We start from the raw sequence: 135,065 nt of genomic DNA, 5'->3' as shown, positions 1-135,065 counted from the left end.
TTATTTTTGTAGGATGATTCTACCCTACGTGATATTTTTTTACTGCTATGTTTACTTTTGAATTACCAATATTTCATGCTTATGATTTTAAGTTGTTTCCTTTGAACTATTTTGTTTTTCTACTTTTAAGGAAATCAAACTTATGCAGAAATTTAAACTTTTTACCTCAACTGATGGTACGTTAAATTCCCATTTCTAGCCCCAAACTGAGTTTTTTTTTTTTTTTATCTCTATACAATTATAATATTCCAGAAAATTGAAACAGATGATTAAAATTTTAAAAATCTTTTTTTTCCCTTGATAATTAAAAATGTTACTTGGGGGCACTGAAAAAAAAAAAAAAAAGAATGTCTTGAATTCCCAGTGAGGAAGAGAATGTGATCAAAACAAATGTTTGAAACTTGTTTTTCATCACAGTATTTGTTTCAGTTTAAGGATTAAAATTTCAATATCATACCCATTTTTAATCATAGCTTTTTTACTTTGTTTTCCACTAGCATTAAATGGCAAGTGTCCTGAACCAAATATATTCAGAAATCTCTATTGTTTACATTCTCAAATAAAATTGATAATCCATTTCATTTGCCGTAATTTTTGCTATTTCAATAACTCCAAAAAAAATTTTAAAGTTTCTTACTGAACGAATTAAGAATGTTTTTGAAGGAAAAAGTAAAATGGTATTTTGAATGTTACACCTATAATGCAAGTATTGTTTTAATTCTGAACTTTTCCAACACTAGGAGTATTTATAAGAAAGATGCAGCATTATTCTTTAGTAGGTTTTTTTTTTTTTTTCTTTAAGGTCTAAAAATTTAGACACATTAAAATACTCAATTGTAGTTTTGCATTTTCTATGTAAATGCAAAGAAATTAGCCAAAAAGCAAAGTAAAGAAACTACCAGAATTTTTAGTACCCTAAATGAAAATATTAAGCAGTCTTAAAAAGTATGTATGTATCATGTCTCAAGTGAAAGAAACTATTTTAGCCCCAGTTTGAAAAACACTTTCTATAGAAAAATGAAAAATTTTACTTCTGATACACATATCTTTCATGTTGTGTGCTTATATGTTAATGTAATGTGCAGCTGTAAGCTTTTGTAAGAAATTTGTAATTTATATACATGAAGATTTTGTTGATAAATACTTAAGCTTGAAGACAATTCAAGTATTCAAATGAACAGTATTATTTAAAAATAAATGTCAAGTAGAGCTTTAGAAATACTGTATTTGGAGCACAATATATTCAGAAGAAAAAAAAATCTCCCCTCATGTTTGACTTATTGGTTTATTAACTTAAGCTTTTCAATTTTATAAATTTGCTTTCAATTATAGATTACTTTTTTAAGAGTTTGTTGTTAATTTATGCCTACTAATAAATTTAGTACTTTTTACTTTCTATTTTTTTGTAATTTGTTTTAACTAGATTGGAATTTTTTGATATGAACACTCAATTGAAATTTATTCCTGTAAAAGTTCTTGATACCTATCATAAAAACGATTTTAATCTATTTCATCTTACAACTGAAAATTAAAAGTGACTTTGCAATAGTTTAAAAGTAATAATAATAATTACTTGTACTCAAACTACTGGTATTTAACCCCTCTATACTCCAGATACTAGAGTACATAGCTAAGTTTAAATGCTTATTTGTGATTATCTATTCTTGCACTGTACATATATAGACATAATTATCTTTCTGTATATGTCATAAAATAATATTGTATTTGTGTTTCTGTGTTAACTTCTTTTCAGTACAAATGTACATTAGCGTGCCAAATGATTAACAAAGAAATATGCAATAAATGTTTCAATTTTGAATGTTTTATATATGTTCTAGTATTTATTACATTTTAATACACATTGAGTAAATGTACATTGCAATATTTGCAGAATTAGTATGAGCAAATATTTGTAACTTCCTTGTCGGATATATTACATGTTCCTAGTTTTATTACCATTTTACACCTATCAAAAAAAGTGGTTCAAAAAAGTACTTTAGCAAAATATATTGTTTTATAGTCATGAAATATGTTTGGATGAAATACTGCCCAATACAATTACAGATACATTTACTGTCAAAAAAAAAATTAATTTTCACAAAAAACTATAATCAGTAGCATTTTGCTACTGATTAAAACTAAAAAACTCAGTTATATTAAATGTAACAAAAAATAAATAAATAAAAATAAAGGAAAAACAAGAACGTGAAAGTGTTTTTCCAATTGTGGAATTTTTTAAATCAATTATTTGTATTGTCTCCAAAAACTTTCAATGTAAGTATCAACTTCAATATAGTGGCTCAAACTAATTTGTAGTTGTCTTTTTCTTTGAAAAATGCAGTTGCTTTTTTAGCCAAATAAATCAAATTTTACATTATATTAAGTAGTTATAATTCAATGTGTGAAAATTGGAAAATCTGCTGAAAACAAGCTTTTATTCCTCATGTAATTTAATTAAAATCATTTTTTCTAAGTTTTTCATGTGTTATTTTTTTAATTATTTATTTATTTACTATTTGAAAATATGGATTTATATTATATAAATCATTTCTGGTTTTAAAAAATCAGCTGCCATTTGTTATGTCTTTTGTTAGTATTTTTTATTTTATATGTGTGGTTGTATTTATTTAAGTACTATGTGTTAGAAGTTTTATAAAACTATACTAGACATGTATGGTTGTTTCTGTATATTTGTTATTCTAGTCAAATTGTACATAGATTTGTTGTTTGGTTGGTTTAAGGCTTTTTTTTATATATTACAAAAGTGTGTAACAACAAAATCAAAGTCTTCCATTTGAGTTTTATTTGTTTGAATTTTTTTGGAGTTCAGAGGCTTGTCTGCTTATTTCAGTTTTCTCAATATGCAGCTGCAAAATATGTTGTCTTATTTATTCAATGTTTCAGAAAATGTATTGTTAACTTGAACAGTTTGCCAGTTGTAGACGAGGTAGTGTTCTGTTTTAAGTTGTTAAATTGCTGGTCACTATTTGTTCGCATTGATGTAATTTGCTGTATATGTTGTTTAAAATCGTACTGGCAGTTTTGTATATAAATTGTATGTTTCCTGTGTTATTAATTTTATGCTGTTTTGAGGTTTAAAATTGGGTTTTTTTCAAGTTATTAACTCTGAGAATTGTTGCAAACGACGTTATAAATTTAAATCCTATGATATCATTTATTTTTCTGCCTTTTCATATTTACTTTAAAAACGAATAAAAATATTTATAATTCACAGTAAAATTTCTATTTAACTTTTTTCAAAGCACTAGAAAGAAAAAAAAATATCTTCTGCAAAACTAAAATCCTTCGGTTAACTTTTGACATAAAATTTAAAACAAGTGGGAACTGATTTAATATTTGAAAACTATACACTTAATGTGCTAGTTGTTTATATTAAAATTATATAATTTCAGGTTGGATCTTTTTTTCTTTTCAATAGAAAGAATGTGATGAAAATTAATGTTTATTAAATCAAAATAATATATCAACTATTTGAATATCAGTTGCTTTTCCATACTGCACTCACAATCCTTTAAACTGTAGTCAGTGAAGTGCTTTGTGCAATCTACATTAGGAAGATATATTGTGCCATATAAAATCTTACTCAATCAGCCAAAAATGTGCTGTATAACGAAAGGTTTTAAAAGATATTCCTTAGAGTTGTTACAAGTTTTGTACTAGCTTGTGTGTAGTTGATAGATATCGCAAGCAAAATACAACTGTTTGTTGCTATATGAGAACTGTCCATTACCTCCAATAAAACTTTTAAAAATAAAGTGAATTGTTTATTTTTTAACATTAGCTGGCTTTGCCCACCACCTGATCAAAATATTTGTCTCACTTCATAAATTATACTTTAGTACAATCAAATACCAAACAGTTTGCCACAGTATTTAAGTAGCTGCGACTCTTAGCACTGTTGCTGTTATGCAGGCTTTTACCTTCACTTTACAAGGTGATTTACACCAAGTTAGGGGTCCTTTGCTTTGGTGTGCAAAATCGAATTTACCAGAATGAAGGTAATTCCAACTTTAAAGAAGGTGTGCTACCTCCAGCTCTGTTATGGCTATTCGAGATGGTTACTAAGTGTATAAGTTGCAGTCAATGGATGTCGTGACAAGCTGTTTAGTATTTGCCTCTAGTTCTGCCTAGCTCCTGCAAAGGAGTGGTAAATCTCAGCTTATTGCCTGTTCGGGGGGTGAAACATTTCAGTCTTTAAAAAAAAAGTTGGAAACTGATTGAGACGGAACAAAATAAGAGTTATCAAGTAATGAATAATCAATGAGTCAGTTAAATCTAAGAAGTGGAGGCAACTGCTTTTTATTTCATTTGTATTTTGTTGACCATATTTAACCATTAAGTTACTGCCTTATAACCAGGACTAAGGCAAAAATACATGAAATACACCACCAGCTCAGTCAATTCCAGCCGAGGACTGCAGCATCGTGCTTATTAGAACTCATCAGCCAGGCATAGGATTGACTGAGCTGGAGGTGGAAAACCTCTTTAGGAAGCCAAGAGTGCCAAACAAACTGGTAGCTAATACGGAATTAGCTCAGACCAAACGAGTGACCGAAGCAATGGTTCGGTTCAACTCAAATATTGAAGGCAAGGCAGGTGTATTTAGTAAGTTACCGCCCTATAACCAAGGATAAGGCAGAAATACATGAAATAAGCCCAAAACTGCAGTCCTTAGCTGGAATTGACTAAGCTGGTGGTGTATTTCATGTAGTTCTGCCTTAGCCCTGGCTATAGGGCGGTAACTTACTGAAAATACCTGCTTTGCCTTCAATCTTCGAGTTGAACCGAACCATTGCTTCGGTCACTCATTTGGTCTGAGCTAATTCTGTATTAGCTACCAGTTTGTTTGGCATTCTTGGCTTCCTAAAGAGGTTTTCCACCTCCAGCTCAGTCAATCCTATGCCTGGCTGATGAGTGCTAATAAGCACGATGCTGCAGTCCTCGGCTGGAATTGACTGAGCTGGCGGTGTATTTCACATATTTAACCAGTTCGCAAACCATGTCCCACAGGTGCATGCATGATTCTTCTCTGATTATACAACAATCCGCTGTAGATGGCTAATCAAGCTGCCCTGGCAGCTAGTTTATAAAGAAAATGCACAAGTATGTTTTTAAAAAATCTACAAGAAAATAAATAAGAGAAAAACCATCAACAAAATTCCTTTTTTTGGTAAACTAGAAAATTGACCGTCAAGGTGTGACTCGTGAAAATTGCTTCTGCATTTGAACGAAGCAATTGCCTGTTTGGTGATATTTTGATAGTTGAAATTTTAACTCTAACTCCAGTGGATTAACCCTCAACTCCAGTCGATAGCGTTCATTGATGACCACTTTTTTGTTTCTTCATTCTCCTAAAATGAGTCTTACCAGTAAAACAGTTAAGCTACTGGATCTAGTTCAGCCTTGTCAAAATAAAGCATTTCCCTGCATGTCAAACATAACCAAAAATATTATTAAATTATCCCGCTACGCGAGTTTCATTGTTGATGACGTCAGGAGCGTTGCTCGATCAGTGAATTGACTGTTTTATATATGTTAGTGAGTTTGATGATTTTTCAAAACAATTGAAATGACACTTGAAAATCATAATTATTGTTAGCATCTAATAAAACGCATCTATTTAATCTTTAATTTAAAAATATTTTAATTATAAATGTGTTATATGAGCCTTCATGTGTTGAGATTGTCTTTTTATTTGGATTTTATTCTAAAGTTTCGGTTTGCAACCTAAGTAAAATTGCACCGCTGTAGCAGTCACACCAGTATAGTATTTGACTCGGGGTTTTTTTGTCAAATGAACATTTATGTAAGTTAAAAATAAGAAAAACAACTTATAATTTCACAAGTTTTTTTGCAACTATACGATCTTATTTTTACTTTTCAATCACAAAAGTATTTACAGTGAAGCACCATTTATACGTTTCTATTTTATACGTTTTTAAAATTGGTCCCTGCAAAGTCTAATGCACATTAACCTATACCTATTATACGTTTTTTCGTTTGTATGCTTTTTTCATACAGTCCCTTCAAAAACGTATAAACGGTGCTTCACTGTATTCTGTTTTGTTTGCACATTATTTAATGTTAAATAAATGGAGAATCTATTAGAATATAAATGACGTTTTAGACTGAGAATTCTTTCTGATCAGTGAACTCAAAGGTTACACTAAAGATTGAATATTAAAATTCATCAAGATCTTTAAAATTGAATTTCAACAAATAACTGGAAAAATCATGAGTTTGATTTGCAGTTAGAGTCAAAGCAAGAAACTAAATTTGAATAATTTAATTATCTTGTATACAAAATGTTAGAAAGGCTTATTGATATTATACAAACACTCTTTTTTTTTTTAATCACTGCATACTAGAGTGCCAATTGTTGTCTAACCACATTAATGTATTACAATGACATCCTGTTACAAAGAACTTCAGGGGACCAAAAATTTTCTTCGTTGTAATGAAATTCGAGCTCTGTAAAAGCAATTAAACTGGGACTGAACTTTTATTTCACTGAAATGGATATTTTGTTGAAACGGGATTTCAGTATTTTGAAAAAACATTGCTGCATTATATACAGTCGAACCTTGATGTCTTGATCCTAATTTTCGATGTCTCGAAAAAAAAGTTTTCCCATGCATTTTCCCTACGCATGTATTTTCCATAGTTATCTCGAAATTTATTTTTCGAAACCCTTGATATTTCGAAATGTTTGCTCAGAAGCAAGTTTCAATTGTGATTTTTCTTTGGCAATTTTTGCTGTAAAACCAGTTTCAGAGACAATTGCTTGAAGTTTTTCATCCCTTTTCAGGGAAATTTTGCGAATAGGGGATGGGGCAAGATAATAGGGGGTGTAGGTATGAGGATGGTGCTGTAAATCTTTTTATCTCAGTGTCTTCCCCAGAGTCTAGAATCTTTGTATTTCTTTTGAACATGTCGTCACTTTGAGGACAAGGGGTGAATTTTTCATCACTTTTCTAAAGAAATTGGAAAATGCATTCCTCATTTTCATCATTCTGCTTTTTTAATTCCTACAAAATTGCTGTTGAAAAGTTTTTGAATGCAGAGGAATTAGAATTTTTAAAAGAAGAAACAAAGTTAAAATTGTTGTTCATGTCAAAATCTCATCCTGTACACTTTCGACATTTATTAAATTTCAAATCTAGTAAAGAGTTGAAGAGTAACTTAGTTATCGTAATTCAAAGTGGTCCCATAGTACATATATAAATGTACATAGTGTATATGTGTGTAATTGTGAGAGCTACTAGTGGTATTTTTTTCAAAACCTTGATAACTCGATATCTCACATTTTTTTCCCGTCCCCAGAGATTCGAGATTGTATTGAATATGAATGAAAAAATAGCATGTGGAATAAAAATTACGAACGTATTAACTATTTGTCTTTAAGTATTGAAACTAATCAGTGAAACAAAATAGAGAAACATTGATTAACATGCAGTTTTTTAACAGACTAGCGAATGTCTCAAAAGTGTAAAACAACAAACTATGTGGTTATGTAATAAATTAAAAATAATGAAATACATTTTTGCTTGCATCAAAATTTTGTATTATATTGATAAGTAGTCAAGAAAAGGTGGATATAAAACATTTTCTAGTGGTTTATTGAAAATTATAAAACAAATGCTCGATGATATTAAAAATTCTATGAAATAGAAAGCTTTTTATCAACTCTTCTTGCTTTTCTCACTTTCTTCTACAACGTAATTTAAGAGTTCACGTAAATTTTTAAAGTCGGATCTTCCAGGATTATCCGATTTAGGAATAGTAGGTAAAGCAGTCCCAACTTTTTGTCGAAACTCTTGGAGCTATAAAATAAAATATGTTTAAATGAAAACTATTATACATATATAATAAACTTTTAAAAAATTAATTTTGTAACTTTCATTTTTGATTTAATTATTAGAAGAAAAAACTGATGTTTCAAAGTTCAAGTGATTTTATGGTGCACATCTATAGGATTAGGATAACTTGCATCTTTGAATATTTGCTCCCTGACCTCTAAAACCATGAAAGTGGTAGGTGCAGGGGACTTCGGGGTATCAGAGTGGCGTAGCTAGACCCGGCTTTCGGGGGGGGTTACTTCTTTTATATATATATATATATATATATATATACATATATATATAATCGCTTGGAATTTTTTCCTTTTCTTCTTTTTTTTTCTTTCTCTTCTCTTCTCTTTTCTCTTTTTTTTGAGACTAACTTTTCGGGGGGGGGGGTTGTCCCCAAAACCCCCCCCCCTTAGCTACGCCCCTGGGGTATCATGTCTTGCATGTTTGAATATCTCTCATCTTAAGAAACTCAAAAATTCTAGAAGCTATGTGTGTTACATATTTCAAAACAAAATTAATAAACTTATTTAATTTTCTCAGTAAAAACTCAAAACATAATTTTCATGCACTATTTTTTTACAAAGACATATACTTACATTATTAACTCCCATTAACTTCCAAATGCCAAAACAAAATACACTAAAACCAGAAACTGCATATAAAGTTCCCCATCCAAGAGCTCTCATAGCCAAGGAACTTCCGCTCTCTGGTACTGCTTTAGTGGGAGACATTCCCTGAAACATACAAAATGTTCATTCAGTGTGACGCAAAAGTTTAAGCACAGCTCAAATAGTTTAACAAAAACAAAACTGTTCTGAAATTCTTTCAAATACTGAGTTGAGTTATATGATAATACATATGTGTCTGAAGTGGGAAAAAAAATAATAGTAATGAGAATAAGAAATTACAAAAAACATTCTTTTTTTAATGTCCCAAAAGTTTATGTACAAACGAGATTTTATGCAAATATCTCTTAAACATGACAGGTAGGTGGGGGATGGATCGTTAGGACTTTTTTTTCGAAGATTATTTCAGTGTGGAAATTGCTCTATGAATTAAAAAAAATGCCAAAATCTGCACAATATTCGCAAGTTGTGACAGTTTGGCAGCTAAAAAGTGAAAAAAAAAATTCATTTTGATAATGACTTATTTTAAATCAGCCCAGATGTGGTATTGGTAGTATTTTGCAACAAGGAGAACAATTAAAATATGCCTATCACTGTTGAAGAAAAAAAACACATTTTGGGAGCATAGACTGCTCCAAACTTCTAAACCGGCAGAGTAGGCCTAGGGCGGCAAATTTTCCTTGGATCATTTTTTCAAGCAATCAACGAATTGCTTATTACTTTCACTTGACTGCAGTTGATGTTCTTTTGCTTTTTGAACCCAGGCCCTTTGCAACACCACCCACTGGGACAGTACCAATCCTATGGTTTTAAGCTTCTGCCTGCAACACGGTCTAATAGCCTCCACTCCTGAATCCATCCCTAGCCTCCTTAATACTAAATACCTATCACTTTCTCAATTTTAGCATAGAGCAAAATGATCCCAGTAAGAACAATTTCGCTACCCTCGCAACTGCCATCTATTGAAGATCAAAAGTATTATAAATTAATAGCGGAGAACACAATTGGTTAATTTCTAAATTTAAATTTTGAAATTGACCAATTAACAATTTGATTTGAATTGTTTGACTCCATCGTCATAGCAACGCCATCCATGTATTGCCACCAGGTAGCATTGTTAGAATACCGTTGGAGGATCACTTTTAGAAGCAAATGTGATAGACATTTAGTATTTAGGAAGCGTTTCTCCTACACACAGATTGGTATACAAATGCCTACACACTAAAAGTCAAGATTAGCGGTCGCTATTTGCCAATGGTGACTAAAGATGTTTTTGGGCAACTACAAAATGTGATGGTCATTGATGTTACTTTTTTTCCAAATAAAAATGCAAATTGTCGATGCATTATGCTGATTATTAAAAAAATAGCCATCAAAATCGTCATCAGTGGCCAATGTTAACTTGAAGGGAAAATTGGTTTATCTGCTTTGAAAAGCAAGTAAATGCTGAGGTTTTTCATTAGAGGGAGAGAAAATCGGAAAAGTTTTAAATCCATTTTTTAAAACTTTATGATTATAAGTAAATATAGTATAGGATCTCAAATTGGCCAACAACGAGCACAAATTTTGCCTTTTTCCAGCTTTTTGGACTTTCCTTCTTTCCTAATTCCTTTGGAATATCTTTTCTGTTTATCTTCAATGTACCATAAATATCTGTTTGATAGCTGAGATGCAGATTTGCAAGTTCTGGGGATGTATAATAGTTATCTGTCGTAAGATAATATCCTTTATTTAATAATGGCTTCATAAGTGTCATTACTACTTGAGATGACTTGCACAAATATTGATAATTATCATCGTAGAGCATCCCTTTTCCAATATATATAATAAAGCTATATACATAACCAGATTTCGATTCGCACAACATGAACGTTTTTATATCAAATCGCGATCTCTTCAGTGGTATATATTGTTTCCAGTGTAATCGCCCCTTAAAAAGCATCAAACTCTCATCGATTGTTACATCTCTTTCAGGAGTTATTGATTCTTGATAACGCTTATGTAAATGTTTGATTACAGGCCACAGTTTGTGTAACTTTGGACTCATGTGTTTTAGGATCAAATTTAGAGTCATCAAAAAAATTTAAATAGCGGTAAATAATTTGAAATCGACGATAAGACATTATTTTTGAAAAAAAATGGCGTTGATGTTGAGTGCCTTTTACTCCAATATTGTTCAACATGAGGTTTTTACACAATTCCTTGTTAAAGGTTCAAAGCAAAGAACACTTGAATTTCGTTTTTTGTCGTTGGTTCACCTTTTTTCGCTCTACTGTATCTTCAAAGGTTAGTATTTCGAATACTTTTATCAGCATACTTATTAGTTTCAGAAGCTATCATTTCGGTGAAGTTATCATCAAAGAAAATTTAAAGAAACTGCAAAGTTCCATCATTTACATCCATATTTGTATAAACACCTGGTTGCACTGTGAAAGCAAATCTCGGCTGTGGTGCAGGAGAATTATTAGTGTCAAGTTCACAAAAGTTACATACTTGAATTAAATCATCTGAAGTTTCGGCTTCCTCATCACTTGAGAAGTCCAATGATGAACTTTCACAACTGCCAGAATTATTTATAGATGTTTCGGATTCTCTTTCTGCATCATTATCGGAATTATAATCACATATTAGTCACTGTTGCTCATTTTTCTAATTTAGCAAAAAAAAACCGAGAAGAAATAGAATCCACACATTCATACTGAAGACATGTGCAAACAAAAGCATCTCTTTTCCAGCGTAAAGAAAAAACAAAATCAAATCAGTTAAGAAAACAGTTTTCAATCCACTCTTTGCTGGACAGCTAGCAACATCTATTAGAAATATTGAAAACTAATAAATATAAAAAGATCGGGCAAAACAGTGCAATAGCGGAAAAAAAATGAACTGCCCGAGCGGCGCCCAGGAATGTCAGTATAGGCACTTACTCTGTGCCCGAGCGGTTTTCGGGCAAAACTGCTCGGGCACAGAGTGGTTAAATTTCTATATCACGTTTGGTTTTTACTTCTTATCTTAAGAAATGAATAAACGAATGGCAGGAAAACAATTGTAAATTTTAAGAATATGAATAAGTAGCACTGAGAATTTTTATGCCCAATCACATGCAGTTGGTGAATGAGAAAATTGGCGAATCAAAAGAAGTGTGGGGGTCAGGGAACGGCATCGCTGATGCTTTTTTTCTGTTTTTTTGTTTTTGTAAAATTGGTCGATATGGGATTTTAACATGACTAATTAAATGACCTTCAAAAAATGGAATATGCGGCCTCCAAAACTGGAACGGATGGCCACCGTAGACTTCCATCTTCAAATCCATTTAGTTGGAATTTTTCAAAAATCATTTTGCTGTCGATCATTATTGTGCAACTTTAAGAAGTGAGAGGTCAAGCCCCTTCACCGTTGGAAGTGAGTGGATGGTAGCAGTGGTTAATTCAATAAAGTGGCTAATTTAATAAAGCTTTTTTTTTTTTTTTTTGGAAATATGATTCTTTAAAGCGGTTGATTCAATTTAACCAGCATCCACTGTATTCTGTTAAATTATCCAATGAATATTTGGGCAAGTGAAACATACTGCTATGGTGTACGTTATTGGCTAGTTGTGAGTTGAAATCAGAAGATGTTTGTGTGCTGTTGCAGTGAGCGGTGGATTCACACATTTGAGGGCCTGACGCAATGTATTTCTGGGCCCCTTTATCTAATGTAAATACTTTTCATGTGCAGTTTTAGATCTATTTTGGGGTCCCTCACAATTGGCACATTGTAAATCTACCACTGGTCACAGGGTTTTTTTTATCCACGGAACCTCACCAAAAAGTATATTGAGGCACCATATTACCAAAGGGTCCAATATTCTTTATTTCAATACACAATCCTACTTGAAAGCTATTTTATGAATTACAACTTCATCAGAAGGAGCATATTATAACTGAAGATTAAGACATTTATCACAGACTGATTCAGGCCAAGGATACAGAAGGAGGGTATTGGGGATCATGATCATTACACCCCTTAAAGCAATCTACGAGGCATGTTTTTAAAGTAAGTACCGTTTTGATATAAAAAAAGAACGAGTACAGATAGAGCAAAGAAATTAATTGCACAAAAATCTACCATCCTTACGCTATTTTTTGACATTGCTCCCGTGATTTTCCAAGCATTTGTCATAGCGTGGTACAGGTTTTTGTATACCTATTCATAGAAAATTGCCGCCTGTGTAGTCGGGATAACATGTTCTCTGAGCTCATTATTGCTGTTGTGCCACAGACCACCTACGAAAGGCTTTAGATGCCGAAACAAATGAAAGATGTTGCGAGCGAGGTGAGGGCAGACTAGAGGATGTTCAAAAACGCCCCAGCCAAAGCCCTGTAAGAGTCCTCATGGCTGACTACACAGGCGGCAATTTTCTATGAATAGGTATACAAAAACCTGTACCACGCTATGACAAATGCTTGGAAAATCACGGGAGCAATGTCAAAAAATAGCGTAAGGATGGTAGATTTTTGCGCAATTAATTTCTTTGCTCTATCTGTACTCGTTCTTTTTTTATATCAAAACGGTACTTACTTTAAAAACATGCCTCGTATATTTTTTTTAAAAATGCCCCAGACCCCCTATTTGAGCTTACCCCTCCCTTTCTGATACTGACGCCCTTGAAAACCAGAAGCTGAAAACGCCCCTGGACTGATTTCAGTGTAAATACCCCCAAAAATTATAAACATGCTTATAAAATCACTTAAATACAGTAGAACCTCCCAATAAGGGACACGAAGGGGACCAGAAATTTTGTCCCTTAAATAGAGGTGTCCCTTATTCGGAGGTACAAAAATCAAGATTTCCAAACATTAAATAGAGCATTAACGTTATACAATAATAATTAATAAGAATTCAATAATAATTTTCAAAATGCCCTTTTAATTTTCTAGTACAGGCTAAGTCGTCCGGGTAACGCTAGTATTAAATAAAGTTTGAAAATATTTTGAATTTTAAGTTATTTATTTAAAAAAAATTAATTTTAGCAAAAATTTAGTGATGAAAAGTACTTAATGATATTTATTTAAAGTAATCTGTTACAAGGGTTTGTTTTGCAGCACGTAATTTAGACGCATTTTTCTGTACATGTATACTAAAGTCGCTAATGAGTCCGAGTCCTTCACTGTCACCATTTATCAACATAAACTTTTGCAACTGTGTGATATGTCTTAAAGCATCACTATAATTTTTGATTTTGCATCTGGCTCTTCTTCTTCCTCACTACTTTCAAGATCCTCTGGAAGACTTCCTCCTGCATCTTCAATTTTCTCAGAGATGAAAGCAGTGATATCCTCATTGGTGTCATCAGTGAATAAATTTTCATCTATCGCTATATAATCGTTAATCGGAATATCACAGCCAGTGACTCGAGCAAGTTCGGAGAGTTCATTTTCTTCGTTGTTACTTTCATTGACTATTACACCTTGGATTTTAAAGCCTGCTTTTTTAAAACAGTTCTGAACGCAACTTTTGGATATTGAGGAAACCGCTTTAGTGATCCACTGGATTGCATTCAATACATTCACGGACTTTGCGAGCTGAGCACTGTTTTCACTGGAAGTTTGCGAAATAACATGCCTTAAAAACAATTTCCTATATCCAACTTTAAAGTTTTGAATAATGCCTTGGTCTAAAGGCTGCAACACAGATGTAGCATTTGGTGGAAAAAATATCAATTTCACAGCCTTCAATTTTAAATTTTGTGGATGTGCTCTACAATTGTCAAGAAATAACAAAATCTTCCTATTTGTTTTGCACATTTTGTCATCAAGAGCAGTTAGCCATTCTATCATTATATTTTGAGTCATCCATGCCTTTCTGTTGAAATACCACTGAACTGAAAAGGTTTTTGGGTTAATGTTCTTGAAACATCTAGGTTTTTTTGCCTTACCAATTACAAGTGGTACTTCAAATTCTCCTTCCGAGTTACAGCAGAGTAACACAGTTAACCGTTCCTTAGAACTTTTTCCGCCAGAACACTTTTCTCCTTTAAAACATAAGGTTTTATTTGGCAAAACTCTGAAAAACAGTCCAGTTTCATCAGCATTGTATATGTCCTTAGCTTCATAACCTTCACAAATTTCTGTCAATATTTCCAGCCATTCTGTAACACACTGCAAATCTACAGATTTTTCTTCCCCACAAACAGTTTTAAAAGTAACATTATGACGTAGTTTAAACTTCTCCAGCCATCCATTAGAGGCCTTAAAGTTCTGCAATCCTAAACTTTCGGCAACTTCTTTCGCCTTTTCTTGCAACAGTACTCCACTAACTGGAATGTTCTTTCCTCTAATAGCCGAAAACCATTTAAAAACTATTTGATCAATATCTTCTCCTTCAGTTTTCCTAAACTTAACAGTTTTAGAATTTTCATTTGAATTTGTAATCCACAATCTTTTTATTTCTTCTTTTTCCTTTAGCACATTACTTACTTGGTTTTTACTTATTTTAAATTTCTCACCTAAATCCCTTAAGCTTAGTTTTTCATTTTCTGCCACATTTATTACTTCAATCTTTTCTTTCAAAGTTAATCTTTTTCTTTTAGAAGCCATGGCTAGAATTAAAGCTTGAAAACTAAACAAATTCCTCTCAGCAACAGAGCTCTATATGACCTACCTGACTGGTGACAGGACATTAAAAGCAAAAAATCTCCTTTTTCCTACCGAATCTAAATTTAGCCTTTTAGAATAGTGACTGGGCCAATCAGTCAAGATAATCCCTGCCTTCTCCATTCTTGATTGTTAGTAAGCAACATTCTATGCATACAGACTTTTCCTTCTCATAAGAAACCTTATCAAACTCTTCTGAACAACACCCCTCCCCCCTGACTTGCTAGTGAAATCTGCTTAGAGTTGAATACACCAGTGTACATTCTGAGACACCTGTGGAGCTTTTTCAAAGGCATTCTCAAAACTTGAGATAAGAATTTAAAAGATGAGTATGACTGAGGGTGAGAACAAAAGCAAAATCAACCAGAAGTAATCCAGATCCACTTTGTAAGAAACACCTTGCAGATAATTTCACCCCTTGCCCCTTCTAGAGCAATAGTATGCACTTTCCTGTTATGAATAGAAAATGTCAAGGGCGGTGCTCAAGTTGTCAGTGCTGAACCCACATGAATGGGGAAAGCATTTGGGAGTAGTTTTCAGCTAACATTTTAGTGTGATAATAGTACTTTTTCTTTGTTTATGTTTTGAAACCTATACATTATTCCCCAGTTAGTTTGTTCAGAAAAAGTGGAACTTGAATTCTAGAAAATTCAATATTTTTTATCCATTTATGCATTAATTTTTGTTTTTTCGTTTCTTTGAGTGTCCCTTAAATAGAGTGTCCCTTAATGAGAGGTAAATACATTGGAGTCTCTATTCAAAGGGACTGGGACCAGCAAAAGTGTCCCTTAAATAGAGGTGTCCCTTATTCGGAGGTGTCCCTTACAGGAGGTACTACTGTACTAACATAACTGAAAATACAAATTTAAATACTTTAATGACATGGTATTTTTTCCAACACTAACATGTTTCATTTTGCAACTAGTAAAGAATATCCGAAATTCGTCCAACTAATTTGTCCAATAGGTAATTCAGAATATTAAAATTGTTCGGATTTTCAAAAACAACCAAAAAAATGCAGTTCAGGAAAATAGCATACCATTTAATAAAACAATATGTATGTACATTATACAATACTGTACATAACACTACAATGTGTAGTTACGTTTTTTATGTTAAAATTTCATGGGAGCACTCAGATTTTTGACATTCTATCTACAGTTACGCACTTAGATAGATTCAAATTGTAGTTTATGATACATTAAACAATGGATATAAACTACAATTATATAATACATTGTTAACTCAATAATGCACATACTTTGAGAAAATAAACAGGATCTTTTTTCTTAGCCATAGCTAAAGCCATGCCAAAACCTGCAAGTACTGACACTCCAGTTACACTCAATAAAAATGTAGACTCTGCAAATGAATGATTTATTAGCAAAAGTAAAAATTCAAGCGTACAACATTTACACTGTGATCAAATATCACATCACAATGAAAAATTAATAAATAAATACAGTAAATATTTTTAGTTTAATTAATAAATTATTGTAACAGTTGCATTCAGCAGTTTACTTTTGAATGGCAACTGAGGCAGTGAGAGGCAAAGGAATGTAATTTGACTTTTTTGAAGTTTGAGTGAAACAAGTGTTAAGTTGAAGTTCTAGACTGACTTTCAATTAAAGGTTTTTTAAATCACGCTGTATAGCAGCACATGCCAGAGCCAGTATTACCATCTCTTGTCGCCAAATAGAGGATTCTCCAAATTTTTCATTCTGTCACTTACATCCCTTTGCTTCCTGGGTGCTTCAATTGCACCATCCCCGACAAAGTCATGTGTTAACATATATGGAGGGTTGGCATGGGTTTTACCATTTATGATATTTGCCGGTTTTTATCGCCTCTGAAAAAAAGTTTTCTCCATGGTTTTTACTATCTTAGAGAAAAAAAGAAATCCATAGTTTTTTTTTTTTTTTTTTGTTTCTGCCATTTCTATAACATATTTTAGTTTTTTTAAAGTAAATTAAGGTTCAAACTATTCATGCTTAAGGTTTTAAACATGAATAGCTCGTATTTTATTTAAATTAAAATAAATTTTCAACAACAATAATCATTTATTTACAAGCCTAAGGCACCTTCGAAGGGGTTTTTTTTAATAACACCACCCCAAAACCATTGGTTTTACCATAAATGCAAATTCTAATACAGTAGTTTATGCATATAAAGGGCTATTTTGATCAAAAAACCACCTTCAGAAGGTATTTTTAATCAACAAATTCCTTCCAGAAGGCATTTTCAATTTTAAAAAAAAACCCTTCAGAAGGTATTTTTTATCAAAAAAAAACCTCTCCAGAAGGTATTTTGATTTAAAAAAACCTTCCAGAAGGTATTTCTGGCTGCGCTATTATTTCAAGCTATTACTTAATTTACGTCAGAACTCTAACTTTAGACTCCCTCCCCTTAAAATGAGTTTTTAGACTAGGGGGGGGGGGAATCGTAATTTTTAAAATAACGCAATGGGTTTTTACTTGGCAATGATGAAATGAAAATTTTTAATCGATCTGACGGATTTTTGCATTGCAACTATATGATAATTTTACAAAAAAGTAGTTTAAAAGCATTTTGTATCTTATTTTTTAAATTAAAAACCAATGACTTTTTGCCTAATTTTTGCAAAAACAAAACAATTGATCTTTATGATTTGATAATATTTTTAAAATTATAATTTACGATATCATAACACATAATAAATACTTTATTCTAAAAATTCTTATGATTAAAAAATATTTATTTATTGTATTTTTATTTAAATAATTTATTTTCAAGAAGTATAATCTTTAAGCTCATTCAAGAAGTAAAATAAAAATGCAATTCTTTTTTTTTTTCCTTCTAAGCTAAACTTTTTAAACAAAAGAAAAACCATGAATTTACCAATGTAGTTAAACAAAAGATAAATTCACCAATGTAAAGTCTCTTAACAATGTAGCAAAATACAAGTTTGTTGTATGCGTGTAAAGCAACGGTTCTTAACCTTTTTGATTGTGTGGCCGACCAGTTTTGTAGACAACACGATTGAGGTCCACTAACTACTATACATTACTTGCACAGCCAAAATTAACTCTGGGGGGGGGACCTGTTCATAATTGTCTTTAATTGTAAATAATGTATTGTATTAGAACATTAGGAAAGTAAGCTGAAAACAAGAGTTCTGGAGATCTCTAACTTTTTTATTTTAAACTTGTCAAATAATCCAATGCTGATTTGCTTATTTGTTAAAATATATTTATGCAAATAATAAATGGAAATAAACTATAATTTCAGATATTTAGAAGCTTATTCGTAAATATAATCAATCACTGCCTTCAAAAAAACGAAATGGGGTTAGAAGTATTTCTTAGGTTTTTACCGGTAAAAATCTTGTTTTTCCCATGTCCTGGAACAAAAAGTTTTTTAAAGAAAAAAACAAACCCTGCATATATGGGTGTGTTTGGTGCTTTTCGATACTATATAGTTTGATCATCTCCTGTTAGTGAAATGAAAAGTCTGTTTATTGCAACAGAAAATGTCCTTTCAGCAAGATTTCCCTCCCTCCTCTATAAAACTTACGAAATCTTATTTTTCATAGAACACGTGCAAGGCAATTTTAAAAAGTAACGACCCAACTGAATACAAACCAACAAGTTTATTACTCTCCTTCTCCTTCTGTTTAACATCTTTATCAGTATTCATAATTATCCGAAGCCGTTATGCAAAATGAAGCATTTCTTGAAAGCTAGATTGTGCGTTCAAAAAACACAAATAATCGTGAAAATAACAAAAGAGACTCAGAATCCTTTAAATATTTCACAGAGGAAAAAAAATTGTTTTGGGACGACAGTTTACACTATAGTACATTTGGCGGAACAGTGAGCTAACAAAGCTAGAGGTAGATGCTGTGGGCCTCTCCTCTGCTTTATACAGGAGGAGGCGGCATATAAATGTCTATACAGTTTCTGCCTCCGGGCAGAGGGTTTCTAGGTGAAAATTTACGAAAATAACCAAAGCACTTCGTGAAATTAGACAAAACAGCCATACGGGTATTCATTATGCAACCAAAGTGTAGCTCTAGCATCAGAAAAGCGAAGTCTTCTGCGACATTTTCTGGAGTTGGCGTCCTATAAACGCATCTTTAGGATTGATCGTTTACGAAAGAGGAAAATAATCTCTTCCAGGAATCATTTTCAGAACTGAAGTCTAACTTTTGGGCTTTTTTGAGAAAGGGTTCAGGTTCGAAGGTTTTCCTGCCAAAATATCTTTAAAAACATTTTGAGCTATACAAGGTTGGGGGGAGCGGCTCATGCCCGGAAATTTTTCCCAACCGAAGCTATAGAAAACTTTTTCCCTTAAAATCAGGGGCGGATCCAGACGAATTTTCGGAAGGGGCCATTTGGAAAAATACGATGCTTTGGGAAAATTTTTAATTTTACAAATATCAATATAGCCCACCTTTAACAAGAGCGTTTTTTAAGGAATTTTCATTAGGCGACGAAAGTTTAATATAAAGGCTGTAACCTTCCCAATAATTGTCCTCTTTTCTTAACAAACGTGTGCATATATCTTCGCCTCAAAGTGGTATTTCTGTAATCAGTAGTGTTCTGAGGCAACTGTATAGGAATTCTGATTTAAGAAAAAGCCGATATGAACCAACCGTAAGTATAATATTAACTCCGAAGGAAAGGGTTCCCGGGGGTTTCTCCAACGGAAAATTTTCGAATTTGTCGTCTTAAAAACGCATTTTAGACGATCTTCGGTAATCTTAGGGGAGAAGAAGTTCGGTGGCGCTCCCCTGTCTATTTTTCGAAATATTAGCTCTAAGAATGCAGTTTTAAACGATCTTTGATGATATTAAAGGGAGGAGAGTTTTGAGGGCCCATCTAAGGAAATTTTTCTCATTTGTAATCTTATAAATGCATTTTAAGTCTTTCGTAATGTTGAGGGCTCGTGTGCGACCCCTCCCATCACCCATTTTTCGAAATTGAAACCTTAAAAACGCAACCATTACCTCCAATAATGTTAAGAAAAGGTAGGTTCGGAGTTTCTTCGGTGGATTTTTTTGCCATTGTAGAGCCAAAAACGCAGTTTAATATGATCTTTTCGTGATGATACGTGAAGAAGAAATTCGAGGGCCCATATCAAGAAATTTTTCTAATTTGCAGTCTTAAAGATGTATTCTAATTATCTTTGGTAATTGTAGGGGAGAAGAGGTTTAGAGCGCTCCTCCCGAAATTGTACGTCTAATAAAAAGGCTGTTTTAGACTATTTTTGGTGATGTTAAGGGGAGGAAAGATAAGGGGGGGGGGGCATCCCAGGAAATTTTACTAATTTATAGACTTAGTAACGCATTACAGAGTATCCTTGTTAAGGTTAGGGTTTAAAAGATTCTGAGGTCCACTCCCAAAAATTTTTCAAAATTGAACTCTTTAAATTGAAAATGCAAGCAATCCATGATTCATGAGTAACATTTAGAGGACCAGCATTTTTTCGAAATTGAAGCTCCAGAAACGTAATTTTTGAGTTTGGATGTATTATAAGGAAAATCTTCTGCATTTTCGCTCAAAAAAGGGGGGATTTTAACTATTTTTGAAATTTTCTTGGAGAGGGCCACGGCCTCTCCCATATCCCATGCTTAAAATTTTTAACCGGTAGCCATAAAAACGCATTTTTAGCCTGTTTGATGACGCTAACAGAAAGGGGTAGGGGTTCGGGGGCCATCCTCAGAATTTTTTCGATGTTAAAAATTTAAAATCTCTAATTGGAGGGTGTAGAGACTCTCTCACTGGGGAAATTCTTTGAAATTAGGCCTAAAAATGCACTTTTAGGCTATGATGGTAACGTTAGAGGAAGGGAGAGCATTAGGATTTCTCCTTTGAATTGTTTCAAAGCATCTAAAAAGGCAATTTTAGGTAACTGATGTTAGCAAGGGCGTAACCAACTCCAAGGAAAGGCAGGCTTGGCATCAAGGGGATGGGGGTTCCCGCTTTTCCCTTTTAAATGCATGAATTATGCACCCTTTGTATCCCTTCTTAGAGCCTCCTAAAATAATGGGCCTAGGGGAAGGTACTTTTCTTCATTCATGAAGAATGTAATTTGTTTTTGATTATTAAGTTTATTTGGAAATAGTAAGTAATTAATTTAGATAATAATTCTTCTAATTTAAATCTATACTTGGCTGATAAAACTTTTCATATAAAATAGTACAAATGAGAGACAAAACATTGATGAAAAAATATTTTTATTTACAAATCTCTCACTTTACATGAGTCAATATTAATTTAGATTCGAGTGTTGAATAACGTTAAAAACAGTTCCAGCAACTTTTTTCAATCCACATTTAAAAATTTCAGAAACTTGATTTACAGTCACGTTCAAATTTTGACTAGCATCATGAAATGACTTGTTCAACAATCCAATGGAAAACATAGCCATCTGAAAGAGATTAAAAACATTACTTGGAGAACATTGAATTGTGTTAAACCAGTGGTGTTGCAAAGGAGGGGTTTTGGGGGTGAAAATACCCCCAGAGCCATTAGTTTTAACATAAATGCAAATTCTAATACAGTAGTATATGCAGGGGGGAGGGGAAAGTAGGTTGTAGGGAAGGTAGAAAAGGCTGTTTTCATCAAAAAAAAAAAAAAACTTCAGAAGGTATTTTTGATCAAAAACACTCCCTCCAAAAGGTATTTTTCATTAAGAAAAAAACCCTTTAGAAGGTATTTCTGGCTACACTAGTGGGTTAAACATACTATTATTTACATTGAAGAATATTTTAGATATTGAGCATAAAATATAACTCAAACCAGTTTTTATATGCTCTTTTTCAATGGAAATTTTGTGAAAACTTTTATTGCAATCCATATCTACCACAATAATTAATACATAATTTAATATGTTTCAAACAATACATCTTATAGTTCTTATGAAACTTCAGAACAGAAGCCTATATAGAAATTTATTTTGAGAGGAACCCAAAGCTAAAGATTATGAAAATATTTCAAATTTTAAGTTTAAATATTTTTTATTCACAATGAGTGGTTCTGAATTTATTTTGAGAGGGGCCTGAGTCTCCTTCTGCTCCTTCCTCAAATACACCCTTCCTTCAGAAAAAAATTTTTAATACAATTTATTTCATGAGGTCCCGTCTCATATGCAAAATTAGGTTAAAGTGTACAGTGAAACTTCTTTGGAGCGACCACTCTCCATTCCTGAAGAAAGTGGTCATTCATGCAGGTTGGTCGCTCTTAGAGGTCATTTTCGAACATGCAAAAAACAATCATAGCACCAATAAAAATCATTTATGTTTTAGCTCAACTATGCTCAGAACATTATAATAAAAATGCATTTGAATGAGGGAATTATTTCATATATTTTTTCAAATTTTAAATTTGAGGTTGGCCTGGATCAGGTTCTTTGATTTTTCTGAAAAACTTGATCTTTCAACTACAAAAAGAAATCATTGATGTCTTTATCATTAGTGCAATTCGAGTGCAACCATAAACCCTCATGGTTCTATCAGGACTCCATGTATGAACCTATTTTCAAATGTTTAAATTCACAATAAGTAGATTCTGACCACTAAAATGACCTAGGTATGGGCATCTTCTCTTTGTAAGCTGCAGTCCTTACCAACCTCTACAATGGCGGACGCAAGCCAGGTCTGCAGAAGTATATATCCTCATATGTATAAAAGCCAATGATCGAGTAACCAGTGCGTTTCAACAATGAAACTCGCGCCATGGCATGATAATTTGATAATATTTTTTGGCAGTGTTTGACCCCCATGACCAATCGTGCCGGCCAATCCATACGTTCAATATCATCACTCTCTAAGAGCTGTTCGGCAGCTACTGTGCGATGACATGGTGCATTGTCGTCCATGAAAAGGAACTGCGGACCCATAGTGCCTCTAAAAAGACGCACATATGGAAGAAGAATCTCGTTACAATAACGGGTCCCGTTGACTGAACCTGCGTCGAAGATGTGAAGGTCTGTACGACTACCAAGCATGATGCCTCCCCAAACGAGAACACCGCAACCTCCATACCTGTCCCTTTCAATGATGTTCGAGGGATGATCCCGCTCTCTCCAGATGAGTATGCGATGAGAATCGCTACTCAGACTGAATCTGCTCTCATCTGTAAAGAGTACTCGTCCCCATTCATTGTCTGACATAGTCATTGGGCCTAGTGAAGACACTCAAACAGCCAGCTGACAAACGGAAAATTAAACTCTTTTAGTTTCGGAACGAGTTTCGTATACTTATATAAATAATAGCCAATGATCGAATAACCCCGTGTTTTAACGATGCAATTCGCGCCATAGCATGATAATTTGATAATATGTTTTGGTTATGTTTAAACATGCAGGGAAAGGCTTTATTGTGACAAGGCTGAACTCGATTCGGTAACTTAACTGTTTTACTTGTAAGACTCATTTCAGGGGAATGAAGAAACGAAAAAATGGTCAACAATGAACGCTACCAACTGGAGTTTATTTAGGGTTAATCCACTGGAGTTAGGGTTACAATTTCAGGAGAAGAGGAGAAGCAATTTTCGCCCATCATACCTTGAGAGGAGACTTTCTAGTATATATATGAGTCACCTTAGATTCCCAAAGGTGCCAAAAACTATGTTCTCTTATTTGTAATTTTGAAACTCTAGGGAGAAGGGTACAGGGAACGAAAGTAATTCCTTTGAAGTCCCCAGAAGGATAAATTTTCCCCCTTATTGTGGTTTCTTACCACATTTCATAAGTAAGAGTAGACTCATGAGGGTCCTTTCTTTCCTTATCTTTCTTTTAGTTTTCTCTAACTGAAAATTTAACATTGGTTTGAATTACACAGAATATACAAACATGGGTGCAAGTTTGGTGATGTGTTCAAGATGGAAAATATTTTGAGTTGTCCCCCCCCCCCCTTTCCTCTTTTGAACGCATGTGTACTCAACAAAAATTTTACACTTATAAATGTAGATTTTTACTACGCCAGTTTTGGAATTTGTGCTTTATTTGACTTTTAAGCTTTTGACTTTTGTATCAATATGAACTTTGTTGCAAGTTTTTTTTTTTTTTTTTTTTGTATGTGTGTGTGTGAGTGTGTGTGTCTCTTCGGCACTTTTTTTATATTGTTGTTCTTCAAACATAAATGTAGACAACCACCAATAATAGAGGGTTTTGGGTCTCTCCCCCAGAAATTTTTTTCAAATTAAAGTCCTAAAAATGCCATGATAAGCCTTTTTAGTAACCAGGGGTCTGTCCAGGATTTTTCACAAAGTCCGTTTTTTGTGAAAAATCAAATAATTTTGTGAAAAATGAATTAATTTTGTGAAAAATCAAAAAATTTCGCAAAAAAAAAATGTCAAAACAAAATTTTAGAATTTAGAGATGGCACAAACGGCATCAATTAAACTTAAAGTTGAGTGTTTTCCTCTTCTACGTCGAGAAAATCATTCTGGATTTTTTTTCTGATATTTGGCGGGGGGGGGGGGGCATCGCTGTTTCAAGTATCAATATTTATCTACCATTCTACATTATGTTAAATTATACTAGATATATTTCTGTACAGTACTTAAAATAATTGTAACAAAAACATGAATAAATAAAATAAAATTCAGAATAGGGTTCAGCATTCAACTTTTTGACCCAAGACACTCTTAAAAAGCACAGAATTTCGTTTAAAACTTATAAATTCCGTGATTTTAACAAAAATAAAAAGATATTTCAATTGTTTACCTCTTAACAAAGCGTAATAATCATCAAAATTTCGTAAAATCGGATTCCCATAGCGGATGCAAAGAGATCGCAATTCTCAAAGTGAAGGCATCAAAAGTATAAAAACGGCTTGTAAAAGAAATGTTTTTGATAAAATTATTTTAAAATTGCATTTTAGAGTCCTATGATAAACATATCATTAATATCTGTCGACACAGTTGACCCAAAAAATAAAATAAAATAAACCATCTATTCAGCATTGTAATTTTTGACTCATAACAGAAAATGGAATTTTGCTTTAAAAACTTGAAATGAGAGTTCTAACAGAAATAAAGAGAGTTTTCATTTATTTGAATCCTAATAAAGCGAAGTTAGCTTGAAAAAAGAACAAAATATGATTCTCATATCGGATGTTAAAAGATTGCATTTTTCAAAATGTAGACATCTAAAGAAAAAAAAAACGGTAATTAAGAGTTTATTTAAAGTTAATCATCCTTGTTAGCATCGAAAAATCAAAACCCATATAATTTTCTCCCAAAATAACAATTAAACATCACACCGCACCGCACCGTAAAAACGCAAATATTGACAAGCTGGCAAAATGATGAGAATATTTTCTAATCAAGTCATTATAAAGGTTCAACGCCAGACGTGGTGATAATTTTGAAGTTGGTAACCCTATCTGAAGCGATCATATTTTTTCCTCATCCTTACTATTCCTTTGCAGTTCTAAGTTCATTTCGCAGACATATATATTATTGTTTATTAAATCATGAGCGGAGAAAAGTGCTTACCAATGCCTTTTCAGAAAAGTTTACAACACCGTCGCTAATTAGCTGTGATAAAACAAACAACCATTATATTTATTTGGCAGTAGCAATTATTTATCGCTTGCAGGAGCATCGCAAGAGTGCCGATTTTTTTTTTTTTTTTTTTTCAAAATTAGCCGATTTTGTATAAGCTGATTCCTCTAATTGACTTAAAAAAAGGTTCCAAAAATTATCGGTTTATACACAGAAATATGCGTTATTTTGCTTTCAGATTTGCTCTTTCAATAAACAATTTGTGACAGATCCGATCTTGTTTATCAGAATTTTGTGAAGGGTCCGTTTTGTTTGATCGGGATTTTGTGAAAGGTCCGTTTTGGTTGATCGGATTTTTGTGAAGGGTCCGTTAACGGACCCAAATATCCTCTGGCCAGACCCCTGGTAACGTTCAGGGAACGGATGAGGTTCAGAGACTCCCTTGCAGCATTTTTTCTACACTGAGAATTGGAAAATCGCAGTATAAGGCGAATTTAAAAAACAAAAAGTGGAGCTGGAGGGATCTCCCCAAATTTTTTTTGAAATTGAAGCCTTAAAAACGAAACAGTATGCCATTTTTCATGAGGTTTATACGTCTTTTGAATGAATTATTAGTTTAGGAACTCTCCTTCAGTAATATTTTGAAATTATAGTACCAAAAACGTAATTTTTGACGATGATGGATGATGTTAGAAGCAAAAGCATTCTTTTTTGAAAAATAATTCTTTTTAAGATAGCAGGTGGTAAAATTAGTAATTAAAAACGCATCAGTCAGTAGATATATTATTAACGCGGTACACTTTCCAATATTCATTAATTAAAAAAACAATAAAGGAAACTGAATATTTACTCAAGGGAGGCCCCAGAATTGCATCTCTCTTAAGGCACTCAAATAAAGCCTAAATTAGTGTTTTAAATATCTTCGAAAACTTTTGGGAAGAGAACTCCTGAACACCTTCCCTTAAGTTCACCATAAATGTCCTAAATTTGCATTTTTAAGGTTCCAGTTTCTAAATTGTTTCTAGGAACTGTACCCCCTTTGCCCATATACATGACCAATGACAGTCTAAAAGTTTCAAAACTTCAATTTTGGAACCTTTTGCGGGAAAAGTTTTCGACTCCCCCATCCCCTTCTTAAGTCATCCAAAGATAACCAAAAACAGAGTTCTTAAAATTTCAAAAACAAAAGTTTTTTAGGGAGAGGGGCTGAATCCCCCCCTCCCCTTGTGTTCATGACAGACAGTGTAAGTTTGTGTTTCAGATTATTTTTTTGTTGAAAGAGCAACCCCTCTCCCCTCCCCATATCGACAAAGACAACCAGCAGATCTAAGACTTCAATTTCGAAAATGTTTCGAGACAGTGACCCCCAAATTGTCTAACTCTTAACTCACTCAAATATAGCCAAAATAGCATTGCAATACTTCAGCGTAGAGAAATTCTCGAGGGAGAGCCCCCCCTCCGAACTCCTTCCCTTAAGTTCACTGAATTTGACTTAAATTTGCGGTTTTACAGCTCTAGTTTCATAAATTTTTAAGGAACTGACTCCGACCCTACTCCTTTTCATCGCCAAAGACAGCCTTAAAATTTTAAGAATTTAATTTCTAAAAGTATAGAGGGAAAGCCTTCGAAATCCCTCTTCTCAAGTCCTCCAAAGATTGCCTAAAACAGAGTTTTGAATATTGCAGCTTTAAAAAATTTTTGAAGGGAGGGGGCTTGAGAGGGAACCCCTGAGCCCCATTTCTATGCTCACTAAAAATGGTCTAAAATTGCACTTTTATCACTGCAGTTTTGAAATCAGAAGAGAATGCTTAAGACAGCTTCAATTTGACATTATCAAAGATAGACAAATTTTTTAAAGACTTCAGTTACAAACATTTTTCGAGAGAGAACTCCGAATTCCCTCCTCTTTAAGTAATCTTAAATATAGCCTGATATAGAGTTCCTAATACTTCAGCTGCAAAAAAAGTTTTTGATCAGAAAACTGAAAACTCTCTCATAAATTCCCCAAAGATTGCCTAAATTAGTGATTTCAAGCCTCCAGTTTCCGACTTATTTTCAAAGCCTCCCCCCTCCCCCTCTCTACTTTTATATCCCTAAAGACAGCCTAAACATTTTTGACTTAAATTTCCAAGAATTTGCAGAGGAGAAATCCAAACCACCCATAACTTCAAAAATAGCCTACAATTGCGTTTTTTGTTTTTTTATTCTAGAGCCCTTCGGTCCCCCCCCCCCCCCTCCTTTTTTCTTAGAGTATCAAAGTTATAAACATTTTAAGACATGGATAAGTTTACGGACTCACTTCCTTTGCAAAAGTAGCATTGATTTTTTCCCGAGCTAGTACTGCCATTACTTTTCTCGTTTCCTTTCTCTCTCTCGCCCCCCCCCCCCCCCATTTCCATTCTAGCAAGAATTAGATTGAAAGGCATATTCAGTGATTCATCAAGTTTTGGTCGATATTTAAGAGAAACATGTCAAAAATGCAGGAACAGTTGCCCATGTGTGTTTCAAACCAGCTTGAGATTTTTCCGAACCTTTCCAGAATCCCGATTTTTATTGAATCTTCAAAAATCCCAGACAGTTCCCTTTTTCCCGCTATGTGAACGCCCTTTGCTCTAGCCGCGTATAGACATAGCGTTAGCATAAACATTCCATGCTGTCTACAATCACTCTCAAATCTCGACCAGTAATTCAGATTCAACTAAAAGATTTAAGAGCGCACATGATTTTTGCAAAGGAAAAAAAATCGCAAATGAATAAGAAAATGCAAAAGGATGATCAAAAGTAGTGAAAGAAAAGACCAATATTCTAAATAGAAACAAAAGGAAATTAATTCAAAAAAGCTGTAAGAATGGCAAGCAACTCCAGTCTGCAATACAATGGTTAGAGTAAAAGAGTCACTCAAAAACATTTAAACAGCGCATTACTAAAAGTCGCACGTCCAAATGGAGAGAGAATTTCAATGTAAATTCGTTGTTATGAAACGGTACAATAATTATAAAGCATATTTTCAAACAGCCAATTTTTCTTCTTTTTTAAGTGAAATCTGAAGGAAAGTCATCGAATTTCTTTCTGTCTCGTCCTCCGTCTCGAAAATTTCGTCAAGAAGAAAATCTGTCCTCGGACGGGGGGAAAGTCTTGCACCCATGTATACAAAATAAATAAATGTAAATTTTTAAAAAGTAATAAAATTGATTCACAATAGTTTTGATTTCTAAAATTCTTACTTGTTCTTGCAAGGATAGCTGGCAATCAGGAATCCGATGCATAAAATAGAACTGTGACAATGTAAATGCAATATAATTAGGTAGGAAATTATTTTCACTATGGCAAAATGTCTTTAAAACTTCCAAATCCTTTGCATCCAGGTAACAGATAACTTCTTTTTCTGATAATTCTTTGAGAAAAAAAAAAAACATTATTAAATATTAATGCTGTTTAAAAAATGACGAAATAAAGAGTACAAAATTCAGAAGGAAAAGAACAACATATTAAAACTGACTACAATAAAGCCTTTATTTATTTTTCAATCAAAAACTAAAATTAGGTCCTTTTAAGGATAAAAACGACTTTTGAAAACTAATCAATGATAGTTTATATTGCGTATCAATGTACAATTTGAGAATTACTTTGATGTCACCAGTGCCTTTCAATTCAGTAAACCTTTCAATTTACATTTCCATTAGCGAAGTTTTATGCGGATTTTGGTTAGCGAGAAGCATATAAATAGGCAGGGAGAAATACTATCAATCATAAAATTAGCAGGGATGCACAGAAACACTTGCACAAGTAATCCAATAGAAAATCAATTAGGCATCTCAAGAGTTTAAATAATATTCAAGTACTAACGGATAATATGTTTTAGCCGTTGACAATTGAAAATAAGATCACATAAGTTCAATAAAAAAAAAAACCTAACTTTCTTAGACTTAAAAACACATTTTGTGGTTACTAGTTTTTATACAAAATTTTTATACAAAACTATGAAACACTTTCAGCTTTCCAAAACAAGAGAACAACAACAACAACAACAACAACAAAAAGACATTCATTTTAAAATTTTATCAAAAACATTTTTATTTAAATCTAGACCTGAAAATCCAAAAATTTTTTTAATCACCAGAGAGGTCAGTATACACTTTTTTTTTATCCCTAGTAGTCAGTTTATTCAAGTTTTTTCTTTTTAATGGAAGCAAAAAGGTATTACACTGAAAGATAAGCTATGGAAGAAAACATTGGTACATGAGACCAAACTGCAACTTAATTTCTACCCCCCCCCTGCCCCTTCCCTAAGGTGAGTTCAAATCATTTGTACATACCCATGAGTTAGCACTTGTTAGTTCTTGAGGGGTGTGAAAGGACAGTGAAAAGATCAATGACTCTTCTTATCTGTTAGTGATACGGAACACAATGCTGTGGATCTTTGGATCTTTTTTACATTATAAAATAGGTGCAATAAAATACAAATGATTTGAGTTGGGAAAAGAAATTCTGTAAAGTAATAATTATTTGCCATCGGTTGAGAATTTCATTTAGTCGTTAAAATAAGAGTTTAAATCACCAGAAGGCAAGAATTATTTTAAGGTCTATTCATATCTTTATATTAAAATTTCAAATTTTCAACAAGTTCATGTTGGGACTTAAAATGCAGTATTTCCACCACATAAACTTTTATAGAAATAACCTGAGTGCCTAGCTTTTGCTTACATACACAGCAGTTCGAAAAGAAAATTGTTTATATAACATTTTCTTATCAAAGACTTTTTACCTTCATTTAAACATTTCAATGATAAACAAAATTATAAAAAACAATTCAAAGATTACTTACCTTTGTTTTCATTTTTTATATCCATATCACTTGAAATAAGATCCAATAAAAGCTGACAATTTAATTTAAAAATTGCAACAGATAATACTGTTCTCTGGCAAAAATCATACCAAAAGAAAGGCAACCAACTTGAGGTAGTCGAAAGCCCTTTTAGTTGTTTCAACATGATACATGAATGTTCTCCTGTGACTTGATTCTAAATGAAATACAAATCAAATACTTGAAACAGGCCTGCATACATATGGAGAAAGAGAGAAATTTACATGACTTCCTGTAAATTTCAATAAAATAAGTATTTTTATTTAAAAATTCTTATAGAGAGTAAATACAGAATGGATAATTTATAAATAAATAAATTCTAAGAGTGCATACAGAATGGATACATAGGATTTTTTTTTTTTTTTTTTTAAGAATTAAACTTTAGTGAAAAGAGTAGCAATAATATAAATGATTCTGTGGACAAGGAGAACAACAACCAGATGTTCCTTACTACAGTGGACACCGTTTAATTGGATCAGTGGTTAATTGAATAAACCACTTTAATGAATCAAATTGTCTAAAACAGAATAAAATCCAGCTATATTGAATTAGCCGCTTATTGAATTAGTCCCTTTATGGGATCAAAACTGTTTAGAACAAACGTGATTCATATAAGCGGCGAACACTGTACAAGGAATTATGATCTCACTACAGCCCAATTTTTAAAGACTTTCCCATGCAAAAAAATAAATTTTTACTTAAACTACAAATGTTATTTTCTTAAAAATAACATTTCATACAAAATAAAAAATATATACAGTAAAGCACCGTTTACGCATTTCGCTTTTATAGGCTTTTATCAGTTATACGTTTTTCAAATTGGTCCCTGCCGATTCTAATACACATTAACCTATTTCTATTATATGTTTTTTCATTTATACGGTCTTTTCATACAGTCCCTTCAAAAACACATAGACGGTGCTTCACTGTATATGAAAAAGAATTTAAAAAAACTTCAAAATAAATAATTTTTTCCAAAAGCGAGATAGATAGCAAATTTTTCTTAGGGTAAAAATAATCATCACCTAAAATTTCTTTCTTTTTTTTCTGTTTTTGTTCTTACAATTTTTATTTCAATAAAAAAGGAATTAAAGGAAATAAAATTTAAAGAAAATAAGCACAATGAAAACCTCTCCGAGCGGCCACCCCTCCGTTCTGTGAAAATGTGGCCGCACAGACGGGAGTGGCCACTCTTAAGGGTTTTCATTATTGAACTCGAACTATGCCACTAATGATATAATTCAACAGTTTTTTAATTTTTTTCTAGAAAATAAAAACAAGAGAAAATGCTTTATTCCGCAATTTCTCCTTTTTTGAAAAAAAATGATTCAATTTGTTTGTTTACAATTTGCAGAAACTACCTTTTCTTTTCAAATTTACTTTTAACTTGTTGAGGCAAATGCCAAATTGAGTCAGCAGCTAGCACGCTCCAAATAACGACAATATCAAAATTTTTTCTGACATTTTCTGCGTTGAAAACTTTACTTCTGTCACATTGTTGTTATCACAACTAATATTAAAAATTTCAGCATCCAAATCCAAAATATTGCCTAAAAGCCATAATTTTTTTTAACAACAATCTATCAATGAGTAAAAAAAATATCAAAATTTAAACTGTTTTCCTTCTGGGAAAAAACATCATTTTCCATAGATTACTAAAGCAGTCAATTGGAGAAACGATAGTTTATAGCAACATGTCTCAAAATGTTGTCCCCCCTCCACCCACACACCACACCGAAACCCGACACCACAAAAAAGCATAGAGAATTCTCACAAGCTAGATTAACAAAAACACGCAAGTCAAAAAAAAAAAAAAATGAAAGAGTAGTCTCCATTCTATTTCAAAGCCGAGAATGGCGACTACCCTGGCGCTCAGAGGGGCCTCTCTTAAGGGTTGATTTAACATCATGCAAATAGGCCGAAAATCGATTAGAATGTCAATCGATTAATCGAAGTATTTTAAGTTTCTGTTATAGAGGAAGATTATGTAGTCTTGAACTAAAAAAGAAGGAGTTTTGATGGAGTTAAAACCAAAATGAAGGAGTTTGAAGGGCCCTTCAAAACATTTTTATAAATGAAGGAGTATTGGAGGAGTTTTGAAGGAGCGTACGAACCCTGAAAATAAAATTTATTGCAGCTCTTTTTTTTTCAGGTTAATATAAAATCACTTTAAATTTTCTTTAGATTTCAGCATCCAAAAATAAAATTAATACGTTTTCTTGTAGGCGTTAACATTTAAAAAAAAAAAAAGAATTGTGAATTTTGAACATTTGTTTTTTAACACCATATTTATCAAAAGCCTTTTCCAACAAAGTTTGTTGTAAGAAAATCCACCTTTAAGTTCGGGACCTACACTTGCTTTAAATTTTCCTGTAGGTGCAAACTGATCATTTTGACCTTTTTTTTTTTGGAACATCTTCTTCCTCAAGAGCATTTTTCAACGAAGGTTGTCAGAAGCAAATATGCTTTAAGTTTGGAATCTACATTTGCATCTCTACATTAATTGCTATTTTTTTTAAACTTCATTTTGAAAATAAATTTTTAAACATTTGCTTTTCAACATGTTCTTTATCAAGAGCTTTTTTCAACAAAGTTTGTTGAAGGTGAACTAGTCTTTAAGTTCAGGATCTACATTTGCCTTAAATTTCCCCGTCCGTGTTAATGTCAATTTTTTTTTAATTTTAGCTGTTCATTTTAAGCATCTGTTTTTGAACATGTTCTTTGTCAAGAGCTTTTTCCAACAAAGTTTGTTTCAAGCAAGTTTAAGTTTAGAATCTATGTCTTAAATTTATCCGTTGGCACTAATGTTAAATTTTTTTGAACTGCTAAAAACTGAACGAAAAATTGTTCAAGTCAAAGAATAAAATATGGCACTGAGGTATCCTCACTAAATTTTTGTTCAAATTAGACCATTCCCTCAAAAGTTATGGAAGGGGGAGGGGGCAGACAGACATATAAACCCACATTTTTCCCATCTCAAAACCCAACTTTCCAATTTCGAATTTTCAATATTTATTTTTGACTAACAGTAGAGTCTGGAAAATTTGAGTTTCAATGGTCTGAGGTTGCTTATTTTGAGGTGCTTAATTTATATTTTAAAATATAATTTATAAAGCTTACAATGTGTCTTGCATTAAAATCTGAAAATAAAAATCTTTTGCTGTAGTAAAACTTCTTTACGTACATGCAATGAAGTAATAAAAAGATAATTAGAGGCTGGTGTCTACAACACAAGCAAAGTAGCATGAAATACTGATAACTAGAGATAGATTAAAATATGACTTGGAGAAAACAACTTGATGTGAAAACGATTTGAAATTAATGTTGATTTGACACAAAGAATATGTAAATATGCCTTTTGGAATATCCAATTGCAATCAAAAAAGGAAATGTACAACTTGACACTGTACAAATTTTATGTATTAAAAACTTAAACTTTCTATGACTAACTACTTTTGTATGCCAGATACATACATATAACAACAAAACTCGTGAAACAAAAGGAGCAATCAAAATGTACTTTTTTTTGGTTGCATACCTGTTTACATGCATAAATAAGTAGAGATCATGGGAAATGTTGTCAGTATACTCTTAGGAAAGTTAAAATGAAAATATGTGTCAACTTTTAAAACGATAAATGCTTTATGGAGACAATACTTTCTTTTCTTGTACTAAGATGTAAAAAGAGCACGTCTTTAAAAACTTTTACGAAGAAAGTAAGCTAAAAAAACGGAGAAACAAAACTTACAGGGGTATGAGCAAGATAAACAGGCAAAAATCCAGCTTTTTTCCAGAACCTAGAACATATAGGAAGTTTTATTAAAAATTCGAGATATATTTCAATTTCACACAAAGATATGACTAAATGCTGCGAACACACCTAAATCCTAAATAATGATAACATAAAGCAGTGGTGGCAAACCTACGGCCAGAGAGCTGACGTATGTGGTCCATTATGTTCAACATTACAAATCAAAAACCATGTTCCAAAACCTTTCAAAACAGCCACGATAAGTTTCTAGACAAGTATAACAGCAATTCCCACCAAATAGCAATCTAATAACTATTCCTCTTCCCTGCAGCCAAACGGTTTTTTCATTCCTGATACTTAGGTTTCCTAGATGCAAGTAATAATTCACAATAAGGATGTACAGATTAATTGGCAATAGGTCACAATCGGTGTATATAGCGCCTAGAACATAGCGTACCTTAAATCCAGAAAAAAAGAAACTTTCGGATTTAAATTGATTGTTTCTTGGGGCCATAAAATGGCTCTTTCTAACAAATAATCATTGTATCAACGTAATTTCAGTTTCACCAGAAAAATGATGAAAAATACTCCTTAAGAATATCTTTTTGCTACAGATTTGAAAACTTCAAGTGCCTAAATTAACTACAAAAACAGTTATAAGCAATTTTTAACTTAGGAAAAGTCAATTTCAAATTGGATATTTATCGTCTGCACGAACTAGGTAAAATCTAGACTGAAGAAACTTTTGAGAAGAAATACCTGAATTAATATCGGTCGCCATTTTTTGCTTGAGTGTAAACAAAAAAAATTCTTGCTTTTGCCATGCGGCTTTTCCTGTAATGGGAGAATTTAAAAATTTTTCCTTTGATTATTTTTTTGCATTTTAACTTTTTATTTTTTACTGCCAGCAGAAGATAATCAAACCCTTCTAGCAATTGTGATCTGTAGATATCACATTATGTACCTCTGCAATAAAATTATAAGAAACAGGGTCTACTGTGTCATAATCTATCAAATGTGGCAAACCACTACAGTCGAATCGTGACTTACGAGTGTGATGCGTTCCAAGACACCTCGCGTAAGTCGAAATTTCATGTTGTGGAAAAGAGTGTATACAAATTTTTTATTGACATACCCAATTAATTTAGACATTTCTAAACTTCCCTCAAACTGTTTTAGACCATTTTTTACTATATATTTCCGTTTCTTACATAAAGAGATGAATTTTTACTGTATATTTAAAGAAGCTGCATTATTCAACATAAAATATTACAACAATGCATAAAATCAATGAACAGTGGCAAAGAGAGACATAAAATAAAACAATACGGTATGTACAGAATGTAGTAATAATAAAGTGCTGCACTATTCTAGTACCGTACCGTGCAGTGCATACAATAGTTATATTTGTAACTTAAAAATTGAAGAGGATGATTTATGCTGCAGCTGCGCAATCAGATCATTATTCTTATACATTTTTAAACGCAGTTGAATCGCATTTACTTCTATAACGCTTCCATCTACGATCAGAGTTGGTAAAAAAAACTTTTTTTTAACCCCCCCCCCCCCCCCGAAAAAAAAATTTTTTTTGGTTTAAACCAGGTTTATTTGGTTTAAACACTATTTGTAAGAAAGATATGTTTATTTTAGGAAAAATCATGAAGATTTTATCAATTAATTGTTTAGGAATGTTTAATATTCATATTTGCACCTAATTTCTTCGTAATTAACTAAATAATTAAGAGAAAAATCTTATTACTTCATTTCCTCATACCTAAACATTTCTATTGGAGAATACTGTTTGAAAATCTTTGTTATAAAAAATACAATACGTAAATGGGACTTGGTATAAATAATCAAAGAAATAATTTACTTTGATAGTTCAGACAATAGTAATTACAAATAAAACCAAGGATAAATTCTTGTAAACTAATTTCCTCATTGTCATAGCTATTTACGATAAATAAAAATTAAAAGTAAAATTAAAATCACATATTCTAAAACATGGAAAGTATTTTGCTGTATCTACAAATGAATCACAAGTCTGATGTTCATTACAGAACTTTAAAAATCAAAAGATCAACACATATTTTGTTTAAAGATTTTTAAAAAAAAATAACAAATCATGTAATTTATTTACCTAATAGTGAACACAATTATAGAAACAGGACAAGTAGGTTTTAAGAAAATCAATATGTTTTCCTTTATAGACATTATTTCTCCTAGTTTAATGCGTTTAGGAATACAAATTTTTTATCAAAGAAAAAAAAGAATTAAGAGCCTCAGTATGAAAATACTCTTTTAACATATTTCAATAATGAAGACTTATAAAAGTAATGTTTATTGATTCTTCCACAATTCATACACGAGACTTCTTTTATAATATCGGGATAAAAAAAGTTTTTTGAGAGGTGAAAATTTGGCAGTAAATGTTTTTTATAAGAGCACTGAGTTACATGGATATTTTTTGTTTTTCATAATTTTATACAATTTCTCTTCTTGCTCTGACTGCATCATTTATCAGGGATGCAAAGGTGAGCAGGTATAAGCACAATTTTATGCCTACTCATAGTGTTCTTGGACTTCTTTCAGTTATTTTTTTCTCTTGTCATTTAAATATTCTGGCATCAAAATTTATATACACTACGCATCCCTTCAATGGGATATTATCTATCTCATTAAATCTTAAGTAATCAAGCAAATTAGGTAGTAAATGAAGTCTTGTTTGAAATATGCTTTATGGACTGTTTTGAAATGCAAAAGACTGAACAATTATGATAATTGTATAAATAAAGAAAGAGCTACTTGGATTTTTTCTCGATATAATTTTAGAAAAACTTAGTTGGTCTGCCTTGCATATTTATGTACCTAATAGGAAAGCTGCATAGATTTTAAAAAAGAAAAAAGAAAAAGAAAACCTATTTAGAAAACTTGCATTACCTTAAAAAATACAAGTTTCTAAATTTATTAAATCTGTAATCTATCTATAAAACTTTGCTAGTTACTTTGCATCAATTAAATTTTACTCTTTGTAATAAAATGTGAAATTTATGAAAACATTTGGAGGAAAACGATGGAAGTCTTACAAAAAAACACTTGGCTTAAAACTAACGTGGTTTAAGCCAAACAACCCTGTCTATGTAAAACCCCTCTTTAAAGATCTGTATATTAAACAATACAAGAGCAGTTTCCGATTTTACTGTTTGCATTTTATTTAGACAATACCCTGTTTACTTCATACTAAAACTAAGTACTGAACTTTTACGAATTGCCTTTTAATTGTGCATATGGAAGATTCACTCATACCTAATTATCATGCTCAAGCCTATCAAGGTAGTTCTTAGCATTCAGATGACACAATATTTCATTACCTTTCATAAAAATAAATGAAAAATGTGCAGTAATAGTATATACACACTAACAAAGTGATGTAAATAGACTAGTACGGTGCGAGAACTTGTGCAGTCAGTGATATTAAAAGGATGAAAGTACAATCATGAAGTCAATATTTAGTAGTCAATAACGAAGCCGACACTGAACACCATGATTTCTTTCCAAATATTTTCGTGTTGTGTGAGAGAGAAATTCGCGTTAGCTATAAAATTCATCACTAATGAAAAACTCGCGTTGTAGCCGTTTCGCGTAAGTCGAATCGCATAGTAGCGGGAGTCGACAGTACATTGAAAATCTTTCAATGACACAATGGTCTAAGGATAGGCTTTAATTGATGGTTTCAATGATGATTATGGCTACCTTAAAGGAGCATGTACGTACAGTCAACTAAGAATTGATTTCCTATGTCTTTTCTTTTTGTTTTTAGTTTCCAAAAGCAAGGATTTGTACTTGGGGCTCTGTGAATTGTGCTTTTGCTGGCTTTGCTTACAGGGTACGTCAGAACACATTGCACTTTGCTTTTCAATGGCTAGTTTAAAAATACTTCGCCCTTTCAATGTATAAATATAAAAAATGATATGGTGGAGATTATTGAACCCTTACCTTAAACTAAAGAAAGGTATCAGAATTTAACTTCTCAAATCCATCAAGTGTGAAGTTTTGTGTTTAAAATATAAATGACACAATGCTGTTTTACAACTTTTAAGTGAAAACTAATTTTTTTTAAACATTAAACTGCAGCATTTTATAACACAGATAAATTAAATTCTAACATTTTAGGCAGATTATAGAGAAAAAAGAAAATAGTATTTACCTTAAAAGATCGTTAGATAATCCATATGATACACCCAGATAGTCCAAAATATCTGGACTTATTTGAGTTAATTCAAAAAGTAACGGTGGCAAAGATGTTCGAGGCGTCAATGTCTCTTCCAACAAACTTTCGTCAGTTTCCAAATCATTTTTAACAAGATATGATGACATATCTAAAGGCATGCTCCTATCCGTAACAAATTTTCCTTCATAAAAATCTTGCAAAAGGCTTAAAGCTTTAAAACCATAACCTTTCTGTAACAGAATCAAACAATTTTACTTAAATCTAAAGTTAGTAAACTGGCATCAAAGAAAATGAATAAGTATATTTTAGTTCAGAGTTATTCAGCACACATGAAAACACTAAATTTGATAATGCAAGCTGTAAGATAATTTAATATCCCTGTACACCTTAGCATGATTTGCTGTTTTTTTTTCACTAAAACTGTACTGTATACGAAGGATGGAATAAGTACATCAATATTATTAGTCAATGGAAATTCTTTGGCAAAAACATTTCCATGCATATATATTTGTACACATACACATAAATATAAATATATGTAACACTGGAATAGAAGAAAAGTAACTTTATATCTAAATCTCACAACTTAGAAACTTGGAAAGAAAAAAAAAACCAACCAATTTCTGTCAAAAACGTTCTATAATTTTTTTTTTAAAAACATTTTATTCAAATTTAACTCTGATACATCTCTCAATTAAAAATTTATATCATTCGAGTTTTAATGTCCACACAAATAGTACTTAAATAGTAAACTAAATTAAAATTATGAATGACATTAAATACTATATTCGTAATAAACATAGATAAGAAATGAAAACGAAAATTTTTTTGAATGGGTAAAAAGAAAATACACTTGAACTTTAAATCATAATGCAAAAGAAAGAACAAAATAAATTTTGCTTACTGTAAATTGTAAAATGAGTTAAGATGAATGGGAAGTGCATATTTCTTATGCATAAAATATTCTGCATTTTTCACACGAATGATTTACAGTAGTATTGATTTCCTTTGGTAAAAATGTGGACAAATGAAATAATAATATAAAATTAATTAAAAAAAAAAAAAAACAATATTTAGCCATATTTCTAACTGTTACAAACAAAAGGAACAACATAAATTTTTGAGAAAACAATCACTACAATACCCAATAATAATTACAAAACATCTGAAAGAATGAAACAAAATAAACAATTGGTATAAAAGGACAATACTGATGCATATATTTCAGAGTAAAAGATATAATTATATTTATCATGAGTTATCTATTTAATGTGAGGTTTTTTTTTTTTGGAAAAGTTATTCAACAGTATTTTATAAATTGTTTGCATTATATTTCTCAAAATCAAGAAAAAGTTATGAGAGTTAAGCTTGTAATAGTCATGTACCATATTTTTAATACATGGCTAGCTAATAGTTATTAAATGCCTTGATTAACTTTCATTTGATATGAATTTCCACTAAAAAAAATTCCACAACATTTTGAAATACAGTTATACAAATAGAAGCTGGGTTTAAAAGAAACACAGTTGGTCTTTTTAAAAAGTTGTGATTTAATGATTACTAGTTGCGTCGCCCGGCTTTGCACGGTTCACCTCGAAAATAAAAGTTATGTCAAATGATGCACGTTCAACCATCAGGTTTGAACAATAACAAAAAAAAATCAGTAAAATTTTGCAGAAAAATAACTAAAAAATAAACATTTTTAAATCCCCTGATTACAGGAAAAGCCTTTAAAACTAAAACAAGAATTTTACTTGTTCATATTTGAGAAAAAAAAAAGGCAACAGATCTTTCGTCTCAATGATTTTCCTCACACTATAAATTTTAATAAAGAATTGTAGCGGAAAGTTGAGATGAAGCACTGAATAATAATTTGAATGGAGAAAAGTCTTAGAAGAATAGGGATTTTATGTTGAAATCTAAGTGTCGTAATTAATAGTTTTTAATTGATATCTCCGCTAATTGTTATCAGAGGACTACGTTAAATAGCCAAACATAAAGACAGAAAGATTAAGAATCCATCGATACCTGGTTCAAAGGTCAGTTCACTGTCATTCGGGAGAAGAAACTCGGACATACATACATAGATACATACACTCAGTTTTTAATTATATAAGATTAAACTGCACTCTTCAGAGAACTCACGGTAAAGCTCCTTGAAATAATAGTTACAAAAAATAATCATTACCCAAAGTGAGGGCAGAAAGCTTCCTCATTAAATTCAAAAGTAATAAAAATGTATAACATGAACAAAAACCATAAATAAAAATATGTACCTTACAATAATAGAGTAAAGTACCTTAAATTAATAGAAGCTGCTATAAAAGTTAAAACAGTTGGTGTTTTTAATGAACTGTGAACTAATGTATCTATTAAACTGTACTCTTCAGACAATTCATGTTAAAAAGTTCCTTGAAACAATAGTTACAAAAATCATTACCCAAAGTGAGGGCAAAAAAGCTTTGTCATTAAAATTGAAAGTGATAAAAATGTGTAGCATGAAAAAAAAACATACATAAAAATGCATACCTTAAAGGTTAAAAGTCCTTAAAACATTATTTAACAAGTACAGTAAAACTCCTCTACTACGGACACTAACAGAACAAATTTTTTTGTCCGTTTAATAATTTTATTTACCTTAGAATCAAGGAATTAAATATTGTCTGCATAGGAGGAGTGTCGGTTAGGGGGGGGGGGGGGTTTACTGTATTTGTTTTTTATTATCGATTCTGCTTAAAAATAAGCATTGATAATCAGACTTACCTTCTTAAGAACATTTTTTAATCCAACAATAGTAGCTTCAATCATACTAGGAGATGTTAAACATTTGATACGTTAAATTTTCACTACCAAAGTATCCCAACTACTTATAATGTCAACTCATGACATAACGATTTAGCATAGTCAAATACGAAGAACAAAAAAGAGAACATCATTTCAAGTCTCCATAAAGACAGCTGTAACGTATTCACACATTTTGAATTAATATTACTTTGAAAATTGATACCAGAGCTGCGAGAAGAAATAAAATACTATATCTGCAACGAGCAGCTAGTTGCAGTCTACAACACTGTTTGAACTAAAGGGAATTTCCCAGTGATCACCAGTTTCAGGTGACACGACATTGATTGCGCAATACAGCGCGTAGGCCTGATATATAGAAGGCTGAGGTTTTCTCCCTTACTTATGTTTTCTAAAAATATATAGTAAACTACATTTTAATTTGTAAAAAATCAATTTTTGTATTTTTCCAGAAAATAATAGGAAAACTTTTTTTTCCCCACCGCCTCAAAATTTCCTGAAATTTTAAATATCTAGTTTCATATACAACACTATTCTACTACTACTACTACTAATAATAATATCGACAATTATAATCTTACCCTCTGGTAATCTGGATGAGTTGCAATCCTTACAATTCGAGCTCCAGACAGAGAAGGAAAGTCTTGCTCAGAAAACTAAAACAAATAACATTCATTATAGACATTCACAAACACATCACAGTATTTTCACAAAATAAAAATAGTAAGAAAAATATTTTTACTCCTGATGCACCAACAAATCACCTTTTTAAAAATAGTTATGGTAACTATTTTTAAAAAGGTGATTTATCACCATTTTAAAAATAAGCTTTGATTTGGTAATATCATAAGGGTAAAACTTCAATAAACCATAATTTTTCTGGATTGTTCTAGAATTTTTTCTGGAACAACTTAGACTTTAACATAAAAATTGGTTTTAGATTATCAATAACAGTGTAGAAGTGATTAATTTACTGAATATGCTTGATATAAACTGTCTAGAAACATTTGATTTTGAAAACCTATTCACCAATATTCCAATTAATGAACTTCATTTCTCTGTATCAGAGCTTTTCAATTCTGTTAATGACTACCTTAATTTGAATGGAGAATACTTTCTGAGCTTTTTTAAATTTCGTATCTTCAATAATTTTTTCAAAAACGGTAATTCATGTTTTCTTCAGATTACTGGTATTGCAATGAGAGCTAATTTCAATTTTACATTAGATAACCTGTTTTTTTTATATTAGGAAAGGAAATTTTCCATTGAAAATCCTTCTTCTGCGCCTCTTTGTTGTAGATACATCAATGACCAATTATGTATCAATTTTCCAAATTTTTCTGAATTTAGCAAAACTACTTCTCACAATTCATTAATGCTCAAAAAAAAAAAAAGTTTTAATCAAAATAACTTCAATTTCCTAGACATTAACATACAAATTGATTCAAGTTGTTATACTACAATCTATGATTAAAGGCGTGAATTTAATTTCAAAGTTAATGATTTACAAAATTTTTCATCCTGTTTAAGTAATAAGGTTTTTATTGGCATCACTGCTTTACAAGCTATCAGAATAAAAAGAATTTGAAATACTGTTTCTACTTTTAATCAAGAAATTTCTCTACTCAAAAATAAACTCCTCAATAATAACTTCCCAAAAAATCTGGTTATACATTTGCTCAAGTATAGCCTTCAATGAACTTTTCGCTCCTCTTGAAACCATTCAACTGTTCAAACGTATGACACAACCGCGACAAACTATAAGCTTGGTTCGTTGATGTGGAAGCCTTTTGCGCATGTTAAATGGACGAATTGCATGAATATTAGAACTAATATTTTCAGACACAGATATGTTTTATTTTGATTTTGCTCTAATGTTTTTAATTGGACTGAACTGTTGACTACTGGATTGGGCTTGTTCTTTTCGGATCTTAAGGTAAGATGATTTGTGTTATTGGCAGGTACTGTCCTGTGGAAGGCTAATTATTGGAAATTTGTTTTCCTGATTAGTCAAGGCAAAACTTATTTTAATTTTAGGTTTAAGTTCTTGTATATCATTTATAGTTTAGCATGTGGTGCTTTTGCCCAATGTTATTCTGCAATGCATATACTGAGAAGCTTAAATACTCTTTTTTTTAATTATAGTTTTTTTTTTGGGGGGGGGGGTCTCTTTTGACCATACTTGGGGCATTCCAAGGTATTTTTGACATTTATGTAGAGTCCGTAACGTGACCTTTTTTGCCATAACTTTTTAATTTACTGTTTGATTAGCATATTATTTTATTTTGATCTTTACCAACCAACATACCAGCTCAAATTACAGGGTGGCGACAGGAACTGTGAAAAAAAGTTCCCTGACTTTTCCCTGATTTCCCTGATTAAGTTCACCAAATTTCCCTGATTTACGTTACCAATGATAATGGTTTTCTTTCTTTGCTCTACTTGAAATCCATTGTATGTTTGTATAAAACGCAGTATTTTAAACATTTTAAGTTGTGTAAAGTTGTTGAACTAAAGGTATATTTTAAAAAGATGCTAATTTTTTTATTTAAATGGTTAAAAAAAAACATATCAAGTCAATTTTTTTGGGGGAAAAAACCTACAAAATAGTATATTAAATTTTTCTGCATGGAAAGATTATAGAGAATTAAAAAAAAAAAAACTTAACTTCAGAAACCACTTAGCATAAGAATTTTAAGAAACTATTAAAATCACTCTTAAAAACGTGTGTGCATTTATGATAGAACTAAAAAGTAATTGAAATTATTTTGAACTAAATTTTCAAACAGTATAATAATTGTTGCAAGAATAACAAGTAATAGTGAAAGAATAGAAGTAATGTAGTTATTCTTATAGAACTAATTGACATATTTATGCAAAAAAGATGAAACCATTTGACATCCATTCATAAGGAGCATTTCTCTAATCAAGAATAGATTTTAATGAATGAATACAGCATTTTAACAATAAAAAAATAAAGATATTTACTTAAGTACACAAGTTAACTCTATTTCAAATGATTTCAGTATGTAATGAAAAAAAAATCTTACATTGCTTTTGTAACAAACAACTTTGAAAGTCAAGGGAAAAAAAAAGAAATAAAAAAGCAATTATTTAATTTCAAAATATATAAAAGAAGAAACAACTTGGTTATAAAATAAAAGAATCACTTAAGTCCGAAGAAAAGAAAACCTTTATAATCTGCGGTGACGACAAATAATATAACGACAAAAAACAAAGTTTTTTTTATTGAAAGTTCAATTTTATCAATCAAATTAAAAACACGAAGAAGTAATAACTTTTAAGCTTTTATAGTATTAATTCAAAAACCAAAGATTTCTTCTTGAAATTGTGATTACAGTATGCTAATTACTTCGAGACAATGGAATAAAGGCAAAGGAGCTAAGGCATTAAAGAAGGCTTCCTCTTTGCCTGTATGGTTGTTTATTTTACGTAACATTGAAAGCGTAAAAGGAAATTTCAAGCTAGGTAAAATAAACAACCTAACAGACACAGAAGCAATCTTAGGAAGTTCATCCTGTGGGGAATAAGTAAGATTCAATACTTTGACGTTGAGGAAAAAAGATGCACAAATATGCGGCAGTGTATAATCACACCTCAGTAATTTTACTTTTTTTTGAGCAGATAATTGGCAGAAAATGCGTAGGGAATTAAAGTACTTAATTTTGTAAAGCAAAAAAAAAAAAATTTTTTTTCTTCATAAAATCAATTTTCCCTGATTTTTTATTATTTTTTCAAAATTCCCTGATATTTCCCTGACTTTTCCCTGATTAATAAAGTTCCCTGACTTTTCCCTGATCTCCCTGATTTCCCTGATCTGTCGCCACCCTGAATTAAAATAATTTGCAAATCAACGGTAAATTAAAAGTTATGGCAAAAAAGGTCACGTTACAGACTCTACATAATGTCAAAAATACCTTGGAATGCCCACTTATTGAATCCTCCACGGTTGATGAGCTCTGTGTTCAATCTCTCAACTTTTTCCTATTAATTGCTGCTTTTATTACTTGCTGCTTTCTCTCACTATTATCACTCGTAAAATTTGTTTTAAAACTTGTCATTTTTATGCATGTATATTTTACATATTTACTTAGTTTTTTTGCATTATGGGCTTTTGGTTTGGTCTTTTCAATACCCTTCATTTGTTTTATAATTGTTATATATTTAATAAAATTAATAATTATAAGTAATGAACTTTCTATGAACTCTTGATTAGGTTTAAGTAGCTTATGATAATGGAAAGGAACTTCAAAGCTCTTTTACAAAAAAATTGCTGCCACATCCTACAAAGACTTATCTTACAGCAATTTGACTTCATGACATCAGCAATTCAATCATGTTCCATTCTGTGAATTCTTTACTTTCTATCTTTTCAATTTTATTCACTTATTTTTTTCTCTTTTAATTTTCCTACAAGAATAAAATTTAGCAATAGCAACTGTTAAAGACACATCTAGCACCTGGTGGCATGATGCACAGTGAACACTTAAAATATAACAGTCATATTCAGTAAGTTACCATCCTATTGCCAGGGCTAAGACAGATATACATGAAATACATCGCCAGCTCAGTCAATTCCAGCCGAGGACTGTAGTTTCGTGCTTATTAGCACTCATCAGCCCGGCATAGGAGTGACTGAGCTGAAGGTGGAAAATCTCTAAAGGAAGCCAAGAGTGCGAAACAAACTGCTAGCTAATACAGAATTAGCACTGACCCGTTTGTTTGGCACTCTTGGCTTCCTTAAGAGGTTTTCCACCTTTAGCTCAGTCACTCCTATGCCGGGCTGATGAGTGCTAATAAGCATGAAACTGCAGTCCTCTGCTGGGATTGACTGAGCTGGCGATGTATTTCATGTAAAACAATCATAGTCTACGACCATCACATTTTGGCCAAGTGTGCTTTTCAATGGATTAAAAATTATTTAACAGAAATCAATAACTTTATGGGAACAACCGAAATGTTGACAAACAACAATCACGTAGTACAAGAAAACCTTTATTTTTAGTACGAGAAAAAGTTTTTCTTTTTTGGCAAGCAAAACGTACTCACCAATTATTTTATACGCACCTCTTGAGAGATAGTCCATGGTATTAAATCTCCGGCACCCCTTCGTCCATGACTCAATTCTCTCTTAACTGTATTCTCAGATAATTTACCTTCCAAGCAAACCTAAAATTGATAATTTTGTTTTTTATGTATTTGTACATTTAAACCATAAAATTTCTTAAATAAATGTTTTGCTGCATAAAATCGTAAACATTCAGTTAAAAGAGGTATAACTAAACAGAATCAAAACTGTAATCAGATGTGAGTTTTGGAAAAAAAAAACTAAAAACAAACTAGAAAAGCATTGGAAATGCATGCACATGTTTCTCACCCTCACAAAACTAAACCTCAAAAGGGGGAGGGGGACACTAGTGACACTAGAAGAAGTCCACTAGCAGAAGTTTTTCAGCAGTCAGTTAAATTTAATTCTTTTATGTGTCATATTTATTTGCTTATTTATTTTATCCCAATGCATACCTGCCAACCTCCAAGAAAAAAAATCCCAAAGATTTCTTTTTTTTTTAATGCAGAAGATTTTAATGCAAAATAAAATCAAACCCTCTTTACATTTAACAATATGAAATTTGTTACGAATTTCATATCAATTGAACTTTCTTTCGTTTAGTAAAAATTACTTGTATAGCTTTCTTTAAAAATTCGGAAATAACGTTTACTCGTCTTTAAAAAAAAGAACGAAGCAAAAACAGCAAGAAATGAGCAAACGAGAAAATGATAAACGGCGGCGAAATCGTTCCCCTTGATGCAAGCTGCGGCGCTCAATTAGATTGGATCCCGATGAAGTCATGCACTGTATCACTAAGTAATATCATAATCTTGCCTTACTTTTTCTTTTGCCATTTTCCTATGGCAACCTCTCCTAGGCTTTTTGGCCTTGGCGGTGCCGCGTTCCGCAAAAGTATCGCTAGCGCCAAAATTGGCGAGATACAATTTTTTGCCTACAAAGCATAAAAAATCCGGAAGATTTTGCTCATGACCGCAAAAGGACATAAAAATCCGTGGAACTTCCGGGAAATCCGGAAGGGTTGGCAAGTATGCCAATGTAATAATAGTTGTAGAACCACCTTCTTAAAAAAAAATGAGAGAAACATTTTACAGCACTATTTAGCAACAACAATATTCATCCTTAAATTAAGAGATGGATTACTGCAGCCAATAAAGCCTTTTTTGGTTTGAAGCATTTATTGATTTCAGTTTTCTGAACCCGGAAAACAAAGTTATCTCTCTACAAGACTCTAAAATATCCTACTTTAACTTACTCTTCAGATACTTGGATCCTGACTATGAGGGAGGAAAAACTGTTGAGGGCCTTTGAACAAAGAATCCTAAGAAGCATTTTTAGGGGTATTTGAGAAAATGGCATAGAAGACGCAAATTTTGAACTGCACAATTTATTTAAACACCCAGATGTTGACCACACTATTAAAATTAGTTCGGCCACATTATCTGCCCTGACAGTAGCAGCATTCTAAAGAATTTTCGTGGCTAAACTATATTGTGCTAGGAGACGTGGAAGGCCACGGCTGCGCTGGGTGGATGCTGTGGAAGAGGAGGCCTTGGCCTGCCCAGGGCTGTCGTGCCATGAATGATGGATGATTTAGCAACAATTTGATTGTTCTCAAATTTTATCATCTAAAGCTTTGCTTTTTTAAATAATAAATGCAAAAAATGCTGCCAATCATTAATTCAGGCTAAATTTAGTGTCTAGAACAAGAGTGAAATTACATCAAAAATAAGCATTCTTTTTGTGAAGGCTGCACTAGTCTATAAAGAAATCTACATAATTTTCATTACATTATAATAATGTCTGATTAGAGTTGATCTTTCCTGAATAATTACTCAGATGCTGCAAGAAACATTTCTTAAAAGTTTAATACTCTGCAAGTCATTCCCGAGCCTTATGGGGCCAGCCACTTTTTGTGATTAGCGTAGGCGACACTATATTTCACTAGGACTATATTGCACTAGACACAAAAATATATACTAATATAAAACTAAATCAAATATTGTAAATGCTTTCATTAAAAACATGCCTCCACCCCCCATTGATATATTTATTGCAAGTTTATTTTTTTATCATCACAATTATTTTACATTATTTATGTAGTTGATTTAAGTGGTTTATCAAAATATCTTTTTTTAGCAGCATTATCAGCCAATATTTCAGTTTTTCTAATAATTTCATCTTAAAAAATTTTTAAACTAAAAAATATAAAATTTTTAATTAAATTACATACTTGCCAGCACATACTGGGAAAAATTCCAGTAGATGATTGGGACACACAGCAAAATCATTTTTCCTTGTTATTTAAGGACAAATAGAACCTTTTTATTATCCATTTAAATGCAAGTTCCTTACATAACATAGGGTATCGGCACCAGTAACAGACATGATTAAGATATCGCTCTTGGGTTAACTCAATTTTCTGAGGCTTTTAATGTATTTAGATTTTTTAAACTATTTTGACACAGGTGCCATTATATTTGAACAACTTTTATATTTAGAACGAAAAAAATAAATAAATGAAAGATGCTGTGTGGTTATTTGATGCACTAGACTAGTTTGGTGTGGGAACTTTGGCTGTCAGTGATGCTTAAAGGGATGTAATAACATTCACGAAACCAATATTTAGTAGCCAATAATGGAGCTGATACTTCCTTCCAAAAAAATTCGTGTTGTGGGCGAAAACTTCGTTACTCGTGAAAAATTCGCTTTATAGCCATTTTGCGTAAATCTAATCGCGTTGTAGCGGGAGTCGACTGTACTTCAAGATTTTGAGATAAACTTGCAGGCACATTCATGACTTAATTGAGTTAACTGATGCAGCTCAAAAAATAATGACACCCAATGAATTATATTTACCTGTAAAACACACAAAATTTCTGGGAGTTTTTTTCCTGATGGAGCACACAGGCAAAATATGTGATGTGCTGGAGCATCTGACATGATTAGTAAATCATTTGGACTATTTTTATAATGAGAAGCTACAAAAATGGACACCAGTTTTCGGAGAAATTTTTCAGCAAATTTATTGAAACTAAAAAGTGTATCTTTGCTGACATAATATGTTACACAATGTTAAGGAAAATATTACATTTATATAACAATGCATAAAAAATTAAACAATACAAACATGGTTAAAATATATTCTTTTGAAAGTGATCGTTTTTTTTTTTTTTTCTTTTGACACAATAAGGAAGTCTAACAAGAAGGCAGTAAGGAACACCAACTTAAATATTTTACGATTTGTCACAAGGCGGTTAATCTTAAATTTAATTTTTTAAAAAAAGTTTCACTTTCAACAGCTAAATAGACTGAACTGCACTGATATAAATTCAAAAGGATATAACTTGCAGTCATCTGGATTAGGAGATGAAGGTAAAACAACAGGAGGAACAGACACATCCAAACACAGCAACTGATTCAACCATCCTTCCACTTTATCACCACTAGAGTAACGAATAGATTCACTCAGAGTAATTTCATGCAGAACACGCCCTAAAAAGCAGATTTAAAGACATTTTAAGCAATGAAGAAAACAAAGTAAATAAAAATCTTCAAATAAAATGGAAGTTGTATTTTTTCCTTTAAATCCCAACTTTCTGTTTCAGGGGTGAGGAGGAAAGAAATATGGGCGCCCATGTGCATCACAAATTACACACATATGCGAGCAAATCCCACAGTCAGGTGAACTGAAACAGATCAAGTAGGTTACACAAAACCATAATTTGTCCGAACAGACTGGTCTGATCATTAGTTTATGCAGTAAGTAGTAGATCAAAAATCAGTAAATAGTGTAGAGCTAAAGCAGTAAGTGTACAGTCGTCCCTTGCTACTTTATGCTCGACTTTCAACGCTTACATCGCGGTTTTTTCTAGTTTTTTTTTTTTTTCAAATATAGTAGTTAGCCTTTTTTATGCGCTCGTGTAAACTTTTTTCTACAAAAGAATAACAAAGTATATGTCTTTTAAGTAAGGTCTGAGGGGCTAGTTGTACTAGTTGAGGGAGTGGAGGTATAAAATCGCCGAAGAAAGTGTAGGGAATCGCTATCTCATTTTAACCGTTAAGCACTAACTGGAAAGTATAAATCACTGTATTATTACTAGGGGATAAATACATCTGTAAATGGTGTTCAACAATGTACTAGCTTTTTAAGTTGTATACGTAAATGTAGAGGAAGAACGGGGGCTCCTACGGTCACTAACGGGCAATTGATTCATCATCGAACAAGTTGAGGTTTTTTCATAGACTAGTAGTAGTGTGTAAGAACTGCGTGTGTGTGTATAGTTTATTTCCCAATAATTAACAATGTGATATCTATAACGTCTAACATATCTAATTTTCTCATATTTTGTGCAATATATTAAGTAATACAAATGTAATGGTGGCTAAGGGTGCTGTTTTATGTCTAGGGGGCTCTAACTATGATAAAAACCTATTTAAATTGCCGTAAGTAAGTTTTATGCGCTCTAATTAGAAAACTGTTGGGGAGAATTTCTAATCTAATAATATCTCCCCAATGTTTCCTTTGATACTAGCAGAGTGAGTTCTGAAATAAGACTAACAAACTACTTCTAACTTTCATGACGTTTATTTAAACAATAATGTAAATAGTTAAAACACGCTGTAAATGATAAAAATAAATACTAAGAACATAATCTCTCACATGCTACTTTTGCATGAGATAACTAATACAACAATGCAAACTGCATGACTATCGACTAAAAACTTCGACGAAGAAACCCATTTGGAAATAAGCTAACTCCAGCTCATCATTTTCAATAAAGGGCAAGCGGCACAAACAAGCAAGTTCGAATACCGATCTAGCGACCGCCTACAACGACGAGAGATGATCAAAGAGCGAAAGAACATAAGCCGCGAGCAGTTTAAATATCCCCCTGGTCATTAGCATATCCGAGTCACGTGAACGGACACTCATCACTGCTATCGTTAAGCACACGTGCCATCAGATTCCTTCTAGAAGCTTCCATGTGACGTCATCCACTACGGAGTTCCCGCCAAAGGTGGACGAAAGTGAAACCAAACATTCGGTCGATTCGACCAATGTGAATGAGTGCTGATAAGAATCTTTTACCCCAGTCATGCAGAATGATTGGTAATACATTATAAGTAAGGAAAAACATTCTTTTACTATTGGTGTTGTGAGGTGATGAGATAGGATTATTTACTGTTGTTATTAACAGGCATTTATGCCTAACAAAAATATATACAGAATCCTACTGCTGGAATTCAGTGTTGCGGTAAAGTCTGAACGAATTAACCGATATAAACGAGGGTTGACTGTAAACCTCAAAATCAATCAACAGTATAAATATAAAGTAGTGAGTAGCGTAAATCTAAAACTCGTCAGTAATGTAGATCGAAAGCAGTAAATAGTGTTTATATATAAAAATCAGGTTATAACTAGCCACGTTTTGGTGATGTTAGAAGGCTTGATGGAAAGGAGGGGTAAAGAAGAAATAGGAATGCATGAAAATAGATTTTGAGCTTGTTAAGTTAAGATGGGTGCATTTATGTACCTTCAATTAATCATCGGCAAAATTTTTATTTCTTTTTTGAAAGTGGGAAAAGCGATGGATAATCCGCACCATGGAAAATCAGGAGTCTGCATTTAAAACAACTCACTGATAATTTTATTGAATAAGTTTTTTAAATAAATATATTACAATTTTCTGACTGCATGCATCAACTAATATTACAAAGCACAATTTTTAATGATATATATTTTTCTTTTTTTGTTGATTGCTTTTGTACCAAGGTATAACTTTTAAAGTTTTCTGATTTGTTAGTGTACCTTTTGAAGATATTTAGTGTGAGAAGAAAAACCAAAAAGATAAGTCAGAAATTGATCCCAAAATTATAACTTTTAGAAAGGAGTAATCAACTAATGTAAATAGAAAGCAAAAAGAATGTTGCAAAAAAATAATAAAAATTAAGTCTAAAATTAAGGTACTTAAATGTAAAAACTTTTATTTGTCTGGGGAAAAAATTCAATGATTTTAAATTATGTTTGTTTTGCTATGAGCATTTTTTTTTTTCAAAAATGTTTTAAAACATAATTTATAACATACCAACTTGAGGTCTTGGTTTTTCACTTGAACGGTTAGGATTATTTACAGATTGTTCACGGAGTTGAGAGATTAATTTCAAAGACAAAGATCTGCCAGTTCCTTCATACCTACGAAAATATTAGGTAACTTTTTATTTGCAATCAGTAGCATTTCATTATATTTTTTAGTATAGATCAGGTATACTAAAGAATACTACTTTATAATAACAATGAAGTTTATGAAAGTACTCACCCATTTATTGTGGAAGCCATAAAGACCAAGTATGGACCAAGCAAACTTTTTACAAACGGTAAAGGAATAGCTGCAGCTTCATCAATAACTACAAGCTCAACAAGGCCAACTTTTAGATTTGCTGACGGGTAAATGTATTTTACAGTCTGACGATGTTTTCTGACAACATTAACTTGCACAATTGCTTTGTTGAATTCTGGGTTGAGTGACCTTACCTCCTCATAATCTGTAGTTTTCTAAAGATGTTAAAGTAGTGATTACTATCAAAATCAGAAACATAATTATGTTACTTTCAAAATTTTTCAATTTGCTAGGTTCTTAAATAAAAATAAATTAAACAGTACATCATTAATTGAATTCTTTTAAAAATAAAATGCACGGATCTTTCTGCAGGCATCTACACATTACAGTTGGATCCCTTTTCCTTAACCGTCTCCTTTTTATCTTCTTTTTGTTTATGGAAATCTGTGGAAGATGAAGCTTTGTTGCAATGACGATTTAGCAAATGGAAGCAATACCAAGCTTGTTTCCTGGCATATGAAACAATGGTCAAACTCTCCCTTTCTTTTAGCAATCTGTCCACAGGCAGCTCCTTACCTACCCCTCTCCTGACCTTTCACAATCTAGTAAGTGGGAATGGGGTCGTTTCCAAAATTTTAAAAGTATTTTTTTCTGAAAGAGCATGCTTAAAAACATAGGATCTGACCATTTTTTAAATAATTTATTTAAGTTTAATATTTTTAAAAAAATACTAAAAACGGTGCGCTTTCATTGTTTACGCTTGTGTCGTGTGATATCACAAATGATGAAATGCCATTCAATGTTGCCATTCACAGAACAAAATATTTAATTCGCATCTTTACTCATCTGTATTGGCAACAATATGGTTGATAGCAAGCGTACAGCGCAATTTTAATTGGCTTCTTGATTATCATAACGTGGAAACGCGGTACAAAGATGCGTCAAAGAGCATCATTTGTGACGTCACCAAGACCACGCCTTGTTTGAAAAATTGGACATTTTAAAAAATTAATTTAAAAAAAAATTGTTGGAAAAATGAAAGTATTTTCTGGGTCCATGTTATTTGTTTTGCTCATTCTATCCATTTCAATGACTAAAAGTAGTACTTTTGACTGAAAGAAACCACCCCATTACATTCCGTGAGTGCAGCATAAGAACTCATTCAAGTACAGTAAGTCCTATTTAAAACGAATATCAACGGTTCCAACATGCATTTTTTGATTAAGTGTGATATTTGATTACACAGGGAAGACACGAAACCTATATTTTACAGTCCTTTGCTAAAATTCAGAATCCTTGGTGCTTTTTCTTGGATCATGGCACAATTTGTTAGAGTCTCTTTTTGCAGAAAACCAACTCATTAAAGCTGGATCTATGTCCTAAAAAGTGAATCTTCTTTTCATTTTTTGGTCTAAAAGTGCAGCTGTTCTTACAATTTCTCTCTTCAATTTTTATCAACGTTTTGCTTGATTCACGAAACTTGAGTCTGGGGAATCTCTTAATTCTTCAACAAATTTGGTCTGTCTTTCCTTATTTTCAATAGCCTCTGAAACTTCTAACTTAATGCACAGGCTTACATTGTTCCTTTTTAATGTCCTATTTGCCACACAATCAGTCAGAAGCAAAAGAGAAAATAACGGCCGTTTAGGGGAACATTTTTGTACCGAAAGCAGTTGAGTTCCTTGAGGCAATAGACAGGAAAGGACCAGAGTCAATCTGAGAAACATTTTTAATCCTCGCTCACTGCTTGTGGTGCATTTTTCAGTCTCAGTTAAGATTACAGTTAGAACTCAACTTTTTTTTTTAAGATTACAGCTAGCCCTTTTTTGTATTCTGTTACAACTGACCTTTTACTTTGAAAGGGTGAACTGAAATTACTTCGCAAGGGATGAAAAATCAAATTGAAGTAAAGAGTTTTTCAGAATATGAGTGCAATTAAGCGGGGTGAAAAAAAATTTCTTAAACATTAAATTTAATATTATTCCTATAAGAAATTTTTTTGTTCCATAGATTCATCTTCCTTCAAGTGGGGGTATTTGATTATCTGCTACCCGATTAAGTGTGGATGAATGTATGAATCCAAAGAGCAAGTGGCAAGAAGGCATAATGGGCAATGGCTTCAACATGGAAAAACAAATTAAACAAAACTAAAAAGTTGCAAAGAGTAGAGGAACTCTTTTGGAACATCGAAAGGTCAATTAGTGCTGCACACTCAGCTGCTCACACGCACTCTAAAAGACATCTTAACAAACAGATAGCATTATACAACATACAAAATAGCATTTTATGGTATCCAAACAAGACTCCTGATATTACAGACCAATTTTTATGCATTCTTACACTTTTGATCAAAATACTTCGAAATATCTAACAAGTGTCTGATTATGCTATGTAAGAAAATTCTATGCAAAAAAAATTAAAAAATACAAAAATATATCAAAATTTGAAACAAGCACCTTTTACATACAAGTAAACATATGAACTTTTTCACTAATGTAGAGCACATGAGAACTTTTCAATAACACAAAACAAATTAAAATTGGTAATAAAAATATCAAAACAACATACCTCATAACCAAGGGGCATTTAAAACCTTCTAACAAAAATTTGAAAAGAGTTTTTAAATTATCAGGATGTGGGGAAGTTACAAGTATGTTTGTGTAGTTGTGAGCAATAGCTGCAGCCATAGCTAAACCCAATGCTGCCGATTTTCCACGACCTCTGGCAGAGGTTAAAGTAACTGTACTACGAAGAGTTTTTTCTGCCAATGACTCAAAAAACTTCATCACAGCCTTTGCTTGATCAAGTGTTTTACATAACTTGATCAAAACATCAGTTGGCTGGAATTACTTAATGACGATTTTAATTCAATCAGTTCCTCTTCTTCTGGTGATTTTTTGCTGTCCTAGGAAGAAAGGAAAGAAATTATTCTTTTCTCAACTTAAAAGTATAAAAATTTGACAAAACATCATAACACACTAAGTACCTGAAACATATTGATTGAAATTAAATTTTATTTTAAGACATTTTCAAAGAATGGGGTAGGCATGGGTGCCACTGTAAAAAATTGGCAAGGGCTAAAAAGTGTGTTGTGCCATGTTAGATGACAAAAAAATATTAGTGCCTAACATGTTTTATACAAAAATATATTACTTTCTTTTTAAGTAAAAATCTAATTTTTCATTATTATTTCTTGTCTACGTGAAAAGATTTGTAGGAAATAAAAAGCCAATAAAAATAATAATAAAATAAATATGTAAATAAAACCATAATACCCATGATTTGCTACTAAAGAAGAAAATTTCCTGATTTTAGTTTCTAATCCAAGAATCTTTTATTATCTTAAAAGATTCTTGGAAACAAAAATTACTTCAGGTAAGAGATCCTTGGCTATGAGATACATATGGTAAACAGATTCAAGATAGCTTTCTGGATTACTTTAGCAATGATTTAAATAACTTATTAAATTGGTCTTAGAAAAAAAAATATTTTATATATTTTTTATTTTTTAACTGTAACTTAACTTTCTTTTGTCCTCAGAAGAACAAGACCTTTTTTCAACATAACTACTTTTACAGAAACTTTCGTATTTCTCCTTTATGCAGCTGTGGCACCTCATTGCCATGATCTTTTTTAAAATTTGGAATAGAATTAACAACAGATGTAAAATGCTTTATATTTGCATCATTCAAAAAATAAAGATTTGCTTCAGCTATAAAAATCATCGTTCTGAAAATGTAAAATTAAGTCGTGTGAGAAGAAAGTAAAAGCATGTTTAAATAAAATTAAGTCTGATTCAAAATTCAAACAAGAAGTGTATTTCATTTTAAAAAATCATTGCTACGAATATGAAACCCTAAATCATATAATCAAGCAGAGAGAGCATTTGCTTTTGTTTGTTGAGAAATCAGTTTGCTTCATAAAACGCATTCTCAACATAAAATCGTTGCTTCTAAATAACGAATAAATACCTTTGTGCTGAAAATTAGAACAGTTAGTAATCCAACGTTGTGGAAGCACAAAAATTGCAAAATTATTGCAGACACGTGTTTTTGGTGTTACAAGGAACACCTTTTTCAATGCTAAGAAGGTTTGTTTTTCTTCTCTCAAAAATGTGAATAAGATGGTTTTTAAAGTTGCATTTCATTTTTCTTTCCAAAACTAATTCTCAAATGAGATTTTACAAAAAGTGGGATTTCGTCCGCCAGACGGAAATGTGGCAGCCATGGGGGGTGGGGTTTCCCCAAAAATCGACCTGTGCCTCAGAAAAAAGTAACTTGGACCACATACTGTGCAATGCATTTACTGTAATGATCTGCAAACATGATATATCTGATAAAACCTTTTGCCTGACATATTTTTTATCCATAAGCTCATGTCGTCTACATTGAAAGAGGAGCTCCTTGTAGCCCTGAAATGTATGCATGCAATAATTTTCGTTATTTACATTATAGTTATAAACTTACCTTCAGCACAAATATTAAGTCTTATTTCTAATGACAAAACTATTTTAGCATAGGCACATTTTTTCTTATGCAATGGCAACTTAGAAAGCAATTGCAGGGGTTAACAGGATGAACTATAAAAAGGAAAATTATCAGATTTTTTTCTCAACTCATACTAGCCAACCTCCCAAACTCAAAAACTGAAAGATAAAAACATAACCCATTACTAAAAAAAAAACTACGGACATATTATTTGTGTCAAAATTATATTATCAGAGACCATTTAGCTCACTGACTCATGTGGCTATGATCAGAAATGCTTTCATAGTGCCAGTTTAAAAGTTACCTTAATGTATATGTACTTCTTTGTTTTCTTCACCATAAAGGGTGAAGTTGTAAGATTACCATACAGCATCATGAGAGAGGTGGTGGGTTCATTTTCATGACCCATGCTCGGAACAAAGTTTAAGTAGTTTTGGAGAAAGACAGCGGGCCCTAACCACTAGACTGCATGGAATTTATATTAGATGATACTTTATTTTTAAGAGTGATGAAGTCCAATATTTATGTTAAATTTGTTAAAAGCAACTTTTGAGGAAAAAAAATTGTGCAAACTTAAAATTCTGTGTCAAAATAAACATACCAGACTCTTTGGGGGTAGTGGCTTTATATTGAGAGCATTTGATGATATTGGCAATATATTAAGTTTGTCATCTACAACAAGGGCAATCAAGCCAGCATGGTAGGGGTAGTGATAAAATGAATCGCTCATTAAATCTGCAAATAATTGTCTGGTGAGACTCAGTTCTGTAACGAGCATGCACATCCTGAAATAAGAAGAGAATTAGGTGAAACTGAGGAAAGAAAGCATTAAACTATTAAAAATTGAAAATATATCCTAAACACAAAATTTCTGAAAATTCAATGATATTTTAGCCTGAAATTGAGAGAAGTTTCCCAGCTGCGTGTTTTCTTGACTTGAATGATGAAACAGATTGAGTTGAAAGTTGAAGATCCAAATGCTGCAGTTTCATACTTATTAGCAATCATCAGTCTGGAATAGCCATAACCAAGCTGGAGACAGAAGTGAGCTCATTAAAGCTGAGATTACTTTTACTGGTAACAAAAACTAATTCAGCAAACTAATGAGGATCTGTATAAAACTTGGTGCAGGCTCACCTTATAAAGTGAAGGTCAAGGGCTGATCCAGAAATTTTTCAAGGAGAGGGTCATTGTTTTTTATCTGACCTCTTAATATGCATCTGATTAAATCCTATTAGATTAGGGGTATCTCATTGTTTCTATTTAAAGCAACTGTAGATATTTGGCCCAGGAGGGTCCCCAAACATTTCATTTTTTTTGTTGTAAACCCCAGAGGAATTCTAAAACTGGGTTTGAGAAATTCAATTTCGTAATATTTCCGGTTGAATGCTTCGAAACCCTCTTCTCTTCCAACATCATTGAAAGTCATCTAAAATTGCGCTATTTGGAACTTCAGTTTCTAAAAATTAACGGGGGGAAAGTCATTAAACCCATTCTTTCTCCTAAAAATACCTGAAATATCTACAATCTTGCCTTCAATGCTTTAAGTTTTACAAATAGCACAGGGGAAGTCCTCCAAACTTCTTCTTCTAACCTCACCAAAGATCCTCTAAAATTGCCTTTTTGGAACTTCAATTCCAAAAAGTTCCAGGAGAGAATTCCTTTTATTAATTCTGATTACGTCAAATGGAAGATGGCATTAACTTTTGTTTTAGAACCTAAGTTCAGAAAAAATGCGCCGAACAGGGTCCCTCAAGGGAGAGAGGCTATCGCCTCCAATGCTCCTCCCTTGTATTCGTCCTTGGTAAGTGTACAAGTTGAAGTAATAAGGTTCAAGTTACTGACCCAAGTCAGGACTAAGGCAGAACAACAAGCATAGATTAACAGCTTGCTTTCAACAACCAGATATTGCAGTTTCAAGCTTATCAGCAACCATTAGTCTGAAATAGCAATAATCAAGCTGGAAGCAGGGAGCGCCCCAATCGGAAGTCATGGGAACCTTTCAAAAATTCCCTTATACAGCATAAATTTGGTCTGACGATTCTGCAAAACTATCATCATTCGGCATGATCTGGAGTTCCAGTCAGCAAAATCATTGTGATACGGCAATTTTTTGAGCTTCATTCGGAAAAACTACCACCATTGAACAACATTTTGAGCTTTTATTTGGCAAAATTATCACCATTTTGCAAAATTTGCAATTCCATTTGGCACATTTTGGAGTTCCATTCAGCAAGATTGGAGCTTCATTTGGCAAAATTATTATTATTAGGCAAAATTTGGAGTTCCATTTGGCAAATTGAGCGTTTCCGCTGGCATTCCTGGGCTGGGTGCGTGCAGGTAATCTTCACAGTCTTACATATAAGTTCAGTAACTGATCAAGTTTGCTTAGTAAGTTTAAGTTTTTAGAAGTTTAAACTGTTTTCATTAGATCATTTGAGTTCATTAAGTTCTTGCATGGAAATTTGAAACAAATTTATATTGTGCATAAGCTTAGCAGGGATTTTAATTCAAAAACTGTTGTAGCATAAAATGGAAATAAACCAAGAAATTACTAGTAAATTTATGTAGAGGAAAAGAAGAATCAATCAGACAACAGGATTCCCCCCCCCCCCCCCCCAATGAACGATTTTTTAAAAATTGTTTTGAATATGAAGACATTTATTTAAGGACTTTGAACTTACCATGGTCAATAGTGTACAACTGCTTTAAGAGGTAAGAGTTTGCAGCAAAATGACTACCATTCCTCCACCTTCAACTGTTTCAACTGTACGAGCCAATAAGTTGGGAGTCAGTGCTTCAAAATCTTGTAATATAGCCATTCCAAATGTTTGTCCCAAAATTGAATGTGTTTCGCTGTAATGCAAAATAAAATTAACACTTTAATACAAATTACATATATATGTAATTTGTTATACAAATTACATATATATGTAATTTGTATTACAAATTACAATTAATTATTGTACAAATTACAAATAATTATTGTATGTTGTTATACAGTTACATATAATATTTTGTTAAAAGCCAATAGTCTTTTTAAAGAAAAATCAACAAAAAAATTCAGCTGCTGTTGGATTCCATTACTTCAAACATGCAGAGTTTCCTTGTTACATCACATTTCTTAAAGTTGAATCGTTGTGTCATTCATGTTATTTCTAGGTTTTATTCAGATATAATAATGCAATACATGCAAAAAGTATAGTAAGAATCTCAAATTCTGCAAAATAAAAGAGCATGAAAATCTATTTTGCAATAAAGAGCAATATGATTAGGTGGTACACTTCTTAAAAATAAAATAAATAATGCGAAAAATTTCTGAAAGTGCCCATAAATGCTTGTTAAAAACAATTTAGGTATAGTAAAAATCTCAAATTCTGCGAAATAAAAGAGCATGAAAATCTATTTTGCAATAAAGAGTAATATGATTAGGTGGTACACTTCTTAAAAATAAAATAAATCATGCGAAAAATTTCTGAAAGTGCCCATAAATGCTTGTTAAAACAATTTAGTTTTAAAAAAATCCTAATTTTCCAACATCATTCTATAATTAAAGAAATCAGAATTGCCCGAATTCAAGATTGATAGAATCTAGAGTACATATATAATGTGGTGAAATCTACCTTTCAAGGTGCATTTAATGTTTACAGAAAGAAGAAAAATGGATGAAAGTTAAAATGGTTTAAATTATTAAAAATCTGAATTTTTCTCACAAACTTTAAAAAACGTCCGAGATTTAAACGAAAGTCTTGAGAATCTCATCCCTGTTTACTAGATCATTTTTTGTTTCATACTATAGTGCATTGAAATTTGAAAATTTATAACACTGAACACCCAAGTTAAAAATACAGTGGAATTCGCTCAATTGGACCATCGGTTAATCAGACCAGCTGCTTATTCAGACCAAATCTTTAAAAACCAAAACAAATCTCATTACACAAGCCTAATAACATTCGTTTATTGGGATCAAAAAGCTGTTTAATCAGAGCAAGGAATATGAGAAAAAAATCGGAAGAAAGCAGAAATCAACCGCTAGAAGCAAGTTTCAAGTGGGTCAACGAACTTTAAAGTTAGTGTTATAAAAATTTTAATTAAGAATGGTCCCAGCAACGTTAAATTAAACCCTGAAATATTTACAGGAAAAAAAATTCTTTATGATACTCTGACCCCCATTGCATGGCAACACTATTCCAGCCGAGGTCAAAATAATTCAGGGACATTTCAAGTTTATTCAGATAAAATTAGCACGTACAGTAAAACGAAATTTTTTCCAAAAAATTGTTCAGTTCTAAAATACGTAATTTAAATTCCACTGGATATTTTAATAGCTGATTAGAGCTTTTTATAGAATCTTTTTTTTTTATCACTCTCACATTTTTAGTAATTTCTGGTTGTTGAATTGAGTCAATAATGATTGGCAGGAATGTAATTAAAACCCCTTAATTGAAAAAAAGATTTTTTGCTTTATTTTAATTTAATTTTTAATGGAAAAATTTTGTAAACAGCAATATTTCTTCTTTGCATTCTCACCATACACGTGGGTCTCACAAAAATCATAACAGCATTTGAATGTTTTATGTAAAACATATTCAGTCATGCTACACTAGTCCTGTTCAGTTAATCGGACCAGTCAGTTATATAGGACCAAAATGATCCCGTCTCGATGTAGTCTGACTAAAACCGAACCGACTGTATAAATATATATATATGTATATATATATATATAATGAGCAATAAACACATACTGCGATCAGATAAATGTAAAAAATGGAAAAATTTGATTCACTGAGCTTATTACCAGAATAAAAAACATTTCTAAAGGGAAAAAATATTTCATGTCATTAATACATTTAGAAACCAATATTTTCTGAAACATCTTTATTTTAAATGAATTTAAGAACCTATTACTTATGAATAATGATGTACATTTACCTATAATAACAGTATCTAATATTTGTGGATGCAATAAAATATTCCAATGCATCTTCTTCGTCAAATTGCTGTTTGCCTTGAATAGTTTGAGCTTTCTTCATTCTCTTCCTTTTCTTCTTATTTCTAAAATATTCAAAAAATTTTGCTCATTTTTCAAGAAGGGATTAGTAATGGTAATGATAAAAGTAAGGGGAGGTGGGGCACGTTGGTCTGCTTTTAACTTATCATTTTTTATCCCATCAAAAAATTTCAATGATTAGTTTGATTTTCTACAATAAGTTTCACTACAAACTTCTCAACATCACAGAATTTTCTGGAAGTGTTGAATTGATAAACTTTTTTTACATTAATTTGTTAATGGAAACCTTGTAAAGTGGACCAATGTGCCCCACGGCTGGGGGTACGTTGGTCCGCCTGGTGGGGCACATTGAACCACATAACTCAAACAGCGTTTGTTATAATTTAAGTGATAAATACTATCAAACTTTGTAGCTACCTTATTCTCTGTTGTGCATAGAGTGAAAAATATGGAGTTTAAAGATCAATATACCATATTAAATTGATAAATCATCTTTATTTAAAAACAGCAATAAGTATTCACCATTAGTACACAATTATTTTTTAAAATTCAAAAGAAAAAGCTTAGAATTTTGTTACAATTAATGAGATTTAGGAGCAAATCTTAAAAAAAGTTTTTAAATTATGTGGGGTAGATTGGTTGGGTCCAACATGCCTCAGAAAGAGTGGACCAACCTACCCCAACTTCTTGGTCTGAAAAAGTGATATAATATTTTTATTTTTGACAAAAAATAAAAAAAATTGCCAATTACAGTAAAACCTGTAAAGTTGACCACCTTTGTAAGTTGACCACCTGTCTATGTTGACCGCTTTTGTCAGGAACGGAATTAGTCCTATGTTATATAATGAAGGAAAACCTCTGTAACTTGACCACCTCTCTATCTTGACCACCTGTCTATCTTGACCACTAATGAACACCAAATTTGGTTTGGAGCATTGTAAAAAACCCTTTGTAAGTTGACCACTTGGTTTATTTTTTAAAATTTTACTTAGCAAATTGTTTTATTTTATTATTTTTTTTATAGCTTTCCAAGAACATTTTTGATACCAGACCAGCGTTTTACTAACTAAATGAAACAGTAGCATAACTAAACCTCCTTTTGAGTTTAACCACATGGGAAAAACTATTAAGAACCCATTTATTCCCCAAAATTGCTTTTCTTTATGAAAACATGTGTCAATAGAAAAGTACAAAGTATTTTTTTCCAGTTGTAAAATTTTGTGACAACAATGGAATTGTGCTAAAGAGTAAAGTTACTTGCATTGCAGTATTTCTGGTGCAAGGGATTAAGAGATACGACATTTTCATTCTCAACTGCTTTTTTTGAACTATGAGAGTCCAGCTTGTTGCTCTTTGTGTTATGGTTTTACATAAAATGGCTTCAAAAAGAAAGTTAGTTGAACTTGAGATTGATAAAAAGTATGAAATATTAAAACTAATTGAAAAGGGAGAAAGCTAGAGAAAATTAGCTGACACATATGGAATTTCTAAAACTAGTGTCTAGTAAGCGCGCCAAATTCAATGAGTTATTTTGTTGAAAAGTAGATCATCATAGAGTTATAAATGTATATGAGAAAAATTTGCAATTTTTGATTAGCGATGAATTTTTTAGGAACTATTAATATCAAATGAATAACTTTTCATAAACAATAAGATTTTTTTTTTTTGATCTATTTACTGAAATTTTAAATTTACATGACACATTATACGTCATTCTGGGAAAATAATCTCTAAAAATATTTGAATAACATTTTAAAATATTGTTCCAAAGTAATGCTAAACAATGAAAGTGAGTTAAACAGAAAGAGTAAGTGTCAATCAATCAAAAATGAATACATGGTGCAAGAAATGACAAAAAAAAAATCATTACCCCCTCCATAAGTTGACCACCTGTCTAAGTTGACCACCAAAGGACTGCACCGCAAGTGGTCAACTTACACAGGTTTCACTGTATATTGAATTAAAAGAACTTACTTTAAGAAAGGAGTTCAATTTTTTCTCGCAATCTTGAAGAAAACATTTAAAAAAAAAAAAAAATAAAGTTAGTTTTCTGAAAATTACTCAGGACTATTGAAATAACACTTTCTGGAATAAAATTTGTTCAATATAACTGTACCATGTGATTTCATTATAGAATTTGAAGGACCATAGGTGCTATTTTTTGGTCATAAAATAAAATAAAAACTAATAATAGTAGTTAAATAGTTGAAACTGGTCCAACGTACACCACCTCCTCCTACCAGGGGTGCCCATCCCCCCCCAAACTCAATGGCGCAAATTCCCCCCCCAAAATTTTCTCGCTTTCGAATCGGGTGAAACATAAGTTTTTAGAGTGTTTAATTTTCAGTCATATTCATGGGGGGGGGGGAGCACTAACAAATATCTTTTGAACTGAAATGTTGTTGAATTATTGACCCACCTTGTTGATTGTTGACCAATTGTTGACCTTGCCTTCCCAAATTTTACAACATGGACTATGAGTAAACAAGTTTTGGGTACCCCTGAATTTTGCTACACCTTTTTTTTTCGAAATATGATATTACAGGGAGAGTGGATTAAACTTTCTGTCTTGGGATGGAGTCATTACTAGATGTATACAATATGAATCTTGAAACGGAAAATTATAGAAGGTCCGGGGGTTTCTCCCCCGGAAAATTTTCGAAATTGTAGTTTTAAAACTACAGTTTTAGACGATCTCTGGCGATGTTAGGGGGACAAATGGTTTGGTGCCCCTTCCCGGTAATTTTTCAATATTAAAATTTAAAAGCGCAATCGTAGATAGTCTAGCGTTGTGTTAAGGAGGACTCTCCTGTGTTTTCACAATTGTAGTTTTAAAAACGCAGTTTTAGACTATCTGTGGTAATGTCAGGGAAAGAAGAGATACTCGGGCTCGCCCCAGGGAAATTTTCAAAATTAAAGTCTTAAAAACGCTATCTATGGTTGGGGAAAAGCAGTTTTTTGAAATTGAAGCTCTAAAATCGCAGTTCTAGCTGACCTTTGTGACGTTAAGAAAAAGAGTTTTCGGTAGCTCTTCCATCAGCAAAAACCAACATCATCGAAAGGTTTAATAAAAATCATCTAATGATAAATTCATTAGATGATGGTAGTTCAGAATCATCTAATTTCTTCTCTTATGAATCAGTTTAAAAATGGTAGAGAAGATGGGGGTAAAAGTGAAATGAAAAATTCTTCACAAGCTTAAGCTAGTTAATGAAGAAAATATATTAATTGTCGATTGGAGGGATAAAAAATGTTATTTGCCAACTTCAAAACTATAGTTCTTAACGATTGTCAAAAGAATCAATGAAAGACTAGAGCATACTGGTCAGAATTATTACAAACAATAAAACATTTTAAACCTCTCTGCCTCTCATCACTGTTACACGTATTCATCATGCAAAATTGTGCTATTTCCAGAAAATTTATGAAAAATTGAAAAGAAATCAAATTGTCTGATTCAGTTTTGAAACGGATACCAACTCTATGCCGTCTGTGATGTTCCCTTCATTGAAAAAGAGACACGGTCATTAAATTTTGAAAATAGTACCAGAGCCGTCGCTAGGTCAAAAAAACTGGAGGAAGGGAGGCAAGGGCGCCCATATAGGGGGGCTCAAGTCCCCCCCCCCCTTAGATATTAGAAGTTCCTTGCTTTTAATGATTTTTTCTTAGCAAAAATGTAAAAACATTTCTACTCCAGCCATTAATGAATAATTTATTGAAAATGTCAAACTTTAATAACTCTAATCTGTACTGAAATCGATTTCTATGGGGAAAATATCTGAGCACCTCCCCCCATAAAATTTTGCTTATGGGCGCCCATGGGGGTAGGTACACCTTTGGAGGCCCCTTAGTTGTTCCAAACGCATGTTCCAGTATGCAGAGAGAGAAGATTTGGCTTCTGGTTTAGCAGAGATAGTCATATTACTAGACCTTTAAGTACCAGCAATATAAATTTAATCGTAAGGATAATTTTCAGTTAGAATTGGGGAGTGTCGGAAGGCTACCTTCTTGCATTATTTTGAAATTGAAGATATAAAAACGCAGTTTTAGACTATATTTTAAGTTTGGGAGGAAGGAGAGAGGAGGTCCAGGATAGCCTCTCCCGATATTTTTTCCAAATTTAAGTTCACAACACAATCGTATGTTATATTTAATTATGTTCAGAAGAGGGGTTCCGGGGGCTCTCCTACGAGAGTTTTCAAGATTGTTCTTTAAAAAACAGTTTTACACGATCGATGGTGATGTTAAGGAAAGAAGAGACTCAAGGTAATCTTTCTATAATTTTTCAAAATGCAAAGTTCAAGCAAGCATTCCCAATTGTGAATTATTTCTGATTGTGACAAGTAAAGGGGGGTCCGGGGGCTCTCCCCCGGGAAAAATTTGAAAATTGTAGTTTGAAAAATGCAGTTTTAGACGATCTATGGTGATATTAAGGAAAAGAGAGATGGGATGGGGCCACCCCACCCCCGAATTTTTTAAAAATTTTGAAGCCTTAAAAACGCGATTGTAGACTTTTTTTGTTAAAATTCCGTGCACCGCCAGTTTTTTTTATATGTAAAGCTCCGAAAACGTAATTTAAGTCAACCATCGATGAAGGGGGGGGGGGGGGGGAGGGAGATTTGAAAGGGTTTGCGATGTTCCGTAATTGAAGCACTAAAAGTGAGATTTAAGACATTTTTCGATGATGTTGGCGAGAGAGGGGGGGGGGGGGGGGGCATTCTCTAGAAAAAATTTCGATCTGTTGAAACCGCAGTTTTAAAAGATTTTTGGTAATGTTAATGGGTGGAGAGATTCGAAGTCCTCCCCTGTCGAATTTTCAAAAAAAATGAAATTCGATTAATGCAATCGTAGGCAATTTTAAATACTGTAGAAGGTTTTGGAGATCTCCCCCCAAAAAAATTTCTGAATTGAAGCCTTGACAACGAATTTTTTGAGGATCTTCGGTAATATTTGGAGGACGACAGTTTCGGGACACCTCAAGGAGTTTTTTTAACATTAAAGTTCAAAAGACGAAATTTATTCGGCTTTGAATGATGATTACTGATTAATTGAAAGGGCGTTTCTCGGAGGTTACGTTTGGAGCAAGTACTCTCACGGTTTTTTAAAATTGCAGTCCTAAATACTTAGGTGTAGGCCATCTTTAATGACGTTAAGGTAAAGGATGGGGTTTGAGAACGTTTTCCCGGGATTTTTTTCAAAACCTAAGTTTTAAAAACTCACTTCCAAGCTAGCTTTGGGGACGTAAAAAGAAGGGTTTGGAGTTCCCCACTCTTCCTTTCAGTTTGGCTCCGTCCCTGTCCTACGTTACTGTCATTGCAAATTTTAATTATTGATAAACATATTGTGTTAATATTTCTCCCAATTTTCCTTTGTTAAACACGGTTATTTGCTTGGATTTTCCATAGTAAAGTTTTCTATTTCCCGCCTAATATTTTAGTTTTCTTGCAAATATAAGCTTTTGGGGCCTTAGAAAAAGGACTTTTAATATTTTGAACTGATGTGGTAATTTTCTGCGATACCTTGGGTTTCTATTCCACTTCAGTTTATTTTAAATATGCCACCTGCATCTCTTGATCAAGCTTTGATTTACTTACGATTTTTACATTCAAAACATTTAGAACTTTTGGTGTGACTATTCAGTACACAATACTTTGAATCTCTTTGTATTTAACTGGTTTTTTTTCCCTCTCTCTCTTTATTTCAAATTTATTTTGGCGACCCATACATTTTTCTTCATTTAGGAATGATTTTCAGGACAACATTCTTCATCAAAATAAATCAACATATGGGAATATTTCGGCGGCCCCTATCCTATGGGTGTCCTAATGAAGCTGTCCTATTTATTTGTCTTTTTTTTTTTTTAACTGTAGAACTATGAAGCATAGTTTTGTATAACCAGGGCCACCGGCAGACAAGGCGTGCACCATGTTAGTTTTGTCACCGGTCCTCCCTCCCATTATGCTAATTTTACTCTATGCGCGGTACTTTAATTTGAGCCGAGCCCATAGTTTCCGCCTAGGCAGACATGATCATCTGCGGTCTAGTCAAGAGTGTACTGTACTGAATACTTTTTTTTTTTTGCGTTAATAAAAGGGTTTGAAGCATACATTTCTGCGGCCCTCACTTAGATACTCTTAATAAAAGAGAATCATGGATGTTTCTAAATTGTATTTTAAAATTACATTTTCTATTCAAATTTTGCAAAAAGACTCTTTGTCACTATTATTTCAATTGTTCATTCATAATAACTATTTTAATTTTGAAAAACAACGAAGAGTTTCCATTTTTCTTTGTTAGTTGCATCGCTAAAATGAAATTGGCGGCCCCACTTCTGAAAAACGGGGGGGGGGGGGGGGGGGGGGCTACGGCGACGCCCCTGAAGAGTAGATGGAAAACGTATTATTAATGCATCAATTTCTTGTTGAATGAGTTTAAATATTTTTTCTTTCCAAAGTTCAAAAATTTCCTTTTCTAAAGGAAAAAAAACCTTCTGGAAAAAAAATCCCCCCTAAAATTTTGATGGCGCAACTTGCGCCATAATCCCCCCCTGTGGGCACCCCTGCCCCCTACTTTATGACATGCAAAATGTTGCAGTATATTAAGCACTGAATAATTATACTACCCAGTTTTAACAAAGAAATTCCTTAAAAGCAGAATTAAATCCAGCAATATTTGAATCAAATGTGCCATGTTAATCAACTAATAAAACAACAAATGGAAAGTTGTTGCTTTTAAGCAAAATTAGTAAGATTTCGCCACATAAAGCTAGCGAACCAGCCACTTTATAAAATTACAACTCTTTAGAACAAGCTTGAATCATACAAGCTCCAGTCACTGTATTATATTTATTATTTTCCTAACATGTAGCGGATTAATTAATAAGAAAAACATTTGTGTTTTCAATATTTTACAATTTTTAACAATCAGCATTAAACAAAACAAATTTGGAGATGTAGACTTCTTAGAAATACAGTCGAGTCCCGACTTACGCGAGGGATGCGTTCCAAGACTCCTCGCGTAAGTTGAAATTTCGCGTTGTGGAAAAATATATGCATACAAATTTTTTAAAGCATACCAAATACTTTAAGGCACTTATAAACACCCCTCAAACTGCTCTAAAGCATTCCTTAACCATTACAGTTTCTTCCATAAAAAAACTGAACTTTTACTATATTTAAAAAAAAAAAAAACTGTTATTCAGCATGAAATACTTAAGATGCACAAAATGAATGACCAATGGGAATAAAAGATATAAAATAAAACAACACAGTGCGTACTGCATGCAGTAAAATTAAAATGATGCACAAAATAGTACCGTTACAGTAGATACAGTAGCAATAATTACGAGTTAAAAAATGAGGATACTAGTGACTAGTGATGATTTATGCTCCAAGATCAGATCGTTATTCTTATCTAATACATTTTTAAATACGCTTCACCTTTTATTTAAAACGGTTCAATTTGTGGCTATATCCCCTCTGATCTTTTTATTAATCCACAATGCAAAAGCGCGCGTGGCTTCCATTTTCATAATTTTTACTTTGCTAGACTGCTCTGCAAGCTTCAATATTGAAACTAAGTTCTAAACTTTTATGGACATCTTTTTGTTTTTACTTTTAATTGTACATATGGAAGAATCACTCATACTTATTGTCGCGCTACCTTCGACGTTTTGTAATTGTTCGAGCATATCGAGAATCTTAGCCTTTTTAAATTTTTTTTATCAGAAACTTTCTTTTTCTTCACATTTTCAAACTTTAGATGAAGGTGACACTAAGATGCCATTATGGTTATTTAATGCAGTAGACTAGTTTGGCTTGGGAACTTTGGCTGTCAGTGATGCTCAAAGGGACGTAATAACATTCACGAAATCATTATTTAGTAGCCAATAACGAAGCTAATACTTCCTTATAAAAAACTCATGTTGTGGGCGAATAATTCGCGTTAGCTCTAAAATTCGTTACTCGTGAAAAATTCTCGTTATAGCCATTTCGCGTAAGTCGGATCGCGTTGTAGCGGGAGTCGACTGTAGTTTCTTTGTTTTAAAACAATTCTATGCTATATAAACAACTTTATTCACTGATAAATACTTTTGTTGATTATTCACTAGGAAAATTCGTTTCACCAGCATGTCATAGGGCTGGGCGATGTAGGAATTTTTACATCATGATGCATCGCCGACCTAACATTGTGATGTAGCAATGCATTATGTTTTTTTTTTGATTGCTTATTGTTCTCATTTGACTGTCTTTGATGCATGGGCGGATTTATGGGGGGGGCAAGGGGGGGGGGGCAATGCCTCCCCAGTTTTGGAGGACTTTATGTAGTTACAACACATCTTCCAAAAATTTTTTAAAAAAATCATTTTTTTTTGTTTTTGAACAGTTTAGAAGAGCATGGGTGGATTTATGGGGGGGGGCAGAGGGGGCAATGCCCCCCCTTTTGGGAAGAGTTTACATAGTAACAACTTATCTTCCAAAATCTTATAACAAAAAGATGATTTTTTTTTTTTTTTTTTGAATAGTTCAATGAAAATGAAGAGAATAGCGAATGTCCTTTTCTGAAGGGAGAAAAGAAAGAAAAAAAACGAACATCAAATACAAAATAGTAACAGCTGTCACTGGGGTACTGAAAATTGGTCTAAATTCACTATTTTTGGACTGAAAACCATTTGGTCAAGTATATGAATGAAAATATAGGCTAAACGAGCTATGCATTCAGCTGCAACACTTATAATAATTGACATTTGGGGACCGTCCCTTCCCCCTCCCCAATTTGCTCTAACAGAACGATCTACTCGTTACGATTTGTTTTCTCTCTTTTCAGAATGTTTATTTTCAATTTGCGTGATTTCAAAAACTAGATGTTTTGGGTTGTTACAGACGAAAGATTTTGAAGAACCTTCTGGATTCACACATTCAAATGAAATTGGCTGATTTGAAATGTATGCTATTAGAAAAGAAGTACATAGCTAAAAGGTTTTTGTACAGCAAAATACTATCAAATGTAACAGTTAACACCATACTCAATGAATGTATGTAACAATGAAAACAAAAACTGGAAAAATCGTCCAACCATTAAACAAACAGAACGTAAAATAACTAAATCAAAACTAAATTTCTGATTTTTCAGAATCATACATTGTAAGGAAAACATCTGAATAAAAGAAAAAGTGAGGGAGATATTTTTCTGGCACAAAAGTTTTGCACAATTCTTGTAAGATTGCATTATTATCTGATGATATGTTTTTATAACTGTGTTTTCTTTATTTTTTAAAGGAAAATGAGACAGTTATTGTCATTATTGAAATCTGAGTAATTCAGTCATCAAAAGTTTTTGGAAAAGTTTGCTGAAATTTGATAAAAACCGTTACACAGATTGGTAAAACCATAAAAATCCTTTAACTGTAAAAACTGAGAAATATTCGTTCAAATTATAAAAAATCTACAGGTAAGAGTGAATTACGAGCAGGGCTGGATTTGCCTATAAGATAAACAAGCTATAGCTTAGGGCCGCTGCTTTGAAGTGGGCCTCTAACTCCCCAAAAATTGTGATTCGTTCCTTAAAAAATGGAAAGTGCTTGAAAAACTAATTTCATTTTCAAGTACTTTGAATATTTGGAAACGTGTGGCTACAAACCTTAAATTTTAAAATTTCTAACAAATTGTAGGGGGAGGAATGCCAAAATTTGTCAAATTTAGCTACTTGCTACATCCTGCATCAAAAACGTAAAAATCATGGTTCTCGCGTTTGTAACATATTACTTGAAATAAATTTTTGAGACTCACATGCTTCATATCTTGCTATTTATTTAATCCCGAAAGCAGAATTTTGGAAATTCTTTTGTATTGATTGCTTTTATCTTACTTTTACTGCATATTGTTAATCTGTTTAAGCCCGAGGAAAAAATGATACACCACCCCTATTTCTTTTCGTTTTCCTGCACTACTTATAATTAAAAAAAAGTTGTAATGAGATATTAAAGTTTATTTTTTCTCTTAAACATAAAAAAGCCGTTTCTTACAAATTTTGAACAATACTGTACAACTGTATATAATCTACTACTCAATTTCAGAGACTGGAAAGTACAAATTATTGATAGGTTCTAAAATCCCTGAAAAGAATTGGTGCAGTATAGCCTACCAGGGCTCTTGAACCAAAAACCCAATCTAACTAACCAAACCTTGAAAATAATTAGACAAGTCTTTGAAACTCCTAAAGCAAAGTGTGCTTCAATTTTATTTCTTATCAAGTGTATAAATTAAGAATTGTTCAAATGGGTAGTATGTTACTCTCTTGATACCTATTCTCTAAATCTGCGCACCATTTCTTTTAAAGTATTAACTTGCATCACAAAGCACTTTTAAAGCGTAAAACTTAAAAAAAAAAGCCTATTATTTCCAATTAACCTTTATAAGACTTCAAGATGCAGAATTTTATATCCATTTTATATAATTTCCCAAAATTGGAGATATTCTATATCCCACTTAAAAGGGAGCCCTGCGTCACTCTCTCAATACCAGCCCCCTCTCTTTTAAGGTCAATTCAAAAAGGACACCATGATTACACACTGTAATGAAAACGACACATAAAAAAGTAAAGAATGGCCTTATACATCACAGAAAACAGAGAAAAACATGGGAGAGGGGTGGGGAGGGCAATTAAAAATGTTGCTCCAAAAAAAAAATCCTGCCCCCCCCCCCCCCAAGGAACTCAGTCCTAAATCTGCCTATGCTTTGATGTCCATGCCTTTTTCAACCCCCACCATCACCTGCAGGTGCCACTCCGTCCCCCGGTAGCCGCTCCTAGTCCGTGGCATCCATGTCTTACCCACATGCATGCCCATACGCATACACACTCACACACATACACACATGCCAACCTGCATACACACAGGTCTACGCACACACACAAGCCTACACATTCAAAACTGTACACACATAACCGCCCAAGAGGATGGGCCAGGAGCCGTTTCTAGAAACAAATGACTAGGGTAGTAACCAATAAGTAGGATCCTGTGGCAACTCGTGATTGCGAAAAACGTAATTTGAATTCAAAATTTCAGAATTCAAATTAATAATGAACTTAATTTTTTTTTTTTTTTGTAACTTGTTTGTTCTCAGATACGAAAAAACAGATTCCAGCACCAGAAAGAAAATATTTAGATTATAAAGCAGTGCTAAAAGCGCAAGTTAGTGAAAAATGTTGAAGACAAGTTTTGAGATTACAATGAGTCTGTTTTTTCAGTGCAAAAAGATGTGTGGAAATGGATGCAAAGTTGGGCGTTCCATTCAAAAGCTCATATTCTTGCATTTAAAAAAAATGTTCCTTGCAACCAGTAGCAGGGGTGGCATCTTAATATTCCAGGGGGTGAGGGAAGATACCTATGGCAATGTTGTCTAGAGCAATTTGGCATAAAATGGAATCAGCTTTTATTTGTCTTCTTAACTTTTGTTACTCCACAAAAATAGGAATAAGTTGTTTCTGAAAATTGTATAAAATTCTTACGAATTCATCAATGTATCTTTTGCCAGTAACTAAAAAACATATGTGCATTTCTTGCATGTCTTGGGAAAAATGAAGGTCTAACTCTTTGCACCCTCATTGTTAAGCCAGATGATTATTTGAGACTGGATTGAGACTGCTAATTGAACATCAGTGTGATTTAACATCAGTGTGGCCCCTGTCAACTCAATATAAAATACATTTTACTTACGTGGAGAAACCTAGATCTTTCTTATAACACCATAGTACAGTTGGTCTTGCCTTGACTTCTGCTTTAGACAGCATTTCATGCAAAATGACAACCTATGAAATGAGATTACTGGAAATGTACACACATACAACAAAATTGAGTGAATAAAATATTTTAAACTTAAAACATGCAGCATACATGCTTGACGTACAGCAAAAGAAAGCTTAGGGTGGCTAAAAATACTTGTAAAAAACGTTTCTCCTAGGTAACGGGATGCCGCTCAATATTTTTAGACTTGTGGATAGTAATATACTGGAATGATTTTAGTTTCTTATTTCAACCGAAAGAGGCAGGAGCGGATCCAGGCCGAATTCTCGGAGGAGGACATCATTTGGAAAAATATGATGCTTAGGAATTTTTTTAATATTACAAATATCAATAAAGCCCACCTTTAACCAGATCATTTTTTAAAGAATTTTCACTTGACGACACAAGTTTAACATAAAGGCAGGCTGTAACCGACCCAATAATTTTCCTCTTTTCTTAACAAACGTGTGCATATATCGTCACCTCAAACTGGTATTCCTGTAATCACTAATGTGTTCTGAGGCGACTGTATAGGACTTCTGATTTAAGAGGAAGCCGATATGAACCAACCGTAAGTATATTTCCTCCGAAGTAAAGGGGGACTGGGGTTTTTAAAACTAAAAATTTTCAAATATTTAGTCTTAAAAACACATTTTTGACGATCTTTGATAATGTTAGGGGAGAAGAGGTACGGTGGCACTCACCTGTCTATTTTTAGAAATAGACAGGGCTCTAAAAATGCAGTTTTAAACAAGGGAGGAGAGATTTGAGGGCCCATCTAAGGAAATTTTTCCGGTTTGTAATCTTAGAAATGCATTTTAACTGTCTTTTGTAATATTAAGGGCTCGGGTAAGACTTCCCCAGCTCATTTTTTGAAATTGAAATTTTAAAAAGGCAAACATATTATCTCCAATAATGTTAAGAACAGTTCTGATGTTCTCCGGCAGATTTTTTTTGCAATTGTACAGTTAAAAACACAGTTTAAACACACGATCTTTTCGTGATGATACTTGGAGGAGAGATTTGAGGGCCCACATCAAGAATTTTTTCTATTTTACAATTGCAGTCTTAAAATGCATTCTAATCATCTTTGGTAATGGTAAGGGAGAAAAGGTTTGGAGCACTCTCCAGAATTTGTAGCTTTAAAAAGTCTGTTTCAGACGATTTTTGGTGATGTAAAGGGGAGGAGAGATTAAAAGGCCCATCACAGGAGATTTTTCTAATTTATAGATTTTAAAACACATTTTAGACTATCATTGTTAAGGTTAGGGTTTTGAAGAGTTTCAGAGGTCCACTTAGAATAAAAAAAAAAAAAGATTTGATTTTTTTTCAATTTAAGCTAGGAAAGAGTGTTTTAAAAAACTACTTGAAACTTCCTCAGTATGGGTTTATGACTCCTCGGCATTGTTTTTATATTCATGTTAGACTTCGAGGAACAATAAGGTTTTTTTAATATTTAGCTCTAAAACAGGTTTTTAACTATTTTGAAATTTTCTCAGGGTGACCATGCCTCCCCCCTCCCTCTCTCATTGTTATACCTTTGTATGCATTATAAGAGAAATTTTTTGCATTTTTGCTCAAAAAAAGAGGATTTTAACTATTCTTGAAATTTCCTTGTAGGGGGCCAGCGCCCACTCCCTGAATACGCCCATAGAAAGAGGGTGCTCAACCCCTTCCTCCAAACTTCATAAGTATGGGTATACATTGTGCACTTAATAATGCATTGAATTAAAAAAACAATGCTACATATTACAATATCAGGGGTCTGTCCAGGATTTTTCACAGGGTCCGTTTTTTGTGAAAAATCAAATAATTTTGTGAAAAATGAATTAATTTTGTGAAAAATCAAAAAATTTCGCAAAAAAATATTTTTTTTTGTTAAAACGAAATTTTAGAATTTAGAGATGGCACAAACTGCATCAATTAAACTTCAAGTTGAGTGTTTTCCTCTTCTACGTCGAGAAAATCATTCTGGATTTTTTTCTGATATTTGGTGGGGGGTGGGGGGGCATCGCTCTTTCAAGTATCAATATTTATCTACCATTCTACATTATGTTAAATTATACTAGATATATTTCTGTACAGTACTTAAAATAATTGTAACAAAAATATAAATAAATAAAATAAAATTCAGAATAGGGTTCAGCATTTAACTTTTTGACCCAAGACACTCTTAAAAAGCACAGAATTTGGTTTAAAACTTCTAAATTCCGTGATTTTAACAAAAATAAAAAGATATTTCAATTGTTTACCTCTTAACAAAGCGTAATAATCATTAAAAATTCAAAAAATCGGATTCCCATAGCGGATGCAAAGAGATCGCAATTCTCAAAGTGAAGGCATCAAAAGTATAAAAACAGCTTGTAAAAGAAATATTTTTGATAAAATTATTTTAAAATTGCATTTTAGAGTCCTATAATAAACATATCATTAATATCTGTGGACACAGTTTACCCAAAAAATAAAATAAAATAAACCATCTATTTAGCATTTTAAGTTTTGACTCATAACAGAAAATGGAATTTTGCTTTAAAAACTTGAAATGAGAGTTCTAACAGAAATAAAGAGACTTTTCATTTATTTGAATCCTAATAAAGCGAAGTTAGCTTGAAAAAAGAACAAAATGTGATTCTCATATTGGATGTTAAAAGACTGCATTTTTCAAAATGTAGACATCTAAAGAAAAAAAAACGGTATTTAAAAGAGTTTATTTAAAGTTAATCATCCTTGTTAGCATCGAAAAATCAAAACCCATATAATTTTCTCCCAAAATAACAATTAAACATCGCACCGCACCGTAAAAACGCAAATATTGACAAGTTGGCAAAATGAGAATATTTTCTAATCAAGTCATTATAAAGGTTCAACGCCAGACGCTAAGTGGTGATAATTTTGAAGTTGGTAACACTATCTGAAGCGATCATATTTTTTCCTCACCCTTACTATCCCTTTGCAGTTCTAAGTTCATTTCGCAGATATATATTATTATTGTTTATTAAATCATGAGCGGAGAAAAGTGCTTACTAATGCTTTTTCAGAAAAGTTTACAAAAACACCGCTGCTAATTAGCTGTGATAAAACAAACAACCATTATATTTATTTGGCAGTAGCCATTATTTATCGCTTGCAGGAGCATTCCAAGAGTGCCGATTTTTTTTTTTTCTTCAAAATTAGCCGATTTTGTATAAGCTGATCCCTCTAATTTGTCTTAAAAAAAGGTTCCAAAAATTATCGGTTTATACACAGAAATATGCGTTATTTTGCTTTCAGATTTGCTCTTTCAATAAACAATTTGACAGATCCGATCTTGTTTATCAGAATTTTGTGAAGGGTCTGTTTTGTTTGATCGGGATTTTGTGAAAGGTCCGTTTTGGTTGATCGGATTTTTGTGAAGGGTCCGTTAACGGACCCAAATATCCTCTGGCCAGACCCCTGAATATACACCAGTAATATGCATATGTGTTGCAATAAAATAAATATTTATGAAAAAACAGCTGGGGAAATAAAATATTTCTAAACTTGTAGCATTTTCCATTCTACGGCTAATGTTAAATTAAGGGGTCATTGAGCACCCTCTAGAAATTTGAGTACAAAACTTAAACAGCATAATGCTATTGGTAAGTCTAAAAAAATAGGGGGTGTCCTGGACTTTAGCTAGAATTTTCTTTTTTTTTAACCACACTAAGGGAGCTATTAGCAAAAGGGCAAAAATGCTGTGCTGCCTTTTGCTTGGAAATGTATAATAGGGTTTCCAACCATGGAGGAATAATTTGAAGATTATCTGTGGTGATTTCGAGGAGCAATTTAAAATTTTGCGGACCAGTTCGGTATTTTGTATAAAAGTCAATAAAAATAACTAAAACCACTTTATCTAAAATTGTTTTTGAGCAAAGAAGAGACCAAGGGGACATGATTCAGTTGTTTAAATTCATTAAAATGAAAGATGTTACGGGACTGAATTTTAGCACTGAAAACAGGACAAGGGGTCATTGTTTTAAGCTATTCAAATCTCAGGTTAACATGGATATTAGGAAAAATTATTATTATAGCAGGGTAGTGGAACCTTGGAACAGCTTACCGGAAGAGGTGGTAATGAGTACGGGAGTAGATAGTTTCAAGAGGGCCATTGATCTTCACTGGGGATTGTAAATTGACTAGGACCAGTCTAGCTGGGCCCAGAGCCTGTTGCTGGTCGTCACTTTTGTATTTGTATTTGTATTTAATAATCATTTTAAGCACCAGTATGAAAATAATTATTTTTAAGTTAATAAATTCGGTCGGGAAAGGAAGAGCAAAATGACTTCTTTGCGGAGCTGCGGAGTTTCATCATTTTTGCGGAGCAACTTCGCATATGCGGAGCAATTGGCACCCCTATAATAACACTTATAACCAATGGCACAGCCACAGGAGAGATTTTGGGGTTAAAACCCCTCCCAGAACTTCAACACATTCATTTCTCTTATACAAATCAAGGGAAAAAAACAGTATTTGAATATTTCCAAGAGGGATAGGTTTAAAAAAAATATCTTGCTGCTTTTAATGAGCGGGAAGCAATGACGAATTTACTTTCAAATCTAAATATATAAAGCAGACAGTTTCTTTGCATCTTTGTACCCCATGGCCAGAAGACCCCACAGCACCTACAGCCCTGAAACTTGGCACAAAATTCGAACTTACCCCGGAGTATACACTTCAAAGCCCAAATTTTAAGTTTCCAATTAGTTTTTTCATAATTAACTAAATAAGCTAAAATTTCATGTTTTTCGTCTAATTAGGAGGTACAAAATCCTACCACCTCTTAACATTATATGTCGTTGGAAAGAGTTTTCATTTCTGAATAAATACATGCCTGATCCATTTCTCTCAAGTAATTAGGACAGGAAATATAAGCGATTCTAATTGAGCCAATTTTCAAGGTTAAACTTGATTTGTTTTTGCAGTGACGTACAAAAATCGAACGTACCCCGGGGGTCTGCAGGTCGAAGCCCAAATTCTAAATTTTGGACTAGAAAATTTGAAATGAATTTTTTAACACATCCTTGAAAATTTCCATTAATTCTTGAGAGGGCCATCTTGAGCAGTACACAGTGCAGAAGACCTGAGAAAAAAATTCTTGCTTTCACACATAATATTATTCAAACGGCTTAAAAAATCAAATGGACTCTCAAAGCGCACTATAATTCTTACGGAGGTAAAAAAAAGGAATTCTAGTCTTAAATTCTAGCAATGAATTATCATGCTTAGAAGCGATGGAAAAAAAAGGATGGCAACATAGTGTAACTCTATGGGATTTATCAGCAATAAGTGCAGTTATCCTAACCATTTTTGGTAAAACCTCTCAAAATAATTACTCAAACAATGAAAGATGGGAAGATAAAATATTTTATTCAAATTAAAGCTGAGATTAAGTTTTAAGCGATGCTTAGAAAGTTTAGGAAAAAAGGGTCTGCAGCAAAATTTAATGCTTTGTGTCGTTAAAGCTTTCGTCAGCTAGAGCGGCTGCCATCTTGTGTAGTACACATGTGCAAAAGACCTTAGAAACGAATTCTAGCTATTTAACACTATGTTTTAAAGTTTTTGTCAGCGAGTCTAGGCATTGTTTTTGGTAAAATCTCCAAAATAATTGTGCAAACCATGAAATACTAAAAAGAATAAAATATTTTCTACTTTGAGGCCCAGATTCGGTTTTCATCAATGTTTAGAAACTAAAATCTTTTAACTCAAAAAATATATGTTTTTAGCATCCAAAGAACTTTCTTGCCTTTCTTCAAGTTGGCTGTAGAATGGTTTAGCACGGGCATTGGGATGGGGTAGCTAGGTGAGTTTGGCGATAAACAATATTAGAATTGTGGAATTATTTCACACTTGAAAGATACTATTTGGTGTCTTCTTTGTTCCCTGGCCCCTCCGATAATCAGGAAAAGAAATTTCAAATAAAGCTTAAATATTCAGATGGTGTTTGTTCCCCAAATATTTTTTAGTATTTAGTTCAAACAAATAATCTGCGATAGTATTGTGAGAGAAAGCAGCTACTTTCAAACTAGAGGGGTCTGGTAACTTTAGGTACCTTCATTAGTGGCATAATGAACAGGGCCAGATTAGCATCTATTTATGCCCCTAGGCCAAATTTAGAGATTATGCCCCATCTCACATATCCAAATTCTATTGAAATCGTATCCCCCCGCTCCCCCAGTAATTTCCAGAGGCTTAGCAGCGGCCAGTGTCAAGTGTAGATTTCGGGCTCCTCTGTTAGTTGTCAAAAAATGGAGGATGGATTTGTTTGCTTGTTTTCGTTCGATGATGTTCAAATGGGGGGGGGGCAGGAATTTCAGAAATTGAAGCCTTGGAAATGTAATTTAAGGCCATCTAAGGTGATTTAACAGGAAAGGCATTCAGAGCTTACCCCGGAAAGTTTTCGAAACTGAAATACAAAACGTAAGTAATTGTATCTTATCTTTGATGTTACAGAAAGGTATGAGTTCAGGGACTCTCTCCTTCCCCCCCTTCCCACGTCGAAATTAGTCTTAAAAACAATCTTATATTGATGATTCGATCGATATAAGATTTTTCAAAAGGTGGGAGGAGAGCTGAAATTAGAGTCACGCCCCAGGAAAGTTTTCAAACTTAAAACGATATTTTAAATTGTTATTGTCTGAAAGCGGGGAGTTAGAGATCTTTCCCCTGGAAAACATTTGAAATAAAAACTGTAAATGTGCATTTGTACAACCTTTAATGCATCTGATAGTGCTGGTTGATGGGATGGGTTTTGGGGACTTTCCAGCGGAAATTTTTTGAAATTTTAGATTATCTTCAAAGTGTTGGGGAAAGGCAGGTTTGCAAGAACGCTAAAAAAAAAAAAAAAAAAAAAAAAAATTGAAATAAACAAAAAAAAATTTGAATTTTGACTTCTTGAATTCAAATTATGTTTTTCACAGTTACGAGTGTGTGTGTGTGTATGTAGGCGAGTGTGTATCTGTGTGTGGTGGGGGAGGGGGGTATGTGTGTTTGTGCATAGGGGGGGTGTATGTGTGTGTAAGCATGTGTTTGTGTCTGTGTGCAGGTATGAGTGTGTGGGTAGTTGTGTGTATGAGTGTTTGTGTGTGGAGGGTAATGTGTATGTGTGTGTAGGCATATGTGTTTGTGTCTGTGTGCAGGCATGAGTGTGTGTATGTGTAGGTGGCTGTATGTATGCGTGTGTGTATGTGTTTGAGTGTATGTGTGTAGGTGTACGTATGAGTGTGTTGTGTGTATATGTTTGTGTGTGTGTACGTGCATGTATGCGTGTAAGTGTAGGATATTGATGGCTTTTGCTATAGGAGCAGCATTGTGAGGAGCTGGTCGACCGTGATGCTGCAGAGGGTGCTGGTGGGAAAATAAAATCATAGCACATCAAAACAGTCAAATGAAAGCAATAAGCAATCGTGATTGCTCAAAAAAAAAAAAAAAAAAAACAAGTTTAGATAGTTTTTGAAAATAATATTGGAAGTGGGTTCATGGAATTTCCTCTGAAGTTTTTATGAAGTTAAAGTTATAAAAACGCAATTTTAGACTACCTTTGGTGAAGAAAAAAAAATGGGGTTTTGCTCAGAAAATGCCTCCCTCCCTTTCTTTTTCTTTTCGTTCTCAATCTTTTTTTATTTTTAATGATATGTTGTAAAACATCCTGCCCCCACTTTTCTTTTCCAAAAATATTTAACTGTTTTAGTTTTTCCATAATTTAATTTTTAAATTTCTCCCTCAAATTCTTGTCTGCTTAAAAAAACAAACGTTTTTGGCTTCAAAAAAAAAACTTGTGACGGTTTGGACTGAGGTGACCTTCAGCAGTGATATCTTATGTAATTTTTTCCGTTTTACTTTTGTGTTTCATTCATTTTTACTTTAGAAAGATTTAGAACTGCTAGTGTCTCTTTTTTTACTTTAAGTTTTCTTCTATTTAAAACATGTTTCACGGCATCCCATGCAATTTTATCCACTTTTTCGTGATCTTCTTGATGATATTTTAACTAAAATTTTCACAAAAATATCTTGGAAGCAAACCTCGATAACCGATGTAATTATAAATAAATATATATAAAATTGTGTATAATAAAAAATTTACTAGGAACTTGTATGCAAGGCATGTGTGTGTAGAGAAAGCAGTCTATGGTGCACATTTTGTGCAAAATAGGTGATATGATTGCCAGAGGCGCCCCGATGGGGGTTACCGGAGGTCACTGTTACATCCGAACTTTCCTTATTTGACAAAAAATATCCGACATTTCGGAAAATTCGGAGACAACATAATAATATTCTTGTTTGTAAAGATGTCTAATTTCTCTTTCTGTTAGACATTGGTACATGATGTGCATGTTCGTATTTTGTCATTCAGTAAGATTTGAAGTTCCATTCGGTAAATTGACAATCCTCCCCCCCTCCCCTAAAAATAACTTCTGGTTCCCCTGATGATTGGCAGTCATAAATAAATATGAATTAATAAATTAATTGCAAAATACATACTTACTGAAGCAATTTAAAGAATCAAGTGAAAAATAGTTTCAGTAACAAGTTTTATAACTGAACATTTTCTAGGTCATGATTTTTCTGTGTGCGACCTGTAATAAGTTTTTCGCTTTGGCAAAGCCAGGGGTGAACTAGCCCGCTGTCGGCACATCAGCCCAAGGGCCGGTGTGCCCTCGAACCTGTGCAACTTCCTTTTTTCTCTCTCTCTCTTTTTCATTTTGCCTAAGAACACGTACTTTTTTTTTTTTTTGCACCCTCGAACTTGTGCGCCTATTGGGAGTCAAAGTTGGCACCCTCTTGGAGGACTCCATCTGCCTCTGGTCAAAGCTATAGTTGTAAGAAATTATTGTTCAAAACAAAGATGTTGAAAATTATATGCTTTGACCTGAAAAGGACCTCGACTCAAGCACCACGCCCCCTCCCCCCCCCCCCTTCAATTGCTGTTTTTATGCCTGTCTTGCTGGTTGCAATCTTTTCTAGATAAATTTTGCTTCTCCATATACTAACGGGTCACTTTTTTTCCCAGCAAGCTGCTTATTTTTTTCCCCCTCTGCGAGGTGCGCCCTTTTCGGCTTGCGCCAATAGGCCAGGACCTATTGGGTAATCCGGGCCTGATAATGAAAGGATATGTGCTTATTAGTGTACCTGTAGGACAGAAATGGCAACTTTAGAGGACAGCAAAATAGGATCATGACTTCCTTGACGGATCCTACAATTTAGGTTTTTTTTTGACCTTTTGTTACAGAAGCTTCTTAGATGAGAGCACTTAATCCCTAATCCCTCCTAAACATTACCAAAGATAGCTAAAAGTTGCATTTTTAAGACCTTTCAGAAAACAACTCCTTACCTAGGAACTCCAATAACTTTGTCAAACATGGCCTAAAACAGTATTTTAGGAAATTAAAATCAAAACAATTCTTAGTGGAGGATCTCAAGGTATGTGAAGCTGTTTAGCTAAAATATAAAAATAGCCTAAAGTTAATCTAATGTAAAAATTCACACGAATAGGAAAAAAGTTACACGCAAATAAAAAAATTTTAATAACAGATAATTTTTAACAGTTAGGAATGAAATTTTTTTCATTTGCAGAACGAGCGGGACGCAAATAAAATCACTTCCGAATGTCATTAAAAACATGTAAGCAAATAATCCATATAAATGCAATCGAGCAACTTTGAACTTACATTGTCTCTTGCTTTTTCTCCTACAACCACAAACAGAGAACGATGATGTGAAGAGACACAATTTTCAATCAGAATACGAATACGGTTATCAATCTTTTTACGAACCATATTTTATATAAGCATGAAATATTTGTTGTTGTTATTAAACAAACACGTGCGGGGCGATGAGCGCAATATTTTCTTCGGCCGTCTGGCGTCTACTGAGCCGTTGATCATATACCAGCTGAATGTACATAATAATTTTCTGGCCAATCAGTTATAAGGGAGTTTTTACGACACTCCATTTTCAGTCTCGGCTGCGTTCGGGTATACGTTCGGAGATAAGGAACAATCTCACCGGTGGCACCAAAGATGTCTACGGAGTTCACTTTCTTCTGCAGGGGGCCAGAGTTCGAAGAATGATACGGTCACCAGTTGCAGTATGCGAACACAACCAAAGAGACCTATTGTAAAAGTTTTTTTTTAATTAATGGCAACTCAAGACTCATCGCTTAGTTTTGATTGCAGCATGGAGACTGCAGTTTGCGGCTTCGGCAAGCAGATCGTTAGAGGTATGTTTTGATTAAACTAGCTCAGCGTTTTATACGAAATTACAATCGAAATATTCCCAATTGCTGTAATTTTAGAATACGAACACATGATGTTGCATTGAATAATCTCAGTTAAAATGAAAATGTGTGACCGTAACGAATGAGTGCAAAAGTTTATGATATGCTCCTTTTATTCATTTTTAACAATAGAAAGTTTTTTTTTTCCTTTTTTAATTTACGTTCCCGTTTAAAACTTTTAAATGTTGACTATGAATACAATTCGGACTTGAATTGTTGAAAATGGGGCAAAATCATAATCCAGCATTTTAGTTGTGAAAGAAAATTACTATTTTTTTAAATGTTACCTTATACAACAAATCAACTGCATTTATTGGCAAAGTTAAATTATTTTTTGAAATAGGGAGCAATTAACTTAAAAGAGACTACAGTGTGAAAACTTGTAAAGGTAGTTTCATGTTAGATCTTTTTTTTTCTTCAAATTTTGTCTGATAGAATATTACCAGCATTACAGATATCAACCATAAATGATGATCTGATTGTCCTGAAAATTGGTTTTTGTTGAAAACAAAAACAATACTTTATGTCACTAAGTGTCGGGGTTCGCCAAATCGGACCCAGCCTGAAAAAACCTGGCCGGGTACTTGGGAAAACCCACTATTTCGTTAATGCGGGTTTCTTGAGAATTTATTGCGTGTTGAGATGATTTACCAAATTTCTGTTAGAACAGTAAAATTAGTGAGATGCAAATTATACAGTGACTGCAAAGAAAATCTTAAACATTTGGTTGACAATTTAAAACTTCACATGCAAACTTTTTGTCATAATTTTACTTGGCATGCTCCCTAGTGATTTGGCTGAATACCAAATAAAATATTCAGCCTAATCACTAGGAGCATGCCAAGTAAAATTGCGACAAGAAGGAGAGGTGGAATACGTTGGACAGGTCTCATTTATTTTAATAAACTATTAATATTTTTTACTTTAATCTATGACTAACAAATAGCACCTATGGTCCTCCAAATCCTATATAATGACATCACATTGTATGATTATACTGAAGAAATTTTATTCAAGAAAGTTATTTCAGTAATACAGAGTAATTTTAAGAAAACTGCAACTTTATTTTTTTTAATTGGGTTTCACCATGATTGCAGCAAAACAATTAGAAAGTAAGTTCATTTAGTTCATAATTATTTGCAGTTTTTTTATTTTTTGTCACAAAGACCAAAAATATGTGTTTTTTCAGATTAAGAACGTGGGGGATGTTAGTCCACCTTATTGTGGGACACGTTGGACCGAACCAACCAACCCCAAGTAATTTTAGGAGTCAGAGTTGTCCTAAAGTTTCCAGTTTTGTCCTGAAATTCCTATCATTTTCATTATTTATTCCCTACTTATGCAGAAAGTAAAATCCAACCTAAAAAAGAAATTATATTTTATACCTAACAATTATAAACTATATTTTAGGATAAAATAATTTTTTTAGACCATAAGAAAATTTCTCTAAAAAATAAACAGGAAAACCTACGCTGCTGCTGCTGCCTTTTTTCCGAAGAAGGTGGGGAGGGGCAGGCCCGTGTCCAGGATTTTAAAAGGGGGGGGGGGTTCAAAAATTTTTCGATCCTAATTCAACACATTGTCCATGGAAAAAAAAAGGTCACACTTTCGCACAAACAATTTTTTTGAACAGCATCTTCAACTTTGATTTTGCGTTCCCTTTTAATAATTTTATTTGTGTGTGAGGGGCTATCCTGACATCACCAAATATTGCCTGAAATTGAGTTTTTAAGACTACAATTTCAAAAATTTTCTGGAGGAAAAGACCCCTGGACCCCCCTATTTCAGACTCAATGTTAATCTTTCCGTTAAGTTTATATTGCTAATACTTTAATGACTCCCAGAAGCCTGAAAGCTAAGTCCACTTGCTTTCTTTTTATTGATACATACATTTGAAAAAAAAAACAAGGGGCTACCAAACTCGTACCCGACCCCTCCCATCCGGTTTTTGACCTAGTATCGTGTATGGGGGTCGTCAAGGTATGGCAGTATAAAAACGGAATGTTTATGACAGGGCCCAGTAATGTGTGTTTGTGTCGAGGGACCCATCACTTTCTAAGACGGCCCTAGTTTTTCACCCATGAACATCACTAGATCAGTTTCATAAAATAGGGCAATTAAGTTACTTGTTATGACTGCAGAAAAGGACATACTAAACAAGCAGTGTTATATCATTACGGAAATATTCAATCAAGTTCCGGGCATTATATTCAAATCCCGGGCTGATTTTTTTCAACCAATCTGCCACTGATAGTCATGGAACATTAAAATATTCACCGGAATTTTTAGAAACATGAGTGCAGTTGAACATTCATGTCTCGCAAATGTCACACACGCCACAAGATTAAAAAAAATAATAATAATAATTGAAAAGTCCTACAGTTTTGCTTAAACTAATTATTCAAACAAATGCATAGTTAAACATGATTAAAATACTTTCTTAGTATTTGGTAATTGATTTAGTGCTCATAATGTTGGTTTAACCAGTAAAAATAGTGTGAATGTCACACCCGTCACAATGAAATTGCCCGCGGGGAAACATGAACTTTTTAATCAATATCTAAAATAAAAAGACTTGATTGCATTTCTTGATATCTATATGGCTGTCTAATCACATAAAATGCTGAATATTTTATTTTTTTAATTAAGAGTGATCAATCGCAAAAAATGATTTAAGCTCAGAAATTTTCTTTAATTCAAACCAAAATACCAAAACTTTGATGCACTATACTTGAGAATTTTTAAGTACAGTAAATCCCTAATTATCCGCCACCCTTCACACTCAAAGAAAAATCCGGCAATAATTAAGTAAATCAGAAAAATATTTCAACTTAACAAATGCAAATTATTTCTAAACATTCCTATTTCTTTCTTCCCTCTCCCTTTTAGGTTCACCAAAATCTGACTAGTTAAAACAGATTTTTAAATCTGCACTACCTACTGCTTTAGATGTACACTGCTTACTGATTTTTAGATCCACCCCACTTACTCAATTTTTAATCTATTTCAGCGTGTAAATGAGTGACTGGTCTAGTCTTTAAAAAAATCTCCATTCCTTCCCTGTGCGTTTTTGGTGTAGTAACTTAGTTTCATCTGTTGCAGAGAATCAATTTGCACCATCTGATAGTGCGTGTGTGTAATCCATTTTCAATTATGAGATATCATTTTTTGGCTTTTACTTGCATTTTTTACATATTCTGTTGTAGTTTTAGCTATTGTGTAAATGTATTCGATAGTTATTGATTGATATTTTAATGTTACAATTCGTACTATACAGGGTCATGGAAAAAATTAAACCAATTTCAGACCTGGAAAAGTCATGGAAAATTAATATTTGCGTCAAAAGTCATGGAAATTTATTTTAAAGTCATGGAAAAATAGCCTTGGTAAAGAGAAAGTAACAATAGTTGAAAGAGCATTAGAAATCTTGAATGACTTGACAGTATTGCATATAAACCCTACTAAAAACTGGAAAATTGAATGATCCCCATAACAAATCTGAATTTTGAAATCTCATTGCATCCACTTCTGTAGCAGTCGACTTTCTTTTTTTGCAATATGATTTTATGGGTTGAACATTACTAGTTTTGAATTTATCATTGTCTTCCACACTTCTCATAATCTCATATCTTATATTCTGTAGTAGCAAACTTGCACATTCTTGATTTTGCCATGCCCACTCAAAAAACACAATTTAATAGCTTCCGAGTAAGTTTCATTCACTCATAAAAACCATATTTTTAATTTATCTGATGTTATCATGGTTTGCTGAAGGTTTTAGGAAATAAAGATCTTAAATGAGGCGATAGAAATAGTGGAATTCTAATATTCTAAAAGAGCAGTGCCCAATATACGGCCAGCCAAATTGATCCATGTGTAGCAGCCCACTGTTAAGTTTAATTTCAGGAATCTAACACTATATTCTAGAATTTCTAAACCTATTAATTTATATGCATTTGAAAAAGTGTAAATTAGTAAACAAGTACCACATTTGAGTCAGAAGATTAATTTGCTGCTGAATGCTTTTTTATAAATATCTGTATTAGGAATATGAATTTACTAAAGAATGGCTTTACTTTAAAGAACCAAAATACTGACATGTTACATGGATGATAAGATGCACTATTGACACAAAAAGGCAACTTTTAAAGCAAATTTATTGATAGTTTAATAAAGAAAAATATTAGACATTTAATCATCATCATATTGCACTTACTGTATTTTTACTTCACTTAAATTTACATAAAAAAGTTAAAAAAGAAGAAATTAGTTTTTGCAGTGTGCACTAATGTTTTTTCAACCTCAAAGAAGTGTTTTGATGCAATAGTTGCATTCACGTAAAAGTTTTGCTTATTCACATTTCCAAAAATTGGCAAGTTTTATATTAAATAGTACTATTCTCTTTTTGTAACAAGGTCATGAAATTTTTTATGAAGTCATGAAAAAGTCATGGAATTTTTTCATCAGAATAGAGTATGAACCCTGACTATAGCATTGTTTTTATATAGTTTGCGGATTATCCACGAATTTGCTTATCCGCAGCTATTGTGCCACCCTATCCATGAATAATCGGGAGTTTACTGTAGTTAAATTGCAAACCAAATTTTACTAACAAAATGTTTCTTTTAGCTATGATTTTGTTTTGACATTGTTTCCTGCAGTGAAACTTCTCTGGAGCAACCACTCTCCAATCCTGAAAGAACTGGTCGTCGATGTTTTTAGTCGCCTTTATAGGTTGTTTTTGAACATGCAAAAAACAATAATAGTACCAATAGAAATCAGTTTAATTCTTAATTGACGACAATATGATAAGAAAATAGAGAAACTAAAATTTTTCTTTTAAAATTTGTAATGTATTATGTATTTCTGTTTCTTTTTTTTAATTGGAAAACCAATTTGCATTAAAATATAAGAAGTGGTTTTTCCAAGCATTGAACAAATAGAGGGGAAAATTAGTACCTATATAGAAGATTGGTCATTAATGGAGTGGTCGCTATATAAAAAAAGTTGCTCATAGAAGTTTCATTGTGTTAAGAGAGTGCACCTTACATTATTCATTTCTTTTCCGTAATCTTACTATATCAACTTTTCATTTCAGGCTTTATGTATGAATTGCAGGATGTCACATTAATCTAAAGAGAGACACATTCTTTAAATTAGAAAGAATGAGGCAAACTATAAAGTTTTGTAACAAACAGACTATTCGAAAAATGCCAAACTGCGCAGATTCAGTTCAGTACCTAAAGAGAAAATCAAGTTCAGGAATCTCAAAAGATTGTGGAGATTTTGAACTATTAGAAGCATTTATTTGTAGTAATATTGATCCAAGACCTGAAGTTGCCTTGGATAAAAATAATACTTTGGAAAAATTTGGTTTTAAACCAGCTATTGAAGCAAATGTAAATAAAGCATCCTCCAAAACTGCAACTATTGGTATAAATAAAACTGTTAATTCAGACAGCTCTTTTTCAAGGTATTTTAATGGAACTGATGCGGCATTAGTTGAGTCTGTAAATGAATCTACGTGCCATCAGGTGAGTGACCCAACTTCAACATCAGGAACAAGAAAAGAAAAGGTTGCTACTCACCCCAATAAAAAGAATAGCAAAATCACAACTAAGAGAACAAAATTTAACTTGTCTGATTCTGTTAGACGATCTGTCAGGAAAAAAATGACACCTTTGGCAGCATGGAAAAATCAACGTTGTATATATGGCATTAATGGAACAGGTGAAAACACTTTCCTTGGTGTTTTTGATGGGCTGAAAGAAGCAGAATACATTCCAAGTCCCACAACCATGGAAGAAGAAGAAGTGAAACCTTTGAAAAAGAAAAACCAAAAAAAGTCAAAAAAATGTAGTCAAATTGATCATATTGTTGTCTTAGACAAAAGGAGGGATAGCCAAGTATGTGCGGAAGTTGTACAGTCACACAAAAAGTTGTCCTGGGACAAGTTCAGTCATTCGCCAAAAAATACTGATTATCAAATATCGAAGACGTTTGACTCAAAGAGTATATCTTTTGGATTTCTAGAACTGTTGGCTCTTCAGGTAAAACCAGAGCAATGTTCACCAGAAAAACATATTCATTACTGTGTTGTTTGCGGGACAGTCAAAGTAAAACTAAACAGAAATTCTTTTCTCGCAAGAGAAAGAGATTCCTTTATTGTTCCAAGGGGGAACAGATATGAAATTACAAACATGTGCCAGAAAAAAACCATTTTGATCTTTACTTTATTTAAAGATCCTATTTTGAATAACCTAAGGGTATTTTAGGTTACCTTTTATCTTCTCATGTTTATGTTATTGTATGGTAACGCAAGAGAGGTAGTATATGTACCGTATTTTCCTGCGGATTGTTCAACGATCATCTGATAAAAAGTAAAAATAATGTGGTGCGGATTGTCTGTGTTTTTCTTTTCTCAACCCCAAGACATTGAACCGCAATTTACTGCATACTGCATGATTCACCAATAGAAACTATTTTGCTAACTGTAAAGTTATTTATTTTGCAAAGCTTTAATTTTCCTCTTGGGTGTTTAGGCTGTAAAATAAACAACCCTATAGTCAAGAAAGAAGCTTCCATTTGCATAAGATTCAACCGTTTGTTCCTTTAAGTAATTAGCACACTATAATCAGTACTATAATCACAATTTTAAGAAGAAATCATTATTTTTTAAATCAATTTTAATTACACCTTAAAAATTCTTATTCATGTTTTTAATTTAGTTTCTAAAATAGTATGTTGAATCAAAACAGCTCTTTTTTTTAACCTTGCATTATCAGCGATTGTACACTACCACGGATTATACAACATTTTTTTTCCTTCACGTCCATTTAAGCAGCACCGTATTATATGCAGGGAAATACGCTGAAAGAATACTGTACTACCTTACCATAGTCTTTCTTTTTTTTTATACCCTTGTGTTCTTTTATACAACCCAAATTCAAAGTAATAGAATACATTTCACTTTTTGGAAAAAAATTTATTCTAACCAAATTTGAGAGAACATCTTACACAAGATTTCTCGTGCGCATTCTTTTTTAAACGCCAAACCCAAACAACTTTTTTGTTCAAAAAAAGATTCATCACTGAATATAATACTTTTCCAACCTTGTTGCCCCTGTATGAGCTTTTCTTTGCTCCAGGAGAGTCATGCAGGTTTTTGCTTCATGTTTTGTTATCTTCGGTCTTACTTTGTATATCCGCAATTGCAACTGCAGTTCATGCAACCATCCAGGTATAGCTGGCATGGAACAATAAATATAGATTCTTTCCAACGCTTATGGACGTGAAATGCATTTTTCAACAATTATTTTAGATGATTCACTTTAATTTGGGTTCATCTGTGCCAGTTGTTACAATTTTTCTACCTCATTTACTTTGGTTACTTTTTAGTTGATCAGTCCTTCTATATTTCTTTAAAACCTTAGGTACCGTAGATTGTAAAACGCTCATTTGAATGGAGTGGATTGTTTTTTTCTAACTTTAAGCAGCGATACAATAGGTAACTTCTTTTTTCCCTATTGATCACCTTGACGACCCATTCTGAGCAATAAAAGGCTTTTAAAAGGACTTAAAATTATCTGGGCGCCAAGCTTCATGCTTGTAACAAACTATCGGTTAACAGGTGTGCAAATATTTTTGCTACTTTTTAAAATTCACATTGAATTAGTACATTATTCTAATTTTTTGACCCATATAAAAAATGAATATAATTTTCCAATGTGTTAACGATTCATAAGTTGTTAAAATTGATTTACCCATTCATGAATAACATGTTTTGTTCTTTTTGATTTGCATGGGTTCATTTTTCTCGACTCATGGACAGGTTTTGTTCAAATAGTTCAGATATTCTATTATTTTGAATTTGGGTTACACATAGTGAACTTACTTCTCAAACCAAAAATTTTGATGAGATCTTTTTATATTTTTTCATTTATTTAGATTTGTTTTTCAGTTATAAAAATTATTTACCTGTAATGATGTTGTTAACTTTTAACATGATATATTATTATTTTCAGTTTTGAGAAGTCTTATTCTTAAAGTTTTTATAACTTAAATTTTGTCTATGTTGTTTGAAGTTGCTAAAAGTATATAGAAATCAACAATATCATATATATAAGACGTTTCTAAACATTTTCTTTTTACATTTATTTGGGTTTTCATTATTTTTTGAATTATAAACTACATTTTTTTTTTAATAAATTCATGCTTTGCAATATAATTATATTTTAAGTATATTTATCCACTTCAGTTGAATACAGTACAGAATACTCTCACACACACATTTAAAAAACATTCGTAAATAAATGTGATTGTAAGAAATTTATTTATGTTGATTTCATGCTGTATTGACAAGTTTCTTAAGTAAATATCTAAAGATAAAAATAATGGTCTAAAACCCTTCTAAACTTTTTCATTTCATATTAATTTTACATTCATTCTTTTAATTCACATTTTAAGAACCTCAAAGCTACAATAGGATATCTTGCTGTTATTCCTGGAATTAGATATCTTACTGTTGCTCTGAGACGAGGCAACTGAATTTCATTCAACTGAAGACTTTCAGTTGAGAAAAATCCATTCGAAACCAATATATGTTGTGGTATGAAATTTATGTTTTTATGTGATATTGTATTATCAAGCTTTCTAATGAAAAATGTAAATGTATTTGTTATAAAGTTGCTAGAACTACACTGGTGTGCAAAAATTAAGGACGAGACGGTTTTTTCAATATAACTTTGTACAAAAGCTTTCCGAATCAACACATTTAATACCGTAAGATCACCAATACATAAGGACATGTGTAATGTACGCGACACTCACTAAAGAAGAAATCAGACGGATAAAAAGAAGCTTTATTGAAAAAGTAGCATGGAGCGCAATGCGACTGAAGGCCGAAACATCCCTGTGATGGGTGTCCAGCGAGAAACATCCGGTCTTTAGTAGGGGATATGATCTCCCCCGACTGCTAGGCAGGTTTCACAGCGTCTGCCCATGCTGAGAATGAGGGTGTCAATGAGTTGTTGAGGCATTGCTGCCCATTCGTCTTGCAGCGCCAATCGAAGCTCCCGAATCGTTACTGGTGGTAAGGTACGAGTCTGCCTAGAAAATCCCATACATACTCGATGGGATTCAGATCCGGAGATCCTGCCGACCAATCCTTACGTTCAATATCCTCAATCTCTAAGAGCTGTTCGGCAGCTACTGTGCGATGACATGGTGCATTGTCGTCCATGAAAAGGAACTGCGGACCCATAGCGCCTCTAAAAGGATGCACATATGGAAGAAGAATCTCGTTACAATAACGGGTCCTGTTGACTGAACCTGCGTCGAAGATGTGAAGGTCTGTACGACTACCAAGCATGATGCCTCCCTAAACGAGACCACCGCGACCTCCTTACCTGTCCCTTTCAATGATGTTCGAGGGATGATTGCGGCTTCCCCGCTCTCTCCAGATGAGTATGCGATGAGAATTGCTACTCAGACTGAATCTGCTCTCATCTGTAAAGAGTACTCGTCCCCATTCATTGTGTCTTTCTAATTCCGGTGTTCCCGGCACCACAGAGAACGCTTTCTCCTATGGGCAGGCGTTAGAGGTACTCACCGTATAGGGCGTCGTGCAAACAGACCACCACCGTGCAGTCTTCTGGCCACGGTAAAACGCGATATTGGCAGGGGTAGAAGTGATCGACTTGTCACATATAGGACATTTTCCACAAAAAATATAGGACACATTATATGAATAGTTTCGCTATGAAAAATAAAATAATACATACATATTATTTATTTATTCTTATCAATGATTTTGTTTTTAAAAAAACCTTCAAAAAAAATTATAACTTACACCTGAAATGACTTTCCTGTAGTTGAAAGAATAATTTTTGAAAAAAGTGTACTTTGTAGACAAAAAAAAAAAAAAAAGAACAAAGTGAAATTTATTGATAATTAACACAGCAACTCACAATTTTTGCAGGGATAGAAGTGTCTCAAACATAACTTATATAAATAAATAAAAACCGTCTTTGTATTGAAAACTAACAGGAAATAACCAATGCTTTATAGCACAAACATAGATATTTTGTTCTATAAAATTCCACGAAAAGAAAAGATTGCAAAAAGACTATTATAACATTTTGATCAGAAAATGCACTGAACACGAAAATATACCCGCGAAAACAAAAACCAAAAAAAAAAAAAAACACGAAAACAAAACCAAAAAACCGCGCTGGAAAACAAAACAAACTGCTGTTGCCAAACGCAAAATTTTAAAACCAACTTCAGAATTCGTTCTCGAAACTCCACCCACTACAGTGACGTCATATTGCTGTGGCCAATGAGAGAAGATGCCTGTTGCAGGATTTAGTGAGTTGTGTTTTTTAATTTGAAATTCATTGCACACGTACTTTCGACGAAAAATCCGAAGTCAGATAGTTTGGTTACTGTTGTTTTGAGGAAATAAATTGGATAAAAAACAGGAATATAGGAAATATAGGACATTTTCCAAAAATATAGGAAATATAGGACGATTTTCATACTTTTTTTGAAAATATAGGATATATAGGACCACTTCGACCCCTGTATTGGTCGTCCAGTCACCTGTGTTGTGTGTCTAGCGATTTCTCCCGCTGTCTGCCGCCTGTTTCTTCTGGCCTGTAAGACAATATACCGGTCATCTGCGGGTGTGGTTCCTCGTGGACGACCACTACTGATCCCCGGATAGCTGTTCCTGTAGTTTGAAATTGTCTCCGAAGTCGTGAAACAATGCTGTGAGCAATTCCGAACTCTGCAGCCACACTTGTCACACTGCGGCCTTCCTCCAACTTCCCAATGATTCGACCTCAGGTAAAAGCCTCCAGATGTCGTCTAACAGATTGATTATTCGCCATTTCTCGCTGAGGCAGCAACTCGGTGTGATTTTAACTGCTATACGGCGTGCAATCTCTTTGCCAGAAATACTGATCTTACACCGACAACCATGCTTTATACTACTCAGACACTCCCCCATTACGTCTGCCTGCATATCTGCGCATGTGCTATCGTACATCACCTTCCTTAATCTCCTGATTGGTCTTTCTGTCCGCTCTGCCTCTTTGTTCAGCTGATATGCTAATTTTTCGACTTTGTCCTTAATTTTTTCACACCGGTGTATATTGTAATCAATAATAATGGTCTACGCTACTATCTAAATTTTCATTTCACATTTTTTTTGGTTTTAATTAATATTTTGACACTGAAGACTTTCAGTTAAGGAGAATCCATTCGAAATCAATAAATGTTGTGGTAAAAAATATATATTTTGATGTAATACTGTGTTATCTTATTTCCTCAATAAAACTGTATTTGTTATAAAGTTGCTGGAAATTTATTGTAATCAAAAAATTTTAAGCTATTTACTAAACTTTCTTTCTACATTTGTTTTGGTTTTAATTGATATTTTGAATTATTACTAATTTTTTACTCATATTTATTCAAGTTCATATATTCTCTTCATTTGAATAAGGCATTTCTGAAGATTCTCAGAAATCATTTATAAGTAAGCCTATAAATGTTGTGATAAGGAATTTATGTATTTTGATGTATTGTCATGTAAATGTATACATTTGTGATAAGGTTGCTGAGAATATGTTATAATCAATATTATTCTAGACACTTCTAAACTTTTTCTTTTTACATTTGCATCAATTTTAATTGTTTTTTGGAATTTTAAACTACATCCATTCTTTTCTTGTTCATAATTTGCAATCTACTCATATTTTAAGTACAGACAACTCTCGTTTATCTGGGGTGTGAGTTTTCCACGGTCCTTTGCACTTTCAAAAAAAAAAAAACACTGTTGATTAACTCAATGTAAATAAGCGAACTCATTTTAATTTAGCAAGTGAAAGATCCATTTTTAGACATTCACACTTAATCCCCCTCTTTCCAACGATATCAAACCTTAAATGTCACTAAAACCTGGTTTTTAGATCTACGCTACTTACTGCCTTAGATGGTTCTACACGATTTATGTTAATCTTCTGTTAACACGATTTGTTTGCGTATGTGTGTAATTTGGTTGCAATAGTAAGCAATACTTTTTTAGCTTTTACATGCATTTTTTACATTCACTGTTATTGTTTTTAGCTATAGTTTAATTGTATGCAAGTATTGTTGTTTTTTTAAGCTATTGCATACTATGGTCTCGTTTTTTACCTATTTTGTAAATTATCTGTGAAATTCGCTTGTCCGCTGTTACCATGGAACCCTGTTCTGTAGATAATCGAGAGTTTTCTGTTCATTTATTCACATCAGTTGAATGAGACAGTGCTGAATACTTTCAATTCGGGTGCATCCATAAATAAATGTTGTGAATAAGATGTATAAATACATTTTGCTGTGATACTGTATTATCAAGTTTCCTAATGAAAAACATAAATATATTTGTGATAAGATTTACTGGAAATACATTGTAACCAATATTGGTCTATGGCACTTTTGAACTCTTTAATTTCTCCTTTGCTTTTAATCATTCTTTAAATTATAAGTTACATACATAAATTTTTAAATTCATAATTTGTAATCTAATCATACTTTAAGTGCATTTATTCACTTCAGTTAAATCAGACAGTGCTGAATACTTTCAATTAGGAAACATACATAAATAAATGTTGTGAATGAAGAATGAATATATTTTGATGTAATGCTGTGTTATCAAGTTTTATAAATAAAAATTTTTGTATTCTGATACATTAAATACACTATCATTTTGTAAATCATAACTCATTGTACTACATTTTAAAATCTGTTTTCGTGAATTGGATATTGTTAATTCATTTAAAAACCTGTTAAAATCACCAAGCTGCAATTGTGTTGTAATGTTTTCGCCATTTTAGTGCAATCTGTGATGTCTTGTGTACAGTTCGTTTTCAAAATTTGCTTATCTAAATTTCAATATTTTTGGCTATCGCAATTTTTTTTTTTTTTTTTTGCTGTGGAACTTGATTTTTCAACAATAGTTAATGGCAACTGTGTGCATTGAATGTTTTGATGGATGATGTGCAAGTGTGTGTATATTTGTGAGTTCGTATTTGTATGGATGTATTCAAGGGCGCCCATGTCCAAAATTTTAAGGGGGGTTCAGATATTTTCCCCATTGTTTAGTAGGATGTTTTCCCCATAGAAACCAATTTCAGTACCGATTAGAGTTATTAAAATTTGACATTTTTAATAACTGATTCCTTAATTGCTGGAGAAGAAATGTTTTTACATTTTTGCAAAGAAAAAAGTACCAAAAGCAAAGAAGTTCTAATTTCAAGGGAGCTTGCCCCCCCCCCCCCCCCCCACATATGGGCGCCCTTGGATGTATTATAATTCATCATTAAAGTGACTGAGTGCATACCAGCTTTCTTTCTTTTTTTTGAGCAATCACGATTGCTTTCTCACTTGACCGTCCTTGGCGTTGTGGTTCCTTTTTCAGTTGGACCAAGGGCCTCTGCAGCACCACCACCCACCAGCCTCTGCAGGTATGTCGGAATCTGCTTTTCCTGGTCAGAGGCGTCCATGTCCTGTACACACACATGCTCACACACATACACACTCACATACATACACGCCTACGTGCACATGCTTGCACGCGCGCCTACGCACACACACACACAACTATACTCACGTAACTGCTCAGGAGGAGGGGCAAGCTTGAGGGGACAGGAACCGTTTCTAGAAACAATAACTCCAATGAGTAAGGCCCTGTCGCAATTCGTGATTGCGAAATACATAATTTGAATTCAAAATGTCAGAATTCAAATTAATTTAATTTCTTTTTCTTCTCTTAATTTTATTTCTTACTATACAAACTCAACTAACTTGAGTGGACTATCACTCCTGAGTATTTGGAATTGCTTTTGAAGTTACTCACTACCACACATCAAACTACTAAAAAGTATAACTTCTGATTTTCTCAATGAAATCAGTATTGGTTACGGCCAGTTAAGTTGACCAAGGAAATCTGATTATTTAAGCAATGTTAAACTAAAACTCACTGCAAAGGTATTTTGGTTGCGTAATGCTCAGCTTTCAAAATGTAAACTGTTATGAATCAATTTAAATTTTATTTTATCTTGTAAATGTAGCAGGAGTTGGGGGGAAAAAACTTTTTTGAGGGGGGGGGTAAACCGGGTTTCTTTGGCTAAAACAGTATTTGTAAGATAAGAAGAACGATAATTCATGAACATTTAATGATTTAACTGTTGATCTTAATGAATGTTTAATATTCACATTTGTACTTAATTACTTGAATAGTTATAAGTAAAATCATGTATAATCTCATTTCCTTAGCGAAGTCTATAGCAGAAATATTGTTTGGAAATCTTAACTATTAAAAATTTAAAAAAAAGTTACAGATCATGTAATATTTTACGTAACGATTATTGAGAGGACTTACACAAATAGGACAAATGAGGCAGTGCGAAGCATAAGGGTGGAAGTGGACATTTTCAAGTTTTAAGTAAAACGCGTTTAAATAATATCATAGGCAGACTTTCATTGATTTTTTTTTTTTTTTAAATCATGCTGTACAGCAGTACTTACCAGGGTTACTAGTACTATCATCTCTTGCCTCAAGACAGAGGAGAGGTTCCCATACTTCTTGAACTGGTTATCTCCAAATTTTTAATTTTGCACTTGCATCCCTTTATTGCTTCTAAACTGCCTCAAATAGGCTACCAAAAAAAAAAAAAAAAACATTGTTTTTCATTGTATACATTATTTTTCCTGATTTTAATGCGTTTAGAAATACAATTTTATTTTTAAAAAATCATTTCAACTAAAACACTCAAATAAAAAGACAATTTCTGAAGTTTTTTTCCCAATCCTAATGTATTCCTTACTTTTTACAATACAAAAAATGAAACTATTATTTTAACTTTTTTTTTTTCTTGCTCTAACTGCATCGTCTATCGTGGATGTTAAAAAGAGTGCGATTTCCCCCCCCCCCCTCTTGTCATACAGATTGCTTAACCTTAAGTGCTGCATAATTTATCTGTATAAATCTTAAGTATTTAAGCAAATTAGGTAGTAAAACGAAGTTTTGGCTGAAACATGCTTTATTTTGAAATACATATGAGAAAAAAATAAATGAATAAATAAAGACAACAAATTACTTGGATTTTTATCTCTATTTAATTTTAAAAACTGATGGTGCCTTATTACGTAGGGGAGAGCGGGGCTAAAAGTTCCTTTTTTAAACAAGTTCGAAATTTGTTATGAAAAAGTAGTCCTAGAATTAGTATTCTGAAATTAAAATAGAGTAATGGACAAAATGTCCGAGGGACAGAACGTCCAACAGACAAAAGGTCCAAGGACAGAACGTCCACATTTTTGGACAGATAGGACATAACGTCCAGTTTTCAGAGCAGGCTGGACAAAACGTCCGGATTTTAAAGTTTTTCCTTTGTCTCACACACAAGTGAACAAAGTTTGACGGAATAATGAACGACGTTATGAATATTTGAGTATAACCTATTGTTCAATGCAAATTATATTATTAATTAAATTTCAGAAATAAACTTCTAAAACTGGACGTTATGTCCTAGCTGTCCAAAGATGTGGACTTTCTGTCCCTGGCCCTTTTGTCCGTTGGACGTTATGTCCGCTGGACATTATGTCCGTCGGACGTTCTGTCCTTTGGCCGTTTTGTCCCTCGGAAGTTTTGGACTTGGACGTTTTGGATTTGGACGTTATGTCCGGCATTCTACCAAAAGTAGAGAAGGAACAACTTGCTCCTTCGGGGCTAGTTGTTCCGCGGGTGGAGCTAGAGTCCCTATATGAACAAGTTGTTCCGATATCAACACGACGATGTTAAACGATGATGATTTCGAGATGAATATTGTTTCGAGGCAAGTATTCGTTAAAGGTCAAATTTGTGATTTAAAAAAAAAAAAAAATTGTTGATTAAAAACAAGTGTTTATCTAAAGATTAATAATCAATATTGTCTGAACAATAAAATGTCTTTCTTAAACTAAAAAAAACTCGACTTATTTTACATTTTAGCTCCAATAATTTATACTTAAAGGTTCAATTATTACTTTTAGTACAAATATATATGTTAAGGCACTGTTAATAAGCATAATAACATTATAATATATTAACATAGTAAAATATAGCAGGAATAGAATAATGTAGTAAAATGAAATAAAATATTTAACAGTTTCTGTAGCTAATAAGCTACGATAATTAGTCTCTCTGTCTCTCCATTTCTTCACGACGCTGCAAACACAGGCTCACAACGAGAGGATGTCATTAGTAGACGAATGCCCGAGAAATTGTTGTGGAAACTTTCTTTTTCTTTTTTTTTTTTGGAAGTGGCAAGTAACAAATAACGAAAGTTATTTGCAACACTGAACAGAGATGTGATAAAACGAGTAATTTTTTAGCAATTCAATCTTTTGCATTTTTTGGAATTCCCCGACGGAACTAGAAGTTTTCCCCGATGGGGGGGGGGGCAATTGCCCCTCTGCCGCATTAATCTCCCCTATTAATCACCGCAAGGTAACGTATTCGAGCTCTGGAGTTGCGAATGAACATACTAATTTTAAAAAATGATTTACAACTATCGAAATTTAGCAATAGTCACAGACCTTTTAACTACCAGTGTTACGTCATTGCATGATCATTTTTATGACGTCATAAAAAAACGGGCTGAATTTTGGGAGAAACATTTTTAGGAGTTGGCAACCCTGTCAAGCGGTGAATTTAGTCTGTTTCGTCGTGAACTCGTCTGGTAAATAGATTTTAAAGATGATAATTATTGTAAGGTACAGTTTCTATTTTGATTTATATTATTTTTCGAAGTGATTCTTTGTTTTTCTTGTGGCATGCATCAGTTTTGATTCATTGTTGAAAAGCAAAAATTAAAGGATAACGATAACGCGCAACCAGTACTATATTTGACACTTAATGGAGAATTGTTCAATCGTGTACAACTTTTATTTTAATTTTTGATTAGTTTATGCGAAAAGGAATAATTTTCAAAGTATTGTACTTTTTTTACGTGGAAACTAATCTGGAGACTTCATTTTCTTTTCGTTTGTAACCAGAAGCATCATGATGCTTCAATTGGTGGAAAACTTCTTTCATTAAGTTAAACAACTATAAATAAAATACATTAATATATTAAAATACATTAATGTATTTTTAAAATGTTATTTAAATGCTTACAATTTCTGCATAACAAGCCCAAAGTTGCGTTTAGCTTGTCGTTTGCCTCAATTTAGATCATGATAACTATCATGATAGTCTGAAATTTAAAATATTTAATTTTCTTTCTTACACACATATAAATTTTTTGACTGTTTTTACCTTAAGAGTTGTTTAAATGATAACGTGGCAAATAAAGAAACAGTTTTCACATTAATAAGCAAAAAAAATATGTTTTCTGCTGCCTTGCTCATTTGCGTTTGCTCCCCGGTATTTCATGACGAAAATGTATTCGAACTATTTTTAATACACGCAATTAGTGATGTGGGAAGGTAAATATTTTTTTGGGTATTTATCAGAAGGCAGGGTAAATCCCTTAGTAATTGTGAATTTTGCCAAAAAAAAAAACTTAAGGTGGTATCAAAAGTTGATGATTTTCTTTTAACATTAACTATAAAGTGAAAGTTTAAAAATATAAAAATTTATATATTATAATTTCTTTAATTAAAGGCATAATGAAATCTTATAAAAAAAACTGTCAGAATTTAGAATGAACTATTCTAAAACTTAAATAGGATGGAAGGATAATTTAATTTTTTATGGGGTAAAGCAAAGGAATATAAGTTTAATTTTGTCACATAGATGGTGGTAGTTCTTATCGTCTGCAGCTGAGCCTAGAACTTTAATTTAATTATTATAATTTTCATTGCTCGCGTGAGTGGCAACGTTAAAATTTAAGTTTCTTGATGGAACAAAAAGATTACTGAGAGCGATAAGTCAAGCAGTGTTGCTGCATCACATTCTTTTCTTTCTAAAATATCTCGATCATTCTAAGTTATATTTATTTCTGAATTTATGTTAAATGTTACGTTCATGTGTTGTAATAAATGTTCAGTATAGTTATTGCAAGTATATTTTATTGCGAATTCACAGCGAAGAGTAAGCGGCTCTACTATTCGAAAAGTCACGTAGCTCGCCATGCTCAATCCATTTTGGAGCCACCAGTGAGGATTTTGATGTTTCGTTTATGATTCATGGAATCCTTTTCATATGGTACGATATTTTAAAATCTCTTGTAATGAAAAATGCAAATGTAGGACATTGCATAAAACGTAAATAACGGACATTTGATTCTTATTCGAATGCAAATTCCCATGAACATTTTTATTCTAATTCATTTGTGCTATAAATAAAACTGAGACTTTTATTCATTGAAATGGTTGATATTCTATTCTGAGTGAAGTGTATAAGAAACGTTTATCAGAAAAATCATTCTTGAATGTTGATACATTTTGTTGTAATTCTCGGAAAAGGTTCTTAACCCTGGTTTACAACCGAAGATACACATTCTATTCTATTAGACTTTATTGCATGATATAGAGACATTCTATTCTATTTATTCTCATTCTATCTATCATTTTGTGATAAACCATGACTTCTAAAGCTGCATCTGTGTATGAAAAAGCAAAAAAGAAACGAGCTACTATTCGCGCTGTAACAACTAAGATACTGAATAAAATTTCTGAGCAGTTAAATAATGAAGATGTTATTGTGGAAGATTTAAGCACATTCAAGCTGCAATTAAATAGTAAGCTAAATCAAATTCAAGTCGCTGATGCAGAAGTTGAAAACTTAATCGAAGATATGGATGAATTCGAAAATGAAATAGAAGCTAGCCAAGAATATTCAGATAAAATTCTAAATCTTCAGTTCGATATTGAAAGCAGAATTGAAAAAATTAAGCTTGACTTTGAGAAAGATAATCGGTCTACATTACCATCGCGAAGTGGACCTTTTCAAACAAGTACGAGCATAAATTTGCCTAAATTCGATCTTCCAGCATTTAACGGAAATGTAAGTAATTGGATTAGCTTTAAACAAATTTTCATTTCGACTATTCATGATAATTCTAATTTAAGTCAACTACAAAAATTGCAATACTTGCATGCATCAGTTACAGAAGAAGCTGCTCGACTAATAAAGGGCTTTCCTATCACAGAAAATAATTATTCTCAAGCTTGGGAAACGTTAATTAGTCGTTATGATAAAAAAAAAAGAGAGTTATCATATGCTTTAGTTTCGAAAATATTTAGCATTAAACCAGTCAAATTGATGACTTCCAAATCTCTTCGGGATATTTTGGATTCTTGCAATGAAGCAATTCCTAATCTAAAAACGTTGGGATTTGAGTTAGACAAACTTTCAGAATTAATCATTATTCAATTTCTCGAAAAACGCTTAGATGATAATATCCGAAAACAGTGGGAGCTCACATTAGAAGATGAAGAAATTCCATCGTATAAGAAATTTATTGAATTTTTAGAAAAGCATGCCAGAAGCATGAAAACCTGCAAAGAAAACTATCCCAAAGAGGAACTTTTGAAATCCAAGAAGTCAGTTAGCTATAATTCCGTAACAAACGTAAATCGTAGAAGTTGTGTATTGTGCAATTTAGATCATGCATTGTTCAAATGTTCAGAATTCAAAAATTTGAGCCCTCAAGAACGGTGGAATCTAGCGAAGAAGAATAAACTTTGCTTTAACTGCTTGAGAGCTAATCACGATACTTCGAAGTGTAAAGTTACTTTTCACTGCAAAGATTGTTCTAAAAGACACCACACTCTCTTACATGATTCTTCATACAAATCGAACCTTTCAGTCGATAATTCTGCACAGAGGTCAAGTGAGTCTGTTCAAGTTAATAATTCTCAGTCCAGCAGTCTAGCTTTAACTGGTCTGAATAATTCGTGCAATATTCTGCTATCTACAGCTTTAGTCAAAGTCGAGGATTCTCAAGGACATTGGCAACTGTGTAGAACTTTACTCGATTGTGGTTCTCAAACCTCATTGATGACTGAAGAATGCTGTAATAGACTTAATCTAAAAACATTTTCAACTAATCACTTAGTCATAGGAACTGGTAATCAAGTTGCTGGAAAGTCCAATTACTTAGTAAATTTAAACTTTACTCCACGGTTTAATTCAGAAACCTTTTCTACTAAAGCACTAATAGTTAAAGAACTTACTATGAAATTACCAAATTTCCTTATTTCTAGTCATAAATGGTCACACATTGAAAGTTTGCAGTTAGCAGATCCTGATTTCTACATCTCCAGAAACATAGACATAATATTAGGTGCAGATGTATTTTTTGACATAATTCAAGGTCGCAAGATAAGTGGTGGAAAAGACACACCTACTGCTATTCAATCAAAGTTAGGTTGGATTCTCTCAGAAAAGGTTATCGTCCAAGTTATATGAAGGTACAGAAAATACCAAATTGAGTCACCATTCCAGTGTAAAAATTGATGAAGTTCTTCAGAAATTCTGGGAATTGGAATCAATTCCTCAGAAAGAAAAGTTAAGCATTCAAGACGCAAACTGTGACAAGTTTTACTCAGAAACTACAACTAGAGATGACACTGGAAGATATGAAGTCAAACTGCCATTCAAGGAAGAACCAAGTCTTGGAAATTCGAGAGATCAAGCGGTTGCACGATTTCTGTCGTTGGAAAGGAAACTAATCCAAAATCCTAGCATGTATGATCAATACAAGAATTTCATGAGGGAATATTTATCCTTAAACCACATGGAATTAGTGCAAGCAGAAGAGATCATAGTAGAAGATCGCAAGTGTTTTTATATGCCACACCACGGAGTAATTAGAGAACATAGCAGCACCACAAAATTAAGAGTTGTGTTCGACGCATCAGCTAAATCATCAACGAACATCTCGCTAAATGATGTTTTGCATGCTGGACCCAAACTCCAGACTGATCTATTTTATATTCTATTAAATTTCAGAATACACTCCATAGCTCTTGCGGCTGATATCGAAAAAATGTTCCGACAAATTCTTGTCTCACATTCAGATTCTGATTTTCAGAAAATTATTTGGCGAGAAAATCCCGATCAAAAGATTGAAGACTATAGATTGAAGACAGTGACTTACGGAACTGCTTGCGCACCGTATTTAGCCATAAGAACTATTAAAAAACTTGCTGAAGATGAAGAGATGAATTTTCCTAAAGCCTCAAAAGTTATCGACAAGGACTTTTACGTAGATGATCTATTAACAGGAGCCGATTCAATTCAGGAAGCTGAAAATCTCATGAGTGATTTAATTAATCTAATGAGAAGAGGTGGATTCACTCTTCGAAAATGGATATCAAATGAACATAGTATTCTTTCAAAATTACCTCCTGAACTAAAAGGAACAGAACAGTCTATAAATATTGCTGAAGATCAGTCAGTGAAACTTCTTGGCATTCAGTGGGATCCAAATCAAGACACATTTGCGATTCATTTAAATCCAGCTCAAGAAGTCACCACAAAACGGCAATTATTGTCAAGCATTGCTAGAATTTATGATCCCCTTGGTTTCATTTCACCCTCTACAGTTTTAGCTAAAATTATGATGCAGAAATTATGGTTATGCAAGTCAAAATGGGATGATCCACTCCCAGACAGTATCCTTAAAGAATGGACAAGTTTTGCTTCACAGCTTCCGATACTTGAAAATATTCAAATGCCACGACATTTCTTCATCCAAAATTCTGCTGTAAAATGTATTCAAATTCATGGCTTTTGCGATGCTTCCCAAAAGGCTTTTGCTGCTGTCCTTTACATGAGATCAGAATTTGAAGACGAGAAAGTCAAGACTAGTTTAATCGCCGCGAAAACCGGAGTCGCACCACTAAAAACAATAACGCTTCCTCGTTTGGAGCTGTGTGCAGCTGTAATGTTAAGCCAACTCTACAAGAATGTAGTTGAAAATCTTGCCATTCAAGTAGATGAGTCATTCTTTTGGACGGATTCCCAAATAGTGCTTGATTGGATAAATTCCGAACCTTATAAATGGAAATCCTTCATTTCTAATAGGATATCGCAAATTCATACTAATACTCAAGTCGATGCCTGGCATCACGTTGTTAGCAAAGAGAACCCTTGTGATTGTGCGTCAAGAGGACTCATGCCTTCAAAACTTCTTAATCATTCACTATGGTGGAAAGGTCCTTCTTGGCTTTCAGATTCGCCAATAGTTATCCCTCCACAAAACCATTCAGCTTCGGAAAAAGAAAAAATCAGAGAAGTGTCAGAGAAAACGGCAAGTTATTCTAATCAAGTAGAAGGCGAGTTAAACTTCATTCATAACTATTCTTCGCTGAGTAAGCTTACTAGAGTAGTTGCGTATAGCGTACGATTTATTCAAAATGCAAAATGTGACAAAAATAATCGGAAAGTAGGTTCTCTTAAGACATCAGAATTACTTGACGCCACAACTCGCATTGTGAAGTTGGTCCAAGATTCAGAATTCAAATGGGAAATTCATGCTATTCAAACTAAAGGGAGTTTGCCAGCTAAAAGTTCCTTAATATCATTGAATCCTTTTCTTGACGAAAACGGTATTTTAAGAGTTGGCGGCAGACTTAAACACTCTAATATGTCAAATGATCAAAAACATCCAATGCTACTTCCTAAAAATCATCACCTCTCGGATTTAATTATTGATCATTATCACAAACTCTCTCTTCACGGAGGAACACAAGTTGTACTCTCACTCATTAGACAGTGGTTTTGGCTGATATCAGGAAGAGATAAAGTCAGAAGAAATATTCAGCGTTGTCTGACATGCTTCAAGATGAAGAAGAAAATCATGTGCCAAATTATGGGAGATTTACCTAAAGATTGCGTTCTTCCTTCCAGACCATTTCTCAAAACGGGTATAGATTTTGCAGGGCCGATAATAACGAAGCCAAATCTCAAGAGAACAAGGGTTACCACAAAGTCATACATTGCTTTATTCATTTGCTTCACGACAAAAGCAGTTCATCTTGAAGTTGTGTCCGAACTAAGTACAGATTCATTCTTAGCGTGCCTCAGAAGATTTATATCGAGAAGAGGAAAACCTTCAGACATATATACTGATAACGGCTCTAACTTTAAAGGTGCAAGAAACTATTTATACAGTCAAATGGAAATTCTTAAATCAGCATCAGTTCAGGACTTTGCTTCAGAACTGTTTATTAACTGGCATTTCATCCCACCCAGTGCACCTCATTTTGGAGGTATCTGGGAGTCTAACATCAAATCAATGAAGCAACATCTTTTCAAAGTATGTAAATCAGCAGTGCTTAATTATGAAGAATTATCAACTTTAATTATTCAGATTGAAGCATGTATGAATTCAAGACCACTAACTCCTCTTAGTAGTGATCCAAACGACCTTGATCCCTTAACACCGAGTCACTTTCTGATTGGAGCACCGCTTCTAGCAATGCCTGAGTCTTATCATGCAGAAAATTCGCTATCATACACTTCAAGATTTAAGTTGATTCAAGCTCTTCGCGAAGGATTCTGGAGGCGATGGAGTGCTGAGTATCTCACACAGTTACAGCAGAGAAGTAAATGGAAGTCATCTAACCCAAATATAAAAACTGGACAACTGGTGTTGTTAAAAGAAGATCTCAAACATCCCATGAAATGGAGTTTAGGAAGAGTTATGGAAACTTTTCCTGGAGATGATGGAGCTGTAAGAGTTGTTCAGGTGAAAACTACATCAGGAACATTTAAGAGACCAATAACTAAGATTGCTCCCCTACCAACTTAGACTTAGTTTTGGACATTTGTCCAATGGGGGGGAGTATGGTAGTTCTTATCGTCTGCAGCTGAGCCTAGAACTTTAATTTAATTATTATAATTTTCATTGCTCGCGTGAGTGGCAACATTAAAATTTAAGTTTCTTGATGGAACAAAAAGATTACTGAGAGCGATAAGTCAAGCATCGTTGCTGCATCACATTCTTTTCTTTCTAAAATATCTCGATCATTCTAAGTTATATTTATTTCTGAATTTATGTTAAATGTTACGTTCGTGTGTTGTAATAAATGTTCAGTATAGTTATTGCAAGTATATTTTATTGCGAATTCACAACGAAGAGTAAGCGGCTCTACTATTCAAAAAGTCACGTAGCCCGCCATGCTCAACCAGATGGCACTAGCACAACTTTTCATCTTTGATTTTTCATAATATCATGCTACTAGTTAGTTTTGGCTCTGAGTTATAATCAGTTTGTAAAAAGCCTCCTAAATACTAAATGCCTATCACATTTGTTTAAAAGTGATCCTCCGCCAGTACACAATCAACGCTACTACCTGACGGCAATACATGGATGGTGTTGCTATGACGATGGATCCAAACAATTCCAAACGTTAATTGGTTAATTTTAAAATTTAAATTTAGAAGTTAACCAATTGTTTTCTCCGCTTTTAATTTCTAATGCTTTTGATCTTCGATAGTTGGCAGTAGCCAGAACTCCGAAAATATGCTAACTGGGATCTTTTTGCTCTATGTTAAAAGGGAGAACGTGATAGGCATTTAGTATTTAGGAGGCGTTAGTTTGTCACTCACCTTGTATCTGTACTGGTAAAACTTTAAATTTTGCTTGGAAAAGTGAAAAACAAAAAAGAAAGATGGGGACATTGATTAGTCATATCCAACACATTTAATGTGAATATCATATTAGATTGCTAAGTTGTTTCACACAATAATTCTTTAAATTTGTGATTCAAAAATTTATTGTTTTGTGTATGGTTGGTTATATATATAGTGGAATAGACAGAAAAGTATTTTAGTTGAATATAAATTTTTGAAATAAATACCTGGGTAAATACCCATTTTGGGTATTTACCTGGGTATTTACCCCTAAAAAGAAATACCCAGGTATTTTACATCACTACATGCAACAGAGTTAACCAAGACTCGACTGAAAATCCAATTTGAAAATGTAAACTAGGGGAAAACATACAAGAAATTGTTTTTTTTATAGAGGAATTGTTTTCCCAATAGCATTCTTGATAACCGATAATAATAATGATTCAAGTTCCCTATGTTCAGCAAAAGTAATGTTACCTGCTTGTTTTTACTTCCTTTTACAGAAAAGGAAGTATTGAATTCGCGAAAAAATTTTTACTCCAAACTCGGCCTCAATTTTCATTTTTCTCACCCCTGAATGAATGTTGAGTTTTTTTTTTTTTTTTTTTGACCCGACCACACGTGGATATATGCCTAAGAACCTATAGACACAATTACAACGAATTTTCTCGTGACGTCCGTATGTATGTGTGTATGTATCTCGCATAACTCAAAAACAGTATGTCCTAGAAAGTTGAAATTTGGTACATCGACTCCTAGTGGGGCCTAGTTGTGCACCTTTTCCCTTTTGGTTGCATTCAGATGTTCCTAAAAGGGTCTTTTGCCCCTTTTTGGGGGAAAATCATTGTTAATTTCGATGTAAACTCAAGTGGTGTTATAATTTGTTGGACACTTGGCGATATATCAGCAGTCTTTTTGGTCGCCAACTTGGCGAAAAATTTGGCGATTTTTTTTTTTAATTTTAAATTTGGTTTCAATTTGGCCACTGTTGATAATATTTATAGAGTAAATAATTGAAACACATTAAAATTGCCAATAATGGGGAAATGACATTAAATTTGAGTAAATGGAAGTCATCGGCTCGTTTTTTTTTTTTTTTTTCTGGCCTAGCAACTGCTGCGTTTAGAGATTTGTAAATTGTTTATTCCAGTTTCATCAATTACAATGAAACTTCCTTTCATGGACACCTCTAATTCGCGGACAGATTTGTGAATCCAAAGCGGTCACTCCAAATAACAGACAGTTATCTGAATAGAAAATATTTCTTTTTTGTGTGCTGTGACAAAATTTTATGTGAGCTAACCATGTACAAATTGGTTTTACAACTCTTTTTTGTCATCCTCCTATTCGGGTTCCTTGAACTCTTTTTCAGATTATCTTTCCCCATTTAGATCTGTAATGAGTTGTTTTTTCGACTGCAGTAGTTAAGTAAAAGTAACCCAGTGTAGTTTTTCTAAACCCGAGTTGATTCAGTTTAGTGGGAAAGTACAAGTTGAAATGGTATCTAAAAGGATGGACGTTAAAAAGACAGATTCATACAAGGACGGATCCAGAAACCATCCAAGGTTGAGGTGATTGATTTCGGATACTTACACTTTTACAAATTTATAAACCTCCACCTCTTAACATTATGAAAGATCGTATTAGAGTTTTTTTTTTTAACTTCTATTTCTACAAAATTCCGGAGTTGTGATACCCATCCTTTACCTCAATGTCATTAGTGTCTTGTAATTGCTTTTTTTCTTTTTAACTTCAGTTTAAAAAACTTTCCAGAGGAGAGTTCCCCAAACCACCTCTAATGTGCTCGAAGATTGTCTAAAATTTGATTTTTTGGAATTTCGAAAAAAAAAACCCGTACAAAGTGCCGATCCCTTTCGCTAAAGTGTTAAGAGATGTGTGTCCCCATTTGGGTTTTTAAAAGACTACAATTCGGGAAAAATTTTGAGGGAGAGACCTTTTTTGTAACATTATTGAGGATCGTATAAAAGTACCTTTTTTGGAACTTCAATACCGAAAATATTCGGAAGGAAAGTCGCTGCATCTTGGCTCAAGGAGGGGGCGATCCAGGGTTTCCACTATGGTCGCATTTTTCACAGAATGCGAAAACACTATCTCAATTGCGAAAACAAAGCAATGCATTTTCGCTTTTTTGCTGAAATAAAAAATTCATTTAAAAAAAAAGAAAAAAATGTATGATCCTAGAGAGAGGAAGCATGCATGGCCACGATCAACTTAATCTTTTTAAATATTAGCTAAGATGATTAAGCAGCTATTAAGCTCAATGAGACTTTGTCTTATCCGGCATTATATCCCCCAATAATTGCTTTATTAGGAGGAGGGACTGCAACATTCTAAAGACCAATCATGTTGTTTTCTTTTTTTATTTTGCGTTTAAAAAAATAGCTGCCGTACTTTGATGTCACAGATAAAATATGAATTTTATTTTCAACTGGAGCAAACCCTTGACTACAACGATCTCTCAAGGCGGTAGTTGAGGGTTTGTTATATAGCGGGGTTGACTGTATAGTAGGGTGGGCCGAAAAAACTTTTTTTGGAAATCTGTTTTTGGATAGTGCGGAAAAGTTGCTATATGGACCCGTTATTACCCATAAAAAATTTCGCTAAATTTGTTTAATATTTAGCCGGCGCTATTTGACCTTGAAAAACTGAAAAAAAGGACAAAAATGCACTTTTTTCAAAAAAAAAAAGGGGGGGGGGGAGCAAAAATAAAAGTTTGAAGCTAGTTTCAACAAGCAATTAGAAGTATCTGTCAGTGCATTGGTTGAAATCCTCAAAGATTTTTATACATTTCGTAGAATATTTAGCTACGCTCCTTTAAGACTGAAACATTGGCAAATGAAAAAAAAAAAAAAATTAAATGTAGTTTCGAAATAAGTAAGTACTGAAATGTTACGCAATACGTTACCTAGAAAAAACAGTGAAAATTCAATCAATTTTATGCGACATTTGTACGCCAATTTTAAAAAATGCACACACTCAAATAAAAAATAGTTACATAAGATGCTAATTTTTTAATCTTTGGTTCCAGTAGTTTCTTCGGGATAATAAACGGCGCTCAACTACTTCTATTATTCCTAAGATTATTTTATAACTATTTTATATATATTTGACAAATAGAGCCCTTGAGTATTAAAAAAATGTGAATCCTCTGAAGTCCTTTAAACTGATTAATGAATTGAACGCAAGTATTCTTCTTTAAGAAATGCTGTAATTCTACACCTCCACAGCTGAGAGTTAAGCAATTAAAGGGGTCCTCTCTTGCGTCCAATGTCCACAATGAGTTGCCACTGAGGCATCTTATACTGGAATTGGACGGTTGCACAAAGTGGCCACATTCATATTCTGGAGCTATCGAACAACTTCTTAGAGATTGTAAAAAATCCGGTGGTCAAATTTGATAAAATTGACTGCAATCTTCTGGTTTTGGACATGGAAGATATAAAAAATTTAAGTATTGAACAACAATATTTGTATAGAATCTGTCTTGCCGTAAAAGATGGTCAGTTGTCCTTCAAGCGTGGCTGACAGTAGCCGAGGCAAATTCAGTCAGTCATGCGCGATGGCTGACAACTGCAAACCATTTGTTAGGCTTGTATATAGGCACTCCAACTCCATCAGAAAATCTTACAATACTTGTAAAGTTTGTAATGTTAGTTTATGCTCCAATGTGGTTTGAAATAAAAATAAAACCGAACTGCCAGTACGGCGCCCAACATGTTTGGAAAATGATTTCTCTTGGAAGGCAGTTTCCAGACAACGTTAAGGAGATAATTTTCAAAGTTTTCTCAAGTAATGCATATTTCGCTCATCCTGAACAGCTACTGTTGACAATGTTGTTTGACTCAAGAAAATACATTCGGGAATTAGCTGTTAGGCGCATTCTGAACTCTAGAAATAAGAAGACGAAGAGCTCGGATGGTGTACGATTTTTGAGCGTCCTAAACTCAATTTTGAAGCCGTTGATTATGTTGATTTAGTTGATTGGGCAAACTGTGTTGTAACAGAGCCAACTCTTACAATGCATCTAAAAGACCAAGAATGGAAAGAAATGTGCAAAGAACATTCTACAGAGTTTTCTTTCGAGAAATTTCCCTGTCACACGCAAGCTGTGAAACGTTGTGTGAAACTAATAACCGAAGCTGCAATAAAAGTTCGTGGTGAAACTGCACGAGATGGATACATTCGTGCAAAACTTCATGCTAGGAAAGAACTTCCATCATTTGATAACAAGGGACAATATTATTCCAAAAAATAATATTCATTATGCATGAGGTATTATAAATCAAATTCGAAGATTTCTTTTTTAAAATTTTATTATCTATATATGTAATTCTAGAAAATGTATGATACTATTACGTGATAATAATTACTATGATTAATAGTGCTATTTAATTAATTAGTCTATGATTTAATTTTGAAAAATAATTTTCACACTGGTTTTTAAAGAAATTCAATATTTTATCATTTTTCTCCAATTTTTAATGTCGGAAAGGAACGGTTAAATGCTCATTAAAATCAATGAAAAATTTTATGGGCTCGAATTGGCTCATTATATAACATTTTCGGTGCATTCCAGCAAAATATTTGGAATTTAGTTTTTTAAAAAAAATTTCGACAAAAATTCATTTTTCTCTTTTTTTACGGTTTTTCAATGTCAAATAGCGCCGGCTAGATATTTTTTAATATCCAAGAAATTTTTTGTGAGTGCTAACTAGCTCACTACGCAACTTTTGCGCGCTATCCAAAAATTGATTTCGAAAAAAAAAAAATTTTCGGCTTGTTTCGGCCCCACCCTACTGTATAGCCTTATTTTCCGTGACAATAAATAATGCACAGAAATGCAATGTCAATTTACCTTGTCGCCTATTGTTTTTTCTTTCAAAAACTCGTGTTTATCCTACTGCTGAAAAAAAAAGTCTGCTGATGAGTATATGATGATAACTGGTTTATCTTATCAAATGGAAACATTTCTCTACATATGTGTATTAGGGTAGTCCAAAAAAGGCCCTTTTTAAAAAATTTCTGATTTTTATTGGTCCTACCCCCTCATTTGGTTCCATCTGAGTAAAAAATAATTATTGTGAAGTTTGAGCTCATAATTTTAACATTTAGAGGGAGCTCAACAGCCTCAAAGCTCTGCGTTTTACCATTTTATGCCATAAATGCAGATAGAAATAAAATTGATGCTAGGAAAAGTATATAATTTATTTAATTAAAATTGTCAGCATTTTGTAAGTTAAAAATAGTTACATAATAATAATATTTCAACAGTTATGTATATGGCTTTCCTTAGTACACATTACAAACTGCTTTTTACATCTGAGATAAGCTCGCCAATGTTCTGCGACAACTTGCAACAAGAATTGAAATTGTTCTTCATTGTGTGTCATTTTCCCATTTAACTCTTTTATAATGGCTATACCCCTTTCAGCATTATCATTAACCACTGAAATTCCTTGAATAATCCTTTTTGCTTTCTTAAAATCTTTCTGAAGCTCCCAGATTTCTGGATCTACATGAATGAAGGTATCAGGTAAACTCATTCTTTGAAAAAATTAAATTGACCCCTTTGTCACAAGTTCTTCAAGTTTCATATCCATAAAGTGTTTTAGCAAAATCTTAAGGCGCTTCACCACATTATTTTTCCTGTTTACTTCATTCATTGCCTTCACCATCTGTCTTTTAATGCAGTGTGGCACTTTATTGGCAAAAAGAGCTAATGCCACGAGCTCGTCTGACAAATACCATAGGTAATTGGCAAATTGCTGCGTTGCAGTTTTGCTTATGTCTTCATCAATCTTTTTATACTTCAATAAAGATTTTATTAAAATTGTTATATGGTGCATTTTGAGGCATAGAAGCAGTCATCCAAGCCTTTAAATCCACACGTACAATAAATATGCATATTTTTTGCAATCCCTTTTCTTCTATTGAGGTGACGGTAAATTGACAGCTAAGCATCCATATTTTAAAACAATACAAAATTTTGGACATCCATCTAGCATGATGCATAGCCCCAGGTGCTACAAATTTAATACCATATGAAGGTGCTTTACCGAGAAATATTTAGCATAGTTCAAGACATTATCGATAATCATCTCTCCCTTGCGTGTCATGTAGTAATCTTTCAGCAAATACTATTGTATCATCCTTTACATCTGTCACTTGTGCTAAAATGCCCTTATTGTTGATGCCTATGATGTATTTGTCTTTGTCTAATAAATTCCCAGTAGGCCTGGAATCGTTTGAAAAGAGGTACGTCTGGTGCCAAACATTTATTAAACACCACACCAATAATTAATTCCATAATGTGATGTTGACATGAAAAATATAGTAACCTTTTCTTTAGTTTTTGCTCTAGTAAAACACGGGTACTCTTGCTTTCCCCGGTATTGACACTCATTGTGTCAAAGCACATTGCACCTTCTTTATTATTTTGTGTCATTGTACTTCTGTTTTTTTTTTCAATAACTTCCAATGTTAATAAAGTTTTTCTAACAGAGTCTGGCAGTTTTAGGGTTTTTGACGGATATTCTGGCTTTCTGCCAAAATTTTGTTATTTCTTCTATTGTATTTCTTGAAGATTCTCTTACAGTTTTCTTTAGTTCAATATGGTTATGAAGAAACATACCCGCCATACGAATTGAAGGTAGTTTACTACCTGTCAGCTCACTTATGGTTGAACTAAAAAGATAAACCTCTGATTTTGATCTGATTGATGTGTTTGTCATGCTGTTATTTTAATGTAAAGAGTTTCAAAAATAAGTGCAAACTGACATTCCAACAGTGGTGAAATCAAAACCAAAACAATTAAGAATACGTACATAAGCAACAACAAGTTGAAAATTTATTCGATCACAACTGTTAAAGGAATAGATTTTATGTATTTACTTGTATTTACAAAAGTATTTTCATAAGTCTCTATATAAAATAGCAATTTTATAAAGCAATCGTTTTCTTGTTAATAAAAATAGCAATTGTATTTTACCTTAGTGAGGTCAATGGTCGTGTGTCGTATGCATCCTATTCAGCAATGATGAAAACTTTATCTGCATTGAGCTACCTCTGAATATTATCGAAATGTTTTCAAATTTTGTCTGATTTATTTTTTAATACATTGAAACAAAATTTGAGGGTAGTACTCAAAAAATTTTCACCTTCGAAATTTTGGACCACCCTAATGTGTCTTTTGCATTAATAAATATACATACTAGGTTCCTTTCTGATGTATTTATTTTAATATGTAAAAACATTTTTATAAACAGTATTAATTATCTTTGCTTTGTTTTCTAACCATGCTATTTTATCTGTAGACACTTCATTTAAATTTATCAATTTTTCGCAATGGAAAACGGCCTTTCAGTAGAGGGGTTCAACATTGCCGAACTGAGTGATGATGAACTTGCTTACCGGTTGCAAAGTCTAGGATTTATACCAGGACCAATATTGGGTAAGTCTTAGTGGTGATTAAGAATTTGTACTGGTCTCAAATGTATCTTGAAGCACTTAATTCAGTTGTTTATTCAGTAGAGGAAATATCCTTTCATAGTGACAGTAAAATTTCCTCCCTATCCAACTCAAAATTGGTGAATTGAATCGAATTGAAATCGAATAATTTCGCAAAAAAAGTGTTTTTTTTGTTAAAACGAATTTTTAGAATTTAGAGAGGGCACATACTGCATCATTTAAACTTAAAGTTGAGTGTTTTCCTCTTCTATGTTAAGAACATCATTCTGGGGTGTTTTTCTAGTATTTGGCGGGGGGGGGGTCGCTCTTTCAAATAGCAATATTTATCTACCATTCTACATTATGTTAAATTATACTAGAAATATTTCTGCACAGCATTTAAAATAATTGTAAAACAAAAAACCTGGACAAGGGTTCAGCATTTAACTTTTTGACCCAAGACACTCTTAAAAAGCACAAAATTTCATTTAAAACTTCCCCATTTGATATTTCCCATTTATATTCCTAGAATCCCTTACGAACATGTGAACAAGTGAGATTTTATTAAAAAATCCAATGTCAAGCTGTAACAGAGAAGACATTCTAACTGTGTCCCCTCTGTTACGACTATATATCTTCTAATTAGTAAAAACTTTTCAAAATTCTTACAAAATATGATTAAGCTATTATATTTTACTGTGTATACCTATTTTTAAGTTTGAAACTCTTCAATATTTTGCATAAAGTAAACTAATTTTGTAACAGAGCGGACAAATTTATTTCTGGAACGCTTTTTAATTTTACAAAATGAAAATATATGTTGAATAAAGAAAATCACTGCACACATATACTCGGAAACAATTAACCTTCATATGTGAAATAAAACTGTGTGAAAAATCACTATATTTTAAACAGTTATTGCTATTTTAAAAAGCAACATTTTTAAAGTGAAAAATCAAAACTAGAAATGTCTCTATTCATCTCGAATTTTAGACATAACTATGCCTGCATGTCAAAAACAGCCATTCAATCCAGAAACTGACATTCGGGGGAGGGGGGAGCAATACCTATTGGAGGGGTCTAAACCCCTCTTTTGTGTGCGCCATTGGTTCCTAACACTGGGCAAAATTTCTGATCCCATGACTGTCCGTTATACAGAGTTACTAGCTGTATATGACAATATTTACAAAAGGTGCTTAAAAGTTTTGCACATTTTCTGATAGATTGTTGGAGTTTGCATTAAAAATCTGAATGAAATTTTTTGTGTAATTCTATAAGTTAAAGATTATATTTTGAATTCTGTTACGTAGTACTAAAAGATTGTGTTTATTTTAATACTAAATACAATTTTTAAGAAATAATTTTTGAATCAATCAGCTTATAATGTTACAAAAGTTTTTCATTGCAAATAGTTTGAGACTTTTTTCTCAATTGATTAAACATAGTTGTATTTGTTTAAAGACTTTATATTGTTTAGCTACTATTTTTTGTAAAAAATTCAAACCAAACTTAAAAAATAATAGAAATGTTTATCATATTTTTATTGACTCAATAGCTACAACTCGTGCTGTATATCAGAGAAAACTTGCAAGATTACTTAATAAAGAAGATTTTGAAGATGTGACTGAAGAAGATGTAATTCCAGATGCTGAAATAACTCCTGATCCTTCTCCACCAACAAATTCATCTTTCCAGTCTTATACTAGTACCCCCTCTAGTTTTAAGTAAGAATGAAGAAAAAATGGATATTATTTGAATAACTCTTTGTAAAAGATCTTTTTTTTTTGTTCTAATTTTGACATCTTGAATTCAAATTATGTTTTTCGCAATCACAAGTGTGTGTATGTAGGCGTGTAAGTTTGTGGGTAGGGGGTATGTGTTTGTGTGTACGGGTTATGTGTATGTGTGTGTAGGCATGTGTTTTTGTGTCTGTGCTGGCATAAGTGTGTGGGTAGTTGTGTGTATGAATGTGTGTGTGTTTGTGTGTGTAGTTGTGTATGTATGCGTGTGTGCGTAGGACATGGATGCAACCTGGATACGGCTTTCGCTATAGGAGCAGCATCGTGAGGAGCAGGTAGATGGTGATGGTGCGGAGGGTGGCGGTGGGAAAATAAAATGATAGGAACGTCAAAAACAGTCAAATGAGAAGAATAAGCAATCGTAATTGCTCAAAACAAAATCATGTATAAATGCAGTATATTATGGCCAATTATTTTAAAAAGGCAAAATCTTTTTTTGGATCAAAAATTGAAAAGAATGTATTTTTCTAAAATTCATTGTTTGAACTTCATTATGATTCATCGTTTAGTAACCTACGGATGACCTGGTGAAAATTAAGTCATGAAAGGTGAGGTTCATTCAGTTATCCAAGAGTTAAAAGGCAAACCCATGTCCTGTATATCCATGTGCATGACTTGTAATGTACATTCCTAGTCTAGCACATTTAGTGACCTCAAATTAAAAAAAAAATTGATGTACTTCTTTTTTTTTTTTTGGAAAAGGGAGAGGTAAGAGTAATGTTTCTATAATTTGCAATAAAGATTTTAAAACTCAGCAATTGAAAGCATTTTTTAAAAATTACATATTCAACACATGTACATTACATTTTTACTAAGGTGCTTCTTTCAGTGGAAACTCCTTCACTCGGATTCTGGGGGGGGGGGGGGCTGCACATAAGCATTTGAATCCCCTCAGAAAACAAACATATAATTTTTTCATTAAGTAAAATAAAATCAAAGTAAATACTCTCTCACACACATTTTCAAAGAATTTCTCTGATTAAACTCCTCCTTTTACAATATGCAGTGATGGAACAGATGCCCCAGTTTTGCATTTTAGAGCAGAAATCTTTCACCAAAAAGGAGTAGAAATCTTTCACCAAAACGGCAATTTTGAAAGAAAATTAAGAAAATCCGGCCACTCGGCTTTTTTTTAGTTTAACAATTTGATTAGTGTATATGTTGATTTTTTTGCATACCAACTTTAACGCGTTTTAATTGTAATTTTACATTTGCTTTTCACCTTTTCCTCTTCTGTAAAATGCACCCTATTTTGTTCACTATATGTTTCTACGACTTGGATATTGAAAACTATGTGTTAGCTCTTTTGAATCCTTCATTTATTTTACCCATAGGTAGGTTTATGTGAGTGCCAGGGGTTGCACTGCACACCCAACATTTTTGGTTGGCTTTTGAAAGAAAAAAAAATTAAATATATTTTATCAGGATAAAAATATAAATAAATATATATTTCACATCTGGAAGTTTGGAAGATAACTTATATTTTTTCAGATATCATACAAGTTAATTTACTTAAAAACAAATTTGAAAATGAAATAATATGCTATTTATTGTATGATTCGTGTGTGTACCGCACATCGCCAGTTTGAGAGAAATTATGCTACATATTAACAATAAAAATATTTTATCCATTTGTCAAAAGACTCATAGAGTGATTTTCGGATGCATTGACATGTTATGTGCAACACAATTTAAAAATTTTTGTTGTTACAAACATCAAACTTTCCTAGGGATCTCCAAAGCAGAATACTACTAAATTTGCGACATATGTCGCAAAACAGATACCTGAGTTGCAGAACAATTCTGTTCAAATGTGAGAGAAAACTGACAAATTTTCTGAAGAAAGTCTGCAAACTTCAGTGAAATTTCCACAGAATCTGCAAAAACCACAGTGCAGAATATCTGCGGTGCAGAAAATTTTCAGAAACACCTGTGCCGAAAATCTGCAGAAACCGCTGTGCCAAGAATCTGCAGAAACTGCGGTGTGGCAAATCTGTAGAAACTGCAAATTTTCTACAAATATCTTCCAACTCAAGATAGAATTCTGCAGATTTCTTAAAATTAGAAGAAAATCTAAAATTCTCGCAAATAACGATGAAATAACTATAATATCTTACAAATAACGATAATTTGATGGAAAGCTCTCAATGTTGAATTAGATAAGTCCTTTGTAGGGCTTTCCCAATTGATCTTCATCCACTGCAATTTCCGCCATACACATATGTTTTGGAAACATTCCAACATTCCAACACGTCCGTTGCCGGAAATTGCGTGTCTTGTTTGAGATTCCAATCCCTTTGCACACAGAAAATATTTAAATTGTTTAGAAAGTTTTGAAGTATTATTATGCAACCCAAACTCGACTCATTTTATTTATTACTTCAGTAATTTCTTTTGCTCCTTCATGTTATGTAAAATTTACCAAAAAAAATGTGGTTTGACACCTCTGTTCGGATTTTTATAAAATTTTGTATCTTTGTTCTTTCAATGCATTTTAGAAAGCATATAAACTATTTTTGGAGAATCTCAATCAGTTTGGGTTTGACACCCTATTCAAGTTTTTTTGATTTTATAGTTTTCATGATCAACTAATTTTCCAAGGTCAGTGCTCTTTAATTAGTCATTTGGTTGAAAGCCGCAATGTTTCCGGAAATATCTCATTTCCACAGAAATAAATAGCAACAGTCCAGTTAAAAAAATTAAAAGTCCTATACAAAACGATTTTTGGCACCCAGTTTGAAGAAATGTCACGTTTTTTAGCGTACAATGCTTGAAGTACTTGCAGAACAATTTTGGTCAAATGATTTTACGTTGTGGAACATCATAAAATATTCTGCTTTGGGGTCAGGGATTCTTAGCAAGTCACCGTTTTCCTCATGAGTGTTACCTTTATAAAACATTCTGTAATTTGTTTTCTAAAGATAAATAATGTAACAAATCTTGATAAAACTAGCTCAAATACTCAGTAATACCCCAATTGTTATAAATATTTATTTATTTAAGAAATTTTAAGTACAGAGTAAAACCCCCCTCCTAACGGACACCCCTCTTATGCGGACAATTTTTAATGCCCCAGTTCCAATGCAATTAATATTATTAAACCCCTTTCCTGGGGACACCTTTCTATTGCAGATGAAAAAAAATTTCCCGTTAGTGTCCGCATTAGAGGGATTTTACTGTATTTGTATGACTGTTAATCTCATGAGTGTTATTTTGTTTCCTAAATGAAGGATAAAGTTTACAATAAAGACATATTAAATCAAGCATTAAATGTTTTCATTGCATTTACCATAAATAGCTATAAAAATCAATATTGAAACCAAGTTTTAATGATTAAAGAAAACGTTTATCAATACAAATGCTGAATTAGCTATAGTAACACTCATGAGAGATGAACTCATGAAATAATTTATTGTAGAGTTTTGGCCCCTGTAATTCCTCTAAAATATCTAGTATTTTGAATATCATATCTTTAGAATTAAGAGTTTTTTTCCTAAACAACACACACAAGTTTCATTTTTGCAAACATTAGCTTCGAGTGAAAAAATATATTTCTTTGATAAAGGTATCAGTTAAAGGCAGTGGCGTAACTACACTTTCTGCCGTCCGGGGCGGTTCCTCAATTTGCCGCCCTTTTTTATGGGAAATAGTTGACATATTAAAGAGGCAAAAGTATTTTGATAAGATTTTAATAAACAAGAAAAAACTTTCTTCCTTCTTTTTTTTTTTCTTGCAGAAGAAAAAAAAGGTAATTCAGAGTCCCACTGAAACATCCAAAGTAAGTTAAAATTCGGAATTTTAAGCAATTTTTAGTAATGCTTATAGAAAAGATGCTTAGAGCTCCTTCCAAATTTTTCTTCTGTTTTCAAAATGAAAATTAGTTTTCTGCATTCTTTGGTGACGTTAGGGGGGTTGGGACTTCTCAAGAACACTCAAGTGTTAAAAAAGCAATTTTAGGCTCTTTTTGGATACGTGAAGATGTTGAGGAAGATTCAGGGACGCTGTCCGGAATGCTTTTCAACAAAATTTAAAAACATGTAAATGTAGTCTATCTAGTTGTATAAGTATATCCCCTAACTCCAACAAAGACTGGATTTTCCTCCAGAAATATTTTCAAACATGAAATCAATTTTGGTTTATCTTTGATGACGTTTAAGAGAATAGGGAACGTTCCGGAGCTCTCTGGAAATTTTTCAATGCTGAAGTTTTAAAAACGCAATTGAAAGCTATATTTGATGGCATAAGTTTCCAAATGTTTCCAAAAATGTTGGGAAGTCAGGATGGTATTTCCATCTCCCATGGAAACTTTTTGAAAATGACGTCCTAAAAACGCATCTTTAGTCGTTGTTTGATGGACAACGGTATGAGAGGAAAGAGAGTTTGGAGGGGGGTTCCCACCCGAAATTTTTTTCCGAAACTGTTGCTCATTTTAAGCTCTTCCCTACTGAGAAAAAAAGGATTTGCGGTCTTCCCTCAAATTTCTGAAAATGAAATTTGGAGCCAACTGTTGTGACGTTAGGTGATTTCGTGCACATCTGGGGTCCTTCCTTAGAATATTTTTGAAGTTAAAGTTTAAAAAACTCAACTTTAAGCTATTTTTGGAGACATTGGATCAGATGGGGATTTTAAAGTTCAAAGTTGATGTCCTAAATTTATACAGGAAGCGTCAGGGCTTGATCACCCTCGGGAATTTGTTGGTATTGAAGTTATAAAAATTCAATAATCAGTACTAGGCTAAAAGATGAGATGTGAACGGGTGGGGTGGACATTATCCTTTGGAAATGTTTCGAGACCAAATTTGGATGATTCTCTTTTTCACTAATAGAGGTCGAAATATGAAAGGCTTCGTCTATAGATCATTTTACTAATTAAAAACCTTTCCTTAAAACGAATGACTAAATGAAACTCATTGCATAAAGGAATTAGTTGATATAGTGCAGTAGTCCAAGCAATTTTTATTGGAGTTGTGAATAATTTTTTTATAAAATGAGCATAAAATCCATTCTCTCTTAGTGAAAATTTTGTAGTCAATGACCAATCAAAGCAATTGTTGAAACAAGTAATGCTATCCTTAAAATGAGAAAGAAATCGCCCACCATTTGAGACCTCTCTCCTTTTACCCTTGATGTCACTTTCCTTTAAAAAAATATAAAAAAAATTTTAATATGGTGGTTTTCTCGGAACTTACTTGAAGTCAAGTGGTAGCTTCATCATAATGAAAGGTTGTGAAATTTATCGTTTCCTCCGTAATAGTTAACCTTAACAACAAAAGGAAGAAAAAAACAAACATGGTGCCTTGACTTTACATTACCACCTCCCTTAGTCTGTAGCTTCAGATGAAGGAAAAGAAAAAGCAAACAATAGTGCTGAGATGTTCACAAGAAAAATACATTTTGTATTACAGTAATTTTATCATCATAGTCATGCTAAAACTTTACAATTTGGAGACCTTTTTCTTTTTTGCCTCCAGTAATAGATCAAAAGCATGATTTCCTTATGGGGAAAACGCGTTAAATTTTTTAACATCAAAAGTGTAAAATTGCCACCTCCCAAAAAGTGCCACCCAGGGCAGACTGCCCCCTCCGCCCCTCCCTAGCTACGCCATTGGTTTAAGGTAATACAATATCTATAACTATGGATCTACTTATTATTTAGGTCTCCTTTAAATTTGGGAGTGTTACTCTGTCCTCATGAATGTTACTTGTCAAAAGTAACATTCATTAGCGGTAACACTAATGAGATTTATAGAAGAATTCTTTGCTGGAATAAATTCTATCGGTGTTTTTGAAAATTTAATTCTCTTTTTTGCTTCACAAAAAATACATTACTGCCTAATTTTATATTTCTATAATTAAAAAAATATTACAAAATAAATGGGTAACACTCATAAGAGATGATTAAAATGATCTTCACATTGAATTGTGCATAAGAAACAAATATGGCTTCCCTAACACTGTTGCAAACTATGATAAAGAAATATTTTGCACATAAAAAATATTTAATTCCCTGGGGTAACACTCACAAGTTGCACTTGAGGACAAAAACAACATTTAAATTTTAAAGTGTTAGATGAGCAATTCAGTAAAATTAATTTTAGCTTTCTTTAACTAACAAATATTACTTCCTTCTTCAATGCACAAGAAGTAAAAAAGCTGCTTGAAAGCATACAAAAATTTAGGAAATGTGAATTTTCTTGTCAGGCCAAAGAAGTTTCCATTACTAACTAACTAAAGTAATAGAAAAGGCTTATTGATCTACAATCATGAAAAAAAGTATTCAATGTAATGAATTAAGTGTAAAACAATGCCTTACTAAACGCTTTTGCAATGCCCCCCTCCAAAAAAAATCATCATTAAGTTGAACAGAAAGAGTCAGAACACCAAACTGTCAATATTTTTGAAAATCAACCAAAATAAATAATTAATTACATTACATTTTATTGGTATAACACTACAATTTCTTTTACTTAGAGACAACAGTGTCAAATAAAAGTTCGAAAGTGTAGAAAGCTATACAGTATTTTAAAAAATAATAATTTTTAGTAGTCTTAAAATTTTGATGGGCTAGGCAGGTTATGTAATTATTAAATATCTTAGTTTTCATATAGTATACTTCTAGCCCCTTCCCTCCAGATGGCTACTCTAGAGATTTTATTAGCTTCTATCAATGCTGTATTAAGCAACCATTTTCCCACTTTCTGTGTTTTTCCCCATGTTTTGTTGACTCATATTCCTGATAGTTTGAACAGAGTAAGCATCTAATTTTATTAGCTAAAATTTTATAACGGGATGCTGTATTTCTTCGCATTCTTTTTTAAATGATTTTTAGGAACTTCTATTAATGTTAGCTTAGTTCTGATTTTGTATTACATTTAAATACAAATAGTTCTAGTTATGCTGCTGTTGATTGTTCAATATTTGATTTAATCTTGTCCTCCAAATCATTAATATTAATTTTATATTTTTCAGTTATGAAGCCCTAAGAAGGCGTCCACTTGCTCGGGTGGATGGTGAAAAGTAAGTATTAGCAGCATTTTTGTTATAAATGGGAAAAGTGGTATGGTTGAATCCTGAAAACGGCATCCCTCCAAAACCAGACTGATTCCCTGGCAGGGCAAAAGAATCCCACACATAGACCTCTAATTTTACTCATTCCCAATATTAACCCCCATTTTCAAATTTGGTCCCTTTTCGGTGTATGTTAGGTCAAGTTCTTGAGAACTATTCTGTATTTAAGTATATTGTTAAATAGCATTACTTTGTTGTGAAGCAGATTCTTCCTGACAGCTGCTGACACGTTACTTTGCAAATGATGAGAATTGGCGTTAATTTCCAACTTAATCATGCTTGATTAAGTTAAGCGATAAATATTCAATCTTGATTAGGATCATTCCATTTAAAACGGTCATTTTGTCTAGCATGTAGCACCTCATATATTTCATTAAAAGTAATACTGTTGGCTCTCTGTTTAACGTTGCTCTATATAACAACTTTCTCTGTTTAAAGACGGCTTTTCAGAGTCCCGTGTTCTCCGCTGTAGTTTGAAAAGCATTTTATTTAAGGACGCATTCTACTTAAGGACAATTTTTTGCGGTTCCTTGAAAGTCGGAAATCAGAGTCAACTGTACTCTAAAATTGTAAGGAACAAACTTTTCGTGGAATGATCCCATTCAATGGTTTAAAAATTGTTATTTCTCAGCAAATGAGATATGTTTCCTTTTCTTTGGAACCTTAGCTTTCAAAATCTAAAATTGTTTTGTCATTGCTATATTGACAGATTAAAAAATTAACTAGTTCATATAGCAAGTTACAAGGAGTTGACTTTGGATCTCCTGCATGTAATGCTTGTCAGTAAATTAAATTTTAAAAAACAAAATTAATTAATGAAAATGTAACTGTACCAAGAGTATCTTTATCGAATGCAAAGATTAAAAAATGTGCTTCTGTCTGTTTTATTAAAATATTAAGGTCTATAACAAAATTTTAGTGAAATTATTGTCTGATTGTCCCGCACATGGGACGGTGGAATGGCCCAATAATGCAAAATGCAGGTATTTTAAAGCAATCACAATTTGCTTAGACCATTTGCACTTGACCATAGTTGATGTTCCTATGATTTTCCTTTTTATGCTTATATTGCACACTCCTAGTCCATGGACCTCTGTCAGCATGTCCTTCGTCCTTGGCTGTGTCCCAGAAACACCTTTATTTATGTCCGACCCTTTCGACTTTGCTCTAACCTCTTTAGATATCCTGCGCACAACATCTCACATAAAGCCCCTAGAAACATATGCAGAGATGGTAAAAAGGTTTGTTTTGCACTAAGATATTTTAAACTTGGGGGAAAGTTATGTGCCCGCTATCCTATGAAGCAGGGCTGTCCAACCGCAAAGAGCCCATGAGTCAGAATTCCGGTCACTGATCACCTGGCATGCCGCAGTTTGAAAAAGCTGAACAATAACCTCTTTCCTCTTATACAATAACAATTAATAGTTGAATTATTAATTATAAAACAAAGAATCAGAAGGATTATAAAACAATTTGCTTTCATTTTAATGGGATGAGGCCAATCGGCCTTCTTTACAAGGACAGGAATGTCAACACCGATGTTCGTCGATGAAGAAGTATCCTGAATAAGAAGTTGTGGCGGGCTGCCAGTTGGACAGCCCTGCTATAAAGGATTGATCTGAAAAAAATTTAAATGCAGCATTTGTTTTTATCATTTGAGAATTTTTTATTGAGAGCATTTTCGCAAATGTTCGGCTATGTGTTACTCATAGTGAACGAACACGTCTTTTAGAGTTTATAAATACAATTTAAAATAAAATTTGCTAATAATGAATTAAGTGTATCATTTGTTTCCTATTTAATTTAATAACTCAAACATTCAGTTCCAAGGCTTCTGATAAATTTTCGTTCTGATGCACATCATGTTTTTGGTTTTGAAGACAGCATCATAGTGCATGGCACTGCATAGTTTCTAGTTGCTGATCATAATCCACAGGCAAAATATTGGAATCATTAAAACGCATGGCGTGTCGTTTTTTAATATTTTGGTTTATATGTTACTGTGAAAGTCAGAAATCTGATAAATGTTGACATTAGCACCTGAATATCAACATTCACATGCTAAATGCACTATCGAAAGAAAATTGTTTTTTCTTTTGAAAATTTTAGTCATTAAACTACCGTTACTGTAATTAACATGAAATGCTTCTAAAATTTTTGTTCACAGATTCTTTCCTGGTACCAAACGGATGAAAACTGAAAATGTTTAGTCATTGCCCATTGTTTTACTTTTCTAATTAGAGTAAAATGTGGTTTTAAAAAAAAAATGTTTTTATGAATGAAAATGTAAGAATCATACAATTGTTCATGTTGTCTAAAAATATGTGGATGATCATTTTCCTAGTTTCTGTTTTATAAAAACTAATGCAAGTGTTTTTAATGATAATATCTGTCTTCATATACAGTGGGCGCCACTTAATGTGACCACGGTTAATGTTATCATGCGCTTAGTGTTATCAGAATCACGAAGTCCCGCAACATCTGTTTATTAACATGTGTTAAAAGCATCGGATATTGTAATCAGTGTCTTTGTTCACTGATATCATTTTTTCATAAACTTTCAATTTTTCTCTCTTTTGTTGTTTCTCAATCAAAAGAAAAACAAAGGCAAGCCCTGACAAGTAGCTTCCAGGAGAACAAGTTCTCTTCTAATCGGTAAAGCTGAAGAAGTTTTCTCCCTGCTGAGTTACACTAAAAACTTTGCTCTAAATGGCCAAACATTTTAGAAATTGAGAAAAGGCACAATGATTTAACTGTCCAGGAAAAAATTGACATTTTAAATTGCTTTGACAATTTACTTATGGTGAGTCAAAGAAATGCTGCAGAATAACTTAGCCTTTCTCAGTCACTATAAATACTGTTAAGAGTTCCGGTGCAGCTTCAAATTTTCTTGAAATGACGACACAGTTCTTGAGAAAACATAGGAGATTTATTTACACTCATTGTTCATCCATTGCGCGAGTAATCACCATAAAAATAAAGTCCAAATTCGAAAAGTCTTTATGAAAAAATGTTCAAAGTCACACTTACTCCAAGAAAGTCCTCAAGAAGCCCCACGTTGGGCGCCAAATATTAACCGATCTGGTGCAACTTCCAACTTTCTTGAAAGGACGACACAGTTCTTGAGAAAACACAGGAGATTTATTTACTCTATGTACAGGAAAGATCGTTAACAGCTGCTAAATTCACTATAGCAATTAGGCAAATATCAATTAACACCGTATACTCAATGATGGCACACGTATTTACATCCAAATACGCAAAACAACACAGCGAAATGCCTCGCAGTAAACAGAGCTAATACACTCTCAGTACAAATTCTCAATCGAGACTTACTTTTTATCAGGCGGCACGGCTATTTATAGATATCGAAAGAGAAGTTTTCACAAAATTCGAAATGCCTCTCGATTTTCTTTTGTTTTTAAATTCATTCACGAATCTTATCAATGAAAAATAGGGGACCATATGCTTCAGTCGAATGTTAGGGGGTTGTATGTACATTACACAAAACTGTTTACAGGTTAGGTTACTACAATAGTTTTAGATGAAAGATAATGGAATAAACGCCCAATTTAGACAGATTACAACAAATTAATCATAAAAATAATTACTATATACAGAATTTGTAACAATACAAAAAAATCGTGACAAAATTGAAAACAAAGTGAAGCTAAATGAAAATTTAAACAACCAGCGAAACTGTGCTGGAAAACATTGTGAAGTTGAATCTGCTATGAAACTGATTTACAAATGTCAGAGTAAAGGGTGCTCAAGTCAACAGTCCGTTAATGTGGCAAAAAAGAGAAGATCTTGCATTTGAAATGACTTTGTAGCGTCGGATGGGTGGTTTAATGAATAGAAAAAAAGAGCTATTCATTTCTGCTCATTTAGTAATTTATAATTTAAAACTATGTTTAGTTGAGTCATTGTAATTTTAACTTGCAGTTGTAAAAATAAATGCTTCTTAATTGACAAAATCATCATTTTGTGTGATCTGAAGTCACAAAGTGATCACAATAAGCGGCCCCTACTGTATAATTACTGTTTCTTCATGGTTTGAATTATCCTGTCACTAGTGATTGCAATACTGGATCTGTAGTACAATACAACACTGGATCAAAGATGCACTTCCAGTATTCAGTTTTTTTTTAAACGTGATACCGTTGTACTGGTATTCATACTGATATTAAAAATTTCTCTAAAGAGAATTGAAAACATATTGTTTCGTTGCCATATTTCATAGTTTTGTGCAAAAAGTGCTTTATTTATGAAAATTAACTGAATAAATTTTAGGTGAAGGAACAAATGTTATATAATAAAAATCTATAATAGTAAGAAAAATAATGCATCTATTGAATTGTTATGGAAGCAAGAACACATTTTAGTGCATAAAAGTTCTTGCAGTTGAAAATACTCTTTCTGAATTCACGCTGGTCAGTGGTACTATTTATAATGTGCGATACAACTCCTCTAATTGCCTCAAAGGCCTTTATCTTTAAATAATTCGATTTCATGTGTGCTGGTTTTGATTAGTTCTTTTTTGAATTTTTAACAAGTTGCAATTTTTCTTAGAGAGAGTTTTGTTGTAATTTGTCTTATATTCTTTTCCAATATCAACATCATCTTCCACGATTTTTTTTTATCAGAATAGGTGTGTGTTTTCCTTTTATAAGCCCTTTGGTTTGAAATTTACAATGAACATAGCTAAATTTGATCTTGTTAATTTCTTTTATTCATTTTCTTTTTCTTTCAAAACTCTCTGTAATTATTTACTCATCTGAAAATATTTTCCAGTTGACTATGCCTCTCTTCCATGCAGATTTTAATTACTATAAAGTTGCTAAATGTTAGTTCGCTAAGTATACAGCTGAATTCCGAGACCACTTTTTATACTAACAAGAAAAGTTTTTCTTGCAATTCAGTACAATTAAGACAAATATTAAAAATATATTTCATAAAGTATTGCTGCTATTGATGTTTGGAATAAATTATTCGTAGTGCAAATACATTTGTTATCATACTTCAAATTAACATTTACAAAATGGCAAGTGAAGTAATCAAGAAAGTGGAAGAAGTAAAAACATGGTGCACATGAATGGTCAAAAATGCGATTTATCACAACATCTAGTGATGAAAATATCATTTTGTATTCTTTCTGCTACTTTTATTAATTGCTATTCTAGTAATTTGCACTTTTGAAACCAAACTTTACATCAATAAATTGATTTTAATACCGTCTCACTTGAGAAGAAACGTGCATTTAAAATACCAATTGTATATCTAATACTTTAAATTGAAAGTTCTTTAATTAAAACTTTTAAAATACTTTTCATTAATACCAAAAGTACCGGTATTATAAATTATAGATTGGTTCAAAATACCAATTTTTGGTATTATACCAGTATTGCGATCACCACCTGTCACAGTTATTATATTGTCAAAGCTTAAGAAAAATAGCAACCATGACAAGTGCTAATGGCTTTGAAGACTGGCACAAAAAATTTGATATTAAAAGCCGTACTTGGGGTTTCTATGTTAAATCTGCCCTTGCGGCTTTTTCGGCTCGCACTTGGGGGATCATTTTGGTGTCGAATAAAAGTAATTTAGCCAAACTTTCAGTTCTTTATCTCAACCGACCTTCGAGTTTTTCAAAAAAAAAAACCTCTCTTTTCGATTTAATTTTTTTTTCATAATAAAATTCAAAATTAATGGATGGTAATTTTTTTCCTTATTCTTAGGAGAAATACATGAAAAATTATTATAGTCATAAATTTTTAACGGAAAGCCGATTTTTGTGACGGAAATAAAAGACTTAAATATTTTTTTTCAATGCCTTTCTTAAAAGTGTCACTCACCAAATTTTGTCAGAAAAATGTCTTTTATACTCTTCTATACCCAGAATTTTTTTTTTTTTTTTTGAAATTTTTAAAGTAGTGGAACAATTTAAAAAAAAAAGAATAATAAATAAAAAGTGATTTTTTTTTCTCATTATTTTGTGTTTAAACAAATTTAAATATTTTAGCACAAGGTGCACAACAATGAATAATACAAGAACAAGTTTTTTCAAATTCCGTAGCCGGGTTTCTATGTTAAAACTTATGTAACTTTCTTGTAATCCAGTTTTTCCAAAGAAAAAACAAAGAAAATGTTAATAATAATCTATGTTGGAGGAGAGGGGGATATTGCTTGACAAAATTTAAAAATATTTTTAAAAAAAACTTTTCTTAAATTCATTTTAGTTTTAAAAAAAATGTTAGATTGGAAGTCTTATTGTGTAGTTAATCGATTTCATATTTGCCGGTTTTATGTCTCTGAATTATGACTACAGCTGTACTATTGGCTGTATGTAATTTAAGCATTAGTTTTTAGCAGTTTGTTTTTATATAATAAAGGTCGAATTTCTCCAATAGACAAGGTAAAAATATTTTAAGTTTTGAAAAAAATATCATTAAAATATTTATCAAAAAATCATATTTTGTATTTTCTTTGTCATTTGTCTTAAATTTTCCTAAAGGCTCAAGTGAAATTTTTATGAACTATTCAGAATGGAGCTCAACTGACTCAAAGCAATTACTCAAATCAAAAACTGAAATATAGGATCGAAATATCATGGAGAAAATCTTTTAAATACTTTCCATGATGGTTTATTCAAATCAAAATGTTTTCTCAAAAGTTATTGGGAGAGAGAGGGTAGACCTACAGTTCCAGTTCTCAAAACCCTAGCTTCAAATTTTTATTTTTCAACTTTTATCTAATTTTTTATTGACTTTCTTTCTGTTTCTAGCGCCTGCTGTTTATCATTTATACATTTATTTAGTATTCAGAAATGTCTCAGAGTATTGATTTTTATATCTTTCTGTCTTAAACTTTGTGTTGCTTTTCTTTTTGTGTTTTTGACATTAATGTTTTTGTGTTATACATTACAAATTAAATGTTCCATCATTTTATACATAGTATTTTTAAAACTAACTAACAAAGTTAGTCTGCTTTGTTTATAATTTTACAGACTTCTTGTCCTTTTCAAAATTTAAAGTGCCAAATTAATGTAATTGGACAACATTCATTCATTAAAATTTTCCAACTACTTAATTATAAAAATATTTTTATATGAAAGTTCTTTCATGGATAACAAGTTTTAAAATTCATTTTTTTCTTTATAAATATGATAAATATTAAATAAAACATGTCATGCATGCTTAAAAGAAATGTTGCGAGAAGTTTCCTTCCGGGTGGAGGCAGAGGCAAAGAAAATTCTGGTTTCACTTGCTAGTAGATGCAATTGATTGTATTTGATTCACTTAAATTCTGTTAGAGTTGAATTTGCTTTATGTCTACACTGAATAATCTTAAGTTCTTTGTCATTCACTATTTGCCGCCTCTTTCATATTAGGAGTAAATGTTTTAATATTTTCATATTCGCAATAAAATGTTTTATTGGCAAAATTTGGTTAAAAGTACTTCTTTTGACATTGAAATGAAAATTTCTATAGTATTTATACTATCCATAATTTTACCATCAATTGTTGAATTTCTTTACTTTTTTTTTTTTTTGACATTAAGACCTGACTTAATAAATTGTACTTTCTGGAAGGGAGTTGGTATGGGTTGGAGAAATTTATTGTAATTTTGGTCACAATTACCTTACATGCATTCAGATGTACTATTATTATTATTATCTGACTTTTTTCTGCATTTCAAATATTTATTTATATATAACACATGTTGTGTGATGTACATGCTGTCACAAATTTTAAAACATTCTACATTATCTAGAACTTTTAATTACTGTCATGAATACTTCACTATTAACTTTCAGCAGCATAAAGTCTCTTGCTTTTTGTTCCAACTATGCAGTCATTGACATTTTGCTTTGGTAAATGATTATTTTTATGTAAAGTTTCCAGTATGCGTTTTAAAAGGCAAATGCCTCTATTAAAAGCTTCTATTACATTTTACTTGTATTGGGGGTAAAATTTTCTTGGAGTTATATTAATTAAAATGTTTTATACATTACATACATGTTTTTTAAAAGTAATATAATCTGTATCCATGACATGGTAATTTAGCCAGCGTGTTTTAAATCTAGATAAAATGTTATTAGTTGTATGTTCAGCCCCTTGCATTTTCAGAAGTTGCTAAACGTTTTGTTCTGTTTAAAAGTAAAATTCCTGGTTCGCCAACCTCTAAAATTTTCAAACTCACTTTCCAACTATGTATAAGCTTAACTGAACTGCAGTGATGGATCAGTAAACATTGCTTTGTAAGGAAAAAGTATAATAAGTATCATTTTCTTCACCTTGTTAGAAAGAATCGACCAACAGCAAAGTATTAGTCATCTTTTCATATGGTTGTATATTATACTTAGACTTTCTGTTAATGGTGATTGGTTAAGTTAGTTGAAATTTTAAATTATGTGCCCTAAAAAATTAATAATTTACAGAAAACATTAAATCTGATGCTGTAAATTATGTAGTATAGTTTATTCTTTCAGACAAAAACTAATCATCAGCCTAATTAGTTCTGAAAGTATTTATCCTTGTTATTTTGCTCTGGCTATTATATTCGTCATTCTAGTTTATACTTTCAACCAATGTTTTTGAATGAGTTGATTTCCTTCCTATTTTAGAACTTTTGGCAACAATTTTTAAAGTTTTGTTTTAATTGAAAAATGTATGCTGTTAGTCATTCCACTATCAACCGCTTATGCCTGTTTTCGTCTTTCCTTCCCTCCCGTAGCTGGTCGGAGCGACCCCCTGTGCTCTCGCCCCACAGACCTTGGAGCGCAGACGATATAGTCACTCGGGCGCCCACACCACCACCTGTTGCTGAAAAACCTCTGTCTCCTGCTTTGAAGATAACTGCTGTGCTTGTGTTGCTTCTGTTTGCTTTCCTTGTTTATTACAATATGGATTCTACCCCAACAAATCCTTTCCCTTCTCAAGACCTGTAGCTGTTAAAAGTGCCTAAAATCTACCTTTATTTTGCTAATATAATTTGTTGAGGAAGTGTGGACTTGTAACTGGTGTTTAAACATTCTCTTTAGTGAATCGCATTTCATGCTGTAAAAGTTTTATGTTAATATATAATATGTGACGTACTTGAAAATAGTGTGTCAATTTTGACAAAAAAGGTGAATGTTATTTATGAGTTAGTATTGAAATCTTCTAAATCACACATTGTGTAATAATAATAAAAGTTTTTATATGATGGGGTGACATGATTATCATTTTGTACCATCAATACTGTAAAGTTTTTTTTTTTTTTTGGTCGGTGTTGATTGTAAAAAATGAAAAAGAAACAATTTATTGATTTATACTTTATTTAATAACTTGAGCCAATGAAAAATATGGAGTAATAAATTATTCTTTAAATGCATAGGAATTTCTCAGAAAGCTGATAAGGATGCAGCCTTTCTAGAATTTAAAAAATATTTTTCAAATGTACGATGTATAGGTTCATCAAATTACAAATACATTCAATATCAGATTTTCTTCCCGCTTTCAATTATAAGAAGACGAAGAATGAAAAAAAAAATAACGATGTTCACACAAAGCGAATCTAAGCATAAAAACTTTAAAACTTTTTATTTGAAAGCCAACAAAAAGCAAATTTGCAAAAAGATTTTCGCATGCGTCGTGCCATAGATGAGGTTGTATTTGAAAACAAAAAAAAAGGGGGTAAGTATTACATTTTCCCCAATACTTCATTGGATATGAGTCAATTTTTCAGCAATTTTAAGGTAGTGATACAAATCTAATTTTTCGTTTTCCCACTTGGAACGTTTTTATTACCGGTTCAATAGTCAACTTATAATCTGGGCTGCACTGTACTAATATTGTGAGTTAACA

The 135,065-nt window shown here is 32.7% G+C and overlaps 4 protein-coding genes across 4 annotated transcripts; 2 read left to right on the top strand and 2 right to left on the bottom strand.

Annotated features, from left to right (window-relative positions):
- Positions 1-7,093: 7,093 nt before the first annotated feature.
- Positions 7,094-18,968, bottom strand: LOC129227841 (transmembrane protein 242-like). Its single transcript, XM_054862456.1, has 4 exons — positions 18,750-18,968; positions 16,391-16,491; positions 8,468-8,605; positions 7,094-7,844 (listed from the first exon to the last, which is right to left on the bottom strand). Exons 1-4 carry the CDS (start codon positions 18,802-18,804, stop codon positions 7,704-7,706), a joined length of 435 nt encoding a protein of 144 aa, XP_054718431.1. The 5' UTR covers positions 18,805-18,968; the 3' UTR covers positions 7,094-7,703.
- A 2,361-nt stretch (positions 18,969-21,329) lies between these two features.
- On the bottom strand, positions 21,330-83,844 carry LOC129227317 (RNA cytidine acetyltransferase-like). Its single transcript, XM_054861860.1, is given in 19 exon segments — positions 21,330-21,540; positions 28,847-29,016; positions 30,448-30,643; positions 34,235-34,283; positions 38,445-38,698; positions 41,852-41,926; positions 46,359-46,460; positions 49,219-49,423; positions 49,704-49,854; positions 52,449-52,555; positions 52,680-52,915; positions 55,262-55,545; positions 55,548-55,605; positions 57,789-57,869; positions 57,871-57,972; positions 59,872-60,043; positions 62,120-62,242; positions 73,915-74,006; positions 83,664-83,844. Coding segments are annotated over 19 exon segments (2,724 nt in total). The 5' UTR covers positions 83,772-83,844; the 3' UTR covers positions 21,330-21,381.
- A 17,134-nt stretch (positions 83,845-100,978) lies between these two features.
- LOC129227662 (LEM domain-containing protein 2-like) lies at positions 100,979-134,424 on the top strand. The gene is made up of 5 exons (XM_054862254.1): positions 100,979-101,068; positions 116,219-116,355; positions 117,907-118,075; positions 125,119-125,166; positions 133,954-134,424. The coding sequence occupies exons 2-5, from the start codon at positions 116,250-116,252 to the stop codon at positions 134,165-134,167; spliced, it is 537 nt and encodes a 178-aa protein (XP_054718229.1). The 5' UTR covers positions 100,979-101,068; positions 116,219-116,249; the 3' UTR covers positions 134,168-134,424.
- LOC129228653 (uncharacterized) lies at positions 102,882-106,015 on the top strand. Its single transcript, XM_054863337.1, has 3 exons — positions 102,882-103,304; positions 104,671-105,788; positions 105,874-106,015. The coding sequence occupies exons 1-3, from the start codon at positions 102,882-102,884 to the stop codon at positions 106,013-106,015; spliced, it is 1,683 nt and encodes a 560-aa protein (XP_054719312.1).
- Positions 134,425-135,065: the final 641 nt, after the last annotated feature.

The sequence above is a fragment of the Uloborus diversus genome, chromosome 8 (genome assembly GCF_026930045.1).
Source record: "Uloborus diversus isolate 005 chromosome 8, Udiv.v.3.1, whole genome shotgun sequence".
NCBI classification, from domain to species: Eukaryota; Metazoa; Arthropoda; class Arachnida; order Araneae; family Uloboridae; genus Uloborus; species Uloborus diversus.
Note: the sequence above shows the minus strand (reverse complement) of the source record. Positions and strands in the feature narration are given on the sequence as shown.

What these genes read in the sequence shown, in the direction of transcription:
- LOC129227841 (XM_054862456.1), bottom strand. Translation starts at nt 18,804, where the DNA reads ATGAATACTGATAAAGATGTTAAACAGAAGGAGAAGGAGAGTAATAAA. An exon ending in GGAGAGTAATAAACTTGTTG is followed by an intron (nt 16,492 to 18,749) that starts GTTTGTATTCAG and finishes ATTCATTTGCAG; the next exon opens with AGTCTACATTTTTATTGAGT. An exon ending in AGTTAATGGGAGTTAATAAT is followed by an intron (nt 7,845 to 8,467) that starts GTAAGTATATGT and finishes TTTATTTTATAG; the next exon opens with CTCCAAGAGTTTCGACAAAA.
- LOC129228653 (XM_054863337.1), top strand. Translation starts at nt 102,882, where the DNA reads ATGACTTCTAAAGCTGCATCTGTGTATGAAAAAGCAAAAAAGAAACGA. An exon ending in TTCCAGCATTTAACGGAAAT is followed by an intron (nt 103,305 to 104,670) that starts GTAAGTAATTGG and finishes AATCAAAGTTAG; the next exon opens with GTTGGATTCTCTCAGAAAAG. An exon ending in CAAGAAGTCACCACAAAACG is followed by an intron (nt 105,789 to 105,873) that starts GCAATTATTGTC and finishes ATTATGATGCAG; the next exon opens with AAATTATGGTTATGCAAGTC.
- LOC129227662 (XM_054862254.1), top strand. Translation starts at nt 116,250, where the DNA reads ATGGAAAACGGCCTTTCAGTAGAGGGGTTCAACATTGCCGAACTGAGT. An exon ending in TATACCAGGACCAATATTGG is followed by an intron (nt 116,356 to 117,906) that starts GTAAGTCTTAGT and finishes TTGACTCAATAG; the next exon opens with CTACAACTCGTGCTGTATAT. An exon ending in GCTCGGGTGGATGGTGAAAA is followed by an intron (nt 125,167 to 133,953) that starts GTAAGTATTAGC and finishes TCCCTCCCGTAG; the next exon opens with CTGGTCGGAGCGACCCCCTG.